Raw genomic sequence first — 121,896 nt, 5'->3', positions numbered from 1 at the left:
ACTTCAGGAGATCCATCTTGGAGAAAATTTTGGCTCCGTGGAGGGCACCTGTCAGGTCTTGCATGTTAGGGAGGGAGTAGTGATTTGGTGTTACCAAATTCAGGTGCTGATAGTCGCCGCAGGGCCTCCATGAACCATCGGATTTCTTTACCATGTGGAGAGGGGATGCCCATGGACTTGATGCCTTTTTACAAAAGCCCATGCGTTCCATTTCTGTGAAGGCCCATTTGGTGTCTTGTAGCTTCTGGGGGGATAGACATCAGAACTTGGCATGGGTTGGTGGGCCAGTCATGATGATGCGGTGGAAGATGCCATGCTTTGCCGAAGCCCCAGGTGACTGGTGTAGTTCTGGTTTGAACACGTCCAGGAATTCCTGTAGGAGGGACGTGTAGCTGTTGGGGGCTGCGGAGCATATGGAGGGCATCCCGGGTCCGGTGGAGAGCTGATGGGAATGGCACGTCCCTGTGTCGAGAAGGCGTTGTCTGGTGAAGTCGACTAGGAGTCCGTGGTGGTGCCTTAGGAAATCTGCGCCCAGCAGAGGGAACTTAACATCCACTATGATGGAAGGCCAGTGGTATCTGCGCCCCAGGATTGAAATAGCCCGGGTCGTTGTATCATAAGTGCGGATGGGAGTTCCATTTGCTGCTATGAGGGAGGGTAGTGAGTTCGGTATTTTTTCTAAACCTTCCCTGGATGGTGGGAAAACCAACTGCATTGCCCCCGTATCCACTAGCAGGCGGCGTTTGGAGATCTCGTCTGTGATGAAAAATCCTGCTGGGCAGGGGGAGTTGGGTTTCGCGGCCACAGCCGTTATTTGTGGCCGCCTTTGTCGTTTTTTGTGAAAGAACACGGAGGCCTGCAGGTTCTGGCGTTGGTCCCAAACTTTCTATGGTAGAAACACCATGCCGGGCTTGGCCATGTCCTGTGCTCTCTGAATGGCAGTCTCTTCTTATAAACGGCGTTGATGTCTCCGTCGTTGTCGCCGTCTTCCTCAGACAGGTTACAGGCTCCCAGGGCGGCAGCAGCATGTGTCAAGGCCTTGGTGGCCTCGTATAGTTTCTGGGTGTCGTCGACTAAGGCATCCATGTCCAGGTTCTCTGCATCCCCTATCTGGCACCGAACTTCCTGCAGGAGGCACCGAAGGAAGATTGCTTTTGTAGGTCAATTGCTCTCTTCCTCCTGTTCTCGTCGCGACCTGGGAGTATTACTAACCCCAGGCTTCCCTGGGTGATGCATCTCCGAGGGGCTGGGATAACAGGTTGAATGTACGCTGCGCTCTCTTGGACACAGACATGGAGTAAGAATTCATCATCGGTTTGTTTTTTAAGTCTGTGTATGTGACTTTGTCTGATTGCGTGTCTAGCCAGGGAGAGATTCTATTGAATATTTCTTCTGGGAGCGCCGTCATGACTATGTCCGATTTTGTAGCATCGTCTGAGATGCACGCCATGCTAAAATGCATGTCTGCGCGCCGGAACCATGATGCCGTGTTTTGGCGTGAGAACGGGGGAAGTTTGACCATGTCTGGCTTTGTTGGTGAGAGCGGCGTGCAAACAATGCTCGCGGGTTCGCACTGAGGTTCTACTTCTAATATCTTGACTGCTCACGCACCAAAACGTGGGCAAATGCGCTGTATTGAGTCTGTTAATGGTGCTGATTTGTTTGAGAGGTCGAACGAGGTACCAAAACGTGCCCTTTTGGGTACGTCATATTTAGTCTGTTAATGGCATGGTTTCCATCGGGTAGGGTGCTATCAGAGGCCTAAACTTTACACCATAGTTAGTCCACTAAAGGCTCTCTGAAGGTAGGGTGCAGCCGCTACCTGTTGACCTGGGATCTGTTAATGAAGACTGATTCTCTCTTATTCTCAACAGGTGTTTATAAGACAAAAAGCAGACGGAAAGGTAGCGGGCGACCCGAGACCCCCTGCGGCATCCATACAGGATTTGTTTATATAAAAGGCCATACAATGATGCATAAGATGAGGTACACAAAGAATCTGAAATAAAGGCAGGTAAAATACACGACGTAATTAATGTACATCTGAAAAGGAGAAACACAAGGAAAGAGAGGCACGATTTGTCGCCCTTACAATGAATATATATATATATATATATATATATATATATATATATATATATATATATATATATATATATATATATATATATATGAAGATAAAAAGGCCCATAAAACACTCCTTGAAAGTACAACCATTTATTTCGAGCACTTCCTTCAGTGCACCCGTTCACTGGTAAAATATGGACAAATGAAATGTTACAAGAGTACATATTCAAAGCATATGTAGGTGTGGCATTAAGTTTCCGATGGTATGCAGGTGACCATTTCCCAAGAAGGAGGGAAAATAAACAATTCCCTAGTGGTTTTTGGCCAAAAACCACCAGTAAATTGTTTATTTTCCCTCCTTGGGAATTGGTCACCTGCATACCATCGGAGACTTAATGCCACACCTACATATACTTTGTATATATATTCTTGTAACATTTCATCTGTCCATATTTTACAAGTGAACAGGGGCACAGAAAGAAGTGCCCAAAATATATGGTTGCAATGTTCAACTAGTGTTTTATGGGCCTTTTTATCTTCATATTATACTGTGGTATTACAGTAAAAGATATTCATATATATATAAAATATATATATTGCAATGTTATATATATATATATATTTATATAATTATATATATACATATACTGTTATACTGTGGTATATACAGTATATATATATATTATATATATATATATATATATATATATATATATATATATATATATATATATATATATATATATATATATATATATAATATATATATATACATATATATATATATATATATATATATATATATATATATATATATATATATATATATATATGTATATATTTAGAAATATATATATAAAATATATATACATATATAATTATATATATATATACATATATAATATATACATACATATACTGTGTGTAGATATATGTGTGTGTGCGCGCGCGTGTGTGTATAGAAAGAATGAAACAATTACAGAATCCAAAAAACCCGAACACCTGGTCTTTTGACTAAGAGTCTGTATACTGTATATCTGAGAGGCAGCTAGAAAGGAAGTAAGTTGTGGCTGATCAAAGTCCCAAGACAACACAACCAAGGCCATTGGCTTTAAACAAGCTCAGCATTTGGCATATGAAGGAAAGCAGATATGTCAACTAAGCAGTTCAAATTTCATCCAATGTGGACTCGATGGTGAGAGAGAGAGAGAGAGAGAGTGGTGACAGAAAACGGAAACAGTGGTGTAGCAAAACAATGAATGGTGAAGTCTAGTAGGGAAGGTGATTAACATAACGAAGTAGTTAAGACGTCATGTTAACTATGCCGTGGTTATGATGTAAAACACTTCTGCCCAAAAACTCTATAAAAGAAGAGAGAGAGAGGATTAGGAAGGCAGTTTTGGCAGTTGCGAAGTTTAGGCAAGAAAGTTGTGTTAAAGTGCGTGTAAGTGAACTCTCTCTCAAGACAAGGCAAGACTCAGAAATTTCCTTACTCATCTCTAGGTAAGACTGCTTATTTTACAGCCAATTTTGCACTTAGTTGATTTCAGTTTCGATTGCCAGTTAACTCCAGTGAACCAGATCACAAGTAGAAGGTGAAATTTATATATTTAATCAAGAAGAAAATAAAAGGATAAATTAATACACTTCAGTGTTTTTGTACTACTGCGGCACAATTTACAGCCTTTATGCCAGGTCTCGGAAGCTTGCTGGGTATCAGAGGGCCGAACCATCCAGGTGCCATCCCTTTCAAGGTTAAAACTATTTTCAACATGCATCATTTTCTTCTCTAGAGGATGTGGCCTCAGGTAATGTGGCTTTTGGGTTCTCACGGTGCCTCTGGGGATGGGGTTGCTGGCCCTATGCCCTTTTGTCTGACCCCTGGCAGGCGCTGGTGCTCATTCGTAGCTGGGTGAACTATATAGTTGCACGAAAGGTCTTAAACTGATGATATTATAAAAGAAGGTTAAAAGAAATAAATGGCAACTTTGGTGTGGCATAAAATCCCTTAGGTTAATGCCATTTTAGAAATTTTACGCCTCTAGTGAGGCGTAAACTCTCTAAGTCAGTGCCATTTAATAAAAAATGGTCAATGAATAAAAACAACCACTTGAAGAAAGTAAATAACAAGGGAGGTCGGTGTCGTAGAAAGAAGGAATAACAAAAGGAAAGTATGAATCTTGAAAAGCAGTTTTAAGGTTAAGAGTTTTGCGCTTGATTATAATATTATATTATTAGTACTACATTGTAAAGTTCCCGCAACTGTGTTTGTGGAGTATGCGCTCGGAACCAGGAACCATTTCTCGTGTATACGACGTGAATTTGCGGGCCTAGCAAAGCGCCTTCGTTGGCCTGGGACCTTAGATAAAAAGGGGGGCGGGAAACAATAGTAAAGAATAGTTCAAAAAGAGTTTTACACATGGTTTTCTCATGAAGGATGCGTGCTCTTTCTTTCCATCCGTCTCCAGAACAGAATATTACATGACCCTCATTTTTCCTAATATTTTAAATTCTCGTTTCTGTTTTGGTCTACATGATCTCCACAAATAGAACTTTTATATTATACATTTGTCAATAAATTATTCTGAGATCTTTCATAACAGGACATCGTTTCTGCATTGGGGCCTGTGATGGGTTCTACATCAAGAGTAGATATCGTTAGATTTAACCCGTCACGTCCTGAGACATGTTTTTATAACCTTTAGATTAAGTTTTATACAGAAAACTAAATACTGATATTTATTAATATTAAAATTTAAAAGAACTTTTTAATCGGAAAACCCATTTATTCTTGTTTATTTAAACGACGTAATTTTTAGTGTCTAGTTCCCATAGATCTATGATTTCTTGAGTCTTGTAAACAAATTAAAACAATTCACGTGTGAGTAAGTGAATAACATTTAACTGAATTTTCGCAATTTATTGGTGTATTGTATATGAGAAGTTTTACGGAACAAAAAACGTAAGTAAAAATCTAATAGAAAATGATCGTAGTTAAAGTTGATTTTCTAGTACGTAACGTACCATTAAATGCGCTGCCGCCAATGTGATGGTTGTTTTGCTTACTAAGGTAAGGATTGATTTTTTTTTTGTTTTTGTAAAACCATTTTGAAAGGATTTCTTTTTTGGATTGTAGGTAGGCAAGGTGAGCTTATTGATGAGCTTAACCTTGTGTAATTTTAAACGGTGAATTCACTGCAACCACGAACCCCTAGTCTGTACGGTTATCCGTAATGACGGACTATAAGGACACCGAAACGGTCATGATTAAGTTTTGTTGACAATAATACGGAATTAATACATCATAGCCTCTTTATTATTTGTTAGGCCTATCATTAGCCCAACATTCCACACTAGAACTTGCCTTTGAACTTCAGTAATGAAGGCCACTAAAACATTTGTACTCGGGAGGCTAAAGTTGACGCCGTAACCAAGGTTTTGATATTGCATCGCTAGGCTGGTTACTTTTCCAAATGTTTACTCAATAGACCTTATGATGAGATGCACACCACTTGACATACGTGTTTAATGTCGCGATACCGATCGTAGGGTTAGAACTAGCCTAGGCTAGTATGGGGTTGCTCCGCATCAGGTATTACCTTAGAAATTGACTTTTCCTGTAGATTTTTGGTTGCTTATTAACAATTTATTGTTATTTTTTGTTGGTCAGCTGTAATTAACATCAGAATTTATATGTTTTTGTATGCTGGTCATCCTGAAATGCTATTGCGCATACGCAGTGTTATAGGTTAGTGTAGTTCTTTTTATAATAGGTGTCCTTAGACAATCCCTTGTTGAACATATGGCTCCCTGATGACTTACGCATATGCGGAACCATTCTGGTCTTTCTCCCGTTTCCAAAACCCCGCATTCCCAAAGGGTCCCCATCCTGCAGGGGACTAGTGCAGCCAGTGCACTGTAGGCATTACTTACGGTCTTTGCAGCGTGCCTTTGGCCCTTAGCTGCAACCCTTTTCATTCCTTTTACTGTTCCTCCTTTCATATTCTCTTCCATCTTACTTTCCACCCTCTCCTGACATTTGATTCATAGTGTAACTGCTTTGAGGTTTTCCTCCTGTTACACCTTTCAAACATTTATTGTCAGTTTCCTATTTAGCACTGAATGACCTCATTGGTCCCAGTGCTTGGCCTTTGACCTAATTCTATATTCATTTCAATTCACTAACAGGGTCCCCAGCCATGTTGGGTAGATATTAGGTTAATAATAATTGACCGACAATAAACAACATCACTTCCTTTATCAGGAACACTAAAAGTATAGGAACAATCAATATCCAAGGTAATAGTCCTTGCAGAGTTACTCTGTAGTTTTACCATCATAGGTTTGGTGTGATATGATGTATGTCCTAGGTATATTTGCTTCCTATTTGGCTACAATGCATTTAAATGTGTTTAGGCTACACTTAAAAGGTACACTTGGGTGAACATTTAGAAAAGAGACTGTACTTGTACTCATTGGCAAAAGTGTTATGGGCAAATGTAGAGTTAATTTACATTGATAGATGTTGGGGAAAATTAATGGCAAAGGGAAAACCAAACTCAGGTTAAGTCATCTGGTTTAGTGCCATGAGGACAGGACAAGGGTTTATGATGTGGATGATCACATCGAAGGTGACAGACGACTAGCCTGCATGTCCTGTATAGTGAAAATTCCCAGATATTTCCAAAACTACAAAAATATTTGGGTAACCTAACAGAAAACAGTTTTACATGATAATTTGCACAATCTACCATATGATTGAAAATAAATCAGTCACAGTCTTATAAGTTTTTCTTGTGAACTACAGTCCATCAGGCTTGTAATTCAATTTAAGATTTTACTCTGTTCATGTAGGCTTAGCCTACATCCAGCCTATAATAAACAAATATTTAGAAATTTGTACCCACAATGAGGAAATCAGTACTAGCCATACAGTCCTTTAATTTAACTACCACAGTTGGCAAGGCTTGGCAGGCTAGTGGATGGTTTTAAGATTAAGCTAGGTTAATATGCTAAACCAGTGAGGTTATGGCTGGCCTAGCCAACATAGCCTACTTAGTCCCCAGGTAAGGTAGGCAAGGCAGCCAGGTAGGCACATGGTGCACTAGGCTAGGTTTGTTGATTTTTATACAGAGTAGACCTGGGTGACAAAAACTGCAGGAATAGGATTTTTCTGATAGTTTTAAAGGTGATTTTGATAGATTTTACATTATTTTCATGGTAAAAGATTTTTGTCTAATTGAATCCTGTGTTTTTGGGTTTGGGAAGAATGAAAACTAGATAAAAAAAAAAAAAAAAAAAAAAAAGAGAAGAACCCACCAGTATAATCAAACTTTAGGTGCTGGTTTGTATGCTAACCTTGGAAACCCCACCCCAACCAAATTTTACCCCAAACTTCCTACTGGGGGGTGGGGGTGGAGTTGTAACTGGCTAATAAAACGTTATTGCCAGAAATAAATGCCATGTCCATTAAAATCATGTAAACTACAATTAGAAAAATTACATTTCAATTTTCAGAATTCTTAATTATCACTGCCAGCAAATGAGGAGTTTTGTATCTTTGGGGCTAGTATTATAATTAGTATAATGTGTTTTGTAACTCAACAAAACATTGGCTGAATAAGTCAGAATTTGAAAAATGCTGCCAGAAGTGTAGTGATGCTAGTACAGTATTACACATGCACACATTTAGTTTGACAAATGCAGCAACAGACAGAATTATGTAGTGTTACTAGGAAGGAACTATTCTAGTAAACATCATTTTGTCCTGCAGTATGCAGCAATGTTAAGAGGTTGGTACAGACAGGAGGGTGTGTGTTGCAGTCACCTGAACTTGGCATTGCTATAAGACCTTTTCTTGTGCACGTGAATTTCTATTTCCCCAGTTATCCAGTCGTTAAAGTCAAGATTAGACCGTGATTTAAATGTACTATTATACTTTTAACACATTAAATAAGGATTGGCAACAGTTGAATTGTGAGATGCATTCACATTAGATATTGATGTCGTGCTGTAAAGTACTAGTTAGTAGCATAGCAGTGCTTTTAGAGATTTGCTTGTGAAATGGTGCCCTTGTTCATTGCTGGGTTATACAGTTTCCTTTATAAGAAAGTGCCTTTCTCAGCATGACAAACATTCATATCTAAGCATAGTAGGTCTATACGGTCAGTGCCATCATTACCACTTGTTTCCACATTAGTTGTTCTCATGTTTTATTGTGCTCTCAGTATTTTCATTTTCTCTAGGATTCTTTGTGCTTCCTGCTTAGTACCTAGGATTCTAGGTACTAGGGAAAATTTCCCTTTTAGAAGTCATATTTTCATCATGGTTGTCATTCTTTATGTGTTTGCATGTGTCCTCACTTATGAAGTCAAACTACCTAAGATTGCCTGTGTGTTTGGACTGGCCGTTGAAGAATTACATAAAAAATATTTGGTACAGTATAAATTACAGAAGGCCATTTAGTGCATCAGGAAAGTGCTGTTGGCTACCTAGAGAAAGTAATCCAACATCAGACTCATTAAGCTTGGCTAAGCATACAAGTTTTACGTCACTAATTATAAAGGAAAGATAGTACGTTGTAGATACATTAGATTCAGAGATGTAGGATTTCAGCATGCTTTGCCAAGGATGAAGCAGTTACTGTATGTTGTTTGCTTTCAGATAATGTTTATCTATCATTCTACAATCTGTTTGCTTCGTTGTGATCTTGATAAAGCTCTGTATTCCATTTAGGAGAGCTTATGTCACAGTAATGTTTACCTGGTTGCACAAAAATATGAAGCTTATCATATGTCAGAATTTGGTTAGCTCTTCTGAAGGATATAGTGAATTGAAATTTCTGGACTTTGGCTTTGTAATGTTTACAGGAATGTGTAATTTCTTTCCCATTATTTTTATGTTGTCTAAATTTACAGTGTAAACGTTTTCTTTGGATGAAATGAGGACTTCTGTTTCATTCAACTATTTCATTCAGCTGTGCAGGATGGTACAGTATAATGTTTGCATGCAGGTTGGTAGTTTTGCCTCTTCTGAATGTGAATGTTACAAGAAATTTTTATAAAGACAAAAAGTAATAGTGCTTTTCATTGTGCAGTATTATTTTCAACAAGGTATTTTTTAAATGAACCTTATCTCCCTATTACTGTATATAGCTTTTGTGGAAGTAAAAGCTATGCGTACTGTAATGAGAGGTAAGTATTTAAAAAAGCTCTTAAATTAAATGTTCATATATGTTTGCTGTGGTTTTCTCAAAGTTTTAATTCTGATGTTAAGTAATTAATTTATATACGTAAGATCTTGTGTGATGAATTGTATTCCAAAGGTGCAATTATGGACTGCTTTTTATGGACAGTTCTAGCCATGTCTGTATTTCATTCTAGTGATTTATGGATATTCTTTGTACAGCCGCTCTGGAAAGTCCTGGCACACTTTTCAGTGCGTTTCAGACGAGTTTACGCAACAGTAACTGGCAAATTTCATGGTTACAAAACAGTAACTGGCAACTTTCACGGTTCAAAACAGTAACTGGCAACTTTCACAGTTACAAAGCAGTAACTGGCAACTTTCACGGTTACAAAACAGTAACTGGCACTTTTCATGTGGCTATTCCTCACAGGTCATATGTAACCTACTACAAGGAAAAGTACACTCATAGACGACATAATGAGTGCGCTGGTTTTTTTTTTTTTTTTTTTTTTTTTTTTTTTTTTTTTTTTGACAGATTATAACAGAGAGAGAGAGAGAGAGAGAAAGCTGCACTGCTTGCTTTTTTAAAAATTAATTGCCATTCTTTTCCACAACCTTATGTATTTGTTTGCTCAACATTGCTCTGACTAAATACATCTTCCTTTAAGACATTAGGTAAATGAAATAGTGAGTATACAGTACTGTACTATGAATACTGTACTGTACAAATAAATATATTTATCCCTATGCAACTATAAATTAACAATTTGTGCAAGTCTTTTCACATAGACCCATATATTTCTTATAAGAAACAAATATAAATGAATAAATAGATCAGTGACTCTCAAACTGAGTGCTGTGGCAACCTGGCCACAGACAGTGCCTAGATTATCGTGAATTTTGTCTTGGCTAGATCATCTCGATGAACATTTGTTAAATAAAAAAAGTTGCAGAAGTCTTCATGTACTGTAATTGCTATCAGTGTATCTACTCTAATTGTTATCAGTGTATCTACTCAATGTTTATCCAGTTCTTACATGTGCATTGTTTGTGCAGTATATTTCTGCATGTATGGTGTGCTGATTTTGGATTGAGTATGAATATAATTTTATTCATTAAATAAGAAGTTGATTCATGCGATATGGTGGGATGGTGAAATAGGGTGCCACAGTAATGACTACAGTAGTTAGGGTGCCATCACTAAAAAAGATTGGGAACCACTGAAGTAGATAAATAAACAAATGAATATAGGCATAGTTGAACCATTACTACATAAAACTATAAAGTAATGGAAGAATTGAATATCTGTTCTCTCTCTCTCTCTCTCTCTCTCTCTCTCTCTCTCTCTCTCTCTCTCTCTCTCTCTCTCTCTCTCTCTCTCTCTGTTACTGAATTATGAACCCATATTGTTAATTAATGTACGTAATCTCTTAGGCATTGAACCCACCATCTTTTCACAAATGTTTATTTCTCCTGTTTAGGTGTAAGTGGGTCCTGGACTGACTTGGCCTGTCTTGTTAAGTGCTCCCTGGTCTTGGTATTACTCACATCTCATTTATTAGTTTCATAACCTCAAAGGCTTTCCATGGCACATAAGTCACATGGTTTTGCTGGCCATTTGAGTCTGATTACACGTGGATGTTCTCTGAACTATTCTTGGAACTTCATTTATGGGTCTTAAGTTCCACTGGACCGCTGGCAGCTATCCAACCCCATAGGGCTGCTGTAGTAATTCTTCCGCTCTTGCGTGATGCTTGGATGTTTTCAGGGTAATAGCTGAAAGTGATAAAACGTTTGTAAAAGATGGTGGAAACTGTAATTAAGATGATGAAGAAAATTGTTAAAGATGGTGAAAATTATAATTGAGATGATGATGAAGAAAATGAGCATAGATCCTAGGCATATGCAAAAGTATTCATATAAGAGTTTACATTTAACATCTGTGTGTGAAGTATAGATGGATCATTATCAAAGGAAAGGCATACTAGAATTAAAAAAAAAAGTATGTGTAAAATATGCAGTGAATGTGATAGCTCTACACAGTATATACAGTACAATGAATTAAAGCCTTGATTCATATAATAAACCTATACTGATACAAGTATCCAGTTCATATGATAGGTCTATATTGTAGTTATATAAAGATCAGATCATTATAATAGACCTATAATGACATTGTGTCATTTTTGTAATGGGCCTATAAAAAGTATAAATGTCTATAGTCTGTTTTTTTCCATCTGTCCACCCGCCTGTGGTGCTCGCGCGTGGTAACACTGCATCCCGGGCTTTAAATAGTTATGCTATGTGTAAGTTTTAGGTAAATAAAAGGTTATCTGGGTGTACATTTGCAACTGAAAAGTGTTTTAATAATTTACTGCATGCGAATTACACCGTTAATATTCGAAATAGGATATTGTTATTATTGTTGAATGTAAGCTGCCTTTTCGGGGTGGCGAATGGAACAGCCAGACGCAGTGGCGGGAAAATTGCTTCTCTCGCAGTTCACTACAGCAAGATGTCAATTTTATTGGATCACACCTACTCTGCTACTAAGCTACGTGTTACTTCATTAGACGTAAGTATATCGGTAGCCTATATACTTTTAATTTTTATAAAGTGCGTTTTAGCCAGATACGATATGAAGTAACACGTAGCTTAGTAGCAGAGTAGGTGTGATCCAGTAAAATTGACATCTTGCTGTAGTGAACTGCGAGAGAAGCAATTTTCGCCACTGCGTCTTTCTTTTCCATTTGCCACCCCGGAAAGGCAGCTTACATTCAACAATAATAACAATATCCTATTTCGAATATTAACGGTGTAATTCGCATACGGTAAAACTTACACATAGTGTAACTATTTAAAGCCCGGGACGCAGTGTTACCATGCGCGAGCACCACAGGCGGGTGGACAGATGGGAAAAAACAGACTATAATCTATATAATAGCCATATAATAACATAAATTCCCAATTCTCATGATAGTTATTATCAGCCTTTATTCTTATGAACAGAACATAATGAAATGAAGCAATATGATTGTTATGACAGACTTACAATTAAAAAAAAAAAAAGGCTAAAATTCATCTTGAGTGATAAAAAAAAAGGCTAAAATTCATTTTGAGTGATGCCTTTTTTTCTTGGACTGTTAGTCCTACCCTTTTAAATTCTACTGTACATAGTTTTTTATTCAGCTTTTACCCACATAACCCTTTCTTTACATAATTTAATTAGAGCTTACAGTGTCTTTCTGGGACATCACCAGGGAAGACCCATCTTGTTAACACACACCACTGATTTATGCTAAATGGTTGGTTTTCCCACTCACACGATGATTGGCGTCACGAACAGTGTCACTCAGATATGGAGGAAATTTTTTTTTTTTTTTTTTTTTTTTTTTTTTTTTTTTTTTTTTTTTATTAAAACGAATCTTTCTAGATATCGACATTAATTAAATTATTTGTCTTGAACATAAATATTTAAATGTAATAGTAAAAGTCAATGCTCACAGTTATTGAAGTTTCAAGGATCAACGTGCTTCGTACTTCAGTTCTCCAATTTTACTGAACGATAGGTTTGGGTTTCAAAATGTCATTAAATTTCATTAATTCATAATATTTTTTGCCAGTTTTATTTTTTATATAGTGTGTATGCGTATTAATTTTATTCTGATTGTGAAGTTTGGTTTCTACGTGATTTTAATAAGAAAAAAAATCTGTTGGTGAACGAAATTCACTGAAAAGTGAGCCAGCACTCTCCAGAGTGGCTGTACAAAACCCACAAGTCCCATGGAAAGGCATTAAGAGCTAAATATGCTTGAAAGTAAATCTTGATAGCAAGTGCTTTGGTTAACAAAATATTCAATACCCCATAGGGAGGTAGTGCTGTTAGTGCACCTCGTATGGTGCACTGTAGCCATTACCTAAGGTTCTTTGCAGCATCCCTTCATCCCCTAGTTGAACCCCTTTCATTCCTTTTACTGTACCTCTTTTCATCTTCTCATTCTTGTATCTTACTTTTCACCCTCTCTGTTACAGCTTTAAAATATTTAGTTTCCCTTTGAGCACTGAGTGACCTGATAGGTCCCAGCACTTGGCTTTTGACCTAAATTTTATATTCCATTCCATTCCTTTCCGTAATACAGTAGTCAATTGAGTTGTATTGATTTAACAGAGTCAGAGTCTGCTATGTTGTAAGCCACTTAAAGTGGACAGCTGTAATAAAAAAAGGGTACTGTAAAGAAATGTACACATGTAATGCAGTTTCTAAGTGAGAATTAGAAACATTTTGTAAACATATGTTATACAGTTATCAAAATTGGAGTTTTCAACTTCTTGCAGTTTTTGTTCTTATCTTAACATTTAAGTGCATAGTTTTTATATTGGTTTTGACATGGCAAAATAAATCTTGATGGTATATTACACTGTATTGGACTTATTTTCTTGAGCTGTATTTTGAAATGAAAGATTATAGAGTTGTTATTGATATTGATAACTACTATACAGTATAAGTAGTTTTCAGTACCTTGACAAAATTTGACAGGGAGACTTATTGTTTACAATACTGTGCCTTTTTTTTTTTTTTTATAAAAGTAGTGAAAGAATTTCATGAAAATAAATTATGGATTCTTGAGCTTTTAAATGAGAAGAAGAAACGTTTATGACAAACATAAAACCTCTTATGGTAGTCACAAATAGACTTGAACCTGACTGCCTAACCCCTTGTAATTTCTTGTGCTTAAATGGCAAAATGTTTATTTAAGATTACAATGGACAGGGAAGATTTCTACAGTGCATTGTACTCTCATCATTCACTGTCAGTTTTGCTTCAAGGAAAGTACACTCAGAAGCTTATTATATATAAAACTACTTGGGTTTGGATTTGTAACGGATTATATGCAAATAGATCATTTGATATGCTTTGTTCTAATTTCTGTGATTATGTAAGTTATGTTTTCAATATATTTTGTGGTTATATTTTGCCAAGGCACAAGGTTGTTCAATTTTGTGTTGGATTTTTCCTTCAATTTCATGTAAAGATGACATCAGAAGTCCCAAAGGTTTCGTTGGAGGAATGTTTTACCCCACAAAACTATCCTAATCTTGATGGTAAGCAGATAATATTAATTTTCATTTCGTACATTTGAAGAAAGAAGGTTGTGTGTAAACTTTTTCAATATGTACACTAGTTTCTACCAATTTCTCGTAATTTAAAAGACTATTTACATTTTGTTTCTGCAAATTCCATGCAGTAATAGATGCGTAAGTAGTTGACAGCTTGAATTTACAGTAACTGTGTTAAGTAGGACCTATATATTGAATATGCTTGTTACCACAACATTTGGAGGGCTATCCTGTGCAGTTGCAGATCTACTTGGATTCTTGAACTTTCGTAGTCTTTTCTATTGCACACTTATGCTTGTCTACAGGAAATAAAGCCCCAGTTACTCAAATAAAATTGGAGTTTAGGGGTTGCAGATTACAGGAAAATTTTCATATGTCAGGCTAGAGTAATTAATTACGGGACTAAAATAAAATATACCTTGTTTGCTTCACTTTTCATCCTGACAAATTTTTATATTTGAGCTGTAAAAATAAATAAACAAAAATTTGTCTTTAATTGTGTGATTATGTTGTTTTACCAGAGATTTATTTCAGTACTGTAATCACTGAATGCATACTCGAATGACCATGCATTTGCTACTTGCCAAGTTTCCTCAGGTTTTTAGGAGTGAGTGCCCCCTTATTCTCATCTTCCTCATCCCCACATTACATACAGAGCATAGCTCTCTGGGGGCAGCTGTCTTGATGAATTAAATGTAGCCTTGATTTTACTTTAACCAGATGTGATAACAAGAAGTATGACCCTACTACTAGATTCCGGTCCAAGTCGTGGTCTCTTGTTAGTACAAAGGTCTTTATTTTGTATTATACAGGCAGTCCCCGGGTTACACAGGTCCGACTTAAGACGCTCTGAGGTTACAACGCTTTTCAAATATATTCATCAGAAATTATTTCCCGGTTTACGACGCATGTTCTGGGGTTACGACACTTACAACACCGATCCGATGAAAGAAATATGGCTACAAAACGGCAGAACAAAAATTTGGAGGTTTTTTGATGAAAAGCTCAATAGAAATGTAGTTTACATCATTTTCAATACACCGAAAACATTAAAAGTAAGGTTTTCTTGCAATTTTTGACGATTATTCGACTTACATCGATTTTTATATATCTTACCAAATAATACATAGCTATAGCTTCTACTTTATGCGGGAGCTCAAAATTCAAAATTTGTGGTAGTGCTCGTGTTTGTTTTGGGTGTAGGTATACTGCCCCACCACTATTGGGGAAGAATAGGTACAACATAGCTAAAGAGCTCAATTCGTTTCGGCCAGCTAATGCCTGAACACCAGTTATTAGCAGCTCTTGATTTGTTTTTGCCAGATGGTCAGAGATCATCTTTGGTGAAGTACTCTGCTTTTGGTAGCTCAGCTATTTAGCTTAGCTAGAATTCTGGATTATCTTTGATTGTGACTTGCCTAATTGGACTTTTGACCCCGTCGCAACGTTCTTCGCTTCTTTTTGCCCCCCTGGACAGAAATAGTCTGTTCGCGCAGGACACCCTGGAACAGATTTCAGTAGAGCTACAGAAGAAATCGACTCGGCCTCCTGACTCAATCCACCAAAAGGACAAAGTTCCCCGCACAAGCCACTGTTTCTACCACAGCTGCTAGAATGTCGCCTTTGCAGCAACAGCCCTTTCAAAGTTCTAGAGGTCGTTTTCAGTCCGGACCTAGAGCCAACCTCCAAACTTCCAGACCAACCAGGAAACCCATTAACAGGCCAGCACCTCGTAAGTAAGTCGTCCGTCCTCTGTGTTCCAGTGGGAGCAAGACTCCCATTTCTGGACAGAATGGAAAAAGAAGAATGTAGAGCCTTGGGTGTTGAAGGTATTGAAAGAGGGCTACACAATCCCTTTCAGGGAGAAACCTCCCTAGTAACCTCTCCCATCAGCTTAATAGCCTACTTGGTAGGCTCAGAGGTTTTCGGCCCTATCTTGGGAAGTGTCAGCCCTACTAGAAAAGAAAGCTCTGGAAGTAGTCGAGGATGTAAACATGGAGGGGTTTTACAGCCTCCTCTTCGTGGTTCCAAAGTCATCGGGAGGATGGAGACCTGTCCTGGACGTCAGTGCCCTTGAACCTCTTCGTTCAAGCAACGAAATTCAAAATGGAGACGAGTCATTCAGTATTGTTGGCCATCCGTCAGGGAGACTGGATGGTTACGATCGACATGCAAGATGCTTACTTTCACATTCCAGTTCACCCAGATTCCAGGAAGTACCTGAGATTCGTTTTCCAGGACAGTCTTCCAATTTCGGGTAGTTTGCTTCAGACTCTCCATGGCCCCTCAAGTTTTTACTCGGGTACTCATTCCCCGAGCAAAATGGCTACATCTCATGGGAATAAACATCTCTATGTACCTGGACGATTGGCTCCTATGCTTCCCCTCAAGATATCAGTGCACAGAGGACCTGCAGAAAACTCTTAGTCTTACTTAAGATTTAGATCTTTTAATAAACTTCAAGAAGTCACAGCTAGTCCCGACTCAGTCTGTTCTATATTTGGGGATAGTGATAGACTCTCAGAGTTTTCGGGCTTTTCCATCCCAACAAAGGTTCCTAAGTTGTCAAAGAGAAGTCCAAGACTAAGTAACTCGCCCCTCCTGCTCAGCCAGCGCATGGATGAGTCTTCTGGGAACCCTCTCTTCCATAGAGAAGTTTGTTCCATTAGATAGGCTACACACAAGGGTACTGCAATTTTTCCTCAAGGACAATTGGCAAAGGAAGTCATTCCCGGATTCATTCGTTTTCAACATCACTCCTCAGACAAAAGAGGACCCTCAGTGGTGGCTGGCAAAAGACAGATTCACAACAGGAAAGTCTCTGGTTCCAACGAAGCCCGACCTGACATTATGCTCAGATGCTTCGGATCTGGGTTGGGGAGCCCTTTACAACAATATGGAGGCTTCAGGAACTTGGTCTCCTATTGAAAGAAACCTTCACATCAACGTAAAGGAATTAAAAGTGATTCATCTTGCACTTCAGCATTTTGCAACACAAACCTTCAACAAGACAGTAGCGGTCCATTCGGACAGCATGACCGCCCTGGTTTATTTCAAGAATCAAGGAGGGACTCATTCTTTTACACTTTACGAAGCGACACAAAATTTTCTTCTGTGTGCAAGGAGCAACGAGACCCAGTTAGTGACCTGCTACATTCAGGGGAGGATGAACATCCTTGCGGACGAATTGAGTCGTGGCAAACAGGCTCTACTGACGGAATGGACACTCAGTCCACAGGTGTGCACTGACCTTTGGAAGCTGTGGGGAAAGCCATTGATAGACCTGTTCACTACGTCAAGGAACCATCGTCTTCTGTTGTATTGCTCCCTGGCTCCAGATCTGCAAGCATGGGTGATGGATGCCATGCTGCAGGACTGGTCGAACCTCAACCTATACTCCTTCCCTCCCTTCAGCATGGTGAGGGAAGTGTTGGAAAAGTTCAACACACACAACAATGCGCCAGTGACCTTAGTCGCTCCCTTTTGGCCTCACAAGGAGTGGTTCCCTGATCTGTTAAGCCTGTTGACAGACTCCCCAAGGCTACTTCCGCAAAAGAGAAATCTTCTCAAACAGCTGCACTTTCTCTGATTCCATCAAGGGTTATCCTCTCTCGATCTGACAGGCTTCAGACTGTCAGGGAGCTTGTCAGAGCGGGAAAGGATTTTCAAGGAAGGCTGCAGAGGCTATTGCTCAGTGTAGGCGACAATCTTCTTCTGCAGTCAACCAAGCCAAGTGGGCAATTTTTCGGAGGTGTGCCGGGAGCAAAATATCTCCTCTTTCTCAAACGTCTGTAGTCCAAGTCGCAGATTTTCTATTACATCTTAGAACTGTGAAAGGGCTCTCAGCACCCACCATCAAGGGTTACAGAGCAACGTTGAGCTCATTATTTAAACATAGAGGAGTAGATCTGTCTTCAAACCAAGACATCAGCGATTTAATAAAACATTTTAATACTAGTAAGCAAGCAAAACCCTCGGGAATCGCTTGGAACTTGGACATGGTCCTTAAATGGCTGTCAGGATCCCTGTTCGAACCTTTGCATTCATCGTCACTTCGGAACCTGACGCAGAAGACCTTATTTTTAATGGTACTGGCTACAGCCAAGAGATCCAGTGAGCTTCATGCCATCGATAAAAGGGTAGGTTTCTCACAAGGCAATGCTGTATACTCACTTATTTTGGATATTTTGGCTAAGAATGAAGACCCGACTAACCCTTGGCCTCGCTCCTTTTCAATCAAGAGCCTGTCTGAAGCACTCGGTCCATCCAATCAGGAGAAAGTCCTCTTTCCTGTAAGAGCCTTGAGAGTATACCTTGAAAGAACCAAAAACCTTAGAGGTTTGGCCTCGAATCTTTGGTGTTCTGTGAAAGACACCCCCCCCCCAGCCATCCTTTGTCCAAGAATGCATTATCATTCTTTTTAAGATCCGTGATTTCGGAAGCATATTCGGGAGTTCAAGATGGTTTACTGCCCTTATGTAAAAAGTAAAGGCTCATGAAATAAGAGCCGTGGTGACATCTTTGGCTTTCAAACGCAATCTGTCTCTCTCTTCAATTTTGCAAACTACATTTTGGAGGTGCAAGTCAGTGTTTGCAATGTTTTACTTACGAGATATTGAAAAAGTGTACGAAAAATGCAGTACTTTAGGTCTGTTCTTTGCAGCTGCCATGGTATTGGGGGATGAAGGATAAGAGGAATGCCTTCCTTTTCCTTTAACCACTCTCCTTGAATAAGGATAGTTGCACTTATCGGGAAGTCTGGTGAACACTAAGTCTTGAGTGTCACCAATCTGTATTTTATGGTTTTGGCTAAAATTTCGTGGTGGTGTAGGTTGATTTTATCTGAACTTTGTCACATATTATTTATGTGACCCTTTTGGATTGTAAGCTTTGGCAACCTGCGATTAACCTCCTACGTTGCAAAGCACCCACTCAAGTAGAGATGACCCTTGTCTCTACCACCACGCCGCTGCAGGTCGAGAGGAGCTACGACCAGAGGCAGTACCCGTCTGCTGTTGCTCCCTCATGAGGTAAGGTTACAACAAGCATTTCAAGATGCTAGCTAACTTAGTATTCCAAATTCTTCTCCATATCAGAGTTTTTTTGAGGTAGTATATGTCCATTCATCCCACCTCCAATCAATGTGGGATTCAGCTATGTAATTATTTGGTAAGTTGCTGTACTTATATAAAAATGACATTTTTACAGTAAAATACAGTTTTTATGTATACTTAACAAATAATTACACGATCAGAGCCCACCCTCCTCCCCTCTCATGGACATAGAGCATAAACGAATTGAGCTCTTTAGCTACGTTGTACCTATTCTTCCCTGATAGTGGACGGGGCAGTATACCTACGCCCAAAACAAAAGAGCATTACTGCGAATTTCGAATTTTGAGCTGCCGCATAAAGTAGAAGCTACAGCTATGTAATTATTTGGTAAGTATATATACAGTAAAACTTTATTTAAAAATGTCATTTCCGGCTTACGACGCGGCGTAGGAACAGAACCCCCGTCGTAAACCGGGACTGCCTGTAGTTACATACACTCAGAAGGTTGAAGTCTTCACTGTCTGTGTTTACTCCTATTTACAACAAGAACTCTTTCCACTTAAATAGCTTCACAGGAATTCACTCTTCATTTGGTAAAAAGTGCTCGCCTCCCAACCTTTCATTTCTTGTAAGTCGAAACAAGACAGGGAATGACTTGAACTACCTGTAAGGGCACTGATTGTTTCCAGATGTATACCACAGGCCAGGTGGTCTTTTCAGTGCATTTAAAAAGGTGCAGCAGACTTGAGAGTAAGCAGTTGTTTAGTGTTTTAATACAGTATTAAGAAAATAATCTTTAAATTTTGTGTTTAGGAAGATTATGCTCTAACTTTTTCTCTTTTGGGTTAAGAATTTTTCCACTAAGATTTAAGTTTAGTAGGATAGTGTTTTCAATTCTTTATTAACAAGAAATTACTTATAGTTACTTATAGAAACCTATTTTCCCAGTAGGGGGCTAGTGCTGCCAGTGCACCTCATTTAGTGCACTGTAGGCATTACCTAAGCTTCTCTGCAGCACCCCCTTCAGCCCCTAGTTGCAGCCCCTTTCATTCCTTTTACTGCACCTCTGTTCATGTTTTCTTTCTTTCATCTTTCTTTCCACTCATAACAATTATCTCATAGCGCGACTGAGAGGTTTTCCTCATGTTACACCTTAAAAACCCCCTTACACTCAATGTTCTCTTTAGCACTGAGTGACCTCACAGATGCCAGTGCTTGGCTTTTGGCTTAAATTTTATGTTCCATTCCTTCCATTAATATATTTTACATTACACTCAGTTGCCACTTTTTCTTTTTCAGTGTTAGAAGAAGATATTGAAGAGATGTAAATATAGGACAGCTAGAAACTTGGGCAATCAGAAGATTGGTTATGAAGATGCAACGGTTTCTTAGAGAATATGGATTCTAAAGACAAATTCTTGAAGGGGCCAAGGAAGATAAAAAGCCCTGTGGCAGAAATTGAAATTGAAGATGATGAAGCAGCTTCAGGTCACCAGAAGGATGGAGAGCTAGGGTGTCTTGAAAAAAAGGGTAGGAAAAGGAGATTTATCAGAAATTATGAAACTGATGAAGTGAAAAGGAAGATAAGAGAAGTAATAGAAGAGGAATTGATTAAAGATGAGAGTTCAGTTCATTATGGAGATGAACCAGTTACAAGAGATAAGGAAGATGTTGAAGAGAAAACAGTCGGGAGTCATGGTGAAATTTGTAGCGATGATAAAGAACCAAGAGAATCCTTGTTAATAGAAGAAATGACTGTGAGTAACAACACACAGGGCTTTAAAAGGAGAAGGAGAGAGAGCAAATATAAATCCCCATTGAATGATGATTTTGTTTATGAATGGAAAAAGCACAGGATGACAAGGAACCGGAAGAAGCAAGAGGAAGTGGAGCATACAAATGAGGGAGGTAGAGGATCATTGGTGAAGGTCAAGAATGAGCGCAAGGGGAAGTTGGCTGTGAAAGCACAGGTAACTAAAAAAGTAAAATCTGAAACAACTAGTGAAAATAAAAATGGAAGGAATTCCAGAGCTGATGTTTCTAGAACTAGGAAACTTGTCAGGAAAGATGACTGTGACCAATCCCAACCTAATTCTAGTAAAGTTACACCTAAGAGAGGTTCAAATAGAAAGCAAAATAAAGTTGAGGTGATTCTCAAATGTGAAGACAATGAATTACAAGTGAACACCGGTATTGAAGGAAAACTAAATATCCAGGACCCATCACACCCGGAGCCAGTTGCAGAGGCCAGGACTTTGAAATGTGAAGATTTTAAAGATATAGAAACTGAAGAATCAATGGAAGAGGGAATAATATCATATGTAATTGTACCAAATGCAACTCAGCGTGGCAAAATGAGACTCGTTAGTAGTGATGGCTTTACCTATAATGTAAGTAATTTGTCTAATTCATAGTCCAGTACACTATAGCAGTAGCATGTTGTCACTGAGGTTGAATCTGATATTCAGTTTTATTCAGACTTCAATGTATCAGAATTTATGCTTTTTTCTCAATTACATAACATACTAGAATGCAGTATGGTTATACAGTACTGTAGAATATGCTAATACAGATTACAGTCCAGTGTCCTTTACTGGTGCCATTGTCTCTGGTAGAACAGGTAGACCATTAGTTGAATTGCCACTTGACATATATTGTCACAGATTCAAGATGATTAAGACATACTTCTCAGGAGAAGCTTGACTCATCAGCCAAAACATGTTAATGTAGATTCTCCATTTTTCTTTATTATAATTAATCTTCAATCTTTCTTTAAGGTATTTAGTAATGTGTATTTTTAATTTTTTAGATTTTGTCAGTACATGTAGTATGAGTCCTTTTGGAGGTCTTCATTTTGTTGGAAAACAGGTTAATGCATCTGGGAGTTGTGAATATGTGTGGATGTAGCTCTAAAGTTAAAAAATGCATGATAGGTGATTTGTTAGAGGAGAGGAAGCTGTATGTTTTGACTGCAAGTGAGACAGAGGGAAAGGCTTAGTGAGTGTAAGAATGGTTAAGGACAAAGGATAATTGTTTCTTTGTATATATTTGTATAATTGTGTTACAGACATGACATAGCAGGGGATGCCAGTGTCAGCATTCCTTGTGAGGCCAACTTTAAATGGTATTACTGGTTCTGAGTAGTGTTCACTCTGCTCTCAGCTATATTACTTTTTGCCCCGCGCCCCATATTTATTTCCATGAAAGTACTGTACAGATGCAACTGTAATAACATCAATAATTAAGACTGCTTTCTCATCCTGTTGTTAATGCAATACAGTACAACATATATTTAATGCAAGCCCTAAGCTCAGGGTTCAAATAGTTAGATTAGTATTTCATGTCATTCACCTCAAATGTATAATTCTCTTTGACAGTCAGTAATCCCTGTATCTTTTAACATGCCTTTCTTGGAGAGGCTGGTTCCAATAGTAGTTTATCACAGACACAAAAGTGCTACTAGAAATTCATAGAAGTTTTGTCTGTTTGCTGTTTGGAGTAAAAGATTAATTGAGAATTTGAATTATATGATGTAAGGCTGACGTACAGCATTGTGTAATATTTAATTTCTTCTTTGCAGGTAAAATATAGTTACATGAATAGGAGAAGTTGGATTTGTTCTCATCGACCAAAATTTGGGAAGGCTTGTGGAGTTGTTGTCAGGCAGTCAATAGATCAAGACTTTTTTGTAAGGAGGGGAGTGCATTATCATCCTCCTGATTCAACAGCATTGGCAAGTTCCTATATAGTTTCAGAGGTAGGCAGTGTTTATTTTACCAAAATGTTTCAAAACTGTGTCACCCCTTACAGTGTTGTGATTTGTATAGGTAGTGTATGTATATGTTTGATATCTTTGCATCAGTCTTGTCTGACTGTACTTATAAGAGTGCTAAAAGTAATTTTAAAGCTAATACATTGGACAGACAACTTAACTTACCTAAATGCAGAAAGATGATGAGATTGGATTTTTTTGCCATTTATTAACAAAACCTTTGGGGTCACTTGTGTTTGGGTTTATGATTTTTTTAAATTTTGGAATTGAATCTTGCTCCCCAGTGGTGTTGATGGGGAGCATACCATAATAAGGCATTACTACTGTAGCAAAATCATATACAAATACTGCACTCACACTAAGTAGGATAAATATGTAAGTCATACCCTGAAATTACGCGAGGTCAGGTTCCAGAACTCCTCGCGTAAGGTGAATTTTCGCCTAAGTTTGGTATGGTCTCTAAAAATGCTAATAAATGCTTACTTGTAAAGTTTAAACACTAAATATGGCCCTAATCATGCTCCCAAATGATAAAGTTAACTTTTAAATGAAATTAAAGTTACTGTAATTTCATTTGAAAGTTTGCTTAATACATTACCCTTAAAAAAAGAAATAATGGTTGACATAAAAATAGAGAGTTGGAAGAGAATTTCTGTCTCTCTCCCCTTCTGACCGATCTATTTTAAGAAGTCTTCTCAACCTCTTTTTAATAACTTCATTCTATGTCTCTTTCTCTTTGTTCTGAAATGCTTTTTCGTGAACAAACAGTGTATTTTATTTTGATTAATACAACTCTTAATTATTATGTCTCTATGTTTTAGAATGTATTTACCACACTAGCACATTTACACTTTGTAGACGGTACAGGTAAAATTAGATAAATTTAAAATATCTACTGTACAGGTAAAGATATACAGAGAACTAATAAGTTTGTAAAAATGTGTGAGTGCTAACTATGAGAGAGAGAGAGAGAGAGAGAGAGTTGTCCTTACTTAAGTGAGTGAAATTATTTATCAAGAGAGAGAGAGAGACAGAGAAGCCTTACTTAAGAGAGTGAAATTATTTATCAAGATTAGAGAGACAGAGAAGAGAGAGAGAGAGAGAGAGAGATTGTCCTTACTTGAAATATCAAGTTAAATTATTTATGAATTAACAGAGACAAAATAACGTGAGAGAGAGAGAGAGAGAGAGAAGTTATTCTTACGATAGATATCAAAAGATGGAAGTTCAGTATTAAACTAATTTTAAGTTAAATTAAGCTACTGTAATTTCATTGAAAAGGTAGCTTAATACATTACCCTTAAAAAAAGAAATAAATGGTTAACATAAGAATATAGGAGAGTGTGAACATTAGCATCCTATTTCTCTCTCCCCCCATTCCACCAATCTATTTTTAGGAGTCTTCTCAACCTCAATTTTAAAAATTTCTTTATTCTGTCTCTTTCTCTTTGTTCTGAAATGTTCTATGTCTCTATGTTTTAGAACGGCGCATTTACAGTTTGTAGACAGTACAGGTAAAATTAGATCAATTTAAAATTATCTACTGTACAGTTAAAGACATACAGAGAAACAGTAATATGTAGATTGCGCTAACTACGAGAGAGAGAGAGAGAGAGAGAGAGAGAGAGAGAGAGAGAGAGAGATAACAGTTGTCCTTATTTAAGAGAGTGAAATTTTTTATGAATTATTACGGACACACACACAGAGAGAGAGAGATTTTTGCCTAAAAAACCTTTGACCTGCTAATCAGCAACACTCCCCTTTCTTGTCATGTTCAAGTGACATGTCTGACAGCTTTGTCTTCAAGCTTCTTCTCAAAAGATGAGGGAAAGATATTTGTTTGTTTAAAATATGTATCACATACGAATTTTGTAATAACAGTTATATTATTATTATTATTATTATTATTATTATTATTATTTGAAAATTAGTACTTCATATATTAGGTAAATTTATTTATCATACAAAACAAATAAACATACACATGTACCATAAAAATTATCTCATCTCAGTAAAAGAGAAAGAGATATAGAGAAATTATTATTTTTATTAATTAATGTTATTGAATTTACACACTGGAGCTTGAAAACTTAATAATTACATAAAAAATTAAACACAAACTTTTGCAGGGTTTCTCAGCATTCGCAAATGTTCTCATGTCTCTGAAGAACTCGTGTATAACATTTAGTTAGGTTCCAATGAAAAGTTCGTGTGTCTGTGAATTCACGCAACTCGAATTGTGCAAGTTCGGGGTATTACTGTACAGGCAGTCGCCGGTTATCGGTGGGGGTTCCATTCCCGATGGCGTGAAGACAACTGAAAATTGGCGATGTAGCGCCGAAATCCCTGTTGGTGCTGATAACTGGAGATTGGCACCACTGTTAAGTGGGTATCGGCACCAATAACCGGAGATTGGTGCCGATGAGTGGAGATCGGCTCATATCGGCACGGAAAATCCATTTATTGTTGATCAGTTACTACTACTGTATTGGTATTGTAAGAGTGAGAGCCACAGCCTGGGATTGTGCCTTTTAATTCGTCATAATTGGTTTGGTAATGGTTCTGGTATTCTCCATGCTGGTTAGTATTGGTTATAACTTTAGTTGTTGCTGCATTTTGCTAGCATCAAAAATTTTCAGTTAATTGTATTTTGACATTTTTACCTTTTTTTTTTTTTCTCTCCCTAACATTTAACATAATACAGTGCATCACTGACTTAAGGCAGATTTGATCTTATACTCTTTTTCAGCGTCATTAACAGCATTTTACAGTGCCTTACCTTGATGTTGCATCAAGTTGTGGCGCCGTAAGCACCGTTGGTGGAGCTAACGGCAAGAATAGACATGAAGTTAACGGCACTATAACTTGCTGCAACATCAAGTTCCAGCACCAAACATAAAGTTACAGCACCGACAAAGGTGAAACACCAATGTACGGTGGAAGTCAACTTATGGCGTGGCGCTGGAACGGGTTCTCTGCTTAAAAATGACACCAAAACTAACTTGATATCTTGAAAAATGAATGTACAGCAAGCAGTAGAAATAAAAAAGCCTCCAGTGCTAATAATTGATCAGTTTGATTTGCTACAGATGAGTTTTGAAATCCTCCAGAATTTAAAATGGATACAAAAAGAGTAGATGAAAGAACAGGACCCTGAAGAACACCAGTGGTAATGGGACTGGAACAGATGTTGCTTGTGCAACATAAGACATAAACAGTTGATTAAGGAAAACTAGAATGTTTTTGGAGAGGATTAGAGCCATTAATTGAGTAGAAGTTTTGTCAGATGAGTTTTATGTCAGATGATGTCAAATAACAGAAGATATTATGATCACTGATTTAAATTTCATCTTGCCAGCTGAAGATACTTAAAACACTGACAATAAAATTGATTGAGCACTTGGTTCAAGTCACAAGATACTATGAATATTATTAAATAAGAAAAGTTATATTTATGAAAATGAGCTGTTGCTTCTGTACTTGGTAGCATTAAATTTATGCAGCAGGTGCTTTTAACTTGCTTAGTGCTGGGATTTGTGTTGAAACACCCTCTGTACAGACAACTGTTTTCATTTTTAATATTAGCAAGGACAATTCCTTTCAATCAGTTTAAGTAAACTGTTGTTAGTTGTGCATGATAAATGCAAAATTCTTGGTTTGGTTAAACTGAAATTGCTTTTTATTTCTATGAAAGCTTTTGTTTTTCTTGTGAATTAACAGTTGTTTCAAAGCGTATTGATGAATATTTTGAGAACTTTTCCTCCAGGTCAGTTTGAATTACATTAGTTATTTGGAAGTGGTTTTCGTACTAAAACTGCAAAAGATATTGTGCTGAGAAGGTTGTTTATAGTACTTTACCTTAATTGTAATTTCTTTTCATTTATGAAAAAAATGTATGTAATATTTGGTATTACAGTAAACCCCCCGTATTTGTGTTCTCACAATTTGCGGACTCACGTATGCGTGGATTTCTCTGTGGAACGTATCTACCCATTATTCGCGGAAAATTCGCCCATTCGCGGTATTTTTCACTGAGAAATATTCACTAATTACTGTATTTTCATATCATTTTCATGACTAAATGCACTTTTTGTGATAAAACTATTAAAATACTCAGGTATAAGCACTTTTAGAGGGTTTTTCTTGTGTTTAAACTATCAAAATAGGCAGTTCTAAGTGTTTTTAGAGGGGTTTTAAGTATTCATGGATTTTAGCTATTGCGGGGGGGGGGGTGCGGTACGCATCCCCCACGAATATGGGGGGTTTACTGTTTACTTTGAAGCAGATGTGAAATAAATATTTGGTTTGCACTGTTAAACTTGTTTCTTTTTTCAGTTTAGGTTTGTATAGTAACCATGTACTATTGCTTTTATTGCAGATAAAGAAAAAGTCAAAGACAGATTTTTTAAACAAACCAAAGGAAATAATTGAAAATATTCTTCAGGAAAGTAATGAACTGAATATACATGGACGTACTTTTAATGTAGATTACCTAATCCGGACCTTCAATAGAGTTCGCCATAGTATAAAGGAAGTCAATCCTATACTTGGTGCAGTTAAGGTAAATCAGACTTTTTTTTTAATTGTGAAGTGATTATTAAATCCTAACAATATAGGTCAGATTGAGTATTTTACTGTAGTACTACACTTTTCTTAAAAAAAAAAAAATCTAAGGGAGCATTAAATATTGAGAGAGAAGGTCTTGAAATGCATCATAATCATATCTGTACTTAGGTCTTATCTGTTTGTCCAAATGTGTAATAAGTTCTCTCCACTCTCTTCTGCATTGTACACTTTATGCCCAAGTTCCCATGTGGTCCAAGAATTCAGCTTCATCAATGTATCATCTCTATGACTTTGGACTTCTAATTCGCCTGTAACCTGCTACATCCTTATCCAGCATTTTGAGCAACTGCTCCTGTCCACTTTTCATCACAGACAATGCCAGATAACTTACAGTCAACCAGTCTAATCACTCGTTCATACCCTCTCCACCTTCAGGATCTTAGCAGTTTCCTTCTTTTAAATACAATTTTGCCAAGGTTCAAATAAAATCCCTTTGAAATTCCCTCCATTGTCTGTAAATTTTCAGGTTTCCACTTAGTACAGAAGGACAGTGGTCCCTCGACTTACAACAACTGACTTGACTCACTCTGTACACCAAGACTGTTCACAGCTATTAAAAAAAAAAGCCTGAAAATGGTTTTGCAAAAAATGTATGATAATCAAAATATAATAAAAACATTACAAATACATATACAGTATATGATAGAAAACTGTTTTCAGTGTTAATTGGTTGGCAGTATTAACTGTTGTTGAACTACCAAAGTAAGTCTGAATTGGGCGACTCCCATCTCTTTACACAGTTGACTTATTTTCATTTCTTCCAGATGTGAATACCCTTTTCCTTTGATCTTGATGTGTTATAATCCTTTGTGGTATTAACTGCAGTTTAAATTTAACACCTCTTTTGTAAAAGATAAGTTACCATATAGGCAAAGATATTTGAGCAAAAATGCCATCAGATATAAATATTGACCATCTCCAGTTAACTCTCACCCGTAAGGAATAATAATTTTAGCCATGTAAGTAAATTCATTATTTAAGGCTTTGCTTTTTCACAATATTTACTTTCACCATCTGGGGAGACATCCAGTGCTCCTTGTGTATTTCTAGAGGGTCAGTTAATTAAATGGGTTATCCCAGAGCTAATGACCCATAACTATACAGACAATAGAGCTCTGTTCAACTTCTGTGAGCCATTCAACATTTAGGTCCATTCCTTATAGTTCTAATATACCCACATTCACGTGTAAGTGTGGACCTGCTAACTTCTGTACAGTGAACCATTTTGTACAACTTCCATTTTTTCTTCTTCCAAGTTCTGCTGGGTTCCAGCTGTACTCTTTGTTAGTTCTCCCTCAATACATTCCACTAATTCTTCAATATCTTCCACTTCAACATCAAAATTAAGGCTTTTTTGCAAGTTCCACATTTTTTTATTTTTGACATCAACATGTTTGTCTTTGTTAGACCCTTCAAAATTACTCACAAAACTTTTTAGGCATTTTTTCCATATGTGGCACATTGCATACACGTTTCTGTCACCCCCTCCATAGTTCATTCCCCATTCTTTATGCACAGTTGGACAGATAGAAGTACTTTTACCCTTTGTTAGGTGGACTTGAAAGTTTATTATGAAAAATAAATTTACAGCAGTCCAGTTATTGATTTTGGTAGAGCAGAGAACAATTGTTTCCCTTGTGTGCATAAGGTGCAGCTGCAGTGGCTTTATTGGCGTCGTAAAATTTTTTGTCCCATCATGGTCCAACTGACTTGGGAACTTCAGAATTTTGTAGTAAAACTGTTGTATGAAAGATAAGTAAGGTGATACTGACAGTAAATTTTAGTCCTCATCAAATGCAGTTATAAATAAGGAAGTCAAAACTACTGTTGGGTTGTGGCATTTCTAAGATAAAACAGACACTTTTTAGTATACTGTAGTACTTGTGTCTGGGGGACCTGAACAAATTTCTGACCTGAGTAATTGATGTATTTTAAGTCCTTTCATGTCAGTATTTTTTGCAAACTCAGTTTAATGTAGAAAGAGTTAATGGTATGTTGCGAATCATTTTGAAGCCGCCCTTCACTTTGATCTTAGTACTTTTATCACTAATTGTATATAGTGGACCCCTGCCTATTCGCGGTTCTGGATTCATGGCTTCACCTATTCGCGGATTTTTCTGTGGAATGTATATACACTTTATTCACGGAAAATTTGCCTATTCGCAGTATTTTTCATAGAGAAATATTCGCTAATTACTGTACTGTATTTTTTATAATTTTCGTGGCTAAATGCATTTTTTGTGATAAAACTTTAAAATACTTGGGTATAAGCATTTTTAGAGTTTTTTTTTTTGGTGTTTGAACTATCAAAATAGGCACTTATAAGTGTTTTTAGAGGGGTGTCAAGTATTCGCGGATTTTAGCTATTCACAGGGATTTGTGGTATGCATCACCCGCAAATACGGGGGGTCAACTGTATTCATGTGAAATTATTGCTTTCGTTATTGAAAATTTATTGTCTGAAATTTGCTACTGTTAATTTTTATCACTAATTTGGTGTTTGTCTTTTCAGATTAAAAAGGTTCCCCAAGATTTCCTGCAAGGAGATATTGTATTTAAAAATGATCGGACATTGATCTTTTCAACCAAAAAACAGCTCCAGCTTTTGTCTAGAACTGACCGCTGGTATATTGATATTACCCAAAAATTTGCCAGTTTTCCATTTACGCATTTGATGTCTATCAGTTCTTACGTAAGGGTACAAGATTCAGATGATGTTGTGCTGGAACCCCTCGTTTTTTTTATAATGTCAAGTATATCGAGGATAAATTTGAGAAAGGTAAGCCACAATTTTAGATATTTTGCAGATAATTTTCTTTGTTTGCTTCCTATAGTCTTGCTAAATACAGTAAAGCCCCTGTATTCGCGTTCTCACGATTTGCGGACTCACCTATTCGCAGATTTCTCTGCGAAACATACACATTAGTCACGGAAAATTCGCCCATTCACGGTATTTTTCACTGAGAAATATTCACTAATTACTGTATTTTCATATTTTCATGACTAAATGCACTTTTTGTAATAAAACTATATTAAAATACTCGGGTATAAGCATTTTTAGAGATGTTTTATGTGTGTGAACTATCAAAAGAGGCAGTTCTAAGTGTTTTTAGAGGGGTTTTAAGCGTTCGTGGACATTAGCTATTCACAGGTGTGTGGTGTGTTATGCATCCCCCGCAAATACAGGGGGTTTACTGTACAGTCACCACCGTACTTACGAACATTCATAGTTACAAGCAGACAGGGTCACAAGTTCAGATTTTGCTCTGAGTGCGTATTCTTATGGTAAGAATATTTCCATAGAACAGAAGAATACAGGGGAGAATTAATGTTGATGTCACTTCACACCATGCAGCAGCAATATTCTTGTTGTATCCCTGCCGAAGGTGCCATAGGTCACACCAGGATCTTTCACTTCCTTCAATGCTTGCTTATATGTACAGCAAGTGTAATATTTCTCTAAATTTGCTATTATGTTTTGATCCGTCAACGGAGTTGTGTTAGGGAGTGAATAAACAATTTTCGCATCCAGATGGAAATCATCTAAAAGTAATGGGTGCCAACGAGAATTATCCAACATTAAGAGAATCTTGAAAGGAATCCCATTCTTGCTCTAGTACAGCTTGACTTTGGGAACAAAAGTGATATTAAAACCAGTCTTCGAATACAACGAGACCCAGGCACGTTTTTTGAAGCACTGAAACCATCCATGACTTGCACAAAATGTTTTGTCTGCAGCCCTTTTGCCAGCCTTAGCCTTCAAGTCATTGAAAAGGCCTTTAGCCATTTCTTGAATCAGCATAAGGCTAAGCAGTACAGACCTTTGTCTCTGGTGTTCCATTCAGATACCCAGAAGTTTTTCCATTTCTTCTACCACCCTCCCCCTTCTCTTGCTAATAACTGTTGACTGCATTGGCACAGCACTTTTTATGTGTTCCATTATTCACTCTTTGTTCACAAAGGTTGTGCCAGTAATTGAGCGATTCATAGTACAGTATGTCCCCCATAATGCTTATAACTGGCTACTTTAATAGTTCAAACACTAAAGACCCCCATCTAAAATTGCTTATAACTGCATATTTTAATAGTTCAAACACCAAATATCCCTTAAACTATCATCCTAAAACCCCTTAATATAATTTCAAAGTCATCTTACAACATTACCCTTAAAAATATATGGCTTACTGCTATGTGTGAAAACTAAACTCAAGTCCCCCCTACATTCAAGCACACCCATTTTCTTTCATGCTGTCCTGTTTTCTTTTTTCAGATAGGGGAAACGTTGGGAATTCACAAGTAGAGTGAAATACTGTACAGAATTTAAATATTTAAATATACATTAAAAAAAAAGGCCAAATTATATGTGCAATCAACAGTGATAAAATATTCTCTTGTGCATGCACATGTTACAATGGTTTACTAATTTTCAAATATTAATATTATTGTAAACAAAAATATTGATAAAATGTTAATTCACTTACAGAATCCATTTACTACATGTATACTGTGTTATATTGATCTGTAATCATTGTAATATGTATAAAAAAAAAAAAAAGATCGGCCAGACATTTGTAATGTTAACGATCTGAGAATCAGCTGATTGAGCCAACTACCGAAAGAATTGGGAAAATAATTAAAATTTTGCACATAAAAGTTTATGATGCAGTAATTTATATTTCATCCAAAGAGAGAGAGAGAGAACTGGTATTTACAATTGAAGTCTCAGGACAGTAGCTGGGGATGAGACTTGACTTGACAGGCCGTGGAGGAGAGTATAACCTTGTGTTGCTTATATATGAAATTTGGATTATAAATATTTTTGCAGTGATTAGAGATGAAACATCAAGTGATAAAATATTCTCTTGTGTACTGTTATGTTTGATAATCATAGAGTCAACTAAACTTGTAATGAAGTACGTTTCAGTAAATCAGAGAAATAAAAAAATATGGCAACACATACCTACATTAAAAACAGTTACAAATGTGAGGACAGTTTTTTTTTATATATTTTGCAATGATAATAGATCAATATAACAGTATAAATGGATTCTGTAAGTGAAATAACATTTTATTGATATCTTGCTGTTTTTTTTAATTAAAGGATACAGTATATATACTGAGAGAGAGAGGGAGAGGTTGAACTGAGGTGTTTATGTACATTGGTAAGCTGTTTTGTGATTTTGCAGGATTTTAATTTAGTATTTTATTGATATTTTGCTGTTTATATTAATATCAGTATTTGAAAACTAGTAAATAATTTTTTATTATAAAAAATATATTTAGTCATGAAAATAAAATGAAATACATGAAAAAAGCCTCAAATGAGTAAATTTTCCATGATATATTTGAAGATTAGTTCCACAGAAAAACCTGCGGTTAACTGAAGGCATGATTGCTGATCCGCGATCTAGCAGGGACCCACTGTATGTACTGGTGTGCTGCCTCAACCATTTTTTCATCACTTTTTAATTTCTTTGTAATTGCCAGTTTTGTTTCCATTGAGACAGTTTGCTGCCCTCTACCACTGCCAGTATCTCCACTGTCCTTATGCTTGCCATTAGCCATATTAGAAAAAGGATGGGCTTGATATTTCACGATAAAATCACACAAATAAATTGGAGCACAATAGATGATGTCTTACCACTTGCGTAGGTTCGAGAGTCTGTGTTGGTGTACTGTATTGGCATCAGTTATGGTGCTGCACAGCATGGGTAGTGGCAAAAATTGTAACTAAGCAGAGGTGCACAATGCAAAATTTGAATTTACAGGAGGCAAAGGGAGTGCTTCGATCACAATTTTAATTTATGATCACGTTTGTTCGTATCTCTGAAAGTTTGTAAGTAGGGTAGCATCTGTACCTCATACTTGGTCATAACTTGCGGAAATTATCCAGATGCCCTCTTAGCAAGATGCAATCTCAGAAACATGTTGGTATTAGATATGTGCAAGTGTTCACTGGTTAATTTCCTTACTAAAACCAATTATAGTTTAAATTCCAAGCACTCAGCATGTAACTGGAAGCACCTTAGATGTATTTGCAAATTCCTTTTTGGGCTGAAACTTTTTCCATGTGTCCAATTATTGTAATATTTAAAACTGTAAAGTTTTTTGTTGAAGGTATTGAAAAAATTTTAAATAACTTGTTAAAGCTAGTAATTCTTAATTTTTTAAGGGTGTCTGTACATCACATCCACAGGAATGAAAATTAAATGCAACCTCCATGTTTGAGATAAAGCATTGTCCATAAGGGACTTTTTTTTGTATTTTTAGGCAATCACAAGACTTTTAAAACACCTAAAGAAGCCTCTGTGTGTGCGAAGTTTTGTATTAGACTTCTACCCTGATCTCTGGTCAACCATCCGAAGTTTGTTTTTCAACTGTAAGCTGTATGGATGTGCCTGGAAGTTTGGTCAGATTGTGTGGGCCAAAGTTCAAGATTATGGAAATCAGGTTTGTAACAAATAAAATTGAAATGCAATTACATTAATCAAGTTCTTATTTAGTGTTCTTTTTCTATTTAAGATTTTGTAAGCATGGTTGATGATCTAAGTGGCACCTTACTTCTGATATGTGATCCATCTTAGACACTGGTTTAAATCATATAAAATTAGTTTGTATATTGTTAGACCTTAAATTATTAGGAAAAAATTCTTGTCTGTTGTGCCATTGCTGTACTTAAGGTTGCTAAACATTCTTTGTGTATTTATTTTTTAATATAAGTTATGTTTTTATTTTCTCTTCTAAAGGAGGACATTTTAGAGTTGAATGATCATATACACAAGCTCCTGAAGTTGCCATTCTTGCCCACAAGAGAGATTCGTCTAGCATTCCAGCTTCTCAAGGAGGATTTTACGAGATATCCTTCATTTCGGTTGTTGATTGAATACATAGAAGTTTCATGGCTGAATAATTCTGTTTGGCGCATAGCCAACTGGAGTGTGTTTGGAAATCCATTTAGAACAAAATCAGATGTCGTCAGTTGGCATTACAGCATACCACTTACTCGCAATTACATTTCTATAAATGATTTAGTGTATGAGTTATACAAGATATCCTGCAGTTTATCCAGTGTTCAAAGACCCGTTCACCAAGGAAGTGTAAAACAATATTACAAAGGGAACGTGAAGACTGTGCAAGGGAAAATGTTCCTTTTGTGGGAGGAGGAGTCTGTGATGTCACATTTGGAGTTTTTAGCAAAATGTTGTCAGTCCACTGAGCCATCATTGGAGGTTATGTTCAGGAGATGGAATGAGAATAAAAATAGATGAGAAAAGTGTTAATTTTAGCTAGAATTTATTTTTTTATTTAAAGGATGATGCTTACTGCACTGAAATTTAGTCCAGTTTTAGTTTGTAATTCTTGGCAGTTGACCATAGTTACACTTATGTACTAAATTAGTGAAATTTTGAACTCTTTTAGGCTACATATTGTTAATAATCACATATGAATCTTAGAAGACAAGGAAGCAACCATTCTTAGGTGAACATAAATAATGGAGAAACATATTTATCAGTGAAATACAAGTCCAAAGGGAAACACTTAAATTAATACCAGCCTTGTCACTTTGTTCATAATTTGATGTTATGTTTGTGTTTTATTTATTTTTATAGAAACTAAATGTTGTAAGCGTACAGTTCTGCCTTTCTGAAAATTGTATCGAGGCAAAGTGATACAATTTGATGGTGAATTGTAAAGTGGTGTTTCTCCATGAAAATGGCTTTCCAGTCACATCAGCTTGAAAGGACTTGAAAGACAAAAGTCTCAGTGACCTTGTCCAAACTATATTGTGTGTTTCCACATGGAGTCATTTTTCTGTACAACTCTGAGTGGGAGCAGATGTGTCAAGCTGTGCTTCTAGGGTTAGCATCATATTATGTTCTGTGTGGTGTGACATTAATTGATTCATTCCTTTTATTTTAATTCCTACTTTCTGAAATGTTTTACACATTGTTGGTGAATATTTATATGTTTTTCTTACCTTCCACCTGGTAGCATCAATCATAGCCTAGTGGTTACTGTGAGTAGAGCACCTTGATTAGTAAGTAATTTTATCCTTTTTTCCCTTCTGGAGACTGCCTGGTCTCCTTTTGGGGCTGTAACTTTTTCAACACGTTCATAGGACTGCTTCAGGGTAATTGCAAATTTTTTCAGTATCCAAGTTTAGTAATTGTCGTTGTTTTGGTTTGAGCCGTTTTCTTGCAAGTTTTCCAGTAACTGGTTACAATACTTTCTTTGTTTATGATCTTGGCTTTTCTGTCTGTTTAGATATTTTCCCTTATTAGTGTTTTGAAATTCAGGTTTAATTAACTTTTCATGCTGTGAGCGTTGTCATTTATTGTACTGCATTAGTAACGTGTAACCATTCCCCATTGTCTGGGCTGTCTATTTTTGGGAAAATGTATTTGTTTTACACTATTCCACATGTTACTTCTGCAGTATCATATGAGAGGGCATGCAGTGCTCATAACTTTGGAAAAGGATCCTCATTAAAGTGCTGTTATGAAGAGGTCAGCTGTGTTCTCTGCATGTGTTCACTGTGTGTGTGTGTGTATGAATGTGTGTATGTGTGTGAAATGCTCTATTTTTCATTGGTTACTTTATACTAAAACCTCTGTAGATGTTGCCTTCAGTTTTTTGTTTTTTGACTCATGCCATCACTCGTGTAGTGAAGACTGTGCTCTTTTTGGATGAGACTTCCATGTCCAATGCCAAGTGATTAGTTAAGAAAGAACAATTCTTCACCTGATGTACATACCACTGTCTTCTCTCCTGATGAAGACTCACCTCCTTGGAAATCCCCTCCCCAAGCCTCATGTTGCCATCCCAGAAGGTATTTTTCTGTCTCCCTGCTTTCTCGTTTGGAAGATCACTTTTCCTGTAAACCCTTCTCCCATTGTGCCATTCAACAATTATAATCACAGTGAAAATCCACTCCCTCTCAAGATATCTGAAGGACTGTCATAAGGACTCTGTTTACTGAACATGTTAGCAGAGACTAGTACAGAGTTTTCTTGTCATGGTCTGAAGCTTTCTGTAGACTCAGACCATCAGTGGTCTCATGTACATGATTGCTTTTACTCCCTGAGGCACAGTCATGATCCCCTCTGCTGCAAGTTTGGACATCACAGTTGAAGGAGCTCTTCCATATTGTCTCCATGATGTTATGACACTAATAGTTTTATTGTATAACAAACATAATTTTTTGTCAACACTATGTTAGTGCAATGGAAGCCCCTTTCCATGTCGTAATGTATTACTTTAGTATGTATGTCTATAGAATTAAGAAAAACTTTAGTGAACTTGTCAGTTATGTATTAAAGTAATTCTTCAGTTTGGATATGGCGTTGAAAATAAACCATTGGAAACCACAGTGTAAATCATCATAAGAGTACTGGTTTGTCAAAATTTCTTGTAGATATATCATGGAAAAAGAAAGAAACGGGAAAATTTACCACTGAAGTGTGTTTGAATAGAAGTTTGTATTAAGGAAGTAATTCAGTTAAGGAATTGAGACTACTGTACTTTTTGTCATGAAATTTTATTTTCTTTTGGCAACCGTATTTACCTGCTTGTGAAAATAACACCCTTTAACATTTTGATATTTGTGGTTGGCATATTTCGATACCTTCTGTGCCTTGTGGTACAAGGACACATACCCATCCTCTACTAAATTTGCAAACCAGTGAGAATGCCTTGGAAAACAGGCTGCATACTACTGTATGTTAACCATTTTTAGTACAGTATATTATGTATCACCTAAGAACATTGTTTTAACTTATAGCCTTTATCCCTGAGTATGCTTGTCATATTTTGTTCTTTTTAATGCAAGAGTGCCAGTCCAAACTACCTAATTGTATTCTCTTTATTCAATGAATGTCATCACTGACACCAATGAGTCTGTTTCTTCCATATAATTTGTATGTTTCGTAACAAACCATTATCTTACATTACCAATTTTGTTTGTCCTGAAGAGATTCCTGAGAGTATTTCTCCAAATGGAAGGGGTAAGAATGGCAGTACAGTTGTTGGGAACTGCACCTGAGCTTATAGATCCATCTGTCCCCACCTGTTGATCCAGCTCATGTATTTGTTCATTTGCATCATTCTTTTGTATTTTAGGAGTTTTGGAGTATTCTAGAGGATTGTGTTTTTGTGCATCCAGGAAGTCTGACCCCTTTGACCCCAACTTGTTCCAGGAGGCTACCAGGGCAGCCTTCTTCCACTGGGATGCTTTGTCATCTTCCAAGTATGTGTGTCAGTCAGAGTCACCCTCTCTCCTCAGTCCTACTCCAGCCAGTGTAAGAAACCTTTCAGGCCTCAGCATCAGCAGTCTGCTGCCCACCAGTTATACTCCAAGTAGAGGGGATGCCCTTACACTCACCATTACGTCATCTGCCTCACATTCTTGCAGTTCTAAATCTCCCCTCTGTCCTGGTAGCCATGGGTGCTTTAAATAGAAGTCAGACAACCGAGGCTTTCATAATCTGTAAACTTGTACCTGACACACTTGCTACATTGGGGTCTGAAGCATTGACAGTTCCCTGCTATGGATTTCCCTTTACATCCTGTACCCCACAACCTTGGGGGTTGGGGATGATGACAGGAACCTCAGTGTTGGAGTTATGTGGAACTCCCTTTCTCAAGAGATACTTCTGTTCTTAGATGCACTGGGAGAAGGATGGCATGCACTTTTAGGGGACCTTATTGCTTTGGGAATGTTGACTGCACACAACTGGTATCTACAAGTCAGCTTATGTGAGATGCAGGTGACACTGCTAGCATTGCGAACGTTCCAAGGCAGGTTAATGGGTCACTCGATATTGATGACAGCAACACTACAGTACTGCCATATGTCAGCAAGCATTTGTGGGGGGACAGTCTCCCTCCCCATTTTGAGATGGCAGGGTAGATGATGCATTAGTACATGGACTGCTTTTCTGTTGAGTTGCCTGAAAGGAAGAATGTACTTACGATAAGCTCTGTCACAGGGACCAGATTATAGGTTCAGAATGGTGCCTACAAACTCTAAGGCAGCATTGGAAAAAGTTATTTAACACTGCTCGAATGTACTGGATGCTCAGACCTTCCCACCATTTGTTGTTATTTGCCAATTGATCAACTGAGGGCTGATCACTCGGGATCTCAAGGTGACTGTTGTAACTCCTTGTTGGCCTAAAACCTAGTGATACCCCTCATAGCCATTCTTAGCAGGTTGAGGTCTTCATTTGTCAAGATAAGCTCTTCTCAGTATCTGTATCAAGTGTTCCACCTTTAACTGCGCCCACGTTTGTTCTTGTAGCCTAGGGAAAAGTGAAGCTTCACCCAGGCAAGCAAGTGTGGGACATCCCATTCTCTCTCACTCTCCACCCCTCCCCCAACCTTATCTACTATGCACAAGCATCAACAATGGTAGCAGTTTGCAGTGAAAGGGGATTTCTATTGTAAGATTTTACTTAGGAAAAATGCAATTTACTTTACAGCAGAAATTGCAATACATTATTTCTTTTTAGGTGATTAAGACGAACAAACTATTTTGGTGTTGGACTCTGTTGTGCTTTAGGCTATCTCATGCATATTTTTTAGTTTTATATAAATATCTAGAGCATTTGATCTTGCTGACAGTAACCAGGTGACAGGTCTTTGGTTATGAACTGTACCACATCACTTAAAATGGCCTTGGTGCAAGAAAATTATTGATGCTGGGGTTTGTAATGAGCTGAAGGGGGCCAGTGAGAGCTAGTAAACTCCCCATTATAAGTGAGATAGTCAGAAAATGTGGAAATTAGAGAAAGTTGGGGAAGTGTTGGGCAGTCACAGTCTAACAGACATAATTACTTAGAATTATCTGCTTACGTTTAACAACCCCGGCAGCAATAGTTTGATGAAGTAAAAGGACAAATGTTCCAAGCTCATTAAAAAAGAGAAATGGAAACTACAACAATCAATGTCAGGAGACTCTTAGCCTTACATGTTAACTTGTATGTATAACACTTACAGCATCCACTTTACTTCATCAAGTAGGTGCTATTTTATAGTCAGAATTCTTAGTTTTTATCACAAGAGATAAGTAGGTAGATGGTAAGTACCCAGAATAATTTTTATTTTTTGGAGAGACTTAAGCCATCCCTCATTTTATCTTGAATTGTAACCTATTTTGTTCATTTTTATTTTTTTAGATAGCATTTTTATCTGTACAGGCGGTCCCCGGTTTACGACGGGGGTTCCGTTCTTGCGCCGCGTCGTAACCCGAAAATCGTCGTAAGCCGGAACATCGTCGAAAATCGTCAAAAATCATAAGAAAACCTTACTTTTAATGCTCTGGGTGCATTGAAAACAATGTAAACTGCATTATTATTGAGTTTTACATCAAAAAAACTTTCAAATTATGATTATTCTGCCATTTTGGGGCCATATTTCTTCCATCGGATCGGCGTACGACGCCGTCGTAACCCCGGAACATGCGTCGTAAGCCAGGAAATAATTTCTGATGAATATATTTGAAAAGCGTCGTAACCTCGAACGTCAGATGGCGGAACCGTCGTAAACCGGGGACTGCCTGTATATCATTAAAGATTGCAATGCTGTGCATTAGTATTTCTTATGAACAAGGTTCACCATCTCACAAATTTGCAGTTATGCTAGGGAGCTTGGAGCCAATTTCTTGTGTATACAGATAACTACTGCATGCATAAGGACATAATCACAAATTTTTGTAATTTTTTTATGTATTTCATTATCATTTTTGTTTGATAACAGTGGATTTTTCTTTTGCAGGTGCTAATGTGTAAAGTTATCCTGTAAAGGCTGTACTTATTGCTTTTTCAAGGAAATTTATCTCAGAGTAAAATGGACTTCAAAGATCATTTAGCACTCTATGAGTGCTTAAGCATGCAGCTTACTTCAGAATCAGAAATGAGCAATGATGAATCTTCCTTGCCAAAAGCAAGTGAGATTCTTGATGCTGAAACTGTCATTGCAAACACCTCAGTCAAGCATTATAATCAGAATGTGAATGTTAGGCATGATGTTGCAAGTAATTTTGGAACTAACAGGATGAAACTTAATCCTTTACGTGATGTTGAATTTGGAAAATTAAAGGAAAGTGTAGAGAGGAAGCCGTTGAAAGCTTATGAAAAGAAAAGCAAGCGCCTGTCTGTCGAAGGTGAACATCATTTAGAAGTGAAAGTTGAAGGTGATGTGCCTGCAGATGGAGAACTAGGAAATCTTGAAGCTAAAAATCGTTATTTATTGAGTAAAGTGAATGAAGAAACAGCCATGAACTATGAAGCAAGTGAAGATTGTAGTTCTGATGCTGAAACTGTGCAGGATGCATTGCTCACTGCAAAGAAAAGGAGTTCCTCTAGCTCCCCTAGAGCAGTGTATGCATGTTCCTTTGAAGGTTGTGGAAAAGAGTTCAACAGACCTTGGCGACTTGCTGAACATAAACACTTGCACACAGGAAAGGTAATTTTATTGATTAACATTAGTACTTATATATATTTAATATTCAGTGGTATCCTTTAGTATTTGTTAAATTTAACCATCAAAATGCTTGTATTGATGTACAAGTATTTGTGTACAAATGTTGTTGGATGTAATATGTACAGTATAGATTTATTTGATTAAGTAGAAGTCTGTCCCATTGTGCAAGTATAGTACTGTATATGCACTCATCCAGACGCAAGGTAATTTTTTAAAGAAATATATGTTAGAGCACTGCTAGGTAGAATCTGTGATTAGTTTTTAAAAAGGCTTTCAATACTTGAACTTATAATTTAATGTTTATTTATCACTGCCTTACTCTCTTAAATACCAGGGTTTTGACAAGTTTGTGGCACGTGACATTTGATTTTTCTTGACTGTCTTAAGCTTAGTGGTATTTTCCATTGATTTCTTTCTGTCAAGATTTGTGTTTCATTTTGAAGCTGCAGTTTTGACAGAATTCCAGATTTCTGACCTACCATGCTGATTAAAGCACCTGATAGCTGGTCAGTGTGGGTAATATTAAAAATCTACAAAGGTAGCTGTCTTTGGATCAAGTAATTGTGTCAGCCTCAGTTTCCTAATTACTCCAGATACATTTGGAGTATTACTAAAATTTTTCATGCAAAATTTCATAACAGCTACAGAACATAGTGTATTTGTAATATCTGATATTTTGAGAGGGGCATCCTCTAAAATATTTTTACTTGCCATAGATCATATGTACTGAGATACAGATTTTGTGCTCTGCAATTCATAATTTTATGGCTCTGAGTCTCTTTCTGGTGTTGGATTTTTGGACATGTTTTCTTATGAAATAAAAGTTTATTCATAGCAGAACTCTGCGCAGGATTGAGTGATTGAGAGCGTGCCCCACACAGGATTGTATGTCAGTGAGAGTTGTAGTGAAGTAGTTTTTCATAATTGTTGCCATACAAATCTCATGTATAAAAATGAACCATTCTTTCCATAAATGTATAAATGTTGCTGTTGGTAAATGTTTAAGAGATTATTTTTCATGTAGGCATGGAAGGACACAAAGAAACAAATAAAGAAGCCATTACTGCATCTAGTACAGTAATGTCCAAATCAAACAGTAGTGTATAGATGCTCCTTGGAGTGATTGCATTGCATCACCTAGCCCATTACATTGAATAAGTGACTTAATTTATGGAATAAACAAATAGTAACTTAATTAAAACTAATTTCAACCACACTGGCATTGTTGCATTCCTCATCTCTTAAAACAAATCCAATTTGAGGTATTTGTCTTGTCACTGAATTGGTTTTATTTTCTGCTGCATTGAAGAGGCAGATAATTTTTTGCACTGAAGATATTTTTTTTTCTTTTCTTGTTTACACAGAGACCTTTTAAGTGCCCTGAAGAAGGATGTGGTCGTAGTTATGTGCGTAAACAGCATCTTCAGCGCCACACAGCAACATCCCACCAGAAAACCATGCCTCAAGAGTATATTAAGTAAGGATAAGATTTTTACTGCAGATCATTAGAACTTTATTCTTTGCAACCAGAAGTTGCCAATGTATTATATTTGCAAAAATTAGCATAAGAGAATTTTAGAAGGAATGAGTTGTGAAAATTTTCCTAGCCAAACCCGTCCAAAAATGCTTCAATTATGCGATCCACCCACCTGTTCATGTTATTCTTCTTTCACTGTACAATCCAGCTTACAATGACAAAAACCACAGAACAGACTTACAAACCAAAATTACCGACCTAACAAACCAAAATTACCGACCTAACCTTCAGAGAGCTCTCTCTACCGTAGTACAATCTGTTCAACTCTGCCGCCCCGTTTGTTTACATTTTGCTCCCCCCCGCCATTTCCGTCCTATGATGTCACAACAAGAACAGATACTTTTTAAACATAAAGAATGCTTTGCTATAAAAACATCTTACAAAATTAAACGTGCTTTTTATACATTTTGTAACGCCCATACCATTTCACTAACGCAGAAAATAAAAATAAAATAATGACTAACTTATAAAGCTAACATATAATCAAGTTGTTCCTACACAAATACAAACCCTGGTCTTTACATGTGGAAATAACTTCAGAGTAGCTGGAAAGTGGCCATTCAATTCTAACAAGGTTGTTAGTTAACTACCGGCAGTAGGGTGGGGAGTCCCACCTTTCTGTTTGTCAATATCCACTTACCTTCTGGCTGCCATACGAGCTGTCCCTGTTCATTCAGGAGGGGAGGAATCCCCCTCAGAGCGAAGGAAGACAGCCTTACCTAACCTGACTCTTTCAGGTTTGGGGGGATCCAGAGGATGTTAGGGGAACTTAGGGAGCTGTGGCCCTCCCTAGGTCTCTCCTGGGGAGCCTTCAGTAAGTGGGTTGATCTCTCACCTCAGTGCCTCCGTGACAACTCCTGTGACTGCTGCTTCTGTAACTGGGACCACAGCCACAGCTGTGGCCCCCACGGTCATGAATATCGCCATGATCCCGTCAACCTTCATGCTGAATGGGACTACGACCACAGCTGTCACCCCAACAGTCATGCTTAATGCCGTGATCCCGTCGAACTCCATGCTCCCTCTGACATCCTCCTTCTCAGGGGGATGTCCTCCTTCAAGCCTTAGTGGAGAAGTATGAACGCAAGAGCAAGAACAGGAAGAAGAGACCTCGTTGATCGTCTTCGTTGTTGTCTTCATTCTGTGCCAACAACTCCTCCCCTTCTCCAAAGGTCCCGTTATGTGGACAGACTGGAGGAAGAAGAAGACTGTTTCTCCCTACCATAAGAAGGCCCATAGGCCTTGGCATGGTCAGCCTTCTACGGAAGAGGCACTGGGATCTCTTGATTACTCTCCCATGTCTACGGACATGGGAACCGTGGCATGGGGCTCTCCAGAACCCCATGACACGGGAGCAACAGGTGCACGGGCCTCCACGGACACCTGTGTCACCAATGCTGGTCCCTGGAAGTCACCTTCCAGGGCAGGTAAAGAACCTTCCTCCACTGCACAGGGCTCCACATACCACCTTGTAGTGGCAGCAACTGTTGCAAGGGCTCCACGGACCCCTGTGCCATGGGTACTATTATGTGGGTCTCCACGGACACCCACATCACCGAAGGCACATGGTTTCTGATACCAGTTCCAGGAAGCCGTCTTCACGGACTGGTAAAAGTTCTTCTACCACTGCACGGGATTCCCACGGACTTCCGTGACACCGGTGAGTGCGCACGGCCCAGCGAGAGAGAATGAGCCCACAGCTTGCAGGTGATGCCTTGCCTCCTGCACGTTCTTGCATGGGAACAGTGCCAGGGTCCCGAAAAGGTGAAGCTGGCCCGCGGGTCTGCTCACCTGGGGATGCTATGAGAAGGTCCCCCATCCAGTCTTCTTTTGTTGTAGAGGCTACGGCCTCGAAGAAGATTGTAGCACATTTTCAGGGTAGCCCCTTTCATGTCCGTGTGAACAGGACTGCTCTCCCAGGGACAGCCCCTATGTATGCTTGCTTGAGTGGGTCTGCTCTCCCCGGGACAGCCCGTGCACATTCACATGAACGGGTCTGTCCACACTCCCCAGGACAGCTCCTTGCACGTTAGCGTGAATGGGTTGGCTCTCCCAGACCCTTGCAGGACCAAGGTTTCTGATTGGGATGCATCTTCTCAACTCAGTCCTACCATGAGAGCTACGCCCCTGGTTTGGTCCTAGGATCGGAACTGTCGTATGTTTGAGTGGTGGAGAGGGGATCAGGGTGTTCTGTTGAGGGTCTTTCTCCTGCCGAGAGAGTAGCCCGGGAAGACAGTGACCTGGGAGGGCTCGAGGGTCCTTTTCCTCAGGACATGGACATCCCCAAACTACAGAAGACCTATGTTGAGAATGTGAAACTGATTCGTCAGTAAAAGAATCTCAGGGAAGAAACCATGGCCACTCTCGTGGGTCTTCCTTCTGCCCTCGAAGCTTTCTGGGGACTGCACAAAGAACCCAAAGCTTTGTTGGGCCTACCGTGGTCTCATCTTACTAAAGGGGTTCTAGACCAAGTGAATGCATTGCCAGAGAGAAGTGTGGGATTCCCCATCCTACTGCCGGTAGTTAACTACCTAACAACCTTGTTAGAATTTAATGACCGGTTCCCAGCCGCGCTGAAGGTACTTGCACATGTAAAGACTGAGGGTTTGTATGTTAGGAAAAATACAAATTACAGTACTTTAAAATTTGTCATTTTTTGTTGCCCCATTCAGTTTGTTTTCTAGTATCTTCATTTATTGATTCAAGCTGTTTGTATTGGAAGGAAATTTAGTATTTACTTTTTCCATCGGCTTTATGTTTTTTACATACAGGTATGTGATTCTTACAAACCCGGCATCTGGTGGTTGTACAATTTGCTCTTTGTAAGTTTTAGCTGTACTGTACTAATACAAAAAAGACAATAACTGAGCAATAGAAGCAGTGTTTTGAAAACCCACTTAGTGAAGGTAATGAATGTGAACTAGATGATGTTATAATGACAGACAGTCCATTGGGAAATGGGACATCTAAAAGTGGTCAGGAGAGCCTTTGGCAAGTAGGAAAGTGGTAAAGCTCAGGTTTGCCAAGTCATTTGCCGGAAGTAATGTATTTTAAAATGATGGTCTTGCATCTTGGAAACCAAAATGATTTCTTAAATTTTCCATCTTTTTCAAAATGATTTCTTAAGTTCTCCATCTTTTGTAAATTATTTCTTAAATTTTCTATCTTTTTCTTACAGGTGTGAGGAATGCAACAAGTTGATGAAGAATAAATACAACATGGCCAAACACTATTATCGTGCTCACGTGAGGCAGAGTTTCACTTGTAAAGAATGTGGGCAAAGTTTTAGAAAGCAGAAGTTCTTGAGAAGCCACTCATTCACTCATACAGGCATTGAACCTTACATGTAGGTTGAAACCTTTGTTGTAGAACTTTTAGGTAGTGTTCAGCATTACAATCTGAAAGAGGACAAGAAATATCAGAAAATGAGGAAAATGGCACTATTGCAGTACCTAAAAACTTTCAATAAAACTGGAAAACTTAAGGAATGGTAATCCCATAGGAAAGATAAGAAAAGAAAATGAAGTACAGTAAGTGAAAAAATGGAAAAAGAAAAATTTCTTTGAATAATATATTCTGAAAAGAGTACTAGACTTGAGCACCATTCTTTTTTTGTATCCATACAAAAAAAAAAACAGACATAACTCAGTACACATGGCTCAACTAATTGCTGATTACTAGTGATGGTTGAGATTTTGATCATCCATGTCTTGCATACTATTAACATTTTGCCTGTGTTGTACAGCACATCAAGGAGTCCATCTATAGTTAAGTGTAGTATTTTGATTCTGTTGTTTTGTTAAAACCCTTGTCCACCTTGACTAAATCAATTGCTCTAATGTTATGGATGAGAAAGCATGCCATCAGACCTTACTCTCAATCAAAGTTCAACTGAATTGATGTTGGTTCTTAAGCAATATCTAGAACGGACAAATGAAAACTAAAAAAGGAAAAAATTAGACAAGCTTGACTTTCAAGTGAGAATACAGATAACATGACCTGAAAAAAATCTTGCAGTCAGGGGCCACAGGGATGATACAAACATTCTTGAGCATTGCTTTGCTTTGCACTGCTTAAGGCACACTGCAAACACTGTACTGTAGTCTGTTTTTTGGAGCAAACAGTAAATATTCTCACATGATATAACTGAAACTAATCATGTTTGATATAAGCTCATGCTGCTGTCCACCCACTAGAGGGTACAATTCAGATGCATTTGCCTCGCAGAAGCACGACAGAAGCCCTTGTGATTTTGGATGCAGATGTTAACCGTCTCCCAAAGCATAACTATAACTTCCTGAAGAGGCTGTAGTAATGAGGAGATTTTATATATCTGTTCACCAACAAAGAATTGTGATGGGATTGTGTAACTTTATTGAACATATTGTAAATTTGACTGATCGAGTAGTTGTAATACCTTTTATGTGGCATTAATAGACATGTCAGTTACTATACTTAAGGTTATTAGAAGACTTTGTTTTATAGTTAACCGTGATTTTATATGATTTCATTTGGAACAAAATTAAGTATGATTTAACAACCAATTTCTTGATTAGACATGACAGGTATTGAAAAATAAACAGTTTAGGGTGTGTGGTGGTTTTAGCTTTATGGGTGTATTTGTCTGTTAGTAAGCTAAGCCATTGAAATTCATGATACTGATATATTATTTGATAGTGTACTGTAGTATTACAGGCATTTAAAACATGTAACTAAAATACTTCTGTTCTAAACATGGTATTTGTTCTTCCCAGGAATTTCAGCTGGAAATTTTGTGGTATCTCTTTTGTGTTAAATTCATTAACTCCCTGATACAGTAAATACTCTGGAATAGGATGAAAAGAATATCAGTTCATTTTGTTTTGAATTAGATTCATCCTTATATTTAACATATCTAAAGACCCAGTATGATTGTTTTCTATCAGGTTTCATGGCCAGTGTGTTGGCCTATTGAAACTTTCTTTGTGAAACAGCTGCTAATTTGCTTTCATTTGAAGATAAAACCCTTGATTAAACTGAATTTTGCCATTCTATTTACAGCTCAGCTACAAAGCTACAAAATTGTTTCAGCACTGTAATTGATGGACATCGATTTTTGTATTGAAACAAAGGTTCATTCTGCTACAGAAAAATCCCATTTGTAATTTTAGTTTAGTCTTATATTGCAGTACTTATTACATAAGTCATTCACTTATGGTTTTCAGTTTGATGAGTGGACTACAGTACTTAGGTTTATATTTTTACTTCAGTACATGAAGAAACATTGTTGATGATTGCCTTACCTGATAAATTATTATTTCATCTTACTCCATTAAATTTTAGGTGTGATTACCCAGGCTGTGGAGAACGATTCATGTTGCCAAGCAGATTGAGGCGCCATGCTTTAGTACATGTTCAGAAATGTTACACATGTCCTAATGAATCTTGTGGCAAGACTTTTGATTTCCATCATGATCTGCGAAAGCATCTTGCCACCAACCATCCCAAAGGTATTGCCAAAATACTGCAGTTTGTTTTTTGGTTGAGGAGGGGCCTAGTTTTTTTTCCTTAATCTTTCCCATATATATGTCAAAATGTTTTTGACAAAAGTAAGTTGGCCTCTTAATTAGAGATAAAGCTCTGTTAATTAAGGTACTTACAGTGGGTAATAACATATTTAATTGGAATGAATCTTATCTACTGTTAAAGTTAGCTTAGATCTTCGTGCCATGAGGTGCAGTCGGCATACAAAATAAAAAAAATAACGCCTGGTTAACCTACTAGGACTCTCTCTGTGATCACCTGTTTCCCACCATGTGGCACTGGAATGATTATATTCCTGTCAGAATTCTTCATGCTGTGTCCATATGCAGGTGGTGTGAATTGAGCGTTCGTAATAATTTTGAGATTTCTGGTTGATTTTCTCCTGTTTGGTATTGTGGTTGTTTTCTGTTCATGCTTTATGTCATCTACAATAAGCAGAGATGAAAGCATTAGGCTGTATGGGAAAGTTTGAGGAAACCAAATGTTTCGGTTATGCATGATGACCGTGTAGTTAGCCCAGCTGTTGAGGCACGAGTGTGGTTTTTTTGATGTGAGGGTAATAAGGAGTGATCTGCTGAGAGGATGAAAAGTTTGTGAGGTATCAGGAGATGCTAGAGGCCGATAGATTACGTATTCAATTCGTTAGAGCTCACCATAAGCCTACTCAGTCTTTTCCTTTTGTCTTCCAGTGTTGCTTCTCCTCCTCCTCCATTAGCCTACCTGGTAGCCTAGGTTAATTCCACTCTCACTCTTTCTGCTCCACCTTCTTTTGCTCCCTGTGTGGTTCAGGAGAAAAATTATAGGTAATTAAGAAAGATTCTTTTATTATGGTTAGAAATGTAGAAATTTGACTGTATATATTAGGGCAAAGGTCCCCCCCTACTGATCAACCTTTTTCGGTTTCCACTGCGAGAGAAAAGGTGTCGGAGTCTTGGTGTCTGTCAGTGCCCCGCCCTCTGGACTGCCCTGGGTCCATTGGTCTTCTCTGCCGACAGGGAACCATGGCATGTCTCAGGATCAAGTTCTGTGCCCTTTGCCACCTCTCTCAGCCATCTCTCCTGTTTGGGTTCGGCAAGTTCTCCGGATCAGTTGTTTGGTGGTTTGGAGATCATGTTCACCGGCTCACATGTCGTCCATTTTGGGAAGAGTGATAGTGATGTTTGTGAACTGGTAGAGTTATTTAGGGATATGGACATATTACATTTGCCTCAGTATTCTGAGCCATGCATAACTTCTATTATCGTTTGTTCACCTGGTATCGTCCTCCAAGTGGACGATAGCCCTCCCCCGTCTTACTCAGTTTTCCCCTCTATTGCCTCATATTCATCACCTTGTGACAATTATTCCTTTTCGTAATAGCAGCTCTTCCTCTTCTGCCGCTTACTTATCTAGGGTGAGTTAGCCTGGTGGTAGAACAGCTCTTACTTCTTAGCAATTACCACTTTAAGTGTTGTGCAGATGGCTCCGACTGTCCTCAAGGTTACGTTGTGACGTCGTGCAAGAACCCTCTACCTTCCCCACCCAGCTGTCTGGTACTTACTACCGGCATTCCGTGATGTCACTGCTGATGTTCCGTGGTATGTTGCCTTTGCTGGTGAACTTTCGCCTGATTTTTTTATTCTCCTTTAGTATTTAAGTGCTACATAGCTCGCTTGTTCCGTTTTCACTTCCTTTTACTAAAGATGAATCTGTTGACTGGCGCTTTTTAGTTTACTTCTACCTCGGCCCCTGTTAAACTAGTAAGAAGTTAAAACTGATTATGGTAAGGTGTGTTATCATGGAAGTAGAGCCTTTGGAAGATGGATGAACAGTCAAATAGAAAGCTAAGAAACTGTTTACAGTAGTGTTAAATAGCGCTGCACTTAACACGAACGCTGTGCTGTACTCGCAACTGTGTTTGTAGAGTGAGCTCTTAGGAACCAACCAACCTAGGCAATGTGCTAACATGTTGCTGGCTTAATCTAAACATCAGAGGTGACCTCGGAAGTGTATCATTTAATGCTGGTTCTCGGATGCTTCTGCATCTATTTCCAGTTTTTGAAGCTGCTTAGAGTCGATATAGTTTTTCACCTTTCTCTGTTCGACTTGCAAGTTCAAGTTCTTGGACCAAGGAATCAAGGACTCCTCTAATTGGTAAGGTACGAGTACTTCGGCTTAATTGTGAGGTGGAAGTACCTTTGAATTTAGTATTTCATTCGTAGCACTACGGCTCGATAACAGCAGGAGAAATACATATACAGTAGGTCCTCAGTTTACGTCCAAGATCTGTTCCTACATCCAAGACGTAGCTTGATTTTGTCCCTAAGTTGGAACTTAAGCATACGTAAGGAAGTGAATCAGTAAAAATAAAAAATAAATAAAGAAAACAATTCCTGAGCACGTACATACAGTACAAGGGTAAATATTATCCTTACATATACTCCTGTGATAAGTTACGGTACTGTACAGTAAATAAAAAAAGATAATTGCCCACCTTTACTCCTGTGGTTGGCTTGCATACTGGTCATAGCAAAGGGAGGGGTGTGAGAGAGAGAACCGAGGTGTTTACATCGAAATCTAAGCACAATATAAGTGGATTCTCTAAGTGAAATAACATTTTACTGATATTTTGCTGTGTTTTTTCAGTAAAGGATATGTATACTGAGAGAGAGAGAGAGAGAGAGAATTGAGGTGTTTACATCAAAGTCTAAGCACAGTAACTAGCTGGGGAAAAGACTTGACAGGTGTGGTTAAACTGTAGCTGGGTAGTAGAGCTTGAATGTTGGTTTTGTGTTGCCTAAGTATGAAATTTGGATTTTAAATATTTATGGTGATTGGAGATGAAACAGCAGTGATAAAATATTCTCTTGTGCACTTTTATAATGTGTGATAATCATAGTCAACTAAACTTTTAATGAAATACTACAGTATAGTATATCAGAAAAAGCAAAAAATATGGTAACATACCTATGTATGCACGCACTCGCTCGATCTCGTAATGAAATTCCTGGATTTGTTGATTTGTGTTTTTATGTTTATGGTACAGTAATTGATATTTCATTAAAGGATATGTACAGTACAGTACTGATATACAGTAGAGAGAGACAACTGAGATTCTGTTGTCGGAGAACTTGCTACTGGTGGTTTTGTGTTGCCTACGTATGAAATTCGGATTTTAAATATTTTTACGGTGACAATGTAGATCAATATAATAATACAGTATAAGTGGATTCTGTAAGTGAAATAACATTTTATTGATGTTTTGCTGTGTTTTGTCATTAAAGAATATGTATACTAAGAGAGAGAGAATGACGGAAAAAGAATTTTTGAATAAATTTATGGGAGATGGTGAGGACGTAACCACAAAACGAAGTAGGTCGAGTATGATGTAACCCAAGAACTTACTGTGAGTATATATATTTTGTAAATGTATATATATATGTTTATGCACACATATGTAGATATGTATGTATGTGTATGTACATATGTAGATATGTACAAGAGATAATGATGATAATAGTTATAAATATTAGTCTTGAAGAGGCAGAATTTCTTGATGATGTATCATAGTTATAACCTCTCCTTGATAGACCTACTTCCAAGGCTAGTGGGAAGAATGTCTTATTCATTTTACAACTCAGTTCTAAAGTAACGGAAACAGATGTGGACAAATCATATAAACTAGGCCTGCTCAACCATGATGGTTTTCAGGGAAGGATACTTTGTACCTTTTATATTTTTACCTCTACCAACTTCCTGATATCCTTCTCTCCACATTCTTCACACAGAGAAGTTCAAGAGTTGGGTGGGGTGGATTGGACAGTTGTTATGCAACGAGGCCATCAATGCGTGGGCTTTTCCAGTCTCAGCAAGATTATTCATATTGCTCCCTTTTCGATAAGTCATTCAGTTTGGTCCTGGCAGCCTTTTGGAAGGGCAAATGATGTTTTCTGTCGACATATAGGACACGTAGTTTCACATCCCAGTACACCTTCTGTCAAAGAAAAATATTCTTTTGTGTGTGTTGGAGTTTTTAGCAGGACGGATTCATCTGCTTGGTATCAGAATAGTTCTGTTTTGGGCGATTGGTTTGTTCTCACCAATTTGTTTCTGATGACCTTGAGGGTGAAGAATTATGTTTTATGTTTAACCTCAGAGCTGGGCATTTTGTTCAACATTGACTAATCTTTGTTTTTCCGATCCAGTCATTTGTTTATCTGGGGTTGAAGATTAGCTCTCTTTATGGGGATTTTTCCAACAGAGGGATAGATAGACAGGTTTCTACCACTTTTGAGAAGCTTAATGGGTTGGCCTGCAGACCTCAAGAACATTTTCACTGTCCTCAGATGTCTTGGAGGCAGATGGGGTGCCCATTCTGAGAAATGTTGGATGTCAGGGAGTTTGAAGGTAAACAACCTACAGCTTTTGGCAGTTTGGAGTGGTTTTACTAAAGCAGAACATATAATTAGAGACAATACGATCGCAGTCTCTCCTGACAATTCAGCCTTTTGTTTCTTACCTAAGATGACCAGAATTCACAGATCAAGAGATTTGTTCAGGCTGGCAAAGAAATGACCTCCTTTGGACAGAGCCCAGCAATATCATTTCTTTATATCTTGTTTTGTCCTAGGGAAATACATTTTTATTGAAGACCAACTCAGCAGAAAAGGACAAGGTCTTCTCTCAGATAGTCTCCCCTTTCTCAGGTTTGCCAGAAGTTTTGGAACCTTTTGGGAGACCCAGACACTACTCTGTTCTTGACTACCCAAAACACTAACTACTCTTCCAGTTTACTGCCCTCCATGCCAGGATCTTCAGGCATGGGCAGTTGACGCCTTCCCTCAGAATGATCAAATCTAGACCATTATGCTGTTCCCCTGTTTGCTGTTTTGAGGAAATACTCAACAAGTTATGACCTTTGCAGAACAAAAGGATGATTTTGGTTGCTCATTGGTGGCCACAAAGGGAGTGGTTCCCTAACTTACTTTCCTGGTGGTAGATATTCCTCATCTTCTTCCATTCAGGATAGACCTTTTCAGACAGTCTTATTTTAGAAGATTCCGTCAAACCTCCACATGCTTCATCTGACCGCATGGGGATTGGCATTGTCTGTTACGAGTTAAGGGCATTTCTAGTGATCCTTAAGTCTAGAAGGCCCTCCACTGTTCGACTTGTGTATCAATAACAGTTGTCAGTTTATTGATCTTGGTGCTTGTCCAGAGTGATATCCAGCACCCATTCACTAGATAGCCTGATTTAAGTTATGCCAGCATCTCAGGTATGCAAAGCAGTTTTCTGTCACAGTGACCAAAGGATACCACGTTACATTACTTTCAGTTCTGCATCATGCTGACTGGGATATCGTTCACGATTTAAAGTTTGAAGAGGTTTTCTGTCTTTTGTGCTGGAAATTTCAATCTTCCTTTCATAGTTTACGATGAAATTAAGACGTAGTCCTCCAGGTTTTAACAACTTTGGTTTGAGCCTTTTGATAAGGCATCACTTAAGAACTTTGAAGACTCCTTTCTTTTAGCTCTTGCTGCAGCGAAGTGTGCTAACGAGCTTCAAGCCCTTTCTTGTATGTGGGTTATGTTCTTGTGGCAACCTCTCTCTTTTTCTTTGATTGCTTAGAGAAAAGATATAGAAGTGAAAGCCTTTCTCAGATTTGCGACAGTGCCTAATTTAACTGCTTTGGTAGGCAATGCTGAAGTGGCTGTTGCACATCCAGTTAGAACTCTTAAGGATTTATATTAGTGAGCTTCAATCCCTCTCTTGTATGTGGGCTTTGTTCTAGTTGCAACCTCTCTCTTTTCTTTCACTGATAGAGAAAAGATTAGAAGTGGAAGCCCTTCCCAAATATGTGACAGTGCTTAATTTAATTGCTTTAGTAGGCAAGGAAGAAGTAGCTGTCTTATGTCCAGTTAGAATTCTTAAGTGTTTACCTGGACAGGCTTAAACCTTTAAGAGGAGGAGTGGTGTTAGGAGACCAAACACTCTTTTGTCCAAGAATTTTTAAGTAAATGCACACAGAGTTGATTCCTGAGCTTTTACTATTTTTGTAAAAAAAAAATCCTCATGGCTTCCATACTGTAAACACATCTTTATTTCCTTTAAAACCTCTCTCTAGAGAAGGTTGTCATACAGCTCAGGGAAGATGTAACTGTTGTTGACTCATATTATTTGAGAGATGTTCAAATTTAGCGTGAGGTGTAAAGCCCTTAGTCCTGTCGTTGCAGTGGGCATGCTTTCTTCTGAACCAAATATGATAGTAACCTTGCTTTCTGTAGTATCATTAGTTGTTAGGAAATCCCGTTATTGAATTTTGGTAGCATGAAGGTACACATTGGTGTATGGGAGCGCACCTTCGTATATGAAGGTGGTACATAGTTGTCTTTAGTTTTGGACTGTTGGTTATGGGCTTTCGATTCAGGCACAGGAGTCACTAGTACTCTACGAGGATAGTCTTTTTTCCCTGTGAGGGTCCTGTGACAAGTCTCACTACGATGGCCTTATACCATGTTGTGTTTCCAATGTCTGGCGACAGTACTTGCCAGCAAGGATCACACAACAGGCAGGAATGTTGAGAAGCTTTTTTTCCCTCATTAGTCCACCATCCTCATCGAATGTGGTAGTCAGCTAATTTTAACAGTAGGTAATATTCATTCCAAATAATGATAGTTATCATGATAAAATTAATTGTTTGGATACTTACCTACTGTTAAAGTGGGAACCCACACAGCCTTCCCACATCTTAATGGGTGGTCATGAAGAATTCTGTCAAGAATGTAAAGGTTCCAGCACCATCTGGTGGGAAACAGGTGATTACAGAAAGAGTCCTAGCAGGTTAGCCAAGTGTTATTTTTAAATTTCACCTAACAGTCTTAAGTGGGTGGTCAGTGAAGTAATTGCCTGTTCAAGAATCTGCAGACTGCATTAAAAGGCCAATTTCTATTCCTATGGCAAAGTTGCTGAAAAACATTTTTGGTATGTGGAATCTAAAGGATTGAGCTGATAGTCAGTAATATAAAGTCCAGTTAAGTAGATGCTCTTCTAGACTTGACATGCCATTTGTTAGGGTTTTTTAACTCAAATAGATTTTAGTGCTGCTTTCGATTTAATAATTCATAAGGTACTTATTTATAAACTTCAGAATCTTGGAGTCGGATACAAGCGATATGGTTGTTGGTCTGGAAAACAAGTTTGTTCAGTATGCCGATGATGTGAAACTTGTGGATGTAAAAGTCTCCACTTAAGAGAAACGAAGCTCCCCTCAGCCTCAATCGGGTCATGGACCAGATCAAAGAATGGTGTAGTCCAGTGATCTTCAAACTGCCATGGCCCACTATGGCCTGGTTTTCAGGTGGGCCACGGACATTTAACTAGATTATAATAAAAATAAATTAACTATATAAAAAATAAGAAAATAAAATAAAAACAAAAGAAATAAAAATCTGAAACTTCAGTGTGACAAAACTGTAATTCATTTTGTTGACTCATTGCGTGCCTTCACTGCTAAGATCCAGAACCGGGTTAGGAAAATTAAGTAATTTTGCAATGTTCTAAATTTTTGTGAAGTTGTTGAAGGTGAAAAAGAATTAGATCCTTGTTTCCAAAATGAAATAATTAACCACCTTCAAAATTTGGGTCAAAGAATTTTCCAGATACTTCCCTGATCTTGAGTCCTAGAGCTGTCATTTATAGCAGATCCATTTAATATTGAGCCAGATTCTGTGCCAGACCCTGACCAAGATGAATACTTGGAAATGAAATTTGATTCTGGTATAAAGTGTTTGCAAAAAGAGCTCCTGTACAGGAATTCTGGGCTCAAGTAAGTGCACCATACCCATTGGTTAAAAACACTTTACCTTTCTCCTCCACTCCTTATGTGATCAGGCTTTTCTAGACTTCAAATCTAAACAAAGCAAGAATTTGCTTAGAGGTGGAGGATGAAGATGTGCCTTGTCCAAAATTCTCCCCCGATTTGATAAGCTTTTAGATATGAAGCAAGTACATCCATCTCATTAGCTGCCTTACCTGAGCCAGTGGTTTTTTGCGTTGTATGTTTATCTTTTGGCCATGTTTCAAGGTAAGGTCAGTATATGACTTAAACTTACAAAATCAAAGTTCAGTCATTGATTTCTGGATTATTATTTTTAACTTTCTTGAAAATTTCTTAGTTTACCATATAATGCATTTATGAAAATTCTGTTTGTAACATGTTATGAAAATGTAATAAAGTTCCTTAAGGACCTGGTATCGTATGTTTTATTATGAACATAATTTATATGCTAAATCTGAAGGCTCCCCTCAGCCTGCCTAAAGTGGGCCATGGTCTTAACCAGTTTCAAAGACCACTGGTGTAGTCAGTGGGGTATGATGCTGAACTCCAGTAAGAAAAAAAAAAGATTATTGATTGGCAGATCTCGTACAGATTTTCTGCTCCATCCTTCCCTTCAGGTGGATGGGACCTTGCTGAATGAGTCAGAAGCTTTAACTATTCTAGGTGTAACTTTTGACTCCCATCTTACTTTTGAGAAACATCTATTGAAAGTTTCAGCAACTGGTGCATGAAAGTTAGGTATTGTTCACAAGGCCTCGTATATTTTTATAACAGTGATAAAATCAGTGCAACCTGTTTTGGGTCATATGTACTTCCTTTACTAGAATATTGTTCTCCAGTATGGATGTCTGCTTTTGCCAGAGATTTATCTCTTTTAGATAGAGTTGTTCTTGGTGGTAGGTTTCTGATTCATAATATTAGCAGTTATGACTTGGACCATCGATGGATGGTCTCTTGTTTGTCACTTTTTCATAAGTTGTATTTTGACAGAGATCTTTCTTATTCACAATTGATCCCTGATCCCCTTTTCCTGCCAAGAGCAACCAGATTTGCTGAAGAGCAGCACCAATATGCAGTCAATGTGCTTCGCTGTCAAACTTCTGAGTTCCAGAGGTCCTTAATTCCTCACACCGTTGGACTGTGGAACAGTTTTCCTGAGGATGTTGTGTAATTGAAACCTAACTTAAGGAGTTCAAGCAAAGATGCAATGCATTACTACCCTAATTCTATTCTCCTTGTATTTTAATACATTTTTATTTATTTATTAATTTATTTTTCTTTTTTAACACTTTCCTGTCCAATTGACATAATATTACGTAATACCCCCCCACCCCCCTTCTTTTCTGACTGACGTAATGTTACGTAAAATTTACCAACATTTTTAAAACGTGTGGTAGGGTAAATTTTTTTATTTCGGACAGTTGGTGGTTTCCATAGGCTAAAGCATACCTTGGACCGTGTAACTCAGGCATCAATACGCCAGGCAAGCAGTTCCTATACTGCGCATGTTGAATCCCTGGCATAGTAAATTTCTCACAATGAAATCAGCTGATCCTACCACGCTTCTCTCTCATATCTTACATTTTTTTTTATAAAATGTAGGATTACATTATTGAAACACTCTGTTTTGTATCCTCTATTTTCTATAAATTTTTAGTTCCTCTACTGTGCATCGCAAATCCATGGCGAAGTAAAATTCTCACAATGACATCAGCTGATCCCACCCGCATGAGCCTGGAGGCCTGACCAGGTTGGGTAAACACGTGTGGCTGTTTACATGTCAGAGACCATGCATACGAGGTTGGGTAAGCGTTAGTGCATGTGGCTGTTTATTTTAGAGCAGGGCATCATTTTCAGCAGGCGTCAATCGAGAAAATATATTTCAACATGCTTTACGACGCATGTTCAAAGTTTTTACCAGCGTAAAACTAGCAAAATGGCAGAATAATCAAATTTGAAGCGTTTTTGATGTAAAACTCAATAATAACAGTTTACATCGTTTCAATAGAGAGTAAGGTTTTCTTATGATTTTTGACGATTTTCGGCGATGGGCTCTGGCGATCTCGGGTTTTTTCATTATTATATATATATTGATATTTAGAGAATTTTGTTGGCTTTCTCATAAAAAATAATTCATTCGCCTAACTGTTATAGCTTTTGAGCTCTGACGATAATGTTGACAAGCGGTAACATTTTTTTTTGTTTCGAACAGCTTATAACGTCAAAATGAAACTGTTGCCGTTACCAAAGCCATTTTTTCTTGACTCTCACTTTATTCCTCAACCTTTCCTCTACATTTTGTATATTTACAAAGTAATTTCTATGAAAAATATCCGAGCTAGGGCTCTTCAAAAAAATGTCTAGCGATAATTCTCACCATATGCGGGCATGCGCTCTGTTTCTTACCCTATTTTCTATCAATTTTTCACCAACTGGACTTATTCGTTTTTCATTCTTTTATATGTCGATGTTTAGAGTATTTTGTGGGCTTTCTCATAAAAAAATAATTCATTCGCCTAACTGTTATAGTTTTGAGCTCTGAACAATAATGTTGACAAGCGGTAACTTTTTTTCGTTGATCAACTTATAACGTCAAAATGATACTGTTGCCATTACCAAAGCCATTTTCTTAACTCTCCTTTATTCTTCAACTTTTCCTCTGCATTTTCGTATATTTACAAAGTAATTTCTATGAAAAATAACGGAGACAGGGCTCTTCAAAAGATTTTTTTGTAGCAATAATTCTCACCATACGCTGGGCAGAGCGCTCTGTTTCTTACCGTCTTTTCTATCAATTTTTTCACCAACTGGACTTATTCGTTTTCATTGTTTTATATGTCAATATTTAGAAATTGTGTTGGCTTTTTCATAAAAATAATTCATTCACTAACTCTTATAGCTTTTGAGTTCTGACGATAATGTTGACAAGCGGTAACATTTTTTCGTTTCGATCAATTTATAACGTCAAAATGAAACTGTTGCCGTTACCAAAGCCATTTTCTTGACTTTCCCTTTATTCTTCAACTTTTCCTCTACATTTTCGTACTTTTTACAAAGTAATTTCTATGAAAAATAACCGAGATAGGGCTCTTCAAAAAAAGTTTTTTCTAGCGATAATTCTCACCATAGGCCGGGCAGAGCGCTCTGTTTCTCACCCTCTTTTCTATCAATTTTTTCACCAACTGGACTTATTCATTTTCCATTGTTTTATATATCGATATTTAGAGAATTTTGTTGGCTTTCTCATAAAAAATAATTAATTCGCCTGACTTTCATAGTTTTTGGGTTATGAATGAAAATATAAAAAAGTAAAGATTTTTTTTTTTCGTGAAATAACTCACATTTTCGTATTTTAAAGGGTTGGGACTCTTATTCTGACTATTCCACCATAAAATATAAACATTCAGAAAAAAGGACAGCAAAATGAACGTTGTTGGCATAAAATTTCTATTTTTGCTGAATTTTCAAAATAATTATTTTTTCGCACTGTCGAGCGCTCCCAGACACATCGGGGCTCATGTACCCTCAGTGATGTGATAGCTATACAGATATGAAAGGGTTAATAAGTGAGGTCTCTCTCTGTATTTCCCTGTACCGTCTCTTACTTCCTAATGAATACTATATTCTTTGGAAGCATGAATTTCAAGTCAGTGACCCCTGTGGGCTTGTTCCATATGAATAGGGTTCATCATCTTAACAACAACAATAATAATAATAATAGAATAAAAATCCTGAACTATACAAACATATAAACATGCCTGTTACATACATGTATAAAAAAATTCTCTCTCTCTCTCTCTCTCTCTCTCTCTCTCTCTCTCTCTCTCTCTCTCTCTCTCTCTCTCTCTCTCTCTCTCTTTTCCACTCAGAAAAAAGATAAGTCATATAATCATATAATAAAAAACTAAAACTATACAAAACAAATAAACATACCTGTTACATATATATAAAAAATATCTCTCTCTCTCTCTCTCTCTCTCTCTCTCTCTCTCTCTCTCTCTCTCTCTCTCTCTCTCTCTCTCTCTCTCTCTTTTGCAGAAAAAAGATAAATGGTGTAATTATAGAATAAAAATCTTGAACTATACAAAATAAACAAACATACATGCTACAAATGTATAAAAAAATAACAGTAACACTCGCTGAAAATGATCCTCTACTTGTCTGTTGGTTGTGTGCAATTTTTTTTTTACATTTGCTTAAGTCATCAGCACATGAAGGACTTAAATTTGGATGATGTTTATGTCAGACATCGGTAAGCGAAAGTGTTAACAGACCTATAATCTTACATTGATTTTCCTGATAATTAAGGATTATAAATGATTGTGAAAACCAAGTTGTGAAATAGTATACAATATTTTAAAGATATTTTTATTTTACGCATTGAGATACTTTGAGGTCTAAACCTCATCTGTGATAAGACTCAAGTTCTGGCGTACCCCTTATGATCTTAGCTGTAATTTTTGCGTATGATTTCATTAAATACATTTTTTATTATATAATGCTAGTCATGGTCTTGTTTTTTGAAAGTGAATAAATTTAGTAATTTTAAATTTTAGTAAAAAAAAATTAAAAATTAAAGCTCAGAGTATGCATAGCAGTTTCTTTGCTTGTCATACATAAATATCTTTCCAAAAAATATAATAGAGATATAAAGTCTATGCACCATGAAGATGTATAATAAATGTTCTTTCAGTGAAATATGTTTTATTGCTAGTTATTCTTGTTACTGCATATAGGAAACATAAGGAAAAATATACTAAGAATTTCTTTTTCTTTTTGTTATATTCTGTTGCAATTCAGTAGTCTTAACTTAATTTACAAATGACTGTTAGAACGTGGTATGTAGAATTTGTTATTCATTGTTTTCTCCATAATTTGTATGAATGAAAAAGTAATGGTATTTATTGTTTCCTTAGGTAATAAATACTGAAAACTGTAAAGTATTTACTAATAACCAAAATAATATGGCAACCAGTTTTGTAGGAGAGGTTTTCAGAATTCATGTTAACAGTTTTGCTGAAGTAAACAATTAATGCACAGTGATTTTCCTTGATTTGAAAAATGTAGTGCCTTATGTGATGGCAAATATGGTAAATATTCATATATTGAAGGAAATCTTATTAATCACAATAATAAAAAAGAAATTATTTTCAGTGTGTGATGTGTGTGGGAAAAAATTCAGGCATTTAACTCAACTCAAATTTCACCGTAAGGTTCATGATGATGTGCGGGAAGCATTCTTTTGTCCAGCCTCAAAATGTGATAGGTAAGTACTATAATGTACTGTATGCATATTTAATTTTAATACTGGATAGCAGTCAGTCAGTTCTTGATACACCCTAAGGAATATGTAGGGAGGGCCTTGATGAATTTTGGCCACAATTGTCTGTCTTGTGCCATTTCCTTGAGGTCATCCCAGCAGTCCTCTTGTTTTTTTGTTTTTTCCTCTTTGTTGTTACTGCCTTGTCTCATTAGATCTCCCCTTCCATGCCCTCCTTCAACAATCTACTCTGTGACATTGTGCATTTTTTCAATTTTTCCTGCAAATATGCCCTGTGCACTTCCATCTGGGCAGTCTCACAAATTGATCAGTGTGTTGTGAAAGGTAAGCGTAAAATATAGATGTAGAAATATTTCATATTCTTTTATGGTAACTGTATAAATACCCATGGTAACTTTCATAGATAATCTGTGATTCCATGGCATATATATATGAACCTTTGATGTACATGCTGAGAAGGATGTATGATATTAGTACTGTATAAAAAAAAAAAGAGATGGTTGTAATTATTTTTATAAAAATAGGATGCAGTGTGTATTTGTTCCAACACTTATACTACCCTACGCTTTCATATATGGAGTATTCCTTGCCCATTGCTATGCTCGGCTGTTTTAGCCTCATCTTTACAAAACAAAATCCTAACGCTACCTGGAAACCCCTAGGCTGACTCAAGCTGCCCTCCATCTGTCCATTTTCTTCCAAGCCATGCTCATGTATGGATGTGCTGTTAGACTTGTCAGGGTCCTGTAGTTGTCTCTTATTTTGTACATTTTGGGGATTTCATATACTGTAACGCAAGAGATATTTTTTTTTACTGTGTGAAGAATTGATTTCCTCAGTTTGGTAGCGTTTCTTGTGATACAAAGGGTTCCCCACGTGAGTGCTTGAACCCAAGATCAGGGCATAGTTGTTCAGTTGCACTGGGTTGTTCCTGAACACGAAAACAGTGCCTAGTTTTCAGTCATTTTGTTTGGTGAAACAATTCAGTAACATTACTAAAACATATTAGAGACGTACTACTGTTGTTCGTGTCGTTTTGTGAGATTTACTTTTGTTGTTCTTGGAGAATGGTGCAGTATTCACGTGATTGAGGTCTCATGCCTTTGTTCCCTCCACATACGAGTGTTAGAGAACCTTCTCTTTCTTCCTGGAGTTACTCGAGTTTCCGTACTTCATGTGACCATGGAAGAGAACAGGAAGACCGAAGTACAGCAGTGCCCGGGCAGAGACAAGCCTTGTGGAAAATTCTTGTTGACTATAGCTGTTGATCCTCATTCTGTGTGTTTGTCATGCAGGGGTCAGGTATGTTCCTGGGAGTCCACCTGCAGAGAGTGCGGATTATGGCTGTCTCCCCAGTGGGAAAATTTAGAAAAGAAAATGGAGGAAGAAGGCTACTCCAGTTTACCATCCCCGTCCATTCTTTCTCCCACTCTGTCACTGCCGATACAAATATCATTTCCGCTTCCTGTCGCACCAGGTAGGAATAATTTTCCTCCCCTTATCTCTGACCCGAAGAAGACACCATGTACGACATCGTCATCCTTGTGGTACGTCCTTATGAGAGAATATCAGGATGGTGACTACACGGGACCGAGAGAACAGAGTGTGAGTGACTAGGACCGGACACTCTCTACAGCCTGTCCCAGCCCGTCAGGGAGCATATAAAAGAAGAACAGAAGAGCCATTTAAACAGCTGGAGGAGACGGAGATCTACCTCTATGGAATCAGACCTTTCCCACAGACATTCTCCAGAGCGAAGGAAGTGACAGTGGCTTGATCCGTCCTCCTCCAAGACAAGGAATTTCTGTAGAAGGAGCGACTTGCATTCCTCAACCATGTCGGAACGTAGTCACTGGAGGCAACGGAAGAACCGTCAGTCACGATACCCGTCCGTGTAAACTTCCTGCTCATGTTCCAGAAACGTGATACGGAAGGTTACCTCCATGAAGTGAAAATGGGATGGAGAAAGCTGTCAGCTCTCCCATCACCGGTCACGATACCAATCCAGGACTTCTTGGTTATGGTCCAGAAGCAGCCCATGGACCGGTACCTCTTTGGGAGATGACCAGAAAGGAGAAGAATGTCACCCATCCCATCATCGGTCACCAAGAAGGCGGACTGATGGAAAGTTGGTTATATGTCCCCTTTTGGCTATGGGAGACGTCACAGGAATGGTCCTACCCACAGGATAACCGCAGCAGACCTGATTCCTGTTCTCCCCCTTACCGGTCAGGACGATGTACAACTAGATGGGATAGCAGATATCGCGACACACCCGACTCAGCTTCTCCACGGCAACGGGGACCGGACGGCCACCCAACGGAGCAGAAGGGAGTCCAGGAGATACCTGGCCCAATAAGTCGGCTAGACCTAGCAGTTAGAAGAGGATGTTGACCTTTCCTTTCAGGATCTACCAGAGGAAGATTGTAGTTTTGCTGACTTCATCAACAAGATACAGAGAAAACTAGGCCTTTCAGAACCAGAGAATAAACACCTGACGACGGTCTCAACTTCTCCTTGGTCTCCATTTATTGTCACAATAGTAAAGGAGTTGACAACCTAATGGTGGGGCAGGAAGGTTCCCTAGCCTCCTCCAGGTCCCAAAAATTGCAACCCCTCTGCTTCCTTGGCAAGCTAAATACTGTGTCCTGGAAAAGCCCACCTCCTTTCCCAGGAATGTGAATGTGGCAGTTTACAGGTTGTCAGGCAACCCCCCTTGGATAGTCTACAGCAGGTCGGCTAGAGATTCACTAGCAGTGAAATGGCAAATCAAGATAGTGTCGGGAAGGGCACTGAGATGGCCATCTCCTGGCTCGACAGATGCCAAGGGGCAATGGTGATGGAGATAAGAGAGTCCGTACCACTTGACAAGTGGTATGTTATTAAGGAGTATATGATGCCAGCGGGAAAAGCCTTGCCTTATGTGGTAAAACAAGTGGCCAATCCGTGGGCTAATACCCTACTAAAAAGGAGAGAGTCCCTCCTGCCATTGGCACAGAGACACATCTCAACAGATAGTTGGAACAGCCCCCTTATGGATGAGTCAGTGTACTTCTCTCCAGAACGGTTAAACCAGACTATAACCAACAAGATGGAAGATGCCAAAGACAGACTCATCAATCCCACTCAAGGCAGCCTCAAGAGGGCACTCCTTGAGTACGGTAGGCCAAAATAGACCTACAAGGCTGCTGAGACAATCATTTCAGCTCCATTTTCGACAGCAAGGCCCTCCTGGGGAAGACCACGAGAGGAAGGAAGGCAGTCCTCCCGTACCTCCCTACCCCTCCATCCCAGGAAGTGTAACAAGATGGGAAAGAGAGGGGACACTAGATAAGTGTGGGACATTTCCCCAAGCCCCACATCAGACTAAGGTAGGGGCTGTCTAGGGAACATGTGGCCAGAGTGGCAAAAGTTTGGAGCAGAGGAATGGACCATCCAAACACTCAGGAACGGATATGTCCTTCCCTTCAAGTAGAAGCCACTTTTAACAGCAGCACCACTCGTGTTCCCTTCCAACCAGAGCGACTCCCCCAAGGAGAGAGTCCTTCAACTGGAGATATGAGCCATGCTATAGAAGGGGGCAGTAGAAGTAGTGAAGGACAACACACCTCTGCCTGGTGGAAAAAGCATCAGGGTTTGGAGACCCATCGTAGACCTGTTCCTGTCTGACCCTCACCAACGAAAGAAGAAATGGCAAACCCTGATCGGTAACCTGGTGTCCTTGGAAAAGTTAGTACCAGGGGGCAGGACCCATACATTCCTTACTGTGGAACTTGAAGGAAAAGGAAAAAATGACAAAAAACAGATCAGCAAGGGTCTGATAAGAGTGACAGAGAGAAATGTACAAGACTTGCAGTGGTGGAGAGACCCAGAAAACCATCTGCAGGGAATGCAGCTAAGTTAGTCATCCCTGGAAGTACTGGTACTCTCAGATGCATCCCAAAGGGGGTGGGGCTTCCACCTGAACAGCATGTACACTTCAGAAAAGTGGAACGAACAGTAACATCACGATCACATCATCTTGGAGATGTGAGCAGCCTGGCTGGCATTTGAACACTTTCAGAACCACCTCCAAGGGGAGGCCACAGTCTCATGAGCAACAACACCTGAGTGGTTGCGTACATAAACAAGCAGGGAGGAACGATCTCCAGCAACCTGAATTGCCTAGCCGTGGAAATGCATGAGTGGTCAGAGACCAAGGGACTAATACTGACAGCCAGGTACATCCCAGGAAAAAGGAACATTGTGGCAGACACACTAAGCAGGTTGGACCAGATAGTGGGGATGGAATGGTCATTACAGCAGAGTGTAGCGGACAGATTATTCAAGCTGTGGGGGGCCCCACACTGGATCTGTTCACAACAGAAAAAAATCACAATTTGCCGCTGATGATGATATTGATGGCACCAAAGTGGCTGCAAGCAGTGGTACACAGATCTTCTCCACCTGCTGGTAGACATTCCAAGACAGGTGCCCTCAATCCCTAACCTGCTGAAACGAGCAAAGCGACCAGGTACATAGAGCAATGGCCTCCCCCCAGCTTCACAGATGGAGGCTATCCAGCAACTGCTTAGAAAGAGTTTTTTCAAGATATGTTGCAGCCTTCATTGCCAGTCCTCTTAAGCCATCCTCCCTCAACCTGTATCAGGGAAAGTGAAAGGTTTTCCTACATTGATGCAATGAGAGGAGTGTATGTCCCCTCAAAGCAGCTGTGAAGGATGTGGCAGAATTTCGTCTGTTCCTGAGACACAAGCAACATCTTTCCATGTCATTAGTCAAAGGCTATAGGCCTGCCCTCTCCCTGGTATTCAAATCAAGAGGCATAGACCTGGATGTGTCATGGGAATGGTCAGACTTGGTGAAAAACTTTGAGAAGAGTTGCCCACCAAGAAGCTTAAAACCATTAGAAGAGGACATCACCAAGGTCCTGGCTTCACTGAGAAAGGCCATGAACCAATCAGAACATCTTCAGACTGGGTCTTGACCTTAAATCTGTGTTCCTGTTGGCATTGGCATTGGCATTGGTGAAGAGGGTCGCTGAAATTCTCATATGACGTCACACCCGTGGATGGACGTCAATGGGGTTGACCTTCATGCCAGAGTTTGTAGCGAAGACTCGGAACCCCTCCACACATGACCCAAGGTTTGATGGTTTTTCCGTTCCCTCACTCAAGGACTTCATGGGGAATGAACAGGACGAAATGGTGCTGTGTCCAGTCAGGACTTTGATAGCCTACCTAAAACGGACAGCCCCCCACAGGCCAGCCTGCTGTAGGTTGTTCATAAGTACAGGATGAGAAAAGAGGGAGATGTCAAAGAACACCATCTCCTTCTGCTTGAGAGAGGTAATAGGGAGAACATATCACTCAGAAGGAAACGAGGATCTCACCTCAACTAGGGTCAAGGCACACGACATCAGAGGAATAGGTCCGTCAGTAGTGTTCAAGAAAAACTGTTTAGTAGGGTAGTTCCTTCGTGCCTGAGTTTGGAAGCGCCAGACAACCTTCACCTCTTTCTACCTGAAGGACATAGCACACAAGTCCTTAGATACATTCACCTTATGTCTGATAGTGGCGGCACAACAAGTCGTTTAAAGACGTGGAGCTCTAAATCAGCTTCGTCAAGAGGAAGAATCTTTAGCGTATGGTTTTCATATCAAGAGTGAGTGCTATTCACAAACTGATTCCTTACAGGTGTGGGAGGTATGAGGAACAAGGCATTCCATGTTTACAGGAGAGATTGGCCTCCCACTTGTAGGTGAGGCTCCATATATGAAAGCATAGGGTAGTAAATGTGTCGGAACAATACATTACTAAATTAAGAAGAAATTTGTATTTTTCCTAACATACAAACCTATGCTTTCTTATAGGTAATGTTACCCTCCTCTTACCACCCCACATAGCCTGATCTCCCACTTCTGGGAGGCTGGTGCGGGACTGAGCACAGACTGGTTCATACAATGGACAAATGGGGTTCCAGGTAGCATTGAGCACAGACTGGTTCATACAATGGACAAATGGGGTTCCAGGTAGCATTAGGATTTTGTTTTTGTAAAGACAAGTCTAAAACAGCTGAGCATAACGGTGCGCAAGGAATACTCCATTTATGAAAGCGTAGGTTCGTGTGTTAGGAAAAATACAAATTTCTTTTTAATTTGGTATATTCTTAGATTCTAAAAGGAAGGAGCTGAGTTTATAATATTAAATGGGTAAAATCCAGCATAGGTTATTGCTTAACTAGTACCCTGTACATCTGTTGTTGGTATGCAGATGAGATGCTTGTAGTGTAAGTTAGTTTGTAATTTTGCAAGTGAACTTGTTGAAAGTATCAGCCTTCTATTATACTCATGTAGCTGATATAATGAGATAAATTTTAATCTGTGTATTTATGAAAGACTGCGTTTCTTGATTTTCCATTTATATTTATCAATATTTTCCAGGTACTTTTATGCTGAAAGGAATCTTACCAAGCACATAAGAGATAAGCATGAGGGTACAACAATTTACCAGTGTAGCATTTGTTCACTGCGTCTTGCCACAAAGGTAATACAGCATAAAACAGGTTTTGACATAGGAAAAACCTATTTTTGGTAGTTCCTGCAAGTCCTCAAACGAGTTACATTCTCATGGTCCCACCAGGGCTCCATAAGACAGACCAACTAATTACAGTACAAAGAATTCTCTTATTGTTGGTCTCAGCCAGAATAGTGCTTGTTGGCATAGTGATAGAATATAAAGGACTCAGGACAGGATGGCTTTATCTCCTGTCCTACAATGACTGCCTCGTCTTTCACTACATGTCACTCGCACAAATGTGACAATAACATAAGTCGGCAACATCTTCATTACACACTGTCTGTGCAAGATAATGCTCGCCCCAGTCCCTTGCCATTCGTCAGGAAATGTGGGTGGGTTTTATGACTCACAGAAGCTAATAAAAATAGGTTTTTCGTACGTCAAAACCTGTTTTTTTTTATAGCGTAGCCACTGTTCGTGCTCAAAGGAGCTTACAAAAGAAATTGACAGGTGGCAAAATGGTTTACCTCCTAACAAGTAAATCCCAGCAGCCCAGATTAATTTTTGGTCCAAGGTATAGTCATAGGGTATTAACCATTTTCTTTATTCCGGATGCCCATAGGGATTGGCAATAAAGAAACAACACACGAACCAATGTACATATTATTCTTTGTAGTCCAGTGATGACTTACGTAATTATGCATAGCCTAGTTGCAGGATTATTGCACCTTTCCCAGCAATATCTCAGCATGACCACCACTCTCATGGCAATAGTGTTTGGAATTTTTTACTCAAGGTAAAATCACAGGCTATCAAGTGCTTTATTTATTCCAGATACCCTTTAGGGTCTGGCAATAAAGAACAGGAATCAGAGCTCTGGGAGTGAGTAGGCTGTCTCTTATCCATTCTGATTTCAACAGGGATCTAGGCAACTGATTCAACTTCTTTTTGAGCTTGGGTTTTTCATTACCCTGTTCCTGTGACCTAAGATTTTTGGTGAGAAGCCTATCTGTGCTTGGGCAGACTCTGTAGCCTCCCAGTCCTCTAGTTTAACCCCTTACCAGACTAACCTGAGGTATCTAGTGATCAGTGTTCTAAAAATTTTCGACTTACCACAAGATATCTCGTAAAAATGTTAAATGCTAATCTTCTTCGTTTTTAACATGCTTTTTTCCCATTTTTATATGGGGTAAGCACGATGCCTTCTTTTGAAGGACTTTGATTTGGCGGTGGGGTAGGCCGTAGCCTTGATCAGCTGCCCTGCCTGACATCGCTTAGACCCCGGTAGCGAATGTGTACCTGTATTGTATCAAATCCCCAGCTCCCTTTCTCCCAGCAGCAAGGAGAACTGGGCGGGTAGGTCGACAGTTCGAGACGTGTGAAGTGTCTGTTATGTTTTTAGAAGATGTTGGAGTGGCTTTGTTTATGTGTGTATTAGTCTGTAACACCCATTTGCATTTCAGCAAACCTATCCGTTGATTACATACATAATCCCGGGATGTCTACACGGATAGCAAAGTGTCCGCCTTCTCTGACGGGTCGGCTGCGGGGATTGAACCCTCGCCACAGATTTCTACGAAGTCTGAGGTTGCTGCTTCTACCAACCGAGCCATCGAGGCTCCAAATGTTAAATGCTAATATAGGACTAATACAAGATGTCTCATAATCCATAGTGTTGTTTTAAGGCTTCTACAAGATATCTCGTGCGTGCTATATACGTTTGCCAGTTGTACTTGCTGCTGGAAGTCATGAGTTATCGAGAATGACTTTTTTGTTTTTTCGCACCGACTGCACATCATTAGTAGCACTTCAGTGACCATCCTGGTCGTTTGTTTGTTTGTTTTTTGCTTCCTTTTGCCTGTTTTTAGGTAAGTTTGGTTGTTTTATTTGACATCTTAGACTCTTTTTATGTTATATTATTGATTTATTACGTTGACGTCGTGTCTTTTGTTAGTCTATTGACCATTTTGTGATACTTCAAGCATAATTTTTTTTTTTATGCCGAGTACCCACTATTACTAGCTCTCCAGTGGTGACTTTGAGAATCTGTGTGCTTCGTTTCTTCTTTTCAACTGTTTTTAGGCAAGTTTGGTTGTTTTATTTGTCATTTTAAACTTTTTATATGAAATATTATTGATTTACTACTTCGATGTCATGTAATTTGTTAGTCTCTTGATTTTGTTTATTTATTATTTTAGCCCAGTTATGGCAGGTTACCATGACAGTGATACTGAAGAATCATTTACTGATCTTGAAATGCCTACTTTCAAAATTACTAAAACTAAGCATACGAGATATCTCTTGATAGACCAAAATAAGTATAATTTGTACGAGATAACTTGTTAATGACCATAAAAAGGTTTCAAATTGATTTTCTAAAAATCACCATTTTACATAAAATAATCATAATTTTATGTTGAAATTAAGAAGTTTAGTGCCTAAACAACTTATATTTTCAATTAATAAAATAAAATAATTGGAATCTTTTTTGACACATGTTTAAAAAAATAGGTCCTTTAAGGGGTTAAAGGATGAGAAATTTTTACATATCACAAACAATTCCATATCCTGGACAGACCTGAATTCCTCTTAGGATTCATGGATAACATCTATATGCAGATGCTTTGTAGCAAGTGAGTCCCCAAAGAAGTTACATTCTCATGGAGTCATCCTTGATGCTGTTCATGATTTCCGTTCTGGAATTCTGAAAGTACCGCAAGCTGAATTTTCCCATCAGGGAAGCCTGCATAAACTGATGAGCCAAAGCAATCGTATCACCACTGCTGGCAGTATAAAAAGTACAGCAAGCTGAATTCCCTATTAGGGAAGCCTGCATGAACTGATGAGCCAAGGCAGTTCTTTTATCACTGCCTGGCATTATGGAAAGTACAGCAAGTGGAATTTTCATATTAGGGAAGCCTGCATGAACTGATTGAGCCAAGTCAGCCTTATCAGAAAGTACAGCAAGTGGAATTTCCTGTCAGGGAAGCCTGCATGAACTGATGAACCTAGCAGTCATAACATCACTGCCTAGCAGTATAGAAAGTACAGCAAGCGGAATTTTCCTATCAGGGAAACCTGCATGAACTGATTGAGCCAAGGCATTTGTGTCAGAAAGTACAGCAAGTGGAACTTCCTATCAGGGAAGCCTGCATGAAATGATGATCCTAGGCAGTTGTATCATCACTGCCTGGCAGTATAGAAAGTACAGCAAGCAGAATTTTCCTATTGGGGAAGCCTGCATGAACTGATCAAGCCAAGGCAGTCTTATCATCACTGCCTGCCAGTAAAAACGTCCAGGATAAATCACTACCCCCTAGAAGGTACAGACATTTTGGATGGGGTTGGGTGGACCCTGTCAGGGTCCCCTCAAATCAAGATTGTTGCTTGGGAAAGGCTAGATTCTCATTTGAAGTATCTCTCACATAAAGCAGAAGAATGTTCCCTAGATCTTCCGGATTCGGAATGGAAATTTCAGTGGCATTATCGACATCATGCCAGGTATCAATGACCTCTCTCCCAAGAAAAGACTCTTCGTCTCCATCAGTGAAGTTGAAGTGGGAGTTCCTAGAACCGGAACATTGTACAGAAGTCACCTCCTTCCATACTCCTATTGAAACCTATAACTCACAGAGACAGTTTAAAAATGAAACATGCTGCAAAAAGTATGAGGCATATTTCACACATGTCCAGCCACCAACCACATTCTTCTTTATTCCTTCAGGGCTGGCTAATGGCAAGTAGATAGAGCCATTTCCACAGGCGAAAAGCAGACCGAGCAATTTGCTATGGCGCTGGTAATGTGTAGGTCCTGCGTAATAGTAGCCTAGTAGTGATAAAAGGAACAAGCGTTTAATAAAAACCAACTAGTGTTAGTTACGTATATTACTGTACAGGCTGCAAACACTTCAAATTATCCCAGGCCTACATGGCCACAAGTACATGTCCATAGTATGATGTAAGGAAACAGATCAGTGGGTCATATTTATAAAATACAAATATTAATTTACAATTGCTACAATAATGTTGCCTTAAAGGATTTACATACTCACAAATTCTTCTTAACTCAATTAAGACAAAACTAAATGGATATCCATACTGCATATTTCTACATGTTTCATAACCTTTGATTGCTGGTCTACTCCCAAGCACTAGGTAAAGGATATTGGTACATAAATAATATCAGTAATTATTGGAATTAACGTACCAAAAATATGTAAAAGCAGTATTTCTAAGATTTTAAATTGTTTGGCAAAGCTCACCACTACTAAAAAAGTATTTTTGTATTCCTTAGGAAAATGACAAACATCACAATTTTCTCAGCACATGTGAAGTCACTACCGGCAGAGTAATACACGTTGGAAGTAGTTCTGCATGAATGTATTTCCTTTAACACTTGAAAAGAACCCTGATATTAAGGATAACTGGGGAACTGTGTTATCTTAAAACCATTACAGTAAACCCCCTGTATTTGCAGGGGATGCGTACCCCCCGCCCCCCAAATAGCTAAAACCCACAAACATTTAGAACCCTTTTAAAAACACTTAGAAATGCCTATTTTGATAGTTCAAACATAAAAAATATTAAAAATGCTTATACAGGTATTATCCTACTTACGATGGGGTTAGGTTCCAGAAAAACCCATTGTTTGTTGGAAAAAACGTGTCTCAATTGTAGCCTAGCCTACACTAAGATATTCAGTACCATGTATACATATCTGGTAGCCTAGCCTACACTATAAAGTATACTCTGTACATACATGGTATAGTAATTATTAATATCAACTAATTCTGGAGGTTCATGCAGAGTGACTTATGATAATTCGGTACAAAGAGAAATTGAATAACAAACAAGAATTAGCTTACCTATCATATTCTTATATTGCTTTTGTATTAAAAATTGTGATCATAGCGATCAATGTTTTGGTTTGAAAATCATTTATGCAGTATTTATAATTTGCCTTGTTTAACTCAGTTCAGAGTGCTTTTCTTCCTTTAATTTGCGTAAATGAATCTCTAGATACGTTATTTATATGGGGCAAGGTTATTTTTCGTTATACTGTACGAAATGTTTTTAAGTCAAAATATAACCTGAATATGTCTCGTTGTGAAATTAACTTAGCCATTTTTTTCGTTAAGAGATGACGTTGGCCTTTTGGGGGCGTTTGTTTTGCGTAAAAAAAAAATCCAGATTCCGTTCGCTATTTTTACTGGATTTCATCATAATACGAGCTTTACGTATTTATTGTTTATCAGAGTAAAAATAGCAGTAATGTGTTTTTTCATGCCCAGAAGTTTTGATTAAAATACTTTCTCCAATTTTAATTATGGTTGAGTTTCATCCATGTTGCTGATGCATGATAATTTATAGTCATTAGCAGCTTGAACATTGTTTTCTCAGCTTCAGCTACAAATTGCAGTTTGAATTTAGCAGTGTTTCCTTGCCGATCTGTTATCCATACCGAATAAGGGTATATTGTAAAAATATATCAGTCCTATTCTAATTAACGTCATTGTACTATAACCTACGGTAATTGTGTAATACTGTACGATGGTTGAAATACATGCAAAAGGGCTGTTGTTATCCGATTCGGTGATAAACATAACAACAGTTTCTCGGTCGGTGTTTATGGCTGTATGCATTTACACAAGAGTACAATGTTACTAACAATACTTTTATCATTCTCTGTTACTTTTTACTAGAAGATGGGCTAAAGAATTGGAGGAAAAGAAGCTGGTCTATTGTAATTTGGTCTCTCTCGCTGCCTGTATGCTGCTGCCTGTGCCCGCGCGAAATTTAATAATATTTTATAGATATTGTCGTATCGGTACTAATTGCATACCCCATTGCAAAATCGAATTATCGTAAGTTGAAATGTCATAACTCGAGCACTACCTGAGTATTTTAATAGTTTTATCACAAAAAGTGCATTTAGTCATGAAAATGAGATGAAAATACAGTAATTAGTGAATATTTCTCAGTGAAAAATATTGAATGGGCGGATTTTCAGCAAATAATGCATATATATGTTCCTTAGAGAAATCTGCGAATAGGAGAGTGCGAATCGTGATACCGTGAGTACAGGGGGTTTACTGTAGTTTGATTATAAAATACTACGAAGGAAATGCAGGCCTTTAGTAAACACTAAGACTTGTAAGTCAAGCACAGTTGGGAACTACTATCACATCTATGTTTCGTAAACAAGAAAAAAACAGCATGGCAATTACAATGTAGCCTAGCTATCTACTCCTAACTTCTCGCCTTGCAAGAGGCCTACTGGCTCCCAGTTTAAACATACAGTATATAAGCCTGCCTGTTAAAATCTTAAGGAAATAAAACTTTTCACAACGTCTTAAAAACTAAGTAATGTACTTAGCTTGATTGGAGTAATGATGCTCATAAAATGCATAGTCAAACACGATTTCCGGAGTGCAACCTGGGGATAAGTGAACTGTTCGACAGACCAGAGTGTAATGGAGATGCTGCAGACTTATGTTGTTGTCACATCTGTGTGGGGTAAACGTAGTGAAAGCTGAGGCAGTCACTGTAGGAGAGGAGATAGAGTTCTCCTGTCCTGAGTCCTTTATATTTTATCACTGTGCCAACAAGCACTATTCTGGGCAAGACCAACTATGGGAGAATTTTCTTTAATTGGTTGGTCTGTCTTATGGAGCCCTGGTGGGACCATGTAAGAGTAACTCCTTTGAGAACGAACAGCAGCTACGCTATCAAATCATATGTTATCTTGATTTATTGAATTTCAAAATGCAATACATTTTTGTGTCTTGTAAGTTCTGTGTACTGTATATAGTGTAAGATTTATTGTATGGGGACAGCCAAATACTGGCATGTTTGAAAGTGTCATATTATTGAATGGGGACAACCAAAATTGACATTTAAGTACAATATTGTCTTTAAATAAATTATGCACGGTAATGCTTGTTTGGGAGTAATTCAAGTTTCTTCCAACTGGGTTGTTCAGAAATCTTGAAGAGATCAGATTCCTAACTAAATAATGAAAAGACCACCACATATAGGCCAGATGTAATTTTTTCATTCTACCATATTGTATAATGATATACATGATATATTTGATTATGAATACTTTAGGCAGGGGTGCTAGTGTTGTAGTGTTAGTCTTTAGGAACAAAACTGTTTGTTTGATAACTATTCAGTCAAAAGGTTTTTCAAGATTTACATCAATAACTTTCTCATTTCAGCAAAAATTGGCTTTTCACATGACTACCCACAGTCCTTCTTACAAGCGAAATTATCATAGCTCGAAGCCTCGGAAACCTCGCAAAGATAAGGGAGTTTCAAAAACAGATTATGCCAGGCTTCTCTCTGGCTATTGGGGTGATGATCTGGGTGATGCCCCTGTAAATCCTGTTACTGGAGCTGTTCAGCCACATGGAAAACATGAAGAAAATGAAACAGGTTCTGATGATGACTGTGGTATTGCTGGCAGCAAGGAAATGTTGAAAGAAGAAAGTGGAGACTCTGAAACTGAATGCAAAATATTGCAAGAAGAAAGTGGAGACTCTGAAACTGCATGCAAAATATTGAAAGAAGAAAGTGGAGACTCTGAAACTGAATACAAAATAATCACTGAAGAAAAACCTGTAATAAGTACATTTAGTAGTGTGACCAATTTGGACATGCATCAGTCCCTTTTAAGGTCATTGGGAGTGAAGATGATATGGATACTCTAATTCTCAGCAGTGATGATGTTGTGGAATCAGATTTTTCATGATATTTATGTAAGATTATAGGAAAAATTAATTCTGAAATTTGATGAAGGTATTCTTAAGGTTAAACTTGGATTACAAGTGTGTTAAATACAGAGGCCTTGTTGCTCTTGGGGTGCAAAAATTTTGCAAACTTATGTGTTTCAGAACATAGGGGTAATTCTGTAACAATAATGCTTCCAAAATATTCATTAGTTCTTTCAATGGCAGATTATCTGATGTTCTTGGAAAAATTTTGGATCTTCTGTCACTCAAACTCTCAGATAGTGTACCTCATTCCACTTTGCAAGTAAAGGATCGGCTGGCTTTGGTAGGTTTGCAGATATGCACAAGGTCTCTCATGTCCTCAATTTATGGAAATTAATAAAAAGCTGAATTAGTTTTTTTGTATAAATAAAATATTTATTATGAAATTTTTATTGTATGTTGGTTTTACAATAAGCTTAGTGCCAAGAAGCTTGTTTTCACTTCTCATTGCTGTACAATAAATGAAAACTGTTTTAACATGTTATTCTTAATTTACTGAAAATTCTACTTTCAGATTTGAGCATGAGTGGTTGCTTAATTTTTTTGTTTGTGGTTGTGCTCTTGCAGTTTACCAAAGCTATCGTTCAAAGTATCTCTTCTTAGATCATTTTCTCACCTCTGCAAGATGTATTGGCATGCTAGGCAAGAGTTTGCCTTTACTGCCTAGATATATAACTACCTTTTGTCAGAACATGCTCATTCCCAGAATTATGTTTTCTTAGCAAGATTAGGCTCCATTCCAGTAGATGAGTTGGAGGGGCATTTACAAGGTCAGGATTTTTCTGTTTCGGTGTTTTCTGTGGTTCCCAGTTTCATTCCAGTTCCCATTTGTCAGGTGGTTATTGCGGTAGCGCTGGAGCACCTCTTCCAAGGTGCCTCTTGTGTGCCTCTAGTCTATCTTTAGAAATGGGTCTGTAGTGGTATGGTGATGGATTGATGTATTACACAAGGTCTCTCTCTTACTGCTATTCCTTCCTTTTGCATGAATGCAGCTATTAGATGTAGATGTTTGCCATCTTCAGTTCTTCGTCTGTTCTTGTCCATGCAAGCAGAAGTTTTGGTCTTGTCATACACCTTGTCACTTTGTTGAGAATTGCTTTCCAGGTGAAGATACTGACTCAACCTGGTTCTGCTTTGCTCTTGGCACCATTTTGTCTTCTTTTTACTATTACTCCTTTTTTTTACACATTACTGCTTCCTGTCTCCCTTGCCATCCTTCATTCACTTGCCACTTGTTGTGCAACTACCAGTCTTCTGTGAATTTCCAAGGCTTGTGTCTGCAACTTTTAATCAGTCTTCCTTCACCAACCAGTTTGTAATCAAGCTCTCCTTGCTCACATGTCATCAGCTTTGTTCATGCCATTGACATTCTGTTTCCGGTCTTGCAGGAGGAGCCATGTGCTTCTAGTCATGCTCACCTGTTCTAAGCTTGTAACTACTCTCTTGCTCTGTTTTCCTTGCTCAGATAAGCTCTTTCATATATTCTTTGACATGATGTTTGCAGACATAACAACTTGCAGTAGCATAAGATACTGCTCAAAGAAGTGCATGTTTTTTCTACATAGTAGTCACCGTTTTGCAGTTAGTAGAACAAGAACTCAGCCAAGGTGGGAGGTAGTCATCATCTTGAAAGAGTTTTATCTAGTTGAAGTTTTAGGCAATCTTTTTGGTAGTGTTGCTAGTGTTACAAGATGACCTTCTTGTATGGGAACATTACATGGATGCAGACAACTGTTTTGCAGCTCAGTGAAAGCTTAATCAAGCTCCTGATGTTGAGCACTTCCTTAGATTTTCCAGCGTTTAGATTAGATGGCAGGAAAAGATACATCTAGTCCTAGGGATAGTTACTGCTTCCTTTCCAGACTCTGATTTATTGCAGATAATTATGTACACCGTTCTTCTCAGTCTCTTGGTATAGAAGCCTCAGTCAAAAATTTTCCTTCTTTGCTTTGTCCATAGCTCCTTTCTTTCATTGCAATGGGCATAACTGGAAGGTATTGTCATGTTGCAGGTGTTTAACTGGGTTGGGTGTGTATTAGCACAATGAAACCCTTTTTTTGATGAAACCAATATACTATATTGGAATTTTCCGAGGCCAGTGCTTGGATGATGTGTGGTGATGTTTGAAGATAACCTCTGACTGGGTTTACAGTGGTTTGGAGGAATGGAGACATCAGTAATCTCTTTGGCCTAACATTGACTTCCAAAGGTAAGGGTATTTGTGCAGCTGATTTTTGGATCTAACCATGTTCTTTTGCATGGGGGAGCAAGCACCAGATAGCCAGACATAGCTGTATATTGTTCAGAAGTTATGGCGAAGGTTGAAATATACAAAACCTATTGAATGTCAGTGAATATATAGGCACTTCTGAGCATTCTCCCTGTTGGGATGGACTTAGACTTAACTGTCAATCAGTGTACAGTATTCCTAATTCCACCATTGGAAAAAGGGTCTGTGTGAAATCCAGAGCCAATTGGGATCACATTATTGAAGCTTGTCAGGCACTTAATATTTCAGATGCTGTATTAGATGCTGATCCCAAGAAGTTAAATGAAATGCTGATGGCTATTTTAATAAGGTATGTCCCTAGAAAGGTCATCAAATTTAGGACAAATGACCAGCCATGGTTTGATGGTACATGTAGACAGGCCTGCCATAACAGGCCAAATTGAACATGTATAGACAAAACCGTTCAAGTGAAAATTACACCATTATTGTTGAGTCCTACAGTAATTCCTTAAAGAGGAAACTTGAAGGAGTTGCTCAGCCTCATCTGTGGTGGACCAATTGGCATCATCTGTCTTTGGGTTAGGCTCGTCTTCCGTTCCACCACTACTAACAGATGATGGCAGATTGGAGAAGGCTGAACTGCTTCATGGAGCTTTTGAAGCTAAGCAATCTGCTAAGGATATCCCTCTCCCTGATACTTGTCATCCTGAACCTATTCTTACAAAATTTGCATTTCACTCTAGGGATGTTAATAAAAGAAAATTCTAGATAATCTTGATAGCTGGGGTAGAGAAGATCCTGATGGTTTCTTCCTTTTGTTTTTTAAAAAAAAGTTTCTAGTGTGATGTCTTCCGAGATTAGTAGATGCTGTAGATTTTTATGTTGACGTAGTATCTTTGTGGATGAACGTAAGCCAAGTAATACAGTGCCTGTACTAAAGAGTGGCATATCTGCAAACTGCAGCAACTACAGGCCAATCTCTATTCTCCCTGTGCTCACCAACGTTGCTGAAAAAATTATTTTTAAGCCACAATATATGTATGTGAAATCTAAAGGATTGTTAGCTGATAGGTACTTACAATGCTCTTTTAGATTTGACATGCCATTTGCAAGGGAGCCTTGATAAGGGATTTGAGTGTAGAGCAATTCAAATAGATTTTAGCGCTGCTTACGATTTAGTAAATTACAAGGCACTTCTATATAAATCTCAGAATCTTGAGTTGGTGGATATGTTTTAGGATTACTTCAAGATTTCCTTACAGGTAGGCAGCAGCGAGTTGCTGTGGATAAGATTTTTAGTGAGTGAACCAAGACCTGTTGTGTCTGGAGTTCCACAGGGTAGTGTTCTTGGTCTACTGTTATTTTTAATGTATACAGGTGGTATGGTTGTTGGTCTGGAAAACAAGATTGTTCAGTATGCTGATGATGCAACACTTGTGGGTGTAATAAATTCTCCACTTACGAGAAATAAAGCTGCCCCAGGCCTCAATCAGGACATGGACCGGATCAGGATATGTTGTAGTCAGTGGCATATGAGGCTACCTGCAGTAAAACGAAAACACTATTGATTAGCGGATCTCGAACAAATTTCCCACCCCACCCTCTCCTTCAGGTGGATGGAATTTTGCTGAATGAGTCTGAAGCTTTAACTACAGTATTCTAGGTGTAACTTTTGATTCGTATATAACTTTTGAGAAATGTCGAATGAAAGTTTCAGCAGATGCCAGCACGAAAGTTAGGTATTGTTCGTAAGGCCTCATATATTTATAACGGTGATAGAATCAGTGCAACGTATTGTAAGTCATTTGTACTTCCTTTGCTAGAATACTTTTCCCTGGTGTGGTTGTCTGCATCTGCCCAAGGTTTATATCTTTTAGAAAGAGTGGTAACTTTCTGTTTCCTAATAGTAGCAGTTATGACTTGGGCCATCGACATATGGTCTCTTGTTTGTCACTTTTTCATAAGTTGTATTTCAACAAAGATCTTTCACATTCACAATTGATCCCTGATCACCTTTATCTGCTGAGAGCAACCAGATTCGCTGAACAGCTGCACCAATGTGCAGTAAATGTGCCTTGCTGTTGAACCTCTGAGTTCCAGAGGTCCTTTATTCCTCACACTGTTGGACTGTGGAACAACCTCACAAAGAATGCCACAATTGGGACTTCAGAAGTTCAGGCGAAGATGTAATGCATTACTACCCTAATACTGTTCTCCTTGCATTTTAATGTTTTTAGCAATTTATTAATTTATTTTTTATTTTTTAATAAACACTGTGGGCTTGTTCCATATGATTAGGTTTCATCTACTGAATAATAATAACAATAATGATTAAAAGGCAGTTCAATTGCGCAGTGACAAATAAGACAGATTAGAGATGGATCATCTCCCTTCACGTACATGGCTGTACGATAGCTTACCTTTATGTCAGGTTTGACTTAAATATCTAGAACTGTAGGAAGAGTTGTGAGGATTAGGCAAAGCATAACAACATGATGGACGGACTGACAATCATTGGGATAAACTGTAGTGCCTGACTTTGTCAGTAGGGGACTAATAAATAGCTTGCTAATTTTGAGCAGTAGAATAATAAAATATAAGAAAAATGCTATATGAAAGTAGAAAAACAATGTAATAGGACAGCCAATATCAGACCCTGAAGAATTGAGTAAAATTGGCATAAATCAGCAAATAAGTTAAAGGGGAGCAGAATAACAGAAGGTTGTTCATAGATAAAGAAAGCTAAGTCTTTGAAAAATTACGATTGGAAACAACTGAGGAAGAAATAAATGAACTTGTGCAAGATTATATCATTGTGGTGATATGGAAGGAAGATGATTACATCAGGTGCATTGGGACACCAAAATATGGTTTGGAGGTGCAGGTAAGTGGTAGGTGGAAAGAATCGTTTATTTATAAAATGAATAGAGAAGAAAGAGCAGTAAGGGTAAAAACAAAAGAAATTGAAACGGGTAAAGTGAAGTACATCACAATACTTGGTCCAAACAATGCTCACATGCCACTAACATGGTAAACATTAGTTTAAAAAAACTTACACTCGTAGGTAGAAATAAGAACACCAATCTGTGGATGATGGTATATTTCAAAGCATCTGAAATTAACTTTGAAGGTGGCAAAGAGGTAACTTCCGTAGTAAGAAAATATTTTTAAAATTTTGCCTCTAGCACAAAACCAGAAAATCACAGTTACTATACTAGTAATGGGAAACAAACAAGTGATGAGCTAGTGATGAGCTGGTAAAAGATGTACTTAGGTGCAAAAGAAACGACCAGTAAAGTGACTGTATTATGTTGTTGTTGTTGTTGTTGATGTCTTAGAGCCAACAATTCTAATGGGTTTTTCCTTGTTTGGCCTGTAGGTGATCGTCTATATTACGTTGTTGTTGTATTGTATTAAGCCAACTCTTGTGTTGGCACGGGTCAACACAAGAGTTGGCTTAATACAATACAACAACAACAAGAGACGATCACCTACGGGCAAAAAGAAACAAGAATTGTTGGCTCTAAGACATCAACAACAACATAATACAGTCACTTTTACCTGGTCGTTTCTTTTGCACCTCTTATATGTTCTTCCCAAGTACATTCCCCTTGATTTCTCACATTTTACTAGCTCATCACCACCATACTCTTCCCATTATTAGTAATAGTAACTGTGATTTTCTGGTTTTGTGCTAGAGGCAAAATTTTTAACAGAACCCGGCAGTTTATGTAGCGGCAAACTGGCGCCGAGTCGCGAAAGACAATGAGATTGTGTGTGACCTGAGGTCAATATAATTAACAATAATATACAGCAAGCAAGTACATTGTACAATATAAAAACAGACAGAATTCCAATGTGGATAAAATCTTGATGCATGCGAATAAAGAAATACAAGATACATAATTGATAATAGGTGATCAAATACATATATAGTTTAAATGATTGAAATCGCTTGACCTGGCACGTTAGGCGTGACTAATTGTATGGCGAAGAACTGGGAAGTCACCATAGAAAACTTGCTCAGCGGAGACTTGGCGAATGACACGTTCGATGGAGACTCCGCTGACGGCTCTATAGGCTAGGGAGACAAAAGGGAAGATATGACAGAATTCGCGACCAATGAAATACGTATATGGAAATTCAGGATTAAAGAGAGATGTGGTCTTAGAAATGAGAATTGATCTCATTGAAATATATAAAACCTTGTAGCCAATGTTGAACTTATGGGAATGGTAAAGGAAAGCAAAATGATTGGATATACTGCAGCGTTGTGAGAGGACTGCCAAAACATTCATCTTTCATGCCACATTAGTGCAAATAGCATAAAGGTATATGGCCTGTGAAAAAGATAAAAACTGAATGCTCTTCATATGGGTTCATAACATCAGACAGGGAAAGGTTAAAGAATGCAGAAGTACAAGATTCAATAATGAAGCCACAAAAAGTACTGGGGTGAAAGTAGGATGGGTAGATTTAGAAAGTATGAAATTACTGCAGAAGAAGAGAAAGGCTAGGAAATAATGATAGGATTTAATCAGAAAATGGAAATTAAAAAGACACACTTGGCTGTTGAAATTCATTGATCAGAATAGAAGAAATAGATTTATAGAATTAAGAACAATGAAGGCAGTAATAATGACGAAAGCTAGGCTACATATAAAGCACCCCAAGTTCACCAAAAAGAGAGAGGGTGAAGAAATGATCTGAGTGTTATACTGTACTGTATAAGAAAGAAGAGGTAAAAGCATACATGATTGACTGCAGAATACCACATGGGATGATATTAAAAAAATATTAAATTAAATGGCTTAGAAACCCCAACCAGGAATGTAGCAAGATACTCAATGTAGGCACAGGATATAAAAAATATGTACTGTATATGTTGTTAGAAGGAAGTTATGCCAGGGTGAAACAAAGTAAGGAAGGGATTGTCGTATAACAATGAATCTATCATAAGACAATATACAAGCAATTGGCTATATCCTTAAGGAAGCACAAATGGCGTTGGGAAAAGTACTAACAAAACTAAATAAGGGCAACTACTGAAAGTGCCCTCACAACTTAAGAAATAAAGCTTTTATAAAGAATTAATTCTGCATACGTCCTACATAAGTATGTAATCACAAGGCTAAACTAGTGTTATTTGCCGAAGAAGTTACAAACGTTAATTGACAAGCAGAGAAATTAATGAAGAATAAAACCCCACAGGATCAAGTCACCTGGGTTCTTGAGCTTCACTATAGAAATACACGACCAAAAGGGCAAATACGTGCGGAAGCTTTGGGAAATATAAAAAATATATATTAATGGAGTCAAAATTCACCAAAAATATTAGAAACAGCATTTAGTAAGTTGCTCAAGAACTTAAAAAGATGTGAAAATCTTAAGAGACGGGTAAAGAAAAACTAAAGATTTATCTCTTCAAAAAAAAACTTATGACAGAGAAGCAAGTTTCTAAAAAAAACAGTAAACTAACTAACAAACAAACAGGTTAGCCGGATGTACCAATTAAGGGCGGAAAGGAGGAACTCGAAGGATAATAGATGATGATGATGATGATGCGTCATTCATTAAACGCAAGAAGAAGAAATCACGTTAGGCACGACATGAGCGTTGTAAACAAACGCAAAAATGAAGGAAGTATTTCATAATCTTGAGAGGAGGTATCTTTATTCGGAATTTGACGCCAGGCTACCTGAAACTGTTGTAGACGGTAAGAAATAATGATGAAGTAACAGAATGAATGAAATCACGTTATGTATTCTATGCTGGGGTTGTCAAACCTAAGGTATCGAAGGCGTATTGGTTATCAAAGTTGAACAGCAGGACTAGGAAACATAGATTTTATAATTTAAACCATAATCTCATACCGGAGTTGAAAATATTATTTTTCCCACGTTTTAGCCTAGTGTGTGTTTAACGTTTCTAGTTAAATTTTTACTTTAACACCGGGCGCATTGGCATGATCGCTGCGTTTAGTACCAGCCCCGTGGAGACGATTGTTGAAATAGGCGATAAACATAAGATGGTAAAAATGTCGTAATACTAAGTTTGGTAGATTTTAGGGATTCATTTTACTTTAAGCCATTATTGCGTAGCATATTGGACAAGAAAATATAATTTTCATGTTTTAATGTGTTTCAAACGTTTCTGACAATCGTACTTTTAGGGATAGTAGACTCCACCCTTGTGGACTATCCTATAATTTCGGGGGATCAGAGTGGAAAAACCGGTTTTTTTGCCGGGGGCGAGGGGATACACAAAACCAGTGAAATACAAGGGCTTTAATTCCATTGATAGTTCTCATTCAGATTAGCCTAGGTGTAAGGTAAGTTTATGGATCTGTTTCAAATTAGTATCATGCACTAGGGGAAGGACCTGGTACCCTTGGTTATATTAACTTATGTGTGGTTTGTGATGAACTACGTTAATCAAACTGCTGCTATCCCAAGTTTTACTTAACTCAAAATTACATTTACTGTATTCTGAACTAATAATAATACCAATCAGTAGCTAACAGTGACACAAAGAATATTATACATTATACATATAATTAAAACAGTTGTATAATTACAAGTACCATTATAAAGAATAATGGTATTACTAGTTCATACAGTATATGAAGTTGTTGAAACAATAAATCCGTGTTCACAAAAGTATGAAATGTGCATAAAGGACAAACTTATGGAGACATACTATCACATGGTTTGTTAGGTCATTTGCTAATGAAACAAACATCAGAAATCAGAGCACACATTAAAACATAGGAAAATTATGGTTTCAAGTCCAAATTGTAATGGTTTGAAATGAAATTTTATTTTTAACATGATTTTTATAATAAGCTTATTAAGAAGACTTAAGAACACAGCATAAAAACTCCATTATTGAGTAATGATGTTAAAGTAAGATAGTTTAGGCTTATACCCATTTCTGGAATTTATTTCAGTAGTAAATTAGTAATGCATATCCTCAGTTGATATACTCAACAGTTATGGTTATGGGGGACCACAGTAGAAAAACATGGTGCATTGTGTGAGAGAAAACAAAATGAGTGAAATGTTGGGCTGTATGTAACCTAACTTATTGTAGGGTACTTAGTCCTTACCTAGCAAGAGCGCCTTCCCCTCCCACCTAACCTAACCTTGGGCACTGTAAATTAAAATAATAAGGTTACAACCTAACCTGACTTAACCGAGGGCACTGGGTCCATACCTGGCCAGGGGGCCACAGCCACTCAAGCTAACATAGGGCACTGTAAATTAAAATAAATAATGAATTATATTCTAACCTAACCACCCCTAAATTAACCTAACCTGGGTGCCAAGGCCTTACCATGCTGGGGGAAGCGAAGCACTTGGTCCTTATCTGGCTAACAGGCTTTGCCCTCTCCACCCAACTTAGTGCATGGTGTCACATTGAAAAGATTCAATTATGCTTACGAGCCATTGGCTCTATAAATGGCACAATAAAAAGTTTTAGAGTCCTCAAAAGCTTTAAGAGTCCCTCTCATTCTCCCCATAATACCCAAGTATGACTAAGAGGCCTTTGTTGCTCAAATTGATGTTTACCCAAATCCACACTTTGTATGTTTCAAAAACAATGTCTGGGACACCACTAGGGTTTTTGGTTAGCAAAAAATATTTAGTCACCTCTGAACAAAAGCTTTTGAGGAAATTTCGAGACATTTAATTACAGCATGGGAGTTCCCGTTACAATTCACAAACAAAACTTATTTCCAAGGTGGAAATTGTGAACTGTCAAGAAAGGTATCTTTGTAATAATTTTCTCTGATTGCGTGTATATATCTTCTTTTTTGGCAATATTACTGAATGGTTACAGTACCACAAGTGTCTGTCGTCCTGCTAATTTAAAGATGAGTTGCACTTCAGACAGTCAAAAGAGTTAGGAAGTACTTACAAGTGCTAAATGTCCCCAAAGAAAAGTAATGTAATAGTCCATCCCTGTGGAGGAAAAAACTTTCCATGAAATTTTGCACAGTCAAGTAATCTAAGGAGCAAGAGTTAAAACTGCACCAAAGGAACCATGACTAAGAATTGAAGACAGTTTTTTCAAGCAGTGCCTAAATTCCTATATCCCACATAATTGGTGAAACTTGAACAAAAGAACCAGTCAAGTTTCATCAGTGTCCATGTACTACTCACATTTCCAGGTGAAAGTAACTATAGATATTCAAAATACACTAGCTATTCTTACCCACAGTGTATTGGGACAAAATAATCTGATTAGGAGTCCTACTTGTTTTAACTTTGAAACATTAAGAATTTAGAAAAGGTGCAGGTTGGTAACAACATTCATTGGTAAATAGCTTGGTAACAAAATTTATTGATAGAATTTAGTATGATTATGTATTAAGCATATTAGTGAGACTTAAGAATAATGCAAAAAAAGACACTTAATATCAAGAACTACTGTTAAAGGTAAAAAATATAAAAATTGTGTAGGGTAGCCTAGCTTACCATATCTTGTACCAGTAAGGTTGGTAATTATTTACAGTAGTACCATTCACTCTAAAATTGTCAGAATAGTTTTTTCTCCTAAATTGATTAAAAATACTGTATTAACTTCATATTTATAGCAATGGCATAGGCTAGACCAGACCAGATACTAACTTGGGAAATAATCATTATTCAGTTATTCTAAGACTTGTGAAATGTGATTTGCTGAAAAATTTTGAAGTTAATTCCCATCATAAATGCTTGGTCACCCAACTGCAGCCCCAAATTTGGGTGTGGAAGGGAACAAAAATGAGAGAGAAACAAGGACTTGCAGTAATGTAACCCAAATTTGGATGCCCTGTGCCACCGTATGTGACCCTGGAAGCATGGCTTCTCACTGAGGTTTCCTCTTCTCGATGGTTAAGTGTGATTGTTGCAAACCCTTACTACTTGACCGAAAATGCCTCCTCCCTACGCTTCCCTGATTGCAGCTGGTTCAGACTACACAAATAATGACCAAATTTACTGGCATGGTGCTGAGTGACCCAAATGCACTTTCTGTAAGGTGGGAGGTAAGGACTTTTTTGTCTGGGATGCATCTGGATATTGCTGCTGCTGAAGCTTAGGGTATTGTAAATTAATGGGTTTGTATGTAAAATAAATTAATTCGATTCAATTAATATTAAACTTTGTCAGTATGGATTAATATTTTTAACTGAAAATTTTCATGTAAACTGTAACTGAACCTATTTATAGACTTTTTCTTCTTTTGTAACCTGGCACCAGGTGTTTTCACAGTTGCATAAGTTCTACTAAAGTATTCCATGATTGCAGATAAAGGAGGATGGCTAAATGTAGCAAAACTTGTTGCATCTGGCAGCTACGTTATCGCTTTAAAAGAAAAGGAATGTCAAGAAGCTTTGGGCATCAATAAAGAGAGACGTTGCACCAGTATGTCAATTGCAGATCATTATAAACAAGTTCTGCTTTGTTATTTGGATGAAGGTGGGCCACATAGAGAGCATGTTGTTCTCTCTGTTGGTATCTGTTGTCTTCAGTTATTCACTCAGAACAACTTTACTGGACCTCTAATTGGTCCTGAACCAGAGACGCTGTTACCTGGGTTGATACCAGAAGGTCTTACTAGTGAGAGTGTGAAAGAGATTGCATTAGAATCCCTAGTGGGTGATGCAGAGGGCGTGTACAGCTTACTCAGCTGTCCAGAGTATTTGGTGTTAGCTCGTCTTATTCTTATAGACTTAAAAACTACTTTGTCTACGTGCTTAACTGCTGATTGGTGGTGTTTCCGCTGTGCTCTGGTTCATCAGCGAATTGTAGATGAGAAATCACCTCAGTTATATGAAATAATTTTGCAATCATTAAATCAAGTGGAAAATAATTCACAGTTAGTGAGCACCAGTGTGTCAAGAGACTTGACTGCTTTGTATCATCTTGAGGCAGGTCATCTACATCTTGAATTCTATGATGTTGGAAGAGCTGGTGATCATTTTCAAAAGGCAGGTGATGCCTTACAGGTTAAATTAAGCTTGAGTGGAGCCCTTGGAAAGAGAACTAAATGGCAGGAGGAGGACAGGCCACAGTTAATTGTGAAAGTTGTATACAATGATCAGTCTATAATGAACAGTGAACTCCCTGGCCATAACCTCCTTCCCACAGATCTACCAAAAGACATCATGCTAAATGATGATACACGTCTCCCAAGGTTCAAGTTTAAAGATGAAGATGATGACATCATACCAGATCTGAGGCCTATTGAACAAGCCCTCATCCTGGCTATTGTTACTCACAAACGGCGATCGTCAGCTGCTGATTTACAACTTGACGAGGAAACTAAAGCTTATGTAGCAGCTCTCCTTCAGTATCCAAAGAACTGGTGCTTTCAGCATTCAGCATTGTTGCTGCGTTCACAAATAGAAGCTGTTGAATCAAGAGCAGTGCAACGATGCCTAACCCAAGTAGAGGAGTTGATTGCTGCTGTAAATAGAGAAGAACCCTCTAGATATGAAAGGCTAAAATTGCTAGGTACATCACTCGTATTACCCCACTGGGAATTACAGCAAGAACTTGCCAAGATATTGATGCGACTTGGCTGTGTTAAAACAGCTTTGGAAGTTTTTGAAAGACTTCATTTATGGGAAGATGTAATTACTTGTTACAATGAATTGCAGATGCGACAGCGTTCAGCAGAAATTGTGAAAACTCAGTTGGAAAAGAAAGAAACTCCAAAGTTGTGGTGTCTGTTAGGTGATGCAACAGATGATATAGAGTGTTATAAGAAAGCATGGGAATTATCAGGACATAAGAGTGGTAAATCTCAGAGGTGCCTGGGTAATTATTACTATGTGCGAAAAGATTATAAAAATGCCATTTTGCACTATGAAATGAGCCTTGAAATTAATCGTTTACAGTTTCCTGTGTGGCAGAGATTAGCTTACTGTGCCTTACAAACTGAAGATTGGGAGAAATGTTCCCAAGCTTATAGACGGTGTAGTGTGCTTGAACCGGACAGCTTTGAAGTTTGGAACAATATGAGTCAGGCATATTTGAAACTGGATCAGAAACATCGGGCATGGAAGTCTTTACAGGAAGCTTTACGTTGTAAAATGGATTCCTGGAGGCTTTGGGACAATTTTATGCTGGTTAGTACTTCACTTGGTTACATGTCTCAAGCTCTCAATGCATATAATCGCATTTTAACAATGAAGGAACGTCATGTTGATACTCAGATAATAGGTCGTATTGTCAAAGCTATTGTTGATGGTGATACTGATCCAGATGGAAGAGAGGTGAAAGGACTATATAAGAAGTGCTCTGAGCTGTTAGGCCGATTGACAAGTGAAGTCCCAACCCATCCAGAATTATGGTATCTGTATGGTTTGCTAACACAGGCCAATCCTGAACCTAGTCCTGAGACACGGTTCATGGCCATGCAACAATTTAAAAAGGCTTTAGCAGCATCAACTCAGAAGCAAGGTTGGGAAAAAGATACTCTCACCGCTGTAGCATCCCTTCATCGTGCCTCGTACTTACTAGATGCAACTTTAGATGCAGTTAAGGGACTTCCTCCAAAAGTAGCTGTTCCAAATTTGAGTGCTACAAGAATGTCAGTACAAGGGGCCATTGTTGCCACACGTCGTGGACAGGTTCAAATGGCCACAGGAGAGTTAGTTGAACAAGTGCAAGAACCTTTGAAGAATGTTGAAGATAAATTGACTTTGCTGATGAAAAAGTTAGAGGAACTCAAATTGGAAGTATAAAGTACAGTAATTTCCTGTAAACTGTTGGAGAAATGTATCAAGTCTATTATAACAACATTAAGTGGAGCTTTTTGATTGTGATAAGTTGAATCCATTGCCAGATTAATGTGAGACTTCAAAAGACAGATTAACTTACAAATTTGCATAAGAAAGCATATATATTTCCTCCAATATTCGTATCAGTTTATGCTTTGCTTTGCAGGTGTCAAGATACAATATCAGGCTAATAAGGTCATTTCATTTATCATGTTTTATTCTGTTGTTACTGTCCTTGCTTATTCCATGTGATTGTGGTATACTGTTTTTGTTATTTAACTGCTGTTGAAAGTGGTGCTAATTTCCTTTGTGTTTTTCCCATGGCTGTTAGATGCCATAGTGTAGGAACAGCCTTGTGACCAGCCCACTTTGATTGGGTAGATAGTTCTCTCTCTTCATGTAGTACTCTTATTTACATGTTCATGTAGCCATGAGGCTTATTAAAAGAGAAGTTTGAAGATGTATTTGCTTTAACATACTTTGATGTCAGTTTTTTATATTGTACTGCAATCATCATAGTAAGGTATTTAGAAAAGAGGGTGCCAAAGCTTCAGGATGTTTTTAACTCATGTTTTTCTCTTATGATTCATGGTTTTTTCTAATGAGCTCAACTGCTGACAGAAATTTATGTTGTAAACATGTGTTTTATTTTAATTTCTTATTTTTAAGTGCTTTTTCTGTTCATGAAATCTCATAGTAGAAATTATGCCACAAAGTTGGTAATTGTTTTGAATGATTGAGACTTCCAGCTCTGGCAGAGGACAGACAGGGAAGGTAATAGGTAAGTGTCTAGAGAGAAGATGAAGTAGACAGAGGGAAGCAAAGAACTGTTTGCAATACTGAAGTGGATGAGTAAAGGCAAAGAATATATAAAATAATAAAAAAGGAGAAGTTATTTCTAAAGAGACTGTGGAAAAATGGCAAACCTACCCTGAATATTATCCAACTCTTAGAATAATGACTTAATATGGGACTTTTAGAAATGTAATTTTTGAAATGAACCTTACCTCTCCATTATATAGCTTTTACTTCCACACCATCGGTAATTCAACATATTAAAAAAAAAAAGAAGTCTCAGTTTCTTACGAATATCCGTTTTCTATCCTACTTCCCCTACCCCCCATCAGGTGACCAATAGATACAAAAACTCGTAGCCAGTCAGTCTACTTCTGTTGCTGGTTTCAGTAGTAGTTCCACAGATTATACTGGATTTTCTGTTGGGTTGTTCTTTTACTTTTTAATATTTGTTCAGTAAGAACCTGTAAGGCAAGAGTTGCCGTAATAGGCATTATTCCAGTTTTATTGACCCTCAAGATATGTTTTACTGAGGGAAAAGTTATGATTAGAGAACTATATGAATCATAGTTGAACAAAATGCAGTAATTTATCGCAAACGGAGATGGTTTGTTAGGTTGTAGAAAATACTATAGAGGATAATATTAGTAAGACTTGAGTTAAAGGGATGTTTGTCTTGTCTGCTTCCCCATTTAGTAACTGGTTAGGTCCTCTGCCACTTCTCTTTATCTGTTACTCAAAATGAGCTTCCCATTGATTCAGGGCATTAGATTTGATATGAAGGAGCAATTTTTTATGTTCACTTGGTAAGTTTTCAGGATATTATTATTGTTATTGATATTAGTGTTTTCTTTCCTGCGCGATCCTACCGAGAATCTCTGTAGGTTCGGGGTTTTTCCTGTGTTGGAGGAAGGGTCAGCACCCCTGCTTTTTCTTGCCTTGTCTTTGGCACATCTTGTCTTACTCCCTCATGGCTTGGATTGACAGGGAACCGGGGACATGTCAGAAAGGGGTGCGGATCTGTGCCCATTGTCCCCTTCCTCTGTTCGATCTGGTTGGGCACTAGGTCCGGCATTAGTGGCGCCAGTTTTACCACCAGAATTCATTCTCTGATTGGAAGACTCAGGTAAGAATAAGAGGAGTCCCTTGACATTTTTCCCTCTTTAATTTTATCATATCGGATCAGCTTGGTAGCAGTGATGCTTCATCTCTTCCTGCCTTGTTGAGGAAAGTTACCTTTTGCTTTGATCAGTTTCGCTTCAATCCCCTGTAACTAAGGGTCGTTTGCGGTTTAAGGCTAGTATAAGTATCAGTTAGGTTCTAATGAGAAGCCTAGACTGTCTTGGGCTTTCCCGTGCATTGTGGGTTTTTTCAGCCAGGGCAATAATGCGCCTCACAGTTTTGATGCACCAGTAGCATGCGTTCAGCTTGTTTATCGTTCACCTATATGCCTATTGCTTGTACGCCAATCACTTGCGCCTATCCCGTGCATGTCCATGGCTTGTGCATCTATGACTTGTATGCCTCTCGCCTGCACACCTATGGTTTGTGCGCCTATCGTGTGGTGGCTTCTGCCTATCGCATGCGCGCCTGTGGCTTGTGCGCCTGTCACGTGCACTCCTATGGCTTGTATGCCTATCACTTGCATGCACGTGTGGCTTGTACAACTATCACTTGTGCATGTCACCTGTGCGCCTAGTTTGCACTCATACACCTGTGCGCTTATTGACTGTATGCCTATCACTTTTGTGCTTTTTGCTTGCGCATCTACCGATTGCTATCATATCTCATGTTGCTATCGCCTGTACATGTGTCTCCTGCTCGACTATTGCCTGCGTATAGAGAATCTCGGTGCACACAATCATTTTGGCTTCCATTTAATTAGGCAGGTGGTTGCTGTCAGTAGTCTCAACATTTTGTTTCTAGGATTTTGACTCCCTTTCCAGTTGCAGGAGTTTCTATCTAAAAACGGTTACTGTTTTGTTTTTTCCGATACCCCGTGGTTTAGGAACATTCTCGTTATCGCGAGATTTTCCTGATCAGAATTTAGAGCATGTGGTCGAGCTGACAGGTTTTCAACCAAACCAGTGTCTTCCTTTTGAGCTGGAATAATTTGTTTTGTCGGCATTGATTAAAGAGGAGTTTTTAACCCTCAGTGGAACCTTATCAGGAGTTAGTTCAATGCAATCAGCTGCTGCTCTTCGCCATCGAGCATGATAATCCTTGCCCCGGCCTCCCTGATGTATTTTTGGTAGCCAAGACTTATCCTGCCTTTTCTGTGGCTGGAGGGCAATTGCCTGTGCTTCTGTTGATTGATGAATCAGGTATCTGACATATATGTACAACCAGTGTTTATGTGGTCACAATTTCTTTTTTGAAGAGGTTAATTACTTTCTGTAAGGAGAGGTTAACATATGATTTTGTGGAAATAGAACTTTCATTTGAGCTGTGGCTTGTGCATATTCAAGGCTTTAATGCATTTCATGTAAAGGGAGCCTCTCTTAAGGTATTTCTTTCTTGCTGCCATATATTGGAGAAAGAGAACTACTTCATAATCTGAGGGTCTCTTTCCAAATATGGGGGTAGCATTGGGGAAGGACTAGTCCCTGCACAGGTTTTTGATTTTGGAGTTAAAGATATTCTCACTGTTCAGGGCTTTCTTGCAAAGGTTTGCCTTTATTGCAACATTTATGGCCACAGATAACTTTTAATAGGTTGTCAGTCATTGTAGGATTTTTTTTTTTTTTTTTTTTTTTTTAGGAAGCAGAAGTCGTCTTATCAGGGTCATATGATTTTGGGAAAGTTTTTGACCTGGCAAGAATCAAGCTTGGGTTCTTTCCTGTTACCTCAACACATGAGTCAGCAGGTGATCTCGTATCAGATTCAGTGTTAGTTTAAGTTCTCATGGGCAGAATAACACAATCCTCTAGATGCCTCAGTGTAGGTGTGGGGTGCAATCATGGGAGACCTAGAATTTCAGGAGTTTAATCTATATTGGAGGAGGTCTGTTACACTTATAATCCTGAATTTTTAGCAATCAGAGGAACTTCAAGCAGTGTGTATGTAGAGTAGAGCACAAGTAGCAAATGTTATCAGACAAACCATCTTCCCTTCTTTAGGTATATATATGTTTATACACATATGTAAGTATATAAGCAGTCCGCGGTTTACGAAAGGTGTCTGTTCTGACGCCGTGTCATAAGCTGAAAATCGTCGTAAGCCAAAAATAAGTATACATAAAGTGTAGGGTTTTATTTATCATATAGTATATGTTTATGACATTAAGTATTTTTGTATCCAACTAGATATTGATGTCATCATTGTTTATTCCTTTTACTCAGAATAGGAAAGACCCTTCTTTGGACAGAAGCAGGGAAGATTGTGGCATTTCCTTGGGTTGTTCTGGATAGGAACAGTGTGCTAAGGTGGCTCTGAATTTTCAACTATGTCAGTTTCTATAAGGATTAATAAATCTGAATGTAGGCATATTCATGACTTGGAACATAAAGTTACCAATATTTAACTTCCACTTACAGGTCCTCTGACTGATTTGGTGGGCATTTTCAGCAATATTAGTCAGTTATGAACCTTTACATCTCTCATTTCATGATTGGAGGAGAGATACTTATCAAGTTTAGAGGATCCAAGGAATATAGAATGTTCCTAGTAGTACCTTGGTGGCTTAGGAGGATTGATTTTGGGTTCTATTGCCTCTTTAGTATATTTCCTTATAACTCATTCTTAAGAAGGTTCTTCTAAAATTTCCACGTGCTAAAGTTTTCTAAGCTTTTACATGATTCCAATGTTCACATTGACACCATAACCATCTTGTACTAGAGTGAGGTTTGTCTGGTGTGGACTGAGGATCTATCCTTAAGTTTGCAAGAAGTTCAACTACTAATGTTTTCAGAGGCAGTGGTTAGTTTCTCGCTTCTGTAGTTGGGCTGGAGGTATTTCCTGAGCATGCACCTTTATAGGCAACTTCATTAAGTTCTTAGTTTCCTAGTTACTCTAAATGCTGTCAGTTTCAGCTATTATAGATTTTGGGTCTTTGTCATCCTATGTTATAGGTAATGCTATACTAGGCATTGCTTACAATCTGGACCATAGGAGGTCTTTAGGTCGAGTGTAATTAAGGTGCCTAGTACACCGTAACTCTTTTTGGGAACCTTGATGGATTTAGTTTTTGCCTCCAAAGCTGTTTGAGTCTTTAGTAAGTGTCTCTTGAAGCAATTCAACCTACTCTTGGTAGCCATAGGACCCATGATATGTTAAGAGAATTTCAAGTGTTGCAGAATGCTGGCTTTTGCGTTGAAGATACTATACTAGTCTTTTGTTCCTGACCTAAGGTGAGAGAAAAAATATCTATTTTGAGGCTTTGCCCTTCTCAGGGTTGTTAAATGCAGACTGGACCTTATTTAAAGTAATGAGTGTGACACTTTTTTGCCATGTAAGGGCAATTAGAGTGTACTGTAACAGAGTAAGCATGTTAGGTGATATTAATCATTTTATGTTCAAGGAGGAGCAAACACTACTATGTCTAAAAGCTATGCTTAAGATAAGTAATAGCAATGGAAGGGGCTCAACATCCAGAGGGTGGCTGCAGACAGTGGGCTGTGGGCATCCTCTGTTATGGACCTGTTTGAGACCAAGGGGAGTTGTCTTTTTGCCAATTTTTTGTTCACCAGTGCAAGGTCCTCTAGCTTGGGCAGGGACAAAGCTGTTCCCTGGTTAGACCTAAACTGTAATGCCTTTCCTACTCTAGCTAGGTTTCAGGAAGTCATCAGTGTATTGGGGCAACTCTGTAAGTTGTCTCTTGGCATTGACCAGGTGACCAGGGAAGGCTGGGTTTCCAGTTTCTTTCAGTGGTGGACGCAAGCAACCAAGATGAAAGGTTTCATTACAATCCCACGAGCTACAGATGACTGCATGGTATGGTCCATGGTTCTGATGAGCTCAAGGTGGGGTCTCACAGTAATGCCATTATCAGTGCTGGGAGAGTATCTACTAATCGATTCTGCTGATACCAGTGGACCTGTGAGTAATGGCTACAACTTTTAAATCTGGAAAGAACTTTTCCTTGGATAAGACATTGAAGTCACTGAGGGGCATGGTAATCTTTTATTTGCTTTGGTTTATCTTCATGGTGCGGAGATTATATAGGATTATTGCAGAGCATTAACTTTGGTTTGTGCAGGGGATATTATGTCCTAAATCGATAGATAGCCTTTTTTGGTCTACTGCTTTTTAAACCTGGTTGTGGTTTTTGGGAAGTTTGGAGGTACTCAGTGTTGAGTATTAGAAGTATACCTTTTTGTACAGATGTTAGTTATCCATCGTTGGCTCTGCGGTTTTTTGGCACAGTAACCTTACCCCTCCTTCTGCTGAAGGGTGCATCCTCCAAAGAGACCTCAGCTATCTTCATGATGAGAATCTCGTACCTGAGTGACAATCCTCCTAGGGGAGCAGTAATAGCCTATGGATGGAATTCACTGGTTAAAACACCTGTTTTATACAAAATATTTTGTTACTAAGTAGCCCTTAAAGGGTTGGCTGATTTCCACTTTGCCCACCTTTTTCAAATGTGGGAATCAGCTATATAATGGAGAGGTAAGGTTCACTTCAAAAATATAAATACACAAGATTTATTTTTTAAATACAGTCTTTACCTCTCCAAATTCAAAGTGGACAGAAGTAGACTGACCAGCTATGAGTGTTTGTACTTATTTGTCCCCTGGTGGGGGTGTGGGAAGTAGATGGATAGAGGACGGATATTCATAGGAAAATGAATGTTCTGGTTTTTTTTTTCAATCTTTTATAAAAGAGTTGACCAGAGTATATAGGAACATATTGAAGGAAGACATGGGACTAGAAAAATGGGGGTACAGTATTACTGCACAAAAGTACTATATAAATTACAACAGGATGCACTGAATTGTAAAAAGTAGAGATGAATAATATTTTTGAAGTATGCATGAAAGTATGGGAGAAGGTGCTGGAGAATAGGGCCAGAGATAACAGTTGCGTTGGTAACTTTGTACTATGGAATGATGATGTAGTATATATTAGTGGGTCTTGGTAAGGGATTTGATAGAATACCAAGATGAGCTAATAGATGGACATTTCAGAGTTCAAGGGTACCAGAATAATTTGTGTAAGTAATAGTACCATGTTATAACAAATAAAGGTAGGGAATGAAATGAATTCAACACCAGTTTGAAGTGTTCATTAAGGATTAACCCATACTCCTTTGTTGTTTGTTATTGTAATGGAGGAAGCTATATCTAAATGCAGAAGTGGGAGCCCTTGAGAGCTACTGTAGCAGGTGACCTGAATTTAATCAAAATATAAAGGAAGAAGTACAAGATGTTTAAAAGAATGAAGAGGGGAATGAAAATTAGTAAGCAAAAAAGCTTAACATGACATGGTAAGGTCAGTGTAATGCTGTGTATTAAACAGAGTAGATGGTATCATCATAGTCTCCTTAAATACAAATGTAAATTTACTTAGTTATTCTGCTTAAAATACGTAAAAAGACCTAAGGTGGAGAGAAATAGTGGGAATACATGATGGTGGAGCCTTGAAAACTACTCAAAAATTGTATGCCAATGTGGAGAGATATTGCAATATGCTGAGGTTCATGATTAATGCTTGGAGAAGATTATGCATATTGCAAATGAGAAATTTACTGAGATATCAGATTTGGTGGGTTGTGTTCAAACAATCATGTGACAAAGGATAGTCCGTGTAAAGAAAAAATACATCTTGGGTAAATTTTATTCTAATATAAACGTAACCCTAAATCCCTTCAGTTTTGCAAATCTTGTAATATTCAGAGGCTGCAAAATAAGACTGTTATTGTTTAGACTGGTGGATAAAAAGGAGAGAAAAGTAAGAGAGTTCAATCATAGAATGAGGTACAGAAGCAGTAGGAATGCATAAATAATCTTGGAGAAAGGTCTGACATGGCAGATGGACTAATTGTAAATGTAGGCAAAGAGTATACAAGAAAAGAAAAGGAAAAAATCAGTACACATTTACCTCCAAATGGTTAAAGGTGTTTCAACTATATAAGTTTTACTAATGCATGGTCTAAGATATAACAGAAATTCAACTATTTATATATTGCACAATCTCTCTTGGTATGTCCAATGACAGAAAGTCCCCAGATGGGGTTACCACTTGAGGTGTGGCACACTAGGTGGTTTTAAAGTTTCTCTGCAGTACCCCTTTGGTCCTATCTTCCATTTTTTCTGCCTTTTAGTTGTTCATCCATTCTCTTTGGTCCCCCCATAATTAGTTGTCAAACTTCCTCAGCTTCAACTTGCCCCAGTTTTCATCTTGCAATCTCAAAACTTATATATGTATATTACAAAAGGTTTTGTTATAAATGAATTTTCAGGCCCAGCTGAGGGTAGCTCTGTAGGCACCAACTCCACTAATAAATTTTTAAAGCATCTGATTAATGGTTTACAAAGCAAAAATGTTGATACTGTATTTGTTTCATTACAACCCATAAGTCATATATATGCCAACATTCATGGTCATCAGATGTCCCCAGACTTAGTCTTTTTGTATACTGCAACAGGGAGAAAAGAAATGGTAATGTCTGAATGCTTGCACCACCTGGACCCTCAGGTACCCATCAGCTACCCTCCTCTCCTTTTGTGGGTGCAGCACTGTCAACAGCTGTGTCCAAACTCCCCTCTCATTCCTTCACTGTAGGTTCACCTTTTTTTCAGCACTGTCTTAACCAATACAGTACCTCACTTGTTTGGAGAAGATCCAAACAACCCTTTTTTATATAAGAGTATCTTCAGTGCAAGTTGGTCATAGGAGCTGAGAGAGAGAGAGAGAGAGAGAGAGAGAGAGAGAGAGAGAGAGAGAGAGAGAGAGAGAGAGAGAGAGAGCTCTGTCACTTAGCCAGTTCTACCCACACCTGTTCTTTGATGATGAGCAAGAGAAAGCAAGAACAGTAGATGTTGCGGGTGTGGGCATGTTTCTAATGGCTACAGGTCTCCCATGAAAATTGTTCATCAGGTTCTGTTCTCATTGCTGGGGTTAGGAGTGTACAAGGCACTTCCCCTGCAAGTAGTGTGCCAAGTTGTTGCCATTCCAGTGGCAGAGCTTTGGCTTCAAAAAGAAAAGGGCCAAAAAGACTCAAGTTTGTTCCATCATTGATAACACATATTCCCTCACAGCCAGGGCTCTTGTTGACACCATACCTGCAAAAACAATTGCTCTTTGTTCTCCCCTTGCTGTGTGATCCAGGGGAGTTTCATCAAGGACAGTGCAACATAACCCATTGCTTCCTGTTGGTGATGGGGCAGGTTCTGCTGGTGAGTTTCCTGTATGCTCATTGGCTCTGCTCTTGAGATCATTGCTGGTACGCCTACAATGCCAGACCAGGTACCAAAGTTCCTGTCAGAGTCCAAGGGAATTGCTGAAGTCTCTGGTCTTTCCTTGGGATAACTAGAGAGCCTTCTTTTCAGATTTTAGGTGGTGCTCTTGCTCTGGCTATGAGCCTGTCTGCTGCTTTTGCTGTTGAGGAGCTGAATGAGAGGCATATTAGGAGTACTGTATAGTCAGTCACTCGTAAATTAGTCTCCAACCATAATTTAGTTCAATACTACCATCATTGGTATGTATTCACCTATTTTGTCTGTGGTTGTATATGGTAACCTGCTTTCATCTGTAAAGTGTAAGGTAAGTTTTCATTTTCATTATTTTGAACATTCTCCATTATTCCATTTTTGTGTATCAAACTTGTAAAATTTATATGGCTGTTTGATAGTAAATAAGGAAGTTTTATAGGTCCAGTATTTAAAGATCTGTAATAAATAAGTGGTACAGGTAATTATATAATTTTCCCACTTCAAGTCAAACTATAGTATTGTTCTACTATAGCATAGTGGGTAAGCTTTAAAATGAGTCGAGCACGCAATATGAAGCAGTAAAGACTAATAGCAGAATGCCAACATTGTTGAAAATCTCACTACAACTTGTGGTCAGAAAGTAAGATGCATAAAGAAATGAAATGGCAATCAAAACAAGAATTTTATAAGTACTTACCTTTACTACAGTCCAGAAAACCAATTATTTTTTAACATATTAAAACTAGGACACAAGTCAGAACATGACATTGATGGAGAAAGGGTAATAGGTAAGGAACTATGAAACATGTTCTTGTTACATATATAAAATCACCAATAGTAACAAAAAAAAACTCTTGATAATAACCCAGGTATACCAAAAGTGCTGTTAACCCTTAAACGCCTACTGGACGTATCATACGTCGACTAAAATTGTCTGTTGGGTGCCAAGTGGACGTACCGTACGTCGACTACAAAAAATTTCAACCTTCGGTCAACTTTGACTCGACCAAAATGGTTGAAAAACGCAATTGTAAGCTAAAACTTTTACATTCTAGTAATATTCAATCATGTACCTTCATTTTGCAACAAATTGGAAGTCTAGCACAATATTTCAATTTATGATGAATTTTTGAAAAAAACTTTTTCCTTACGCTCGCTGTAATAACTCGGCCGAAAATTTCAGAAATTCTTTTGTCATTTTGTCGTAATTTTTGCACTGTTTTATATTAGCGTTACATAAAGTTTTATATATGAAAATGTGTGCAATTTCATGTAAAATACAGCAAAATACAACCCATGGTTGTAGCTTTTATCAGTTTGGAAATATTTTCATATAAACCACGATAACTGCCAAAATTTCAACCTTGGTCAAATTTGACTCGACCGAAATGGTAAAAAACGCAATTGTAAGCTAAAACTCTTACATTCTAGTAATATTCAATAATTTACCTTCATTTTGCAACAAATTGGAAGTCTCTAGCACAATATTTCGATTTATGGTGAATTTTTTGAAAAAACTTATTCCTTACGTCCACGCCAGAAATTCTTTAAATCACGTTGTCGTAATGTTTGCACCGTTTTATATTAGTCGTTACATAAAGTTTTATATATGGAAATGTGCGCAATTTCATGTAGAATACAACAGAAAATAACTCATGGTTGTAGCTTTTATCAGTTTTGAAATATTTTCATATAAATCACGATAACTACCAAAATTTCAACCTCCGGTCAACTTTAACTCGACCGAAATGGTAAAAAAAACGCAATTATAAGCTAAAACTCTTACATTCTAGTAATATTCAATCAATTAGCTTCATTTTGCAACAAACGGGAAGTCTCTAGCACAATATTTCGATTTATGGTGAATTTCTGAAAAAAAAAAACTTTTTCCTTACGTCTGCGCGCGGTAACTCGGCCGAACATCTCAGAAATTCTTTCGTCACGTTGTAGTAATGTTTGCATCGTTTTACATTAGTCATTACTTAAACTTTTATATATGAAAATGTGTGCAATTTCATGTAGAATATAACAGAAAATAGCTCATGGTTGTAGCTTTTATCAGTTTTGAAATATTTTCACATAAATCACGATAACTGCCAAAATTTCAAGCTTCGGTCAACTTTAACTCGACCGAAATGGTAGAAAAACACAATTGTAAGCTAAAACTCTTACATTCTAGTAATATTCAATCATTTACCTTCATTTTGCAATAAATTGGAAGTCTCTACCACAATATTTCGATTTATGGTGAATTTTTGAAAAAACATTTTCCCTTACGTCTTGTGTAACTCGGCGAACATCTCTGAAATTCTTTAAATCACGTTGTCGTAATGTTTGCACCGTTTTATATTAGTCGTTACATAAACTTTTATATATGAAAATGTGCGAAATTTAATGTAGAATACAACAGAAAATAACTCATGGTTGTAGCTTTTATCAGTTTTGAAATATTTTTATATAAATCACGATAAATAGAAAAATTCGACTTTCGGTCAACTTTAACTCGACCGAAATGGTCGAAAACTGCAATTGTAAGCTAAAACACTTACAGTCTAGTAATATTCAATCAATTAGCTTCATTTTTCAACAAACGGGAAGTCTCTAGCACAATATTTCGATTTATGGTGAATTTTGAAAAATTTTTTACGTCCGCTCATTACGAATTCATGCATCATTTTGTGATAATATTTTCTCTGTGTTGCTTTGATCGTTTTACAATTTGTTATATACCAAAATCATCGCAATTTAGTGTACAATACAAAGAAAAAAAATAACCTGTTAGCTTTAACCGTTTTGCTCACAGCGCGATTTGTATAAAATTATATATGAAAAATTCTTTTTGCGGACATATATTTCAATATTTATATATGATAATGATATTTTTTCATTTCTGATGGTTGCATACTAAACTTCAGGCAATGACAAAAAAGGAACCAAAAATGAACTCTTAATCTTAAAAACTAAGCATGCTGTGATTTTTGAAAAAACTTTTTTCCGCAAGCGCTAACTCCCGAACGCCGCCGGCATACAGGAGACGTTTTTGTAAATAGAGGCTCGGCGTTTAAGGGTTAAGTGTATGTGTACCATATTCTTTTCCAGTGTCCTTTCATCTCCTCAATTGATGATGCAGGTGCATGGGGTTGCAGTAGCACACTCAGAGCAGTGGTCAACCAGACATATTCCAGGAAAGATGGATGTATGACAGACAAGTTCGGTTACTAGGGTCAGTGTTAGTGACAATCGGTCTTGACACCTCTACGTTCTGAAGGATTGTTCGATCAGGGAAGATGGTCAAGTAGTCCTTCAGTCTCAACACACCAAAGCTGTTACTGTTCAGCTATTTTTCTGGACCATGGGCATAACAGCCAACGACCATACCACACTGAAAACATTGCTTCTCGTCCAATCAGCGAAGTTTAGCAATGATTAAGTCTGGTCAGTACTCGGATAGGTGACTTGGAAACACCAGATGCTGTTGGCATCTAGATGTCTTTCATATCCATGGTTAGCAACGTTGGGGTTAGTCAGTACTTGGATATGTGACTTCCTGGGAACTCCAGATGCTGTTGGCATCTAGGAGATGCCTTTCAATTCCATGATTCAAGTATTGGGTTTACGACTTCCCATCGTTCTGCCTGATTTGCCGGGTGATCAACAGTGTATGAGCATTCTGTTTCTAAGAACCTTAAAGGCTACCAAGTGCCCAAAGGCCTTATGCGTTACCATTTAAGGACTTCATTACCATACTAGGTGCCGACCTGTTATCAGTTCCGGCTCAGCCAAGAAGTGGCGTCCAAGGGCTCCAGTTCTTTTGACTTTATGTAATGATCAAACAGACGTAATCCACAGCTGACACGGTGGACAACAGTATGTTCCAGGCAAGATTTCATAAGGTCAGGGGCATTGGTCTGCCCCTAGCATTCAGGAAAAAACCTGTCGGACAGGTACTAAGGACAGGAATGCTGTCATGACAGACCACATTTGCCTCCTTTTCCATGGGTTCTGTGGTGGCTGCTCAACAGTCTTGTAGCTCACCCAGTTTTTAAGGACAGGTGGCATCTCGCCAAAGGGGTATGGCTGCAAAAGAGGGTGTGTGTGTGTGGGACTGGCCTCCTACCTTCTCTTTTATGCCCTTCTAAGGGACGATTAACAAGCTGTCACATGCTGGACAGGCATGCATGCAGATGTTCTATATGACTGGGTATCCTGTCTATAATCTAGCTCTTTTTGGATTCCTAGATGTACTCCTACCCTTTCTCTAGCAAGGGGAGAAAGGGACTGACAATGAACAGACCCGTTGGTTATCTTCAGCTTTATTGTCCCCGGCAATATGGGTTCACTCAAGGCTACCTTTGAGTCGGTGACATTATATTCCATTTATTCAAAAGGCCCAGAAATCTGGCAGTTAAACATCACACATGTTCAACAGATCAGAGGCATTGTTCTCCTTCCTGTGCTCTTACATGACCAGGAAAGAGACCCAGGTGAGGTGAACTACCAGTCACTTCAGAGATTTGCTCAGAATCCTCCCACCAAGAAGTAAGTCTCCCCTATGTAAAGACCAAGGGTTTGTACAAGTTTAGGAACAAGTGACAAATTTTTAAGTAGTTTGTATTTTTCCTAACATACAAACCTGAGGTCTTGACGTAAATGGCCCACCTCTAGCCACCCCTCATTCTGCTTCCTGGGCCAAAAGGTAAAGTGAATGCACACCAACTGGATGGCGGGGATTCCTCCCCTACCATCAGTAGCCAACTACCAATATCCACCTTAATTTTAGTTAAACGGCCAGCTCCAGCTTGCGCTGAAAGTAAATCCCTTGTGTAAAGACCAAGGGTTTGTTTGTTAGGAAAATACAAATTACTGAAAAATTTGTCAATTTTTTCTTATGAGCCTCATATCACACACACACACACACACACACACACACACACACACACACACACACACACACACACGGTGAAATGCTTCTGTCGGTTGTAGCTGAATAAAACTTTATAATCAGTTATATTCAACATAGATAGTAGAACTTACAATATTCATTTATATTCAACAAGACATCAAAACTTGAATAACAAATTTATTTCTAAATGGAAGGATATAAACAACAGGAGTGAGGTAAGATTTATTTACAATTATATAAAAAATACCTGTCTCCTTTCATCTAATCCTCTTGACTATCTTTAAAAATGTCAGCTAATCGAACTTTCTGTTTGATATTTCCCTGTTCTTTCAAGGGCTCACTTTCTGGAACTTGCTGTGGGTCTGCCTCGACCTGAAAGGAAGGATTTTTCATAATTTTCAAATTACCTCTCTACAGTAGTGTTTGCATTTCATTATAGAACTCTTGGATAAAAAAATCTGATAAAATATTGGTTCTCTTGAATGCTTCCTTCAAACAAAATTAGCAAACGACCACATTGAATTTGTCCAAAACTTAAAAAAAAAATATATATATATATATATTAGTTAATCTTGGTGAATTAGACAGATAGCCAGTAGTAAGGCATAAATCAGGCTGAATGCTCTAGTTTACTGTTCAGTAATCATACACAATATCTCATTTTATTTGACTTTTACAGTACAGTATGTACAACAGGTCGTGGGGCTAAGAATCATTTAAATGAGACCTTACTCTACATAAATTTATATCATTAAGATTTTTATTTCAAGTTTCTCCTTTACAAGGTTAGATATTTGATGAAATACTTCAACTTTCTTCTACCATTAGCATTTTCTGCTTGAATTCCTATCTGGGCTAAGTCCTCATCAATGCCCTTTTCCTATGATCTAGGTCTTCCCTAAAAACTTTGTGTCACCCTCGTGCTAAATGCTCAGGTAAGATGTGTTTTACAACTTTGGAGGGTATTTTATCATGGAAGTACTGTGCTGTACTGCCAAATAACCAGAAAAGTAATGATTTTCTAAGTTTGCTTAATTTCAAGATGGAGAATAAAAATTAAATTCAATCATACTGACCTTAGGTGGTGCCCGAGAAGGATCTAAGTAAATGCCCCTTAACTCGAGAGCAAGTGCTGCCTCATCCATCAGTTTTTCAGTGGGAGTACTGCCTTCACTTAGCAATCGCTCATACTCCTCAATGAAGAGCTGGCATAGGGTAGGGCGTTTGCTGTCTTCAGAGAGTCGTATTGATCCTGGTGAGCCATACTTCTTATAAAATTGCCTGAAAGCAAACAATCATAGCTACATAAAAAGCAGTGCTGTATCCATATTCATCTATAGAAAATACTAAAGTATATGGAATCCAGGTAACATCAAGACTTGAAAAAATGTAACCTGTAAATATGCAGTTTGGTATAGTATACATTTGTCTTTACAACTCTTCATGATGGGAGACAACCAACTGCAAGGTGTTTTGTCTCATTAAGGACTGTGGCATTGTTAGAAAAGTTCATTTCTTTCTGAATCTGCAGAACTTATAATTGACTAGCATATTCAAATGGCAAGTAAGTACCTCATAATTTTGGTAAATTTGAATATTCTAGAAAAGTTTAATATTGATAAAAATCACATTCATCACAGCTTTTACATTAAACATTATCAGTAATCCAAGAAAAAGCCATATATATAGAATTAAACGAAATAGAACACCTGAAGGAATATTACATACGCTCTGTGCATGTCTTCAGGGTAAAGAATAGGCCTAATTTGTTTCTCATGAACCTTGCGGTCAAACTTTGGTTCCAGCTTAGGAGGAAATGCTTCATAAACTTCATACCACAAAGGCTTGTCTGCAGGCTTCATTGCACCAGATTTCAATAGTCCAGTGGTCCTGAAAAATCAAAATCCTGTACATAAATGACTAAGGTTATTGAGGATCACTTATGGTATAACCTCTGGACGAGTGTAAAGGAATGGATAAAACTATTTCACAAAACATTCTCTTTACAAGCCAACAATGCATCAAAATTATTAAATTTTGATGCTAAGCATCAAAATTTAATATTACAATATCATAGAACTATCAGTTGTACTCGCCACTGGGTATATTGGAAAAATATAAGATGCTTATATATGTGGTGAAAAGAAAAAAGATACCATATTTTTCTTGTTTGGTGTCAATACACCATCACTGTGTACCAACACAATGATGATCTTACACACACTTTGTTTTATATCTGACATGTATTAAGTAATACTGACATCTTGAAAAAACTTTCTCCTAGATACATAATCAAAGCCAGCATTCACATGACTGAGCTATACTGAAGAGGAAACAGCCACATCATGTTACACACTAGGTGAAGTGGGACAGCAGCAGCAGGGCTCCAAACAAATCAGTAAGACATTAAAAACACAAACACCTGCGAGTCTCATCACTACGAACATTGTTTGGCACCTCCACATACCTACCATTAAAAGCAAATTAACAATGAAATACGCTTACAAGGAAGGAAGTCGAGTTCTGATTTCATAGACAAAAACAGACCTATGTTGCTTTGCCATTTAAAAGACTACTGTACTGTAAACCATTAAAATTACTTGTCTAAGCCTGTGACTTGCTTAGTGACATGTCTAACAGCAAATCTTGACCTCTCTTGCATTCCCCAGTTTTCTGCAGATACAGTTACAGTGGTCAAACAGAGTATAAGAGGTCTTTTTCAGATTTTGACATACATCAGTGAAAATAATGCAGTTGGTAAAAAATTATTGGGAGAACATTTTCATATGTATCAAATTTACAGAAAAAGACGAGAAAGCTGAAGCATATGAGACTGGGGACTCTAAACTTATGGAGATGTAACTTGTAGGTTAATATCATTTCTCTATTTTGATAATGGAATTCCGAGCTTTATCTCACCACCTGATCAACAAGTATGATACCATGAAAGCTCTGTATTCTAACAATTTTATTTTTCATGTAAATACATTCACTTACCTTGTGAATATGGTGCCAATCTTTTCCAATCGATTCGTGGCCATCACAATGTTTGGGATTCTACAGCAAGATCACAGGACTGAAAAAAAAATTAGGAAAGGGTTTAAATGTTGAATCGGCACTTGATTACCTATACATTTTATGTGAAGAAATAGTTCCAAAACGTAGTATGTTTACACAATTCTGCATATGGTTGCACTTAACATACAATTTTAATATCAATACATGATACTATTTTCTTTGTAATATTCACATATGAAAACATAAAAAATGAACAAAATATAATATGCAATACTAAATGTTTGTAACCAAGAAAGTATAATTCACTGTTTATTACTGTCCATAATGATTATTTGTTACCATTAGCATTAACACTACACAGTAGAATATCTCATTGATAAGTAAAAATTTATTATTTTTTTATTATTATTAACCTATCCTACGAGCTTCAGTAGTAAAGGCAAGAGAAGAATTTAGACTACGGATGCTAAATTGGACAACTTGACTATTCTACTGTGTAGTTCTGATGATAATGAATAAACATACTGAGGCATTGAATTTCACTGCAAATCATATCGAAGAAAGCAGACGGCTACACAATCTCAGCAGTGTGAAAATCATGTTTTATTTTAATCACTAGACAATCTAAATCTCGTCAACAGAATATAGTGCATGGTTTTATGTAATAAATTACATGACACTTTTGGTTTTCTTATCAACCATTGGGCTAGGGACCTACTGGTAGCTTGAGAATTGGAACTGGGATGTAAAATTTGGGCCAAAGACCAAGTACTGGGACCTAGTTAAGTAATTCAGTGCTGAAAACAATGCCGAAACAATTGTTAGGAGGGTGGAAAGTAAGATGGAAGAATGTGAATACAAACAGACACTGTGAACGGAATGAATAGTGTTACAGCTATGGGCTAGTGATGCTGCTGCCCCCATAGGAGGTTAGTGCTGTCAGTTCGCCTCATGCGGTGCACTGTAGGCGTTACTTAAGGTTCTTTGCAGCGTGCCTTCGGTCCCTAGCTGCAACCCCTTGCATTCCTTTTACTGTACCTCCTTTCATAGCCTAGCGCAACTGCGAGGTTTTGCTCCTGTTACGCCTTTCAAACCTTTTACTGTCAGTTTCCGTTCCATCACTGAATGACATTACAGGTACCAGTGCTTGGCCTCTGGCCTAAATTCTATTGGCTATTCAATTCCTATTCATAAACTGGATTTAAAGCGGGGTAGGCTAAATAAACTTGTAATAAACAAAGTGGCCCGGCGTAGCTAAGGATAGGCTAGGCTACTGCAGAGCGCTTCTGGTCGATATTATATATAATACCGCCGAGAGGTCAAGTCAAAAACAGCTGTCATAAAAAAAAAGTAAATAATAAGGTTATGGGTAAAGAGGAAAAAAATTTGATACGGAGACTTGCCAATTAGTTCCTCTTGCTGTTGCAGACGCTCTACATTACAAAACGCATTTGGCTAGTAGTAGTATTCGTAAACAAAAATTTTTGAAACGGCTCCTAAGCTTGTTATTTTCAAATTAGTGTGCTTTGTTTTTTCTTTGTAAGTATACTTTTTACGTGGTACCAACCATACCATACGTTTTTTTAAAATTCCTTTTCTATTTCCAATGTCCTCTCTAGATAAATCAGTGTATAGTAAGGTGCTAGCTATTAGTTCCTCTTTATCTACCTTACACAGCTGCTACACGAATCTAAATCTTTTCTTAGATGCTTATTATGAGATTTCGGATATGTGAAGGCTGTTCCCTAGTATCTGTATGCCAAACGGTGGGATCTTGTTAAGTGTTGCCTTTTTGAAGGATTCTTCAATGTCTTAACCAGACTGTTACGAAATTTCGTTAGTTTTATGTTTTTAAGAATATATATATATATATATATATATATATATATATATATATATATATATATATATATATATATATATATATATATATATATATATATATATATATATATATATATATATATATATATATATATATATATATATATATATATATATATCCAGTTAGCTGAAGAGGACCCAAAGTTGCAAACAGTCGAAAGCTCCCATTTTTCCTCGTTTTTGTTTCTAGAAAATACAGCTTTTGCTCATATAAATAATTGTGGATTTTCTTAATGTAATGTCATCTATAGTTAGCAATTATTTCCATTGCATGTTTAACATTTATCCTTTATGTTCATTATTAAAGTCCCCAAGTAAGATCCGGGGCAGGTCTATTGTTTCCTCCACGGTCTTTATGTAAGGTACTAGTTATTTTCGTCTTCCTGTCTTTGTTTCTGGTTGACGTATAGAATAAGACAACGTTTAATTTTATTGCCTTAAGGTTATGTTCGACTCCTAACAGAAAATTGGTAGAACTAATAAGCCCTGGTTGTTAGGTTAGAGATGCAGCATCACTTCTGTAGCAGTAACAGTAAAAAGCAAAAGGGATACTAAAGAAAGTAAGATAGAGTTGTAACTATGTCAGCCTGGGGAAGCGGTAACAGTAAAAAGCAAAGTGGATACTAAAGAGTAAGGTCAAGTAGTAACTTATCAATTCAAAATAACATTTCCAAAGTGGTAAAGTGTTAACTTTCAATACTGAATGTTGAATAAAGCAGTAAACAGTACAGTTTAAGTAGTAGACGCAGGCATGAGAATGTAAGGGTCCAAGAGTTATTTGTGTTCATAAAGAATTTTGAACAGAAACACTTAATTAGTGAAGCCCTAAAAAAAAGTAACATACTGTTAAAATATCTTGTAAGTGAGATAAATATCAAATAAGTGAAATCAATGTCAAATAAACGAAGGAATAAAAACCAATGTAAAAAAATAGATAGAAATTCAATATGCCTGCGACTTTTATGAAGAAACCTGCAGGAACCATGAACTACTAATTAATTATCCATTGCTGCAGAGGAAGAAATTGCGGTAATTCTAAGCCGGCTGTCCGCGGTGAGCTAGACTATGGCAATTGACGTTTTCCTATGTTATTTTACTCCCTTTAGAAGAATTTTAAGTAATATTTTGTCGGCCGGCTGTAACTAAGCTGTCATTGACCTTTGAAGACTACACGACTTGTATTTACCTAACGTGGGGTAGGTCTAAGCCGGCATTCCGCGGCAAGCCCCCCCCACCTCCATAGCTAATACGGCAAAATTGTAACCAGTAAACCCCCCTAAAAATACCAACCTAACGTACTCTAGAGGTGTTTACTGGTTACAATTTTGCCGTATTAGTTATGGAGGGGAGGTGGGGGAGCCTGTCGCGGAATGCCGGCTTAGACCTACCCTGCCTTAGGTACTTAAGTCGTGTAGTCTTCAAAGGCCAATTACGGTATATTTACAGCCGGCCGACAAAATATAACTTTAAATTCTCGTAAAGCAAGTAAAATAACATAGAAAACGCCAATTGCCACAGTCTAGCTCACCGCGGACAGCCGGCTTTAGAATTACTGAAATTGCTGAAATGTAAACAAACCCAAAACGACATAGGAAAAGTTGATAACCAATATTCTGTATTTATGTTGCATGAGTAGCAATTCACACATAATATTGCTGGTATAATTCTAGTCCATGTTGTATATGACGATTTCCGTGTCTCACGACGTTTTCCTTTTAGTTCCATTTCACCTCATAAAGCGGTTTTCAGTTCCTGTCACCTTTATGGAATCCATCCAAATGAAAAGTAACACAACAACTAAAAACATCATCTACTTTATTTTTGAAAGAAATTGTGCAATCAGGTTTTTCAGTACTCTCTCTAGAATGTATTAAAATTAACGGGAAATTATCCGAATTGTTGTTCAAATTTGCCAGGACATTATTGGAACCACAGTCACTGACTTGATTGTCACCCGGATTCTTTAACATCGCCAGACTTACAGTCGCTGTCAGTGTAAATTTTACTCTTTGTAGTGGTTGTTTCGTGTTTTCTGTGTTTAGTTCGGCTTTCTTCGACATCAGTTTGCTCGTCAGTCTTGTCCAGGTACAGTCGAATTTCGCTGAAACGTACACTGAATAGATTAATGAGGTATATAAATGTAAACTGCCAAAAAAAAAAAAAAATTAGGGTACCAAGTGCACAGCAAAGAGAAGTAGCCTACTAGTAGGCTTATTATCACACTAACATTTTACTACTGGTATAGAGTGATTGTAGGATATACAGTATTTTTAGACATGTTCTTAAGGCAAAACTCGATCTGCATTTTGTTGAAATTTAATTATGATGTAGTTGGAGCAAGTTGTATTGGGCGTGACATTCATCGTAAAGGATAGTCGACATTGTGCAGGCAGAGAAATTTGAGAGTGCTGCTGAAAGTTGTTTTCTGAGGATATACTGAACGTGCACTGCTGGGGTAAATTTTTACTACAGTGTGTTGCACTTGTCTCGTAACTGACTTATATTTCACTTCTTAAGTAGGTCTCAATAATGTAAGACTTTTTTTCCTATAACCAGATTGTTACAGGTGATCTGTTTTTGAGATAATATAGTTATTAATTTATGTTCATTTTTTCAGATTTATAGCAGAACTCTTCCTGCTCCTATCACTTATGTTCATATATGCTTTCGCTTGGCCAATGATGGTGAAGAAAGGTCAGAGTTAACCATGGGTATTAGGGTATTGGGGCTAGTGAGCATGCGTCAGCACCCTTGTGGTGGTCCATTCTGTTCAAATTTGAATTACTGAAGACCCAGAGTGGTTTTATGACAGATATGCTCTTATCGTTTTTGTTTTTGCTGCTGGGCTGTATTGTTCAATTCTGATAGTTTGCAGAATGACTTGAAGTTCCCAGGTGGGGGAACCACAGATGAGTAAGTTAGAGGTTTTGAAGGTTAGAGGCATTCGAAATACATAAGAACCTCACATAAATGCAAATTTCACTTTCAAATTCTAAGCAAACCAGTCATCTCAGTACTATATGTATACTTTGGGCCATAATCCCATCCAGTTTGAAATATGATTTCCAATATTTTAATGTTAGCATTGAACAATTTTGATGTTCATTTAATTGAAATTTGGGGTAATTTTTCGGAAGACTCCAGCCAGCTGTTTTTGCATGGAAAACCAAATTTTCTGGTAGTTTTTTTATTGTTTAGTTGTGCTCTGATGATGATATCTCGCGCAAATGTATAGTTTGCCCCCTTACTCTATATGTATGCAAAAGGAATGGGTAGTCTCGAGTACGCCGCGGCAAAACGGCGCTTCGCGCCTTATTTACATTTTTTAAAGATTGTCGCAGGCACGTATATATGGCAAGCGGTAATATTGCGCTGCGCGCGCCCGCCACAAGGGTCACAGGACATTAGCAGTTAGTCAATGCATTAAAAAATGACACTTCTAGACTAGATTTTGTTTCCCTACCTTACTACTCGGAGTCTGATGTTTCAACAACACCACCAGGGTGAACGTAGAACACAATCCTTGCCACACTTGGGACACTTCCCCTTCTTTGGAAGAACGCCGTGATCTCTGAAAAATTGTACAGATTCGTCATTTTTCTTAAAAAACCGGCTAATAGCCTCATATTCAGTTACAGCACAACCGTCACAATTGGAAGCCATGACTACACTAACTTGGTTTTCAGTCTGAACCGGCTTTTTTCCAACGACATCCTTGGAAACACGAAAGAAAAGTACTGTATAAAAATATCTGAATTCTGATTGGATGATTCAAAATTCAACTCCAGTAGGTCAGCACAGATAAGGAACAACTGGGGAACGCATGCGCAAAACGGGTTGTCGTCGTAAAACACACCAACTGAAGTCCAGCAAAAAGCAGGTGCCAATAGTAATGCTTTTACTACAGGTACTGTATTCTAATTGAAGAATCTTGTTTAGTGGGTGGAGTCATTGCGCATGTAGGCGAAAATTGTCACAATGCGCATTTATCAGGAGTGAAAACAAACATACGAACGTAACAAGAGCTACCCATCTTAAGAGTGAAAACATAAACAATGGACTTACAAAAAACTCGCAACTTATGTATTATTATTATTATTATTATTAAAGTAGTTTAACCAGACCACTGAGCTGACTTTCAGCTCTCATAGGGCTGGCCTGCAACTTATGTAAGTTTAGTATTTTTTTTCTCTGTTATTAATCATTTGCGAAGATAATGCATAGAGAAGAAGTTTGTAGTTTTTGTCTTTTATTCAAGAAAAATATAAATTTTAATGTAGAAGGTGGCTGGAGTCTAACGAAAAATAACCAAATTTGGGAGACCACAATGGAAAAGCAGGATTTCAGGGCGGGTGAAAACAAACTGAGTGAAACAAACAGCACAACTGCACATAACATAACCTAAGTTGCTAGGTCCTCACAGGGTAGGGGAGGTGGGGGAGTTTTAACCCACCTGGACCCCTGCCTAGCCCAACCTAGCCTAACCTAGGGCAGCACTTTAAATTAAAATAATCAAGAATGAAGCTTAAATTTATGACTTCTAAATTTTTATAAATTACTTGATATGGTCCTACCGAGGTGCCTTATACATATGTTTTTGGGGGGATTAGTTGAAAATCATTCCCAGTAGTTTTGAAAGTCAGATTCATTCAGAACAAACAAAAACTTTAGTTAAGACATAAATTTTACCTCCAGTCAGAGACAGGCATAACAGTATAAAATATCACCGCTTATTTTAGATAAATATAATTGAAGCTGAATCAAGGCAGTGTATTTTAGTGTATTATGTATGGTTAATACAAATTCTGGTATTGCATTTTGTTTTTTTTTTAAGAAAATAACTGTGTATGTGAAAAATTGTACAAAGCATGCAAAGTGGATTGCATGCTTGTTTTTGTTGTTTGGCCATGGACTGCTAAAGCCTTTCATGGTGAGTTCTACATTCCCCTTTGACAGTTTCTGAACATGGGGATATCACTCACCTCAGATCAGTGTCACTTTGTTTCTGAGAGTACCTGGTTAATTGCAAAGTAGGAACGTGTTTTTCAGAGTAATTTATATCAATTTTATATTTATTGCCATTAAATCACAACACAACCATTGACTAAATGAAGGAATCCCCTTAGGGGGGGTAGTGCCATCGGTGCACCTCATGCGGTGCACTGTAGGCATTACTTACGGTTCTTTGCAGCGTGCCTTCAGCCCCTAGCTGCAACCCCTTTTGTTCCTTTTACTGTACCTCCTTTCACTTTCTCTGTCTTCCATCTTACTTTCCACCATCTAACAATTGATTCATAGTGCAACTGCGAGGTTCTCCTCCTGTTTCACCTTTCAGACCTTTTTACTGTCAATTTCTGTTTCAGCGCTGAATGACCTCATAGGTCCCAGTGCTTAGCCTTTGGCGTAAATTCTATATTCAACTCTACTAAATGAGGGAATGATGAATAAATTGCATGCGTTAAACTTACAAGTAATGAAATCAGCTTGAAGTTATATATCAAGTGGGTAATTTATTTTTCAGTATAAACACTAGTGGATCACTCAAAAGCTTTAGACAATCTGTGGCACTCATTCAAAATTTTAACAAAGTTAAAATGATGATTATTTGCTCTTTCTAAAAAATACATGCAAACTACATATATACTATATATCAGGTTGGCACAAACAAACTAAGAAGCCGCCAGTTCCATTCTGCACGTGGACTTTATAGGGAAAGGAGGCCAATTATATGTAGGGTTTTATTAGCTCCAGAATCTAATAGATAATAACCAAGTTCTTTACAAAGATATTTTGAAAAAACTCACGAAGTTTAGCACAGTGGTTATACATGAACTAATCTGTGGTATGTGGTAATGTAACATATACACTCTCTCTCTCTTTGTTCAAGTTGCCTAACAGGCGCCCCTTCAAATTTTTTTTGGACAGTTTCCTTTTTTCCAGTCCAAAACTGTTGTCTTAATATAAACACAAGTGTGAACTTTTGAATTGCCATATAGGAATGTCAATTAGCAATGTATATTGGGTACTTAGCAAATTTAGTCAGTTCTGTGTTTTGAAGTCCTCTTTGGCATCAGTCAGTTCTGTGTTTTGAAGTGTTCCTTAGCACCAGATGAAACTGCTTTCATTACCATAAAGAGCTAACTGTTTAAGGTTTCTTCAGGTTTCTTCACTTAGAGGAAAAGCTGGAACTGGTTTGCAACCCATTAGTCAGGACATAATATAGAATTGGAAACTTTTGAAGCTGTGTTATATTCAATCAAAACAAGTATATAATTTATAACTTTACCTAATAATTTTTTTATTTTAGGAAATATTCTTCCAAATAAATCTACCTAATATTCTTAATGTGTGCTTCAACCAGGAAAATACAGAACAAATGCAAGTACTGTATAGTATGCCATCAGATGGTTTTGTCAAAACTGGTTTTACTGTAATTTTTCTTATACTAATATCATTTCTGTAAACTACATCCTCCTGTTCGGAACTTGATTTCTGTTAATAATCCAAGTAAAGCCATGAAATCACAAATTCGATTTAATTAAAAGAAACATTGAGATACCTTGTGTAATTTAAATTGCAGGATTATCCTTACTGGAGACATATAACAACTGGATGTTATTGGTGCAATTTAAATCCTTGATTGCATTTCCACTATCAATTACAAATATTTCTCTGGTGCTTTCATAAAATATCCAACCCAAAGCTACCAGATATAGTTGAACAAATCAACAGCTAGGCACATGCCATTGGTTACAGCAAATACTTCTTGATGTGACATAGTTGACCGAAGACTCAGGGCTCCATGAGCCAGCTGAGAATTATTAACACACACATTTCATCGACAGCTTCTTTTATAAAAACAAGGTCTAGGCATCTTGATCAACTCAGTAGCCGAGTTGGTTTAACAAATCATCAAACGCCTTTTTTTAATTCCAATTTAGTAACAAACATTCTTTCAATGATAGTCACAGGCACTAACATCCTAAAGGATCAAACATGGTTAAAAGAAGAAACCTTTCTCTTGGTTAAAGTATAAGCCATTGCTAGATTATTCACAAATAGTCTGTGAAGGGATCTAGACACTTGGTGACTTGTGTGCATCCCACAAAAGACAGAGGAGTTTTACTGAATTCAGCTTTACACTGTCTGGTTTATACTTATTAAAATGAGCTTAATTTACTAGCCCATCCTTCTAAAGGCATATTGGGAATAATAAAGCAACACAGATCATGACAACATGATTTGTGTTTCTTTATTGCCCTCAGTTCTAAATCTTCACAAGTTTAGTCATGAAGTTGACCAGTTGAAAACATTTTTGAAAGAATTAAGAATTGGTTGTGAATGGTTTTGCAAATGACAGTGTTTTGTCTGATTCAGTAAAATAAAAATGCACATTTGCTTCAGAGAGTAAGACCTGATATGTAAAAGTCTTAATACGTTTGGAATCTTTACCAGCAAACCCTAAGAATCGCCCCATATATATTGTCCCACTCCACATTGTCCATGATGTCGAAGGAAAAATTGCAGGAGAGTGAGGGTATTCCCCAAACATCATTTTAACCACCAGTTAACTGCCTAGTTACTAAGTTTCAGTTGAAGGATACCCCTACATAGAAGGCTCTGGTTTGTATACTTAGGAATAGTATAAATTTCTTTAAAAATTTAAAATTTCAGTTTCTCTGGTGTTGGGATCTAGTTACAGTATTTGTATTTTTCTAGGTAAGATATAATACTAGTTTTGCATTAGAACACACACTCTCTCTCTCTCTCTCTCCCTCTCCTTCCTGTTAAGGGGGCTAGTGTAAGATTCATTTCAGTGCCTATTTACTACTCATTTGCTGCAAGGCCACATCCTTATGCCGTTTGTTCTTTTGGTTCATTGGGCTTTGCAGGTCAGCAGTTTCATCTATGTCAACATCATCATCATCATTAATTTCGTCTTTACCATCAGTTTCTTCATTGATTTAGTTGATAAAAGAAGAGTCCCTTTAGTCTCCTCAGTATTGAGCCCTTTTACCTTAAATCCCATTAGGTTTAGGAATTCATCTGCATCCTTTTTCTAAAATATCTTTGGCCTTCCCATAGGACAAAACATCCTTTTCAAGATCCCAAACAACTTCTTACAGGTTGGCTTTCATGTAGTTACCAGGACAAAGCATGCCTCAGTTGTTGATTTCCCTCACACAAAGCCAAACTGTCAGTTGTTGATTTTAAGAACTTCTCTCAGCCACCTCAGTACCTTTTCCAGTGCTTTACTCTCGTATAATGCTCCTGAGATCTTATTTCTCTGTCTTTGTCTGTTTTCTCAGTATACTTAAGGTATTATCAACTTGTAAATTATATCTCTTGACACCATTTTAGACGAGTTTGAATATAACTTGAAATAAATTCATTTCCAGATTTAATAAGGAAAAAAGAAGTATGCAATGTGTTGGTACAATAGTCATTCATTGAGTACTAAAGTATGTTCTTTGTTTACCAGGTAAATTTGTAAAGGAGGATGCTACAGTGCCAACCTCACTCACTCACTGGAAAAGTCTTGGCAGAGATGTCATGCACAAGAACTGGAAGTGGCTCATCTGTTAAGTTTTGAGAATCTTGGCTTATTGGAAACTGCTTTCATTTGAAAATTGGAAGAATATGGACAAGTTTTTATATAAAAAAAAAAAAAGGTGGCCTTTGTAGCTGGGGGGGAGGGTTGAATTGTTGGTTTCTGATTATTATTACAGTATTTAGTATTAACCACTCCCATAAGCTAATTTATATATATCTTAAAGGGGTGGCCTAAAGGAGTTGTCTTAATGATAAAGTTTGATATTTTTTAAATTACAGCTTGAAAAACTTATTGTAATTGTGTTACAGTAATTGAAAATTGAGATTCGGACAAAATATTTTTTGATATGTTCCCAAAACTTGACACTTGTCAATTACATTTTGGGTATTCATGCAAGTATTGTTCATGTTACATTATGTGTAACACATGCGGTATGCATAAAAAATCCATGGGTTAAAAATTTTGCATATTCATACAAGCATTGTTCATGTTATAATACTTGTAACATATGGGGTATTCACAAAAAATCCATGGGTTAAACAATTGTAAGATGATTTAAAATTATTTGTCATTTCTTTTGATATGATGAACTGCATATTCCAGCATTAGGCTTTAGCCATTTTAATTTAATAATGTTGGGTTTATTATTCAGTATATAGTACCAGTTATTAATTATATTCAGTATATAATACCAGTTATTAATTATAATGGGCTTTAGAGATGAAAAAATCACAACAGACACATGTGCGATTGTTCCATATTAGTACAGTAGTGGCTTTGGTTCTTCATCAGCTTCATTTACTTTAGTGACTTCCTGACTATCATCAAAGAGTATTAGTGAAGATTTCTTTTAAAAGCTTGTTGCTTTAGCTTACAAATAACAATGTTTGTGTCTTTAAGAATTTTTCTTTTGGACTGGTGACCTTTGAAAGTAAAGCTTTTTATGTTACTGGTTACCATTTTAAAGAATTGGCTCAAGCACCATTAAAAGGAGAAATATTGTTCTGACTATAAAAATAACAAGGTTGTCATTGTTATAGTCAATGTTATGTAGTTGTAATGTGTTTGCCGGTGAGTTGGTGAATGAAAAATATCATAGTATTAATTATAATGTTCATGCTTAGCAACAGTGATTGCTTTCCATGTAATAAGTTGTACTGTTTCATTATTTTATTTATTTAGGATATAAGTACTTGTATGGTTTGGTATGTATTTCATTATTTTATTTATTTAGGGTACAGTATAAGTACTAGTATGATTTGATGCACTTTTATTGGGCAGATTGTGGGTATAAATGCTAATTATTATATTTAGAATGTTCTTCATAATACAGTATTGCCATGTATTATTCTGCTTGTGCAGCATTATTAATCACAAATTTTGTACAAATGCTAATAATAATTTTGAATGCTCATCATATGTTTCCATGTATTATTCTGCTTATGCAGCATTATTAATCATGATTTCAACAGTTTCTGGGTCACATTAATAGCTTCACAGAATCTGCATAATGTTTTGGTGTCACAATTCCATTATTGAAGCAAAGGTTAGAAATAATTATGTGAGAAAATCTGTCATTGCATGTTGCTAATCATTTTGAAAATAAAGGAATGTACAGTACTGTACATATATGTTTGGTAGGCTGGTAACTTAAGCTGGATTTATGAGAGAGAGAGAGAGAGAGAGAGAGAGAGAGAGAGAGAGAGAGAGAGAGAGAGAGAGAGAGAGAGAGAGAGAGAGAGAGACTATATGTTGCTTTGTAAATTGAGTTCGTGGTACGAACTTATTTTTACTGATGCCTAAATGCCTAGAGAGTAGCAGCAAATGAGGTCTTTCTGGACTAGACCAAGTCCTTTATCTTACCTCTCTCATTCCCACTCCTACAAAATCTTTCTTACAAATCCAGTGTGCATGAAGAGTGATATTCAGACTGACTTTATCATTTATCTGTCTGGAGCTTTCTAAAAGTTAACATTTTATTGTATAGGTTAATCCACTTATATCAAAATACATTGATTCTTTTATTTATTATTTTCTTTTAAGTTGTGTACAGTATATGTGACTTAACTATATCACCCCAGGTGAGATTATTCACTCAATATAGGTATGAATATCTCAAAGATATGTTCTTTTTACTAATTAACTTTATATATCAGACAGGCCTTTCTACTATGCAAACTGCATATGTTGAGTGCACTTCATGCAATGCACTGTAGGTATTAATTAAGATTCTTTGCAGCGTCCTTTTGGACCCTAGCTGAAGCCCCTTTCATTCCTTTTACTGTACCTCCGTTCATATTCTCTTTCTTCCATCTTACTTTCCACCCTCTCCTAACAATTAATTCATAATGCAACTGCAAGGTTTTCTCCTGTTACAGCACTTGGCCTTTGGCCTAAATTCTATACTCTGTTCTTGATGTAACCCAGATGAATGGTCAGAGATGGAATGTGCTGCTTAGTAGCTTGTAAGAGTGAGGGACATAAATATCTATGTCCAATTCATGTTGAGTATTTTTCTCATGTTTGTTATATTAAGCTCTTTATCTTGGTTATCTTGTGCATGATATCTTTTGAGACTACCGTTACCATTTTTCCTTTATCCTTTTTCAATTTAGCTGTATAAAAAAATGATTTCATGGTGAAAAGGTAGTATTTTACAGTTTCGTTTGAATTTGATTAACATAAAAAATCTACCCTAGCCTAGACCTCACAGTCATATTTTTTATGGAAAGTATTTGTCAGACCCTTGGAGACAAAAAGTAAAGCTTGAAGTTCATGGTCTTCTGTTGTGAGTCTCTACTCTGTTACTGTTGGTTTTCTTTCCTGACATTGTGTGGCTTTCCAAAGGATTCTGCTCTTGCACCCACTTCTTTCTTCATTGTTGGTCAGATTCCCACCCTCCGGATTCCTTCTGCCAATGATTTAGCTGTCAGTGTTTCGTCATATTTTCCTTTGCAGTCCCTTACATGTACTGTAGTTTTTCCTCACAAAGGGATAGTGCTATTAGTGCACCTCACATGGTACAATATGGACATTATTGAAGGTTGTTTAGTGTCCCTGCAGCCCAGTTGTGTGGGTAAGGGTGGTGGCATTAGTTGTGATAGGTGTAGTATCTGGTTTGGTGGCTCTTTAACGGAGTGTTGAGGATCAAGTAAAAATAGAGGTCTGTTTCAATGATATTGTAACAAAAATAATTTGTAAAGTAAATTGGCATTTTTAAACTTTTGTAAAGCTGCCATTCTAACTGTAATTATTTATACAGTACTACATAGAAATATTAAAATTGGTATACACTGTCAAGTTAAGCTGTTTATACATATTTATTTTTGTGTAACAGAGAAAAATGCTTTCATTGTCTTAAAACCCAACCTACAGGCACAGATTCAGTTGTCAGGCAGTATGTAAAATAACAAAACTTATACCATGGTTTTTGGTACTATATTAAAAAAAAAAGGTAATATGGCAGGCATATTTGTTGTAGTGTACACTGCTTAACTCTGAATGGACGACTTTGAATTTGAACCTTGCCTGGCTGTTCCAGATTTGTTTTGTTCTGAAAACAGTTAACAATTTTGTGAATAAGTTGGGTGATACAGTATTCATTCTACACCTTATTCCTTAATACCATTGCTTGTTCAGTGATTTTTCTGCAACGCTTTACCCCTCTTTTTGCTCACCTCATTGCTTGTACTGTATTTGTACTCTTTCAATGCTTTTCTGACATATTGAGATATAAGCCACAATTTTTTATTTGGTTCTTTTCATGGAGTTAGCTCTGTAAATACTGCTAATGGTTGATTTTTTGAAACTAAGCCAAATTATGACCACATTTTTTATTTTCAACCTTGATATTACCATGTCCACCCATGCTACCATATGTCCCAGCAGTCTTAATCTCCTCCTCTAAAATATAATTCAAACTGCCATTTCTCTGGTATTTCTGACATGGTTATACGTATTTTTCTTAGTCTTTACTCTTATTTGATTATTTCTACATTACATGTGGTATTCTGTTCTGGGGAAGCTTGCCTTGCACGATATGCCATTTAATGTTTATTCCAAGTGAATATTCTTTCATTTTGAATAGTAATAATAATAGTAATAATCCTAATATGGGTAATTCCATGTATTCTGGTCAACCCTTCAGTGATTGGTTCTCCAACTGCTTTTAACAAGTTGGATATCAGTAGTCGCCAATTCTTGTTCTTTCTTTTCAAGGAATTTCTCAAATTACTGCTTCCATCATTGTTATTTCTACTTTCTTTTACTATGTTTTATCCATTATGCATTTTGTATTTTTGTGTCCAGTCCCCCCCCTCCCCAGGATATACTATTTGTTCCATTCATGCCTTGTCATCTGTTCTTTCCTGCTTACTATGTACATTACATCTGCAGGAATACAGTTTATTCATTCTTATTCAGTTATTGTTGTATGTAAGACTTTAAGATTGTTGTTGTGGTAGTAACTCGTCTCTTGTAAAAAATGTGTAACCTATTTTGTATTTGTTGTTGACTGTACATGTTTTAACCTAACACAAGAACTGTCTCTGCATGCTATAAAATTTGTAGTTGACTGTATAGTACATGTTTTAACCTAGCACAAGAAC

The 121,896-nt window shown here is 37.7% G+C and overlaps 5 protein-coding genes across 13 annotated transcripts in view; 4 read left to right on the top strand and 1 right to left on the bottom strand.

Annotated features, from left to right (window-relative positions):
* Positions 1–3,489: 3,489 nt before the first annotated feature.
* Positions 3,490–76,234, top strand: LOC136829475 (transcription factor IIIA-like). Of its 4 annotated transcripts, none has more exons than XM_067088197.1 (8): positions 3,490–3,570; positions 40,600–41,289; positions 42,672–42,784; positions 46,023–46,190; positions 48,167–48,333; positions 61,341–61,452; positions 67,907–68,009; positions 75,203–76,234. In XM_067088197.1, the coding sequence occupies exons 2-8, from the start codon at positions 40,672–40,674 to the stop codon at positions 75,692–75,694; spliced, it is 1,773 nt and encodes a 590-aa protein (XP_066944298.1). In that variant the 5' UTR covers positions 3,490–3,570; positions 40,600–40,671; the 3' UTR covers positions 75,695–76,234. The 4 variants fall into 4 exon arrangements, with proteins under 4 accessions (XP_066944298.1, XP_066944295.1, XP_066944297.1 ...); XM_067088194.1 differs by lacking the exon at positions 3,490–3,570 and adding an exon at positions 4,899–5,029; XM_067088196.1 differs by lacking the exon at positions 3,490–3,570 and adding an exon at positions 4,907–4,952.
* LOC136829474 (uncharacterized) lies at positions 4,912–37,585 on the top strand. 4 transcript variants are annotated; one of them, XM_067088191.1, is made up of 8 exons: positions 5,065–5,137; positions 14,289–14,358; positions 20,727–21,817; positions 23,008–23,184; positions 27,578–27,760; positions 30,338–30,604; positions 34,096–34,275; positions 34,572–37,585. In XM_067088191.1, exons 3-8 carry the CDS (start codon positions 20,825–20,827, stop codon positions 35,091–35,093), a joined length of 2,322 nt encoding a protein of 773 aa, XP_066944292.1. In that variant the 5' UTR covers positions 5,065–5,137; positions 14,289–14,358; positions 20,727–20,824; the 3' UTR covers positions 35,094–37,585. The 4 variants fall into 4 exon arrangements, with proteins under 4 accessions (XP_066944291.1, XP_066944293.1, XP_066944292.1 ...); XM_067088190.1 differs by lacking the exon at positions 14,289–14,358 and having other exon boundaries at positions 4,912–5,137; XM_067088193.1 differs by lacking the exon at positions 27,578–27,760 and having other exon boundaries at positions 5,085–5,137.
* Positions 76,235–83,550: 7,316 nt separating the features above from the next.
* Positions 83,551–90,218, top strand: LOC136829473 (tetratricopeptide repeat protein 27). Its single transcript, XM_067088189.1, has 2 exons — positions 83,551–83,703; positions 87,281–90,218. Exons 1-2 carry the CDS (start codon positions 83,622–83,624, stop codon positions 89,722–89,724), a joined length of 2,526 nt encoding a protein of 841 aa, XP_066944290.1. The 5' UTR covers positions 83,551–83,621; the 3' UTR covers positions 89,725–90,218.
* A 13,825-nt stretch (positions 90,219–104,043) lies between these two features.
* Positions 104,044–108,368, bottom strand: mRpS23 (mitochondrial ribosomal protein S23). Of its 3 annotated transcripts, none has more exons than XM_067088181.1 (5): positions 108,255–108,368; positions 106,831–106,909; positions 105,562–105,723; positions 104,910–105,114; positions 104,044–104,205 (listed from the first exon to the last, which is right to left on the bottom strand). In XM_067088181.1, exons 2-5 carry the CDS (start codon positions 106,872–106,874, stop codon positions 104,095–104,097), a joined length of 522 nt encoding a protein of 173 aa, XP_066944282.1. In that variant the 5' UTR covers positions 106,875–106,909; positions 108,255–108,368; the 3' UTR covers positions 104,044–104,094. The 3 variants fall into 3 exon arrangements, with proteins under 3 accessions (XP_066944282.1, XP_066944283.1, XP_066944284.1); XM_067088182.1 differs by having other exon boundaries at positions 108,272–108,296; XM_067088183.1 differs by lacking the exon at positions 108,255–108,368 and having other exon boundaries at positions 105,562–105,739.
* A 2,338-nt stretch (positions 108,369–110,706) lies between these two features.
* The window catches only part of LOC136829472 (probable palmitoyltransferase ZDHHC24), a 48,260-nt gene continuing 37,070 nt past the window's right edge, over positions 110,707–121,896 (top strand). The window contains exon 1 of the mRNA XM_067088187.1: positions 110,707–110,820. The gene's annotated coding sequence lies outside the window, so the exon portion shown is untranslated. The remainder of the gene's footprint in view (positions 110,821–121,896) is intronic.

This window comes from Macrobrachium rosenbergii, chromosome 44, assembly GCF_040412425.1.
Source record: "Macrobrachium rosenbergii isolate ZJJX-2024 chromosome 44, ASM4041242v1, whole genome shotgun sequence".
In the NCBI taxonomy this organism is placed as follows: domain Eukaryota; kingdom Metazoa; phylum Arthropoda; class Malacostraca; order Decapoda; family Palaemonidae; genus Macrobrachium; species Macrobrachium rosenbergii.
The sequence above is the reverse complement of the archived record's forward strand: the minus strand, read 5'-3'. Positions and strand labels throughout refer to the sequence as shown.

What these genes read in the sequence shown, in the direction of transcription:
- LOC136829474 (XM_067088190.1), top strand. Translation starts at nt 20,825, where the DNA reads ATGGATTCTAAAGACAAATTCTTGAAGGGGCCAAGGAAGATAAAAAGC. An exon ending in GTTCCTATATAGTTTCAGAG is followed by an intron (nt 23,185 to 27,577) that starts GTAGGCAGTGTT and finishes CTTTTATTGCAG; the next exon opens with ATAAAGAAAAAGTCAAAGAC. An exon ending in CGAGGATAAATTTGAGAAAG is followed by an intron (nt 30,605 to 34,095) that starts GTAAGCCACAAT and finishes TTGTATTTTTAG; the next exon opens with GCAATCACAAGACTTTTAAA.
- LOC136829475 (XM_067088197.1), top strand. Translation starts at nt 40,672, where the DNA reads ATGGACTTCAAAGATCATTTAGCACTCTATGAGTGCTTAAGCATGCAG. An exon ending in ATGCCTCAAGAGTATATTAA is followed by an intron (nt 42,785 to 46,022) that starts GTAAGGATAAGA and finishes TTTTTCTTACAG; the next exon opens with GTGTGAGGAATGCAACAAGT. An exon ending in ACAGGCATTGAACCTTACAT is followed by an intron (nt 46,191 to 48,166) that starts GTAGGTTGAAAC and finishes ATTAAATTTTAG; the next exon opens with GTGTGATTACCCAGGCTGTG.
- LOC136829473 (XM_067088189.1), top strand. Translation starts at nt 83,622, where the DNA reads ATGAAGGAAGTATTTCATAATCTTGAGAGGAGGTATCTTTATTCGGAA. An exon ending in ACCTGAAACTGTTGTAGACG is followed by an intron (nt 83,704 to 87,280) that starts GTAAGAAATAAT and finishes CCATGATTGCAG; the next exon opens with ATAAAGGAGGATGGCTAAAT.
- mRpS23 (XM_067088181.1), bottom strand. Translation starts at nt 106,874, where the DNA reads ATGGCCACGAATCGATTGGAAAAGATTGGCACCATATTCACAAG. An exon ending in CCTGAAGACATGCACAGAGC is followed by an intron (nt 105,115 to 105,561) that starts GTATGTAATATT and finishes GTTTGCTTTCAG; the next exon opens with GCAATTTTATAAGAAGTATG. An exon ending in CTTCTCGGGCACCACCTAAG is followed by an intron (nt 104,206 to 104,909) that starts GTCAGTATGATT and finishes CCTTCCTTTCAG; the next exon opens with GTCGAGGCAGACCCACAGCA.